Source organism: Solanum dulcamara, chromosome 7, assembly GCF_947179165.1.
Source record: "Solanum dulcamara chromosome 7, daSolDulc1.2, whole genome shotgun sequence".
In the NCBI taxonomy this organism is placed as follows: domain Eukaryota; kingdom Viridiplantae; phylum Streptophyta; class Magnoliopsida; order Solanales; family Solanaceae; genus Solanum; species Solanum dulcamara.
The window spans coordinates 62,011,006-62,155,184 of record NC_077243.1 but is presented as its reverse complement, the minus strand read 5'-3'; positions in this window follow the sequence as shown (position 1 = coordinate 62,155,184).

Below are 144,179 nucleotides of genomic sequence, written 5' to 3'. Positions count from 1 at the left end.
CATACAAAAGGGATGAATAAAACAAGAGAATCACAATGAGTAACTTAATGATATTGTAAGGGATAGCTAGACTATACTTGACTAAAGGTTAAGATGTTGGTAACAGAGTTATTGGCCACTGATATTGTGACATACATGTAGCAAAGAAGAAAGGATAAGAAATCACTCCTACGGTAGAATATGAGGAAACTTTAAAGGTATGTAAAGGCAGCGAAGCAAGTGTGACAAAAGAGACTACAAGTGCGTGTTAGTACAATGACATATGTAGAGTAGAGTAGGCCAAGAGAAGGAAAGACTATGATTAGAATTGAATGCACTTTGTATAAATTGTACAAGAATAGTTATGCAACCTACGAATATTGGTATGCTAAGAGTGGGACCAAGGGATTACTCGATAAAAAGAAGTCGGTAATAGCAATATGATTTCTATATTTAGAATACATTAAAGAAAAGTATAAGATGGTTTGAGACAAAACTATTAACATATAATCAGTATTAAGGACAAAAGCCATAGTTGAGCCCTGACATCAACTGAAGAAGGTAAGAGACTAGTATGGCGATGCTAAAGCATCTTCTGGGCTAATTTAGGAACCTACACACATTCGTGTAAAAATTGCAATATGATGTGTGGTAAAAGAACTAGAAAGAAGATCTGACTAAAAGCACAGTAGAACAATATGCCTAGAGTGTTACAAGTTGGGTTAAGAGAAATTGTACAATAGCTTAAACAAAATTGAGCATCAGAAGCCTGGTAGCCTATTACAGTAGATAGAAATCCTGACTTGGAAATGGAAAGCAATTAATATGGATTATAGTATAGGTTTACCTCGCATTTTATAGAAGTATGAGTTCATATGGGTTATGGTAGATAGGCTGACAGGATCAGCCCATTTTCTTCCAATAGGAATACATATTCAGCTAAGGACTATGCGAGATTATATATCAAGGAAATAGTAAGACTTCACGGAGTTCCCACATCTATTGTCTCAGACAGAGGAGCCCAATCTACAACTAACTTCTGGAGATCATTCCAAAAAGGGATTAGAAACACAAGTGAATCTTAGCACAACATTTTACCCTCAGACTAATGAAAGGCCGAGAGCACTATGCAGATGCTAGAAGATATGTTATGGGCTTGCATTATTAACTTCAAAAGTAGCTGGGGTGATCACTTGTCACTTATTGAGGTTGCTTAGAATAGTATCCAAATGGAACCATATAAAGCTTCGCAGGTCAGAAAGTGCAGAGCACCTATTAGTTGGTTTAAGGTTAATGAGACTAAACTAATAGGCCCAGACATGGTTCAGCGAACTGTGGATAAAGTCAAGCTCATTCAGGAGAACCTATTAGTAGTCCAAAGTCGATAGAAGTCATATAAAGATAACCGACGTCAATAATTAAAGTTTGAGGTTGAGCATTAGGTGTTCTTGAAAGCGTCACTCAAGAATAGGGGTCATAAAATTCGGTAAGAAAGAGAAACTTGGCTCGAGATATATTGGTCCATATCAAATCATTCATAGAATAGACAAAGTTGCCTATGAGTTGGACCTACCATCTGATTTGAAGACAATACGTCCAATATTTCATATGTCAATATTCCTCAAATGTATAAGTGAAACCTTCTAGAATATTCTCCATGGATGAGGTCCATGTAATAGAGGAGTTATCCTACGAGGAGCAACCTATCGCCATCTTAGATCGTTAAATTAGAAGGTTACGAACTAAGGATGCAGCTTCAATCAAAGTATTGTGGAATTAGAAGGTTGCGAACTAAGGAAGCGGCTTCAGTCAAAGTATTGTGGCGAAACAAAAATAGAGAAGGGATGACCTGAGAAGCCAAAAGAGAGATATAAGCTCTTAAGCTAATTATATTGGTTAATAAGAGGCTTATGGATGACAACAGTTATAGAGAATTCTCAAAGTCTTGGTAAGACCCTATGAGACTAGTTAACATTCGAGGACGAATGTTCTAAAGGGGGGAAGGATATTATACCCCGCACTTTTGGTACCTGGAAACATTTATTTAGCTTCTCTAAAGCTACCATGTGATCTATGTCATTCATGATGCTATCAAATAATTCTAAGGAAGGGAGGATGAGGCCGCCCCAAATTTTGCATAAGTTAGCTCTATTTGGGTAACGACGATTTAAAATAGGTTTGGAAGAATGTGAAAGGAATTGGAGGCCAAGTAGTGAGTTGTGGTAATCGACTTACTTGCATAAGCTACTGACTTGGATTTCTTACATAATTAAGCTAATTGAGTACATGTCGAGCTTAAGTAGCAAGGACTACATAGGTTCTTAAAGTGAGATGAGATTACGAACCCATGAAAGAGGAATAAGGGGGAAGTACACCTAGATGGAACAAGTAGGTGATTTACCTACTTGGACTAAGTAAGTGATTCACCTACTTGGACTAAGTAGGTGATGCACCTACTTGGACCAAGTAGGTGACGCACCTTCTTGGACCAAGTAGGTGACGCACCTTCTTGGACCAAGTAGGTGATGCACCTTCTTAGGTGGACCCCACCCTGCCACATGGCATCCATGGAGTGGATGCATGGATGAGGTGGCTCAATGAGGGATGGACATGTGTCACCCTTAGGGGATGCCATGTGTCACCCTCTAAGGAAAGATATATATACATGTGTTGATGACTAAGGGTCTTATTTTCATCTTTCACTTAGCCAAAAATTGAGAGAGAAACCTTGAGAGAAAGAAAAGGGACTAAGGCTAGTATTCATCCAAGGTAAGTCCTCGACTTTTACTCCATAAATTAATTATCTAATGTAGTCTTTGATTAAGTAATGGTGTTTAACACCGTAAATTAATAGTGGGGAAGCAAGGAGGTTCAACGTGAATCTACAACTTTCGGCAAATTTTGAAAGCTCGTTTATTAAGGTATGGCTTGATTTCCATTTCACATGTTTGAGTAAGGGTTTAAACATATTATGTATGTGTAAATATGGATTGGAAATATAAAATTATGTACCTTACTGTGAAGGATGTGGAAGATCGGGTAAGGGCTGTTTTGGAAGCTTTTCTAGTGAATTAAAGGGTCGTTAGTGTTGTCATTATTATGGTGTTGTATTTGGAGGTGGTTTGTATATGTTGCAGGCCTAGGAACGTGGTTAATTATGGATATAAGTGCTGCCGTGTACAGCCATATTGTGCTCCTTTCATTAAGGTTGTGATTTTATGAAATAAAGATTGAAAATCGTATTTTAATGTCATAGTTTTGAGTGGGCTGTTTGGAGCTTGTATTGAGTAGTATGGAAGTAATTTAGTTGTATATGGGTGCTAATTTTTGTTGTTGATATGGATGTACCAATCAGCGGTGTAATTGGAAGTTTGGATAGGGCGAGTTATAGGGGAGATGCTGCCCGATTTCCGTTAACTTCTTAACTAACTAATAGACTAGTCGAGAAAAGCGAATAAGAAAATAATTCCTATGGATTATTGATTGTAGATATGGAAGCTGGAAAGTCGAGGGTTATTAAGATTAGCATTACTTTCCTGTCAAATAGGTTCAGAGGGCAACGAAGCAAGTGTGATTACGATTAATCCATAAGAGGTATGTAAAGCCATCCTTCTTTTCTCTTGGCATGTTTTAGCCATAAGTGGTTTGTATATGAAATGTGGGGATAATTCCATTCATAAAGCTCCGAGTATGATTCATGCCTCTTATCCACTTTTTGATGTTAGAACTCCTACAATAATTGAGTTATTGCCTCTCAAGTCTTCTATATAATAGAAAGTAGTAAGTATGTAAAGCCTATCCCTTCTTTTCCTTCGGCATGTCTTAGATATAAGTGAAATGTGATATGATCTTTGAGGTTAACTTCATTCATAAGCTCCAAGTATAACTCGTTACTCTTATTCACTTCCGAATGTTAAAGTTCTAAAAGTAGTTGAACTACTACCCTTAAGCCTTCTATGTGTTGAACAGTAACTGAATGCATAAGCTCCTATTCCTAAGGTCTCTATGATGACAAAGGTCTATGGTTTCATAAGCTGAGTAGCATTATCTTGATGCACGTCTATAATTCTTGATGCTCCAGTTGATATGATCCTTGATGATATTTAGAGGGTACTTGCGACGATTACTACCCTGGTCTTCAAGTGACGGTTCACTTGACTGTTTCATTGAGTCTCAAATGATGATTTAATTTGTATATGGTTTCTTACTACTCTGGTCATGCATACTGTAACACATCTTTCATCGAGTCCCATAATGGGCCGGGAATGTTATCGGGCGCAGCTTCACTACATCCTTACCGAGTTCTGGGTTGTGTATGATATATGTATGCGATGATATGATGATATAATTATTCACTAAGTCCCGGGCTGGGTATGATATATGTATACGATGATATGATGATGGTACTGAGTCCCTCAATAGAGGGTCGGGTACGGTATGATATATATGATGATAAGATATGATGGCATGATGATGGCACCGAGTTCCATAATGGGCCGAGTACGATATAAATGTACATTACTCTCTTCACCGAGTCCCTCACTTAAGGGACGGATACAGTATATAGACATGCATATGAAAATATAGTGATACATTTATAACACCGAGTCCCACAATAGGCCGAGTACGGTTTGTGACAATGATGTACATGACTCCATTTTATAAGATGCAGATACAGTGATTTGTTAATTGTTGTACTTGTCCCCTGCATCCCTGTGTCAGTTGTAATCTCTTTATGATGTTTTATGCTTTACATACTCAGTACATATGTCGTATTGACTCTCTTTTTTCGGAGAGGCTGCATTTTATGACCGCAGGTATAGATACGCATTTTGAGGATCCGCCAGCTTAGGATTTCCAGTCAGCGTCTGTGGGAAGAGCTCCATTGTGTTGGAGCCTAGCTAGTTGGTACTGATCTTTTGGTGTATATGTTTGTTTATTCGGGGGTACGGCGGAGGACCTGTCCCTTCATATGATACCATTGATACTCTTAGAGGTCTGTAGACATGTGTGTGTGGGTTGTTTGTGTAAGTTCTGTTCAATTGTGGTTACATGATGTATTGTAAATGTTAATATGCAATGGCAGTCTTGTCGGCTTGCACGCCCTTTCATGATATGACTGGTAGTAACTCCTCAGGAGCCCAATGAAAAAGGCTATATGTATATGAAGACATTATCACCCACTAGGGTTCTTATGTATAGTTCTTATATATGTTGGTACATCTGATAGTTATGTATACGGGGGTCCAGGTCGGACCTCAGTCACGGCCTACGGGGTTGGGTCGTGATAGAGTTGTACATTTACCATCATTCATACTACATTTCTAACTACGCACCTACCCGAGAAGTTCTTCTTAACTTGGTCAAACTCCGTTACTATTGATCTTCTTAGTGATAATCTAGTATATTATTAAAAGTGGAAAGCTTCTAACTTTAAAGTTGAATTACCATTTTGCTCCTTTTAAAAAAAATCTTTTCATTTGAATTTAAATAAAAATAAGCTCAAAAGTCATATCTTTTTAATAAAGAACCATGTCTTCTCTAGGAATTCAATGACCTCATTGATATATAACTACTTCTTGAAAAAGAGATAACTCACGTAAGTTATTTCAGAAATGAAACATTTGTTCTTCCATATTGATCAACTCTTGCATTTGTTTGTTGTTACTATCTTAAAATTGAAAGATTTTTAAATTATGTGCATGGATCCTTATTTTCTCTTTCTTTTTTTTTGGTCCTTCTTCGTGATCATTTATATGTGTGGTTATATCTTTTTTGTTTTATGCAAGTTTTTTTTGGGATAATATGATGCCTATTTAACTTTGCAACACCAACTGATTATATCTTTTTGATTATGCAGGTTTTATACGGTTGAAGTAACGATGATAAAAAATGATTTCTTTCCTTTCACTTTGGATCTCCCGGTAATTGTTATGTTTATTTTAGAATTATCATTTTCATTATTTTTTTTGATAAAAATGTTTTAACAACACCTTATGAACTAGCAAAATTATTTTTTTCTGGTTGCTTTTATTTTTCTCAATTTTCATTTATCAATTGTTTTACATTTGAAAAGTCTCTAAAAATAGTTACTAATATATTAATATTATTTTCAATAATAAATATTATATATAGAATAATAATATAATAGTAAATTTAATGATTCATTGTACTTATGTCTCCAAATCAACTTTTCATTTTCTGTTATATCAATGTCTAATTTTTTTTTCCATATATTATATTTCTATTCTAAAAGCGAAAAGATTATAAATCAAAAAGTTGAATTACAAAAAATATCCATTAAAAGTTGAAGGATATTTTTACCCTTTAGTCTTGAACTATTCCTTCAATATTCATGCACAAAATTATAAAAATATTCATAAAATAATTATTAAATTATAAAAACTTTCTCATCAAATAATGAATCACCAAAAACACAAACGAATTGGGTAGTCTAATTATCACCTATTTAATAGCTACTAATTTATTTTCTTTCTTATTTCCTGTAATTCAAAGGAGTAGATAAATTACATTATCTTTCTGTATTCTTCTTAGTTAGAATAATTAGTAGTTATTAATTATGTGACATTTGTAGAAATTAACATGAATATAAAGTTCATCTAAATTTTTTCAAAAAATATTACTACATAATTAAAAAGCTCAATACTTATTTATGACTTTATTCTTTCTATCAAATTACTCACAAGTTATAAATTGTATTACTTACTATAAATAACATACCATAATGCGTCATTGCATACTCAAGTTAATTTTGTCTCCACATTTCAAAATCTTTATAGGTGTTGCAAAGTGCAGTGAATGTTATTTTTCAAGTGGTCCCCACTTAAAAGTGGTCAAGTTGCCCACTTGGTTTTTACTCCTTTTTCTGGCTATAAATATAGCCTTCGTCTGTAATGTAATAGATATACAGAGATACATACACAACTTTCTCTCTTCTGTTCTCCTTTATTTTCTTTTACTTTTTTCTTCTTATTTGTAAAGTTAGTTTATTTTATAACACTTTATCAACACGAAGTTCTAATTTTCTCAGATATATTAACTACTATATCAGAATATGGAAATTCTCCAACCATTAGTTGGATCCAACATCAATTATGATAATATGTGTCTTATTGATAGTGTCATAACACACACTATTTTAACAGATAAGAAATATTTCTCTTATTTGATTATGAAAGAAGTTAATGTTAATACAATATCTGGTAGTACAAGATTTATTAAAGAATCCAGAAAAGCTAAAGTTGTACTTGTCGGAGGAACAAATTTAACAATTAATGAAGTATCATAATATAGTAAGTCTCAAAGAAACTTATTAAGTATCAAAGACATTCGTCAAAATGGTTATTATATTGAGACTACAATGATGAAAATAATGAATATCTTTACATTACTAAAATGATGTCGGGCAAAAAGTTTATACTTGAAAAGTTACCCGCTCTTTCATCCGTCTTATACTTCACAAGTATTAGCATGGTTGAAACATATGTCATAGTAAATCAAAGGTTTACTAACTCAAATAATTTTATTATTTGGCATGACCGATTGGGTCATCCCGATTCTAATTTGATGCGCAAAATAATTGAGAGTTCACATGGACACTCTTTGAAGAACCAAAGGATTCTTCAATTTAAAGAATTCTCTTGTGCTGTATGTTCTCAAGAAAATTTGATTACTAGACCATCAGTAGTCAAAGTGGGCATTGAATCCCCAATATTTCTGGAACGTATACACGGTGATATATGTGGGCCCATTCACCCATCATGTGGACTATTTAAATATTATATGGTTTTAATAGATGCATCTACAAGATGATCACATGTATGCTTATTATCAACTAGTAATATGACAATTGCGAGATTACTTACTCAAATAATCAAGTTAAGAGCATAATTTCCAGATTATGCAATAAAGACAGTTCGTGTTGATAATACTGACGAGTTCACATCTCAAGCATTTAATGATTATTGTTTGTTCACTGGAATAACAGTTGAGCATCCGGTTGCTCATGTTCATACTTAAAATGGTCTATAGGAATCATTGATTAAACATATCCAATTAATTACTAGACTAATGCTTATGAGAATAAAATTTTTTATTTCATTATGAGGTCATGCTATTTTTCATGCAGCCAGTCTTGTGCGGATCAGACCCATAAGTTATCATAAAGTCTCCCCATTACAATTGGCTTTTGGTCAGGAGCTGTACATTTTCCATCTTAAAATATTTGGATGTGTGGTATATATTCCAATTGATCCACCACAACGCATAAAGATAGGACCCTAAAGAAGATTGGGGATATATGTTGGGTATGAATCTTCTTCTATCATAAAATATTTTGAACCTATGACTGGAGATTTATTCAGTCAAGATTTGCTAATTTTCATTTTGATGAATCAGTATTCCCAGCATTAGGGAGAGAAAATAAATAAATAAAAAGGAAAATAGATTGGAATGCATTATCACTATCTCATTTATATTCTTGTACAAATAAATATGAACGGAAAGTTCAAAAGATAATTCATTTGCAAAATACTGCAAATCAACTGCCAGATGCATTACTAACCTATCAAGAGTTACTAAATCTCATATCCTAGCTGCTAATGCTCCAATTCGAGTTGATGTCCTAGTAGGATAATTAATTAATGCAAATGAGTCTAAACCATATTTAAAATACGGTAGACCGATCGGTTCCAAAGATAAAAATTCTGAAAAAAGAAAAGGAGAAAACAATAAATATGTTCATGATATGACGGAATCTTCTCAAGAAGAGAGAAGAGACATAACAATTGATAAAATCTTGGAAGAGGTTAAGGTGCCTGAAAATGATAAAGAAATTTTGATAAATTACGTCTCATCAGAAAAAATATGGAACCGAAATAATGTAATTATCGACAATAGTTTTGCTTATAATGTTGCTATGGAAATAATGCAATAAAATGAGGATCTTGAACCAAATCTGTCGATGAAGGTAGACAGAGGAATGATTGGCCAAAATGGAAAGATGCAATTCAAGTTGAATTAGCTTCGCTTGAAAAATATGAAGTTTTTGGATCGATAGTCCAAACACCTGAAGGTATAAAACCAGTGTGGTGAATGCAATCACTTTCAGGTATCTTATAAATCTGACAGTTCATGAAAAACTTGGCATGCATCTGATTGATGTCGTTACAACCTATTTATATGGTTCTTTGGATAACGATATTTTTATGAAAATTTCTGAAGAATTTAAAATCCCTGAAATATAAAAAGATTTCCGGGAAACTTGTTCAATAAAACTTCAAAAATCTTTATACGGCTTGAAACAATTAGGGCGAATGTGGTACAACCATCTTAGCAAATATTTGTTTAAAGAAGGATATAAAATGATCTAATTTTTCCTTGTGTCTTTATGAAAAGTTTTGGATCTGAATTTGTCATAATAACTGTATATGTTGATGAATTGAATATCATTGAAACTCTTAAAGAACTTTCAAAGGCAGTAAAATGTCTAAAAAAAGAATTTGAAATGAAAGACCTCGGAAAGACAAAGTTTTATCTTGGTCTATAAATTGAACATTTTACAAATGAGATATTTGTCCATCAATCAACATATACAAAAAATATTTTAAGAAGATTTTACATGAATAAAGCACACCCACTGAGTAGCCCAATGATTGTGACATCTCTTGATATTAATAAAGATCCATTTCGACCTCATGAAAATGATGAAGAGCATATTGGTGCTGAAAGATCATACCTTATTGCAATTGGTGCATTAATGTATCTTGCCAATAATTTTTGACCAGATATGACTTTCTCAGCAAACTTGTTAGCAAGATTTAGTTCTTTTCTACCGCGAAGACACTGAAATGGAATTAAGCATATATTCAAATACCTTCGAGGGACCACATATATGGTATTATTTTACTCAAATGAATCCACGTCAGAATTAATTAGTTATGCAGATGCAGGATATTTGTCTGATCTCTATAAAGGTCGATTGCAAACGGGCTACTTATTTACATGTGGTGGTACAACTATGGCCATTTTGCATTCCTTGGACACCAAGCTTGAGACGCTGAAAATAAACTGACTCATCCTTACTCAGGGGTCGGAGGCCATAAAGGGAACATACTTGGACATTTTTGTGAACTTGAGGGAATACTCCCTCACACTCATACTCCCTTGATAGAGGTTGATGAAATTTTGGATTTTGTCTTCCCTAAGCTCCAATGGGAAGAAATAGTCTAGGAAGACACTTTTGAACTTTTCCCATTTTGTTGGTCCCCTTTCTTCATTCCTTTCAACAATCCATTGCTCATACTACACTCGAGTCATAACTTTTAGTTGGTAAGTCACTATTTCAACCTTTTCATTTAGTGGCACATCCATGATAGCCATAATCTGGTACACCTCATCGATAAAGTCCATAGGATCCTCATCTAGCTTAAAACCATCGAACTCAGGAAGATTCATCCTTTGAAAATCCCAAATCTGAGAGGCCAAATTTTTCCCTTGAGGAGGAACACCTTGATTCCCTTGGTGGGATACAACTTGAGCAAATAATACGGTGATATTATGGATTTCGGCATGAGTTACCCCTTCCTCATGATGTAGGATATTCGGAATCGGAGGAGTGTGGTCCTCATCGTCAACCCTTGCTCTTGGATGTGCTTTTATACGAGGCATTATGTAAAGAACATAAAATCGGTTGTTATTTAGGGGAAAACTTAGGACACTCTAGGGAACGACATGAATTGAATAAGTGAAGACCTTCTTAAATAACCCATAGTCTCCTATTTATAGTTTTGGAATGCTTCACAACCATGAACAGGATCCTATTAGATATAGTATGTTGGACTGTGAGGACCATTTCAAAACCTCTTGCTTTGATACCAAGTTTGTCTCGACCCAAACCTAGAGCCAACACGTGATACTTCTGTCACGACCCCAACCCATAGGCCACGATTAGGGTCCGACCTGGACCCCTATGTACCTATCTAAGGACTATAGTCAAATTGGACTATGTATAACGTGATACTACTCACAAAAACCTCAATAGGTTAAAACTTTTTCATGTTCGTATAGCCTCCTAAATATAGGAACCAATCACATAAACCCAGCGGGTAACAAAATATTCATACACGTATAGCCTTTTTTATTTGCATCCTGTCATGAAAGGGAAAGCCAGCCGATAAGGCTGCCACAACATAATAGCTTTTACAACATATTGCATAGGTATAATCGAAATAAACTCCTAAACAACCCACACACATATGTCTACAGACCTCTAAGAATAGGAATGACAACATATGGTGGGACAGGGCCCCCACCGTACCCTTGTATAAACAAATATATACATCGTAGGACCAATACCCAAAAGCTAGGCTCCGAAATAGTGGAGCACTTCCAACATAGCTGAGCGAAAAATCCTAAGCTGGCGGATTTCCGAAATGAACATCTATACCTTCGGGCATGAAACGCAGCCCCCAGAGAAAGGAGGGTCAGTATGATATATGTACTGAGTATATAAGCATGCATAACTGAGATAACAACTAAAACAGGAATGCAGAAAACCAAGTATAGCATTTAATAGGGTACTGTACCTGCATCTTATAAAATAAAGTCATGTATACGCTTATCACGTACCATATTCGGCCCACTCAGGGACTCGGTATTACAAACACTTCATCTATTATGATAGGCATATGCATATTATTAGCACTATGGGATGTACAACCCAATTCATGTATATAGTAAGCACATACCGAGGAACGACAATGCGATCCATATGTTACATGATAATGCCGAGGTACGACGGCCTGATCCATATATTATATGATAATGCCGAGGTACGATGACCCAATCTGTATAATGCATAATAATGCCGAGGTATGACGGCTCGATCTATATAATGCATAATAATGCTGAGGTACGATGGCCCAATCCATATAATGCATAATCTGTCGTGGAACGTACGACCCGATTCTTACATAGCAAAATGTGCCGAGGTACGTCCGGCCCGATCCATATATATATCATAATGTATATACGTGCACGCAAAATTCTGTAACATATCAAATATCCCTTAGATATCATCATAAAGCATATTCAAGAGCCCCTAGATATAGGAGCTTACACATCCCAACACTATTCAACCTATAGGAAGCTCAAGGGTCGTAGTTCAACTACTTCATGGTCCTTATCATTCAAAAGTGGGTACAAGTCATGAGTTACATCCAAAATCTATAAATGGAGCTATATACAAATCCATGGCCTATAGAACCTTTAGTCTAGTCTTTCTAGAAGCAGGAAAAGTCAAGCTTTACATGCACCACTTCCTATCACATGGAAGACTTGAAAAGTAATGACTCAACTTGTTACAGGAGTTCTAATCAATAGGAAGTCAACAAGAGTCTTAACTCACCCTGAGAGATTTAAGAGTGGAATAACTTCAAACTTCATATACACAATACTTACATCTAAGTCATGCCAAAAGAGAGGAAGAATAACTTTACATACACTACTTTTCAGAATATTGAAGACTTGAGGAATGGAAGCTTAACTACTTTAAGAGTCTTAACATTCAACAGTGAACATGAATTATGAATCATGAATCATGTTCAGAGCTCATGAATAGAGTTACCCCAAGCTTCATACACATATCACTTGTCACGTAGATCTAAGACATGCCCAAAAAAAGAACAGATAGGCTTTACATACTTATACAAAAACATGCCAAAAGAAGGAATAGCTTTACATACCTTTTACGTAGTTCTATTAATCGCGTTCACGTCGTCATCGTCCAAACCTATTTAACATGGAATCAATATGACTATCAACCACGTTAGACTTTTCCATCATCTTATATTACCTACGAGTATTCACAACATTCATTTCCTCGCTCGCCTTCTCGACTAGTTCCTTAACTAGTTAAGGCGTTAACGGAAATCGGGCAGCACCTCCCATATAATATGCCCTATCCGAATTTCCAATTAAACTCCTAATAACTATAGACAACCAACAACAAAAACCTGCAGCACATGTATAAGTAGTTCATACCAACATAATACAACACAAACTGCAAATGACTCGCTCGAAACCACGATACCAAAATAGGGTTTCTAGTTTCCATTTTGCAAAACCTTTAACTATACGAAATGGGGGGTCGGGTGGCTACAAACAGAAGATCCCACACTCCTTTTAGTATACTTTTAGGCCCTGCAACACAACACCACAACCTGCAGTACCACACCATAAGCACAACACATTGCTTCGACTACAATTCAACTATAGCGACTCCAATTTAGTTTGTCTTTAACGTCCAGCACTTATATGAAGTTCTTACACTTACAGAAACATAAAAGATGTATAAAACACCCTATGATAACACTATAAACTTCAAATTAAATGGAAACACCTTACCTTCTCCGAAATTGGCCAAAACTAGCCAAAACCTAGCCTCGGAAGTTCCTTAGAGTGCTGAAAAGTAGTGGACTGTTTATATCTTTTTGGTGCTGCTCCAAACCATAAATTTATTTTATTAACACCCTCATAATATGTCCAAACTCTTACCAAAACGTGGGAGAAGAGAACCACACCATACTTTAATGAACGGCTTCCCAAACTTGCTGAAAATTGGCTTTGGAAGCTCTTGTTGCGGCTGAACTTCGATGGCTGTTTGCAGCCCTATACTGCTGCCCCAATTAATTATTTAAGTCATTAAAAACCTTCATTTAACCTAGGGATACCTTAAATAATTAATTTATATAATGGAACCGGAGCTTACATTTCACTTTGGCCAAAGCCGTCGCCCTTCTCTCTTAGTCTCTTAGGGTTTTCCTTCTTTTACTTTTTTCTAAATGCTGAAGAATGAACTATGTACAGCATGTAATACATATATATATACCTTCTTAGTATGTGACATGTGGCAGCCCCTAGGGTGCCATCTCAATCATGCAGCCAATCCAAAGCTGCCATGTGGCAGCATAGGGTCCACCCCAAGTAGGTGAGTCACCTACTTGCTTCAAGTCGGTGCATCACCTGCTTGCTTCAAGTAGGTGCGTCACCTGCTTGCTTCAAGTAGGTGCGTCGTCTCCTTATCTCTCTTCCGTAGTTTCATAATCTCGTCTCACTTTAAGAGCCTATGTGTTCCTTGCTACCTAAGATCGATGTGTACTCAAGTAGCTTAGTATGCAAAATGTCCCAAATAGTAGCTTTCACAAGTACGTCGAGTCCTACGACTCACTACTTAGCCTCCAACTTTTTTCGGATTTTTGTAACCCTATTTCTAATCTTCTCTCTTATGGAGTATCTCCTTCTCCTTTCCTTAGGATTATTTGATAGCGTTATAAATTATCCGACTCACATGACGACTTCTAAGAAACTTAAGAGCCTTCCCAGAAACTTAAGAAACTTAAGAAGCGTTCCAAGGTACCAAATTACGGGGTGTAACATCCTTCTCCCCTTTAGAACATTCATCCTCGAATATGAACCAAAACCCTCCTTCGGATCTTATTCCGACTATATGGAGAGTTCTTTTATCCCGTTTCCATAACATATACTTTTATTGAGAAATCAATATCCTGTAGATGTAGGAAATAGGTACAGATACTTGTATTTCATTTCCTCTTTCACTTTCCATGGGGTCACCCATCCCAGCGCTACTCTCACCCAAGCATGCTTAACTTCAGAGTTTTGATGGAATTCGGTGCATTAGTGCGGGTATGATCGCATCCATCCCTCATGGGGTCTCGTTTGAAGTTTAAGCGTTCCCATTTATATACAATAGCATCAGTTGATTTTCTCTTACGCTTGTACTTCTCTTTTCCATTTCCCCCCTTTTAGGGTGTACCTATGTCACCCTCCGTTTTTATCCATCTATTCACACGTGAATGATTCTACTTCAACATATTTAACGTGCTACACCATATCTACATTTTCTGTTAAATCATCCCCATGTTAGGTTGACTTTATAAAAAACCCTAGCACAACCATAGGGTTCTTTAATATTCGCAATGTATCGTATAAAATCTCATCTAATGGTTGATACTCGAGCAATATCTGTAATATAGAAGTTGTCCTGCAAATCGACATTCCCTCTTCTTACAGGATCTCACTAATCATCAAGGTGGAGTCATGTATACACAATACTTCTTTATGCCTCCCGAACTTTCATCTTTGTCAGGTGCTTAAGGCTCACTTCTAATCCTGATTATAACCATATTAACTTCATTGTAGTAGAGGCCTTATCTTATTACCTTTTCATCATACTATACTTTCAATTCGTAACTGTCTATTTCCCTTTTTGTTCAGTACTCATACTTAATTAATCACATCTATCTTAACCGCCTATATTAGAACTTCTCTATTATTCCTCCAGCTCATATCCATTTTTGGTTGGGCGCAAGGAATTCCAAACTACTCTTTATTTCCTTGCACTAGCTATCCTTTTCGTCATCACACAACCTTTATTCGAAACTTTCCTTACAGAACTTCTTATTATTCCATCTATCTTTTTTCCTTGTACCCCTATCTTAATCATATTGTTACATCCTTTAACTACAACTCATCATAGTTTACTCCTGTGTATCAATTTAGTCGGCGCCTTAGTATATCGTTCTATCCAAATCTATCAATCTTCTCTAAATCATTTTCTTTGGATCATTAGTCTTTTCCAACTGCGTTTTACCACACCAGTATCAACCTCCTAGTTTCTATTGCCATCAATTCAGCAATCAACTCATTTCTCGAGGTCCTCCATACTCGTAGTTTAGTCACATCTCATTGTTATTATGGACAAGGCATACTACAACCCTATATCTCATTCTTCTTTTATTTCTAGGGAGGTTTGAACAGAGTTTCCTCTGTATTTCTTACTATCTCAACACCTACACGCAGAAAATGCCAACAATGCCTCAAAGGGCCAACATATATATTCATATTGCATCATATCGCAGCCACACAGGGCGCTCAATATCAATAGTATGAAAATGGACTTACTTCGTATGTCTATTTGAACTGCACCTGTTGTACTTTCCCGTATACTTTCCCTTTCAATTTTCAACTTTATATATCAATCGTATTGCAACACCTTACCTGACATAGGTCCTTCATGCCTTTGCTTACCTGCGTGCTTTATAACATCCAATATTATTAGTTACTTTCTTCTATCGGCGTTGTCCTTCTGCTGAAATCACAAGTGAGTATGAGGAATTTCATTCCCTATGACTCGGCTCTATCGCACGATCATAGATATGAAAAAAAGGTAACATCCTAAATGTCCTGTAGCCTCTTTTCTATAGATGTGGTGCACAACACACTGATAAGAAAGACTCTACTAGACACGGTCTGTAGACACTCCAAGGACGAACTGCTCTGATACCACTTCTGTCACGACCCCACCCCATGGGCCGTGACTGGGGTCCGACCTGGACCCCCGTATACCTATCTGATGACTATAGTTAAATTATACTATGTATAACATGATACTGCTCACAAAAACCTCAATAGGTTAAAACTTTTTCATTATCGTATAGCCTCCTAGATATAGGAACCAAACACATGAACCCATCGGGTGACAAAATATTCATACACGTGTAGCCTTTTTCATTTGCATCCTATCATGAAAGGGAAAGCTAGCCGACAAGGCTGCCAAAATATAATAGCTTTTACAACATATCACATAGGCATAATAGAAATAAACTTCTAAACAACACACACACATATGTCTACAGACCTCTAAAAATAGGAACGACAATATATGGCGGGACAGGGCCCCCACCGTACCCCTACATAAACAAATATGTACATCGCAGGACCAGTACCCAAAAGCTAGGCTCTGAAATAGTGGAGCACTTCCAACATAGCTGAGCGAAAATCCTAAGCTAGCAGATTTCCAAAATGAACATCTGTACCTGCGAGCGTGAAACACAGCCCCCCAGAGAAAGAGGGGTCAGTACGATACATGTACTGAGTATATAAGCATACATAACTGAGATAACAATTGAAACAGGGATGCAAAAAACCAAGTATAGCATTTAATAGGGTACTGTACCTGTATCTCATAAAATAAAGTCATGTAAACGCTTATCACATACCGTATTCAGCCCGCTTGGGGACTCGGTGTTACAAACACATCATCTATCATGATAGGCATATGCATATTATTAGCACTATGGGATGTACAACCCAATTCATGTATATAGTAAGCACATACCGAGGAACGACAGCGTGATCCATATATTACATGATAATGCTGAGGTACGACGGTCCGATCCATATATTATATGATGATGCCGAGGTATGACGGCCCGATCCATATAATACATAATATATACCGAGGTACGATGGCCCAATCCATATAATGAATAATCTGTCGTGGAACGTATGACCCGATTCTTACATAGCAAAATATGCCGAGGTACATCCGGCCCGATCCATATATATATATCATAATGTATATACGTTCACGCAAAACTCTGTAACATATCAAATATACCTTAGATATCATCATAAAGCATGTTCAAGATCCCCTAGGTATAGGAGCTTACACATCCAACCACTATTCAACCTATAGGAGGCTCAAGGGTCGTAGTTCAACTACTTTAAGGCCCTTGTCATTCAAAAGTGGGTACAAGTCATGAGTTACATCCAGAATCTATAAATAGGGCTATATCCAAATTCATGTCCTATAGAACCTTTAGTCTAGTCTTTCTAGAAGCAGGAAAAGACAATCTTTACATGCACCACTTCCTATCAAATGGAAGACTTGAAAAGTAATGACTCAACTTGTTACAGGAGTTCTAATCAGTAGGAAGTGAACAAGAGTCTTAACTCACCCTGAGAGGTTTAAGAGTGGAATAACTTAAAACTTCATATACACAATACTTACATCTAAGTCATGCCAAAAGAGAGGAACAATAACTTTACATACACTACTTTTCAGCATATTGAAGACTTGAGGAATGGAAGCTTAACTACTTTAAGAGTCTTAATATTCAACAGTGAACACGAATTATGAATCATGAATCATGTTCAGAGCTTATGAATAGAGTTACCCCAAGCTTCATACACATATCACTTGTCATGTAGATCTAAGACATGCCCAAAAGAAAGAACAGATAGGCATTACATACTTATACCAAAACATGCCAAAAGAAGGAATAGCTTTACATACCTTTTACGTACTTCTATTAACTGCATTCACGTCGTCGTCCTCTAAACCTATTTAACATGGAATCAATATGAATATCAACCACCTTAGAATTTTCCATCATCTTATATTACCTACGAGTATTCACAACATTCATTTCCTCGCTCGCCTTCTCGACTAGTTCCTTAACTAGTTAAGGCGTTAACGGAAATCGGGCAGCACCTCCCCTATAATATGCCCTATCCGAATTTCCAATTACACTCCTAATAACTACAGCCAACCAACAACAACAACCTGCAGCACATGTATAAGTAGTTCATACCAACATAATACAACACAAACTGCAAATGACTCGCTCGAAACCATGATACCAAAATAGGGTTTCTAGTTTCCATTTTGCAAAACCTTTAACTATATGAAATGGGGGGTCGGGTGGCTACAACCAGAAGATACCAAACCCCTTTTATTATACTTTTAGGCCCTGAAACACAACACCACAACCTGAAGTACCACACCATAAGCACAACACATTGCTTCGACTACAATTCAACTATAGCGACTCCAATTTAGTTTGTCTTTAATGTCCAGCACTTATATGAAGTTCTTACACTTCCAGCAACATAAAAGATGTATAAAACACCCTATTATAACACCATAAACTTCAAATTAAATGGAAACACCTTACCTTCTCCGAAATTGGACAAAACTAGCCAAAACCTAGCCTCGGAAGTTCCTTAGAGTGCTGAAAAGTAGTGGACTGTTTGTATCTTTTTGGTGCTGCTCCAAACCATAAATTTATTTTATTAACACCCTCATAAAATTTCCAAACCCTTACCAAAATGTGGGAGAAGAGAACTACACCATACCTTAACGAACGGCTTCCCAAACTTGCTGAAAATTGGCTTTGGAAGCTCTTGTTGCGGCTGAACTTCGATGGCTGTTTGCAGCCCTATATTGCTGCCACAATTAATTATTTAAGTCATTAAACACCTTAATTTAACCGAGGTATATCTTAAATAATTAATTTATGGAATGGAACCGGAGCTTACCTTTCACTTTGGCCAAAGCCGTCGCCCTTCTCTCTTAGTCTCTTAGGGTTTTCCTTCTTTTATTTTTTTCTAAATGCTGAAGAATGAACTATGTACAGCATGTAATACATATATATATGCCTTCTTAGGATGTGACACGTGGCATCTCCTAGGGTGCTACCTCAAACATGCATCCAATCCAAAGTTGCCACGTGGAAGCATGGGGTCCACTCTAAGTAGGTGAGTCACCTACTTGCTTCAAGTAGGTGCATCACCTGCTTGCTTCAAGTAGGTGCATCGTCTCCTTATCTCTCTTACGTAGTTTCATAATCTCATCTCACTTTAAGAGCCTATGTGTTCCTTGCTACTCAAGCTCGATGTGTACTCAAGTAGCTTAGTATGCAAAATGTCCCAAATAGTAGCTTTCATAAGTACGTCGAGTCCTACGACTCACTACTTAGCCTCCAACTTCTTTCGGATTCTTGTAAACCTATTTCCAATCTTCTCTCTTATAGAGTATCTCCTTATCCTTTCCTTAGGATTATTTGATAGCGTTATAGACTATCCGATTCACATGACGACTTCTAAGAAACTTAAGAGCCTTCCCAGAAACTTAAGAAACTTAAGAAGCGTTCCAAGGTACCAAACTACGGGGTGTAACACACGATGAGTGAGACACTCAGAGGTACATCACCCAAGCCTCTTAGTATTTATTAAGAATTTTATTGGAAATTATAAACCAATCAAGCACAAATATAAGGGATATAGGGACTAAGGGTCTTCACATTAATAAGTGTCAAAGACAACATAACATCTTTTACTATTCCCAACAATACCTTCTACGTTAAGATTTGGCGAGGGCTAAAACATGTTCCTAGCTCACCCTAATGATTAAGTGAAAAATACCAACCTTAATTTAAATGTCTAAACATAACATAAGCTAGATAAGGTAGTAATGTCGTTCCCGAAACATGGGAACTCACAAAAGTCATAGCCTTTAATGCTTAACTTAGCCACGGGAAGGAGAGTGTGGAGCGACACCAATCCCTACATAGTGATATCATGTAGGAAAAAGTATGCATTAGTACTTTAAATGTACTAAGTATTTGAGTATGCTATGAAATGAAGAACATAAAAGAGAGACATGTACAAGCAATATGCATAAATGAATGCATACATGAGAAATCATCATGTGAATCCTTAAAACATTCTTTTTTGGGGGGAAGCGACCATAACCGATATTTAAAACTATGCGAGCTATTACATGGAATCCAACATATCCCCCTATGTTGGTATGGGGAGACTATTTTCCATGTAGAACTCCGATCAACTTTAAACATTCTTTAACTTTAACTTTAATGGCTAATCGTGGATCCACTAGCCTATGGTGGAACATAGTTAATGCAACATGAGACTTTACTTAAGGAGACCTTCGATCGAGTCCCCATATATATGCTACATTCGTTGCTAGGTCAACTTCCATGGAATAACATTTAAACAATAATATAACATAGGCATTATATAACTTTAACATTAAAATATCAATCGGTTGAATAACTCATTAAAACCTTTCATTTGATTCAATGTGAGAATTTTCCTTTCACATTGAAACCTTACTTTGACTAAGAAGCCCTTCATCAATGAATTATTTCATAAAGACTCCCATTCATAAGCATTTACTTCATAACACTCATTGGAATCAAACTTCATTTCAACTTTACTTTATCATAAGAAGCTTGGTGGGTTCATTTCATAAACACGTTCAAATACGTTTAAAGAATACATGTATGCACGAGAATGATATAAATGTATAAACTCAAATATCTTCAAAACAACCCACCGTATGCACTTTAAAACTACCTTCCAAACCTTCATATAAGAACCTTCCCAACCCATTCATTTTATGAAATTGAGAGTCAATATATATCAATATAAGTAAATAAACTTCAAATAATACGTGACCTATGCATTTGGAATCATCGTGTAAAAGACCATAAGATTGTATCATTTAAAATTAAAAAGTTAGTTTGAGAAACGATTTGGGCTCCATGGGTGGAAGTACCCATGGATAAAAACCCACATACCTTGAGGAGTCAACTCTTTAATGAAAAATGTAAAAAGAAAAGGAGACTTGATCTTCTTGGATTTAAACCCTAGAACCTTTCTTGGAGATGGAGGAAGAAAGCTTGAGAGGAACTTGAGAGGTTAGGGTTTGTGTCTTAGAGTTTTGAGTGAGAGTAAATGAGTGTTGGAAGTCTTTGGGTCTTATATATAGGTCAATTCGACCCTCAAAATGAAACCACTTTGTGTTAAAATATAGGAAAAGATTAAAATACTCCTTTTAAAACTAGCTAAAACTGAACTTCACAGGGGACCTTCACAGTCAGTTATCCCACCACTGACTGTGGTGGGGTCCCGTGGAAAAATATTTTGGAAAGTGTTGCAGAGAAGTCTCTGAACCTTCTTCACAGATGGCCACTACGGACCGTATTGAGGTTCACAGAAGACCTTCACAGATCGTGGTGCTCACCAGTGATCCCTGGGCTTAAAATGGTTGAAAAAGTGGCCATCACGGACAGTCCCTACAGAACGTATTTCATTTCACGAAAGGCCACCACAGTCTGTAGTACTCACCTATCACTAAAATGGACATAACTCCTTACTTCGAACTCCAAATGAGGCAACTTGGTGGCGTTTGAAAGAGGATTCAGAGACCTTTGATTTGGTAGGTTATGTGACACCTAAGTCTATCTTTACAAGGAGATATGATCGCTTAAAGTTGACCTATGTAGAATCTTACATCGAAAATCAATCGATAAGGAAGCTTTCAACTTAACTTTATGCTTAAGGATTCTTGTAACTTTAAAAAATCTCTAAATCCATTCCCACACTAAAGAATTAACGTTAAAGCCCGTAAGACAGAATGAAGAGACCCCTAGATGGACCATCTTCACAGTCTATGAAAATCTCTACGATTTGTGGTAGTCGTCCGTTGCCCTTGCCTTGGGATGTTTCCAGAGGGTTTGGGGAGGGGTCACCATAGAGGTCTTCACGGTCGGTGGTGCTTATCACGGTCTGGGGTCCTTTGTCGTGGTCTTCTCCATACAAGTCTAAACCTCTGAATCTCTACCATGGTAGCTTACCACGATCCGTAGTTCTCACCACAGCCCATGATGGCTTCTGTAGTCAACCCTTGGTTCTAGTTTCTACAACTTTCTACAACTTTCTGAGATTTCCTACTTCAATCCTTGGTTTAGGACTTCCCAAGTTTTCGGGGTCTTATAATATCTCACTCTTGGGAATATTCTTCCTCGAATGAAAGCCGTTAGCATAGAAAGAACACGGCACGAGGACTAGCAACCCAACATGAATACAATGACACTTGAAATGAACCAACCATGAGATGTTTAAACTTAAACATAAAGCATAACTTTAAACTTAAACTTCATGAACATGCATGCACATGACAAATTTGGAAAACTGAAACATAAGAGTCTTAAACGTTTAAACATGAATGACTTATTACCTCAAGCTTGAGTAAAATGAAAGAGATGAGGATAACGTTTCATCATATCCGTTTCCGCTTCCGCTTCTCATGTAGCACTTTCGACTTGTTGATTCCTCCAAAGGACTTTAACAGAGGCAACTTCTTTGTTCCTCAACCTTTTGAATTGCCGATCCAAAATTTCAAGCGGGACTTCTTCATAGGTCAAATTCTCCTCAACATTTACTACCTCAAAATGCACAATGGAGTTAGGGTATCCCACACATTTTCTCAACATTGACACATGGAACACCAGGTGAATCATGGCCATTTCTGGAGGTAATTCCAACTCATACGCAGCTTTGCCAACCCGCTTTAGGATTTTATAAGGCGCTATATACCTAGTGCTCCATTTCGCTTTCATACAAAACCAAACCACACCCTTTATGGGTGAAACCTTCAAATACACCCAATCATCTACATTAAATTCAAGATCCCTTCTTCTTGTGTTAGAATATGACTTTTGACGACATTGAGCCATCTTCAAACTTTCTCTAATGATATTCATCTTCTCCAAAGCATCAAATACCAAATCATGACTTAAAAATTTCATCTCACCTACTTCAAACCAACCAACCGGGGATCTACGTTGCCTCTCATACAAAGCCTCAAACGGTGCCATATTAATACTCGAGTGGTAACTATTATTATAAGTAAAATAAATGAGCAGTAGGTAATCATCCCAACTCTCTTTGAACTCTGACACACAATCCCTTGACATATCCTCTAGGGTTTGAATTGTCCTTTCAGCCCGCCCATCAATTTGAGAATGGAATGCGGTGCTAAACTTTATTTTAGTACCGATGCCCTTCTAAAATGATCTCCAAAAGTGAGAAGTGAATTGAGTACCATGATATGAGATTATTGACAATGGCACACTATGCAATCTCACCAACTATCAAATATAACTCTACATAATCTTTGGCCCTATAGGATGTCTTAACCGGTAGGAAGTGAGCCAACTTAGTTATTCTATCAACAATCACCCAAATAGAATCATGTCTCTTCCGAGTGTGAGGCAAACCCAATACAAAATCCATACTCACATCTTTCCATTTCCAAGTAGGGATTTCAATCTCTTGGGATAGACCACCTGGCCTTTGATGTTTGGCCTTCACTTGTTCACAATTTGGACATTCAGACATGAACGTTGCTATGTAATTCTTCATGCTACCCCACCAATATAACTCTTTCAAGTCTCGATACATTTTCATCAAACCGAGGTGAATGGAGTATACAGAATTATGTGCTTCTATCAAGATAAAACTGCTTAGGCCATCTACATCTGGAACACATAACTAACCTTGGTACTATAACACCACATCTCCCCCTTGGGAAAAGACTCTACCTTCTTTTCCTTTACCAACTTCTTTAACTCAATGAGTGTCGGGTCAAGGTCTTTTTTCGACTTGACATCCACTATCAAAGAGGATTTGGACCCATTTCGGACAACTATATCATCATCGGTACCGCGCAACTTCACCCCTAAACTAGCCAACCGATGAACATATTTCACTAATTCCCTTTTTTCTTCATCGACATGCGCCACTCTCCATACTACTAAGTGCATCAACAAAAACATTGGATTTACTCGGATGATAATGCACACTCATGTCATAGTCCTTGAGTAGCTCTAACCACCTTCTTTGTCGTAGATTAAGGTTCTTTTGGGTGAACACATATTGAAGGCTCTTATGATCGGTATACTTATCTACATATACACCATAGAGGTAGTGCTGCTAAATTTTTAAAGAAAAATCTATGGCGCCAATTCAAGATCATGGGTAGGGTAGTTACACTCATGCACTTTCAATTGCCTAGAAGCATAGGCTATGACCTTACCATTTTGCATTAAGTAATCTTCAAAGCATCAAAATAAGACACAAACCTTTCTAATCCTTCTGGTAGAGTCAAAATAAGAGCGGAGGTAAGTCGATCTTTCAAGGTTGTAAACTCGTTTCACACTCATCCGTCAATATGAATTTTGCCTTTTTTTGAGTTAAATTTATTATAGGAGATGAGATGGAAGAAAATCCTTCAATGAATCTTATATAGTAACCGTCTAGACCCAAAAATCTCGTGATGTATGAAGGAGACAATGGTCTAGGACAATTCTTGACTGACTCCATTTTCTTAGCATCAAGCTTAATCCCCTCACCGGACACTATCTGACTAAGAAAGTCCACCTCCTTCAACCAAAACTTACACTTGCTAAATTATGTAAACAAGTTTTTATCTCTCAATGTTTGGAGTACAACCCTCAAATGATCCTTATATTCTTCCTCACTCTAATAGTAGATCAAAACATCATCAATGAATAACACAAAAAAATTATCAAGGTAGGGTTTGAACACCCTATTCACTAGGTCCATGAACACCGCCAGCACATTCGTCAACCCAAAACTCATTACCATAAACTCAAAGTGACCATACCTTATACGGAATGCCATCTTGGGAATGTTACACTCCCTCACCCTTAGTTGGTGATAGCCGAACCAAAGGTCGATCTTGGAGAAGTAAATCGCCCCTTGTAGTTGATCAAACAAGTCATCTATCCTAGGAAATGAATACTAGTTCTTAATAGTCACTTATTTAATACCGGTCGTCTATGCACATTCGAAGGAAACCATCCATATTTCTTACAAGTAGAATGGGGGCATCACACGATGAAATACTAGGCCTTATGAACCCCTTTTCTAACAAATCCTTTAATTATTACTTTAATTCCTTCAATTTTGTTGGGGCCATTCAGTAAGGATGAATGGATATAGGTTGGGTATCGGGGAGGAGATCAATACCAAAATCAACGTCTCTTTTGGGAGGGACACTGAGAAGGTCTTCGAGAAAGACATCGAGAAACTCATTAACTATAGGGACTGGCTCAAGAGGAGGACTTTTGGAGTCGACATCCCTAACTCACACTATGTGGTAAATACAACCCTTAGTAATCAATTTTTAAACCTTGAGACAAGAAATGAATCTACCTTTCACCACTGAATCACGACCCTTCCCTTCACAAACATACTCATTTGGGAATGGAAACTTCGCTCGACGAGTCCTACATTCTATGGAAGCATAAGTTGCATATAACCAGTCCATCCCAAGGATGACATCGAAATCTACCATGTCAAGCTCTATAATATTAGAAGAAATAACTTTATGCAAAATAGACACGGGTCAACCCCTATAGACCTTTCTAGCCTCAATCGACTTACCCACAGGGGTAGACACAAAATAAGGCTCTTCTAAATTTGGGCAATAAATCAAACCTATTAGCTAAGAATGGATTATAAAAACAATAAGTTTTCACCCGGGTCCAAAAATGAATATACATCAAAAGTAAAGATCCTTAACATATCGGTAACAACGTTTGGTGCTTCCTTAAGCTCTTGCATCTCGTGCAAGGCATAGAAATGGTTAGTACGTTGGTCACCTCTTTGAGCTTGTTGGGCATGAGAAACTTAGCCTTGAGGCTTATTACCACCACCACCTCTATAATACTTAGCATGGTGACCCAGTTTACCACATTTGAAGCATGCATTTGAGCTGGCCGAGCACTCCTCCTTGTGGGTCCTCCTACACTTCTTACATGGGGGAAAAACTTGGGTGCCAACATTATCTCTTGGGACCATTAGGTTAGGACCCTTATCCTTGTTGAACTTGGGAGGAGTAGTATTAGTGGAAGCTTGTCCCGTAAACTATTATCCACCTTGACCCTTTCCAATACAACCATAATTGGACCTCTAAGGGTTGGACCCTCTACCATATACTCTAGCTTTCTTTAACCCTCTAGACCTCTCCCTCAACTTTTTGTCTTCGATTTGTTTGGCATAATTCATTATTCGGGAAATATCCATCTCCTTGAAAAATATGGTCATTTTGCATTCCTTGGACACCAAGCTTGAGACGCCGAAAATAAACTTACTCATACTTAATTGGGGGTCGGAGACCATAAAGGGAACATACTTGGACAGTTTTGTGAATTGAGGGCATAAACCCTCACACTCATACTCCCTTGACAGAGGTTGATGAACTCTTAAATTTTGTCTTCCCTAAGCTCCAATGGGAAGAAACAGTCTAGGAAGACATTTTTGAACTCTTCCCATTCTATTGGTCCCTTTTCTTCATTTCTCTCAACAATCCATTGGTCGTACCAGACTCGCGCCAATCCTTTTATTTAGTAAGTCACTATTTTAACTTTTTCATTCAGTGGCACACACACAATAGCCACAATCCAGAACACCTCATCGATAAATTCCATAAGGTCCTTATCTAGCTTAGAACCATTGAACTAGGGCAGATTCATCTTTTGAAAATCCTGAATCCGAGAGGAAAAATATTTCCCTTGAGGAAGAGGAACACCTTGATGCCCTTGGTTGGCTACAACTTAAGATAATAATACGATGATATTATGGAACTCGATATGAGTTATCCCTTCCTCGTGATATATGATATCTGAAATTGGAGGAGTTTGGTCCTCATCGTCAACCCTTTCTCTTGGAGGTGCTTTTCCACAAGGAATTATCTAAAGAACATAAAATCAGTTGTTAGTTAGGGGAAAACTTAGGTCACTCTAGGGAACGACATGAATTGAAAGAAGTGAAGACCTTCCTAAATGTCCCATAGTCTTCTATTCATAGTTGTGGCGCGCTTTACAACCATGAACAAGACCCTATTTGATACAGTACGTTGGACTTAGAGGACTATTTTAAAACCTCGTATTTTGATATCAAGTTTGTCACAATCCAAACCTAAGACCTAGTCATGACACGATGAATGAGACATATGGAGGTACTTCACCCAAGCCTCTTAGTATTTATTAAGCATTTTATTGGAAATAATAATCAAATCAAGCACAAACATAAGGGATATAGGGACTAAGGGTCTTCACATTAATAAGAGTCAATGACAACATAACATCCTTTATAATGCCCAATAATACCTTTTACGTTAAGATATAGTGGGGGCTAAGATATGTCCCTAGCTCACCCTCAAGATTAAGTCAAAAATACCAACCTTAATTTAAATGTCTAAACATAACATAAGCTAGATAAGATATGAATGTCGTTCCCAAAACATGGAAAATCACAAAAGTCATAGCCTTCAATGCTTAACTTAGCCACAGGAAGGATAGTGTGGAATGACACTGGTACCTATATGGTGATATCATGTAGGTAAAAGTATGCATTAGAACATTGAATGTACTAAGTATTTGAGTATGCTATGAAATAAAGAACATAAAAGAGAGACATGTACAAGCAATATGCATAAATAAATACATGCATGAGAAATCATCATCTAAATCCTTAAAACATTTATTTTGGGGGGAAGCGACCATAACCAACATTTACAACCATGCAAACTATTACATGAAATCCAACATATCCCTCTACATTGGTATGGGGAGAGTAATTGCCATGCAGAACTTCGATCAACTTTAAACATTCTTTAACTTTAACTTTAATGGCAAATCATGGATCCACTAGCCTAAGATACTGACAAGGGCCCCTATGGTGGCACATAGTTAATGCAACATGAGACTTTAATTAAGGAGCCCTTCGATTGAGTTACCATATACATGCTACATTTGGTGCTAGGTCAAGTCCCACGGAATAACATTTAAACAATAATAAAACATAGGCTTTATATAACTTTAAGTTTAAAACATCAATCAGTGCAATAGCTTATTAAAACCTTTCATTTGATTCACATTGAAACTTTACTTTGCCTAAGAAGCCCTTCATTAATCAATCATTTCATAAAGACTCCCATTCATAAGAATTTACTTCATAATATTCATTAGAGTCAAACTTCATTTCAACTTTACTTCATCCTAAAAATCTTGGTTGGTTCACTTCATAAAGTCTTTCTAATACATTTAAAGAATAGTTTTATGCATGAGAGTGATATAAATGTATAAAATCAAACATCTTCAAAACAACTAGGACCCTACTCGAGCCGTGTACATTTTCATGGGTTGTGTTTCGTTTCGTGGGACCTTGCCTTACATTTTACTTTCCAGATTTACGTCTATGGGGTCCTATACAACTTATAGTTCCTTTCATGATTTGTTCAAGGGTCCGTAGAACCCCTTTTGCATTGCAACTTTTCTTAGGACTTTCTACTAATGGGTCTGCAATCTGTATGACCTTCTATGGACAATATGACCATCCTTATGGAGTCACTTGTCAACACTTCATTGTGTGTCTATTGTATAGGTGGTCCTACAAGTCATGGAACTTCTTACGATATGTAGAACCCTTGGTGGGACACTGCACCTACACCTTTTTTGAGATTTTCCGCCAACTAAACTTTTCAACTTCCATTGTATTATAATATCTCTCCCTTGGGAGTATTTGTCCTTAAATAGGACTTATGCTAGCAGGAATATAGTAGGGAAAGATGTCTAACAACCAAATCATAAATGCAATAACATATAAAAATACATAAACTAAGGAGTAGTCAACCCTAAGTCAAAACATGACTTTATAACTTATTTCATGAACATGAAAGTGACAGAAATGCAGGAATTGGAAGGAGTGAACATGAGGAAACCTAATACCTGAAGCTGGAATGGAAAAAAAGAGATGAGGATAATAAGATATCATATCTTCTTCGGCCTTCCATGTAGTACCCTCAACTAGCTGATTACTCTAAAGGACTTTCACGAATGCAACTTCTTTATATCTCAACTTCTGGAATTTGACGGTCTAAAATCTCAATTGTAAAATCTTCATAAGTAGACTATTTTTCACACACACGCTGTCCAATGGAATTTTAGAAGTAGGATTACCAACACACTTATTCAATAATAAAATAGAAATACTGTATACACTGATGCCAACTCTGAAGGCAAATCCATATCATAAGATACCTTTCCACAACACCTCAAAATGTAATATGGGCCTGCACAATGGGGACTAAGCTTCTCTTTCTTATAAAAATGCATCACACCCTTCATTGGTGATATTTTCAAGTAAGATCAATCATCAACATAACACTTAAGATCTCTTCTCCTTACATTCGAATTTGACTTTTGTTGGCTTTGGCTAGTCTTCAATCTCTCCCTAATTAGTCTAAACTTTTCCATAAATTCACAAACAAAATTATGCCCTATCAAAGTGACCTCACCAACCTCAATCCTCCAAAGTTTAAATAGTCCATTTAGCTTGACCATTGGTCTGAGGGTGAAAAGTTGTACTAAGCTTAACTTGATTACAAAGAACCTTTTGAAAAGACCTCCAAAATTGAGAGGTAAAATGAGTACCTCGGTATGAAATGATAGAAAATGAAACCCTATAAAGCTTCACCAACTCGCAAATGTAAAGTCTAGCATAATACTCGGCCGAATAAGAAGTCTTAAGCGAAAGAAAATGCATCGACTTTGTAATTTGATCCACAAAAATCCAAATTGAATCATGTTGCATATGTGTACGAGGCAAACCCATAATGAAGTTTATATTCAAGTATTCCCATATTCAAGTAGGAGTCTCAATATCTTGACCTAAACCTCCAAGGTTTATGATGCTGAACCTGAACTTGTTGACAATTAGGACACCTAGGAACAAATTCCACAATGTCCTTCTTCATGACATTCCACCAATACACTTCTCTTAAGTGACAATACATCTTAGTTTATCTAGGATGAATAAAAACTCACAAACAATGATCTTCAGACAATATCATTTCCTTTAAGCCATAAACGTCTAGAACGTACAATCGACTTGGTAAAAAACCATACTATTTACCCCTCGGGATAAAGCCTTAATGGCTTTTTCGAAAACCACTTTCTTCAACTAACTAATGTATGATCATTATCTTTGTTTGTCTTCACATACGACACAAGAGATCATTTAGAAAAATTTTGCACAACAAAACCACCATCCTCGAATTTAACTAAGTGAACGCACAAATGAGCTAGTCTATGCACATCATAACCTAACTCCATCTTTCTATCCTCAATGTGGGTAACACTATTCATGGATAGACTATGAAGACCATCAACAATCACATTTGCCTTTCCTGGATGATAGAGAACACTCATGTCATAGTAGCTTGATAGCTCAAGCCATATTCTTTTTGAAAGGTTCAAATCCATCTACTTGAATACATATTGAAAAATCCTATGATCGGTGAATACATCAACATGGATACCATAGATAGTATCTCTATATCTTCAAAACAAACACAACTGCCACTAACTCCAAGTCATAAGTTGAATAGTTCTTTTCTTGCACCTTAAGTTGCCTAGAAATATAGGCTATCACTTTATCATTTTGCATCAAAACACATCCAAGACAAATTCTCAAAGCATCACAATGCACAATAAAACCACCTGATCCTTTTGGTAAAGTTAACATTGGGGCTGAAGTGAGTCGATCCTTCAAATATTGGAAGCTTTTATCATATGCTTTCTATTATTGATGAAAATCCCTCCCCAAACCATCTATAATAACCGGCTAAGCCCAAAAAACTTCAAATATTCAAAGGAGATAAAGGTATAGGCCAATTCTTAACCTCCCTGATCTTCTAAAGATCAGCTTGAATATCATTCCCGAACATAATATGACCAAGGAATGCTATCGACCTCATCCAAAACTCAAACTTTCTAACTTGGCAAATAATTGACGGTCAGAACTTGAAAGACAATCTTCAAATGATCAACATGCTCCTTCTTACTTTGAGTATAGATCAATATATCAATAATGAAGACAATAATGAACATATCTAAATATTGCTTAAACACCCTCTTCATCAAATCCATAAAAGATGTAGGAGCATTTTCTAGTCCAAAAGATATAACCAAAAATTCAAAGTGATCTTATCAATTTCTAAAATTCATCTTTGGAATGTCATACTCTCTCACTCGAGTTGATGATACCCCGATGAAAGATCAATGTTTGAGGAATAACTAGCTCCTTGAAGTTGATCGAATAAGTCATCAACCTTTGGAATATGATACTTATTCTTAATTGTGACATTGTTGAACTATCGATAGTTAATATACATACGAAGTGAAGCATCCTCCTTCCTAATAAAGAGAACCGAAGAACCCCATGGAAAGATACTTGGCCAATGAAATCGTTATCCAACAAATCCTATACCTAATCCTGTAACTCTTTAAGCTCTGCCGGAGCCATTCTATAAGGAGGAATAAACATAGACTGGGTATCGGGAAGAAGATTAATACAAAAGTCAATTTCCCTTTCAAGAGGAATACTAGGAAGATTATTCGGAAATATTTTTGGAAACTCATTTACAACTGAAACTGACTCAAGAGTAGGAGATTCAGAATTCACATTCTTAACCCATGGAAGTTGGTAGATGCAATATTTAAAAATCATTTTTTGAGCTTTAAGGCACGAGATGATTTGAAACTAAAAAACGAAATTACTAGACTTCAATTCTAGGAATGGGTCATTAGGAAACTGAACTTAACCACTCACATTCTACAATCAATAGAAGCATGACATGCATGAAGAAAATCTATACCAAGAATAACATCAAAATCGGTCATATCTAGCTCTACTAGATAAACTGAGGTCATTTTATGAAAAATTAATACTTGAAAATTTTTATAGACTCATTTAGCGATAAATCACCAATATGAGTAAAGACCAAGAAAGAATCTATCAAAATCTAGGGACTAATATCAAATTTTATAGCAAGATAAGGAGTAACAAAAGATAGATTTGATCCCAGATATAACAATGCATTAATATCAAACTATAAGACTCATAACATACAAATCACCACATCAAATAAGTCCTTTATCTCCTATCGATTCTGTAGAGCATACAATCTTTTTTGGTAGTGACCCCTCTCAAAACTCGAAGTAGCACCATACCTAGACGGATGATTGAAGGTAGTAGTCTGAGTCTGAGGATGACCACCTATGCCTCTACTATCCACTAAAAGGTAATTTCTCACTGTATGACCCATCTTGCCACATCCATAAAAAGTGTCAGGACCTTCCAAATAATCTTCTTAATGGCTCTTACCACACTTTCTATATGCGGGGATAGTGTGATTACTTGAAGCACTCCGTAGAGGCTTAGGGTGAGGCACCCTATCCTTGTCAAACTTTGGAGTCAGATTACTAGAAGAATGCTACCTAGAGAACTTCAGCTAAAAATGAGAACGAACACCATCTCTAGACCTCCCATGTGAGAAGTCACTACCATCGATCCGAGCTTTTTTTTGACTCTCTAGCCTTTTCAGCTTCTCTTTCTTAATTTTCTCATAGTATGTCATCAACCTTGATATATCCATCTCTTTTATCAACATGGCAATTCAATATTTTTATGTCACGACCTCAGAAAGGTCCTAATGTGACATGATAATTAGGACCTCGAGAGACCCCAACCAAGCCTCTTAGCATATCATACATGAGCATACATAAGGTAAATAGAAACAAAGTTTTAAAACGTGAAAGAAGAATATAAGTATCAACATGAATAAATTGATAAAGGAGAAATCAAACTCAAACTCCAAATGAATATGAAAACATAGACATAGAAAAATCTAACATGCCTCTATAAGTCTATGCGGGGCATAGGAATAGTTCCTAGCTCACCAACATAAAGAATAAAGGTCATAATGAACGTAAGAAATCACAGTATTACGTCCTCAAAATTTGAGGACTCACCAATAATAGGAAACACTAACTCCAATAGCTAGCTATGAACTATATATGTAGAGTGGTGATTGTCGGACCCTACATTATGATACAAGGTAAGCAAAAGTATGCATTAGTATATCGAATATACTAAGTATGTGAGAAACATACATGAGAAATAATAATAAGACATAATCAATATGAATATCTGATGCATGACCAGTATCTTCAAAATGTGAATAAGACTTGAAAACACTTGAAAACATTTCATAAGGTCACTGTATCATAAACATCATTAAAACTAGTAGATACAACATATACATATGTGGGGTGTTAACCTTAACCAACATTTAAGACCATGTGATCTATGAAATAGAATCCAATGTAACTCCCACAAAAAAGAGAGGCTACTTGTCAAGGTTGACTCCGTATAAGATGAAGATGAGATATATGTTGATCCACTATCTAGGCCATAAATCCACCTATGCTGGCATATATTTTTGGAAATAAGGGCTACTACTAGGGTTCCCTTGAGAATTATTACCATGAAGTTCTATTAGTGATAACCTAATCCCAACAGAATACCTAAAACATGGTAGTTAGGAAAGGTAAAATCAACCAATCCAACATTATGAAAATACATTATAAGAATAGCTCATTCATAACCATGATCATAACTTGAACTTGTGGATACGTACCTTTCTAAGCATCCAAATCATGATATCTTGGATATTGTGGGAAAACCTTTTACAATTCATGGTTTTGTACTTGAAAAAAACACTTGAATCATAATATATAACTTTCATAAATCATACATGATTCATAAAATCCATGATCATAGATCCATATTTCATACATGAAATTCATAGAATAATGCATGGGTCATTATAAAATATATTGAAAATATGTAATTGAATTGAAATTATGCATGAATAGATCGTTGGAATTGAATAAAAGAATAGTTGCATTGACCCAATATAAATTGATAAAAATAAGAATTTAGGTGAAATTCACGAATAAGATAATTAAAAATCCCTTAGGACTCCATGGATGGAAGAAGATCCATGTATGAATTCCCACATACCTTTATTAATCAAAGCCCTAAATTCAATTTGAATTAGGAGACTTGAAAATAAAGACTCGTGAACCTTTAACTTGAAGAAGAAGATAGACTTGGAAGATAAATTCTAGATAGATTAGTTTTGTGTTAAGTAGTTGAGAGAATGAGGGATTAGAACAGGGTTTTGGGTAGCTAATAGGCTAGGATCTATCCCCCCAAAAATGTCTAAATAGAGTATTAAAATAATAGAAAAGGACCAAAACACTGATAATAAAAATTGAAGAAGGGCATTGGATGACCCATTTATGAGATCCGTGAAACAGTCCACAGATCGTAGAGTGGTCCGTAGAAATGAAGTGAATCAAGCCTGAGTAGAGGGGAATTCCTCGAAACGCTCATAAGTGACTTAAGAATGCTTTGGGAATAGACCACTCGCGCAATGCATTATCCTTATTATTTTTGGCAAATCAAGTCCAGAATATCGATCATGGGGTCAAAACCTACGGGAAAATTGTTTCGGTGGATTTTTAGGACTTGTGTATTGATAGATGAATTTTTTCAAAAATTGCACAAAACAGTGAGGTGCGTGACAGCTCCGCGTTGCCCACTTGTTCTAATTCAGTGTAATTTTTTCCCGAGTCAAAATTTCGCCAAAATCTCATTCGCTAAAAAATGGCCTATCCGGGAGCAGCTCCACGTCGCGGACCTGAGAGAAGTTTATATTTCGAATTCAATTTTTAAGTAAGGGCACTTTATATTTTTCCCTAGTTTTTAGTTAATGAACCTAGGAATTTTAGGGCCTAATTCTACTCTATAAACTACCCTTAATTCCATTTATTTTTCTACAATTTATCTACTCAAATATTTCTCTCTCTACAAGAGGCTCTCAAGTATGAATTATGATTTTAAGATGAATTATGAGTTGATCATGAGTTAAATAATTTCCAATGAAAGTTTTATATGAGTTAAAGCTGAGATTTGTGATTCTGAAGTTAAAATTATGATGATGATCATAGTCAAGATCAAAAGATGTTTAAATATGGTGATAAGGACAATTCTCACCGAAGTTATGGATTTCTATGAATCACTAAATAAATGAGCTATTCCTAATATGTTTTAAAGATGGATTGATACGCAGTTACTATATTTACCTACTTGTTTATGATCATATTTATGAGTTTTTGTTGGGATATTGACTAAGTACCTAGAGGACTTCTAGATGGGGTTCGGTCCGGTAACGAAGTTAGTTACCCAAAGAAATCCAAGTAGCAATCTAAAGTTCCAAAACTTCATGTCACCATTGGTATAAAGGGATTCGAGGTGAATACCCAATTTTGTAAGAGGTGAGTACCCAAAATATCAAGGCTTGGAGGTGAGTACCCGATTAATATAACAACTTAGTGGATCCACTTATCCATATAGGAGTCTACCTTGGCAAGTAGTCTCCCCCTTTCCTCCGATGTAAGGGTAATATGGGATTCTATGTAATAGCTCACAAGGTCTTAGTTGTCGATTAACGTTCCTATCCCACACAAGTTGAAGTTGAAATTATGAGATATCAAGTTATGAGTTTATGATAAAGTTTAATGATATTCATTGACCAAGAGTTTCTTATGATTTAAGTTGGTTTTAAACTATACTCATGTTCACCATGATTGGTCATGCATCCTATGGTATATTGATTACGTTCTTTACTTGTTCATGCATACCTCACATACTTAGTACATTCAAATGAACTAACGTATATTTTTCCTACATTATCTCATAATATAGGGATGGACGAACTCACAATCACTCTACTCGTGGCTAGAGATTTGATTTAGATTTCAAAGAAATTGGTGAGTCCTCATCCTACCAAGGACAAGACATTTATTCATGTTACTATTTTTTACACTTTCTTCTATTGTAAGGGTGAGATAGGAGCTTGTCCTAATCCCCCATCAAACACTAGACTAGAGGCATGTTTACATGATATTATGGTGTAGTCCGATTGGACGTTTATAGAGTTGACTCCCTTAGTCGCATTCCCTACTTAATGATTACTTCCGTTCATGGTTATGTTGTTATTTACCTTATGTAAGTGATGTATGCTAAGATGTATTACATTGGGGTACTTCGTATCCCAATCACTGTGTTATAACTAGGTCCTAGGTCGGGTCGTAACAGATGGCATATGGTTAGGGTCCCTTATATCTCGATCGTTGTGTTATGACTAGGACCTAGGTCTGATTGTGAAAGCATGATAGGACGTAAAGGTTCCTTGTGAAAGCACTCCCTAACTACCACTGAGCTCTCCTAGAACGAAGGGGTTCTATGGGGTCATCATCATCACCACGGGTTGTAGAGGCTTTCTTGAAGAGAAGTATGCCCAAATTCCTCAGGGTCGAGTCTTCATGGACCATCCTATGGTCTATTAAATTTCTACAGGTCATAAACTTCGTTCTTGTTTTACCCTTTTGCCTAATAATTTCCATGTGACCACTTCACGGGCCGTGGTTCCTTTCACGATCTGTAGAAGGGTCAGTAAAACCCCTTCCCATAGAAACCTTTCCCAGACGACTATCACAACCCCTTTTCATAGGATGTGGTTATTTCTAAGGCCTTTGAAGAGCATCATGAAGGTCAAAAAGCTACAACTTTTTTTGAAATTTTCTTCCCAATTCTTTTTTTTGACTTTTCAACTTTTGGGGTCTTACAATTTCTCTAACTTGAGAATATTCATCCTTCAATGAGACTCAAGCTAGCATGAATCGAGTAGAAAAGAGACTCTCAACCCAACATGAATACAAATATACATCAAAATACATAAAACATGGAATATTCAATCTCAGGCTAAAACATGAATTTAAAACTCATTTTATGAACATGAATGCATATGAAAATATAACAATAACTGAAATGCATGAAGTCGAAAGAGTGGATCATAAAGGAACTTAATACCTCATCTTCCAATGGAAGGAAAGAGTTGTGGAAACCAGAACATCATATCATCTTTGGTATCCCATATGGCCCCTTCAACCTTTTAGTTTCTCCATAACACCTTAATGGAAGCTACTTCCTTATTTCTCAACATTCAAACTTGCTGGTCTAGAATTTCAATCGGGATCTCGTCATATGATAAGATCTCCTTCAATCAACACTGTTCAAAGGCACAATAGAGTTAGGATCACCAACACACATCTTTAATAATGAAAAGTGAAACAATGGGTGTATCGATACTAACTCTGAAGGTAAGTCTAATTCATATAACACCTTACCAATCAACCTAAAAATCGGATATGGGCCTACATATCGGGGACTAAGCTTCACCTTTTTGCCAAAATGCATCACATCCTTCATGGGTGAGATTTTCAAGTAAGTTGAGTACCTCGGCGTGAAATGATAGTTAATGGAATATCATTAAGATTAATCAACCCTTGAATGTAAAATCTAGAATAGTCCTCATCCAAATAAGAAGTCTTAAAGAGAAGGAAATGCACCGACTTAGTCATTCGGTCAATAGATACCCTAAATAAATCATGTTGCCTATGAGTATGAGGCAAACCAATAATAAATTCTATATTCATGTCTTCCCACTTCCAAGTAGGAATCTCCATGTCTTGAGCTAAACCTCCTAATTTTGGGGAAAGTTCTAGACACCACGTATATACAAGATTGAATCAAAATATTTTCGCACAAGGTATCATAGCCCAAAAATCACAAGCTAGTTTCAAAATCATATGAACCATATAACTTTTGACAAGCTACAATGGGGAAAAGTTTCTCTCCCACTTGTAAATCATAAAGCCAAATAATGAACGTATGAACCATGACACAAGATTCCTTTAAATTTTTCTTTTTCCCTTTTAAAATCATTTTAAGATCTTCCTTTACCAAAATTAAAAAAATTGGTGGTACCTCTCGCAAGAGGTGCGACACACGACTTAAGTTAAACTAAAACTTGGCATTTTCCCCTAAGAATTTGCCTCTCAATCAATTATTGGCAAACCTCAACCCGGTTCGACATAAAAATACTCAAGAAAAGGAAAGAGATAATTTTACTCATTGGGAAAGAATCGTGGTATGAATAAAATCCTCTGTCACGACTCGATTTCTCAGGTCATGATGCACCTACTACAACTACTAGTAGGTATAACCCAGAATAATAATTAATGGATTTAAGGATAGAAACTACACAAGAATAAGCAATTCTAACATAAATAGCATAGATAAGTGGAAGACAAACCACAATTAAAATATACAACTGATCCCTCCCAGAACCTGGAAGTCACTAGTAATGAGCTAGCTAAACTAAAGGGTACAAGTCCAAAAAAAGGACCACAGAAAAAAGAATTATCTCAAAACACAAAAGACTAGCCATATATATATATATATATATATATATATATATATATATATATAGAGAGAGAGAGAGAGAGAGAGAGATGGAGACTAGAATAGTACATAACGCCAAGTGCTCACCCCCGTCTATGGATTAGACTCCAAGCTTGAATCAGCACTGGCCACTAGTGGTCAAACCTGTATCATGACAGGAGATGCAGAGTATAGTGTGAGTACTAAAATAACAGGTACCCAATAGATATTATTAGATGATTGTGGTTGAAAAGTAAAAGAAATATGAAAAGGAGGAATGAATCAAAACAAGGTCGATAGAAAAATTCTAAAGAAAGTAAAGTAATGCACACGAGTGTAAAAAGAACTAACTAAGTAATCTGCAACTAAACTACACCTAACTTGACCCCATAATCCCAGAAGATACACTCGTGGACATGTCTAAATGAAAGCCCGAATGGATACCTATAAGCCCAACGAATATATAGAATAACTATAACTACTGAGAACTAAAACTGATAACCTAAGATCGGAGAATGTAGAACTAGATCTCCAGACCAAACTTGTATAATCTGAGAGTATAGATGCCTGAACTTAAACTGGATGCTCTTTAAGAGTCCAGTGTGGTCGAGTCTATACCTTGAATCATGCCAGTCAAAAGTATCAAGGTGGTCGAGGCCAGAATTTAAATCTACATGCCCTTCGAAGATATAACTATTATCAAGGCTAGACCTTGAATATGGATGCCCTCCATGGGTATCACGGTATTTGCCGAAAGTGCTTCCAATGATCTATAGTCAAAAACTCCATGGATCGCCATACATTTCTACTCAATTAATTAAACTGGCTAGACTAAACTCGAAACTAAATCTTGCATCGCCAAATAAAACTCAGAATCATCACTAGAAACTCATAAAACTAGTAGAGTAAGGGAGGTAAGGATATAAGTCATCAAAATAAGTGCACCACCTAGCTAAGTCTCAAAATAACATACCCAAGTCTGCTATGCTAGTCTCCAAGGATCTAAAGCAGCCGAAATGACGCTAGGGCGAAACTAAGGCCTGTTGGGTCTGAATAATGCATCTCTATGGCAAGATCTAGTCAAACCTAGGATAAGCCCATGCAAGCTCCAAAAGACAATAAAATAAGTATACAATTACCCCACAAGGCATGGATGTTCAATAAGGCAAGTAGCATGTCATATGCACCCGATAAAATTTTGGAAAGGGCCTAAAATGTTGATTTCTAAACGTTTAATCATGATTCAATACAACAAAATCCCCAAATTCAAACTAATCAACACATACTTACATTCTCAAGCTCAATTTAGAGAGAGGAAAACTATAGCCTACTTGTAGGCTGATCACACATGCTCCAAAACCACAAGACCAGAGCCTTTGCCTTCTAAATAATCTCCAAATGCTACCATACTATCAAATATAGGTACACAATGTTAATACATTTTTTTGACATTAAGTTTACTAAAATCAAAGGAGAACCAATTTTGAGTCAAAATCGAGATGTCAGACCCGATTTGGAAATTCTAAAATTTACTCTATGAAAAGGTCCCAAACACCACCCCTAAACTTGTGATCCAAAATAGAACAAAATTTGGGGCTTGGATGATCCCCCAATCAACCATGTAAAAAAATCACAAATTAATCACCCTTAAAGCTATGGGACATCAACTAAAAGCAAGATTTTACATCCAAAAAATAGTTCCCACACCTTCCAATCACCAACCCACATAGCCACAACAATCATGAATGCCAGGACTTGTGATCACCCAATTTAAAGTTGTTTATATCCTAAAATCTAGTTTTGAAAGGTTAGAAGTGAGCTGAGTTAGTCCTTGCTCTTTGATTAAAAGACCAGGGATTTACTTTCGATGAACACGGCTACTGTAACCCATGAACGTAGAGAAGCAACATTCATACCTTCTTAATTGTGGGGGCCTCCACGTTAATGTGAAGAACATAGAGGCAATACTTCGGAATGTGGTCCCTAGCCTCTGAATGTAGAAACCTACTCAGTTGACCTCCACGAATATAGCAAGGGTCTCGCGAATGTGAAGAACAGTTAACTTGTCCTCTAAGAACGTGTCCCTATGATCTCAAATGTGAATGTTAAACTACCCTTGCATTAGTAAGGGATTACATCAGCTATTTTTGGAAAGTCCAAATCTTTAATAGGGTGCTCGAGATTTATTAGGAATCCCCGTGCTTGCAAATGAGATATGCCACCTAACCAAATTCAGAGTTTTGTACTCAATGGAGCATTCAAAATTTTCATACAAGGTTATTTGAATGAAAATTAGGTCACACACCCACGTGCCGTTTTAAGCCAAATTTCACAATGGTCCTCGAGAAGTGAACAAGGGGTTATTCTAGACCAAACTTGGCATTCCAGAACTAATCACGCTAAAACAATTTTCATCCGGGCATGTTTTCCAACAAGGTTGACTAAAGTCAACTTTAGGCCAATGTTTAAAGGCTAAAATACAAATGTGTCTAAACTCACACTAATTGGCTCGACACTCATGTTGACCATGCTAATATCCTAATTTGGCAATTCCAATGCTGATTGAACTGTCATTATAACATTTTAAGGTCGTTTACTTGATGTAATGACAAAAGTCAACTATTTAAGTAATAAAAGCTCCAAAACAGGGAAATGAGCCTAAAAGCCTAAGCGAACGACCAAGCAACCAAAAAGTCAGTGCCAATAAGTCATAAATTATTTATGGTTACTATAGGAATGCTCTAAATGGTGAAAAGAATTCATTTAGATAAAATATCCTGAAGTGTTACACCCTCAGAGTTTATTCAACTAACTACTATTCATAAACACAATCTTTGAATTGTGTGCTCATAAATTCATTAAAAGACAAGGCACATTGAAAGGACTAAGCGTAATTTCCAAGCACGGGGTGTAAAATTATAGAGAAATGTAAAATTGAGCAGGCTTAATATAGAGGATGCTATCAAATCCAATTATCTAATGCAATATATATGGATATTCATAAAAAAATATAGTTCTCATTGTTTTGCCTCTTCAAGGACACCACATCAAAACACCAAGATTACTCCACATATTACCTAAATCACAAACTCCCCCAGAAATGAATATAGGATTGCCCTCAATGTTGTCATACCCAAAAAGCCAAGGGAATTGCTCCTAGAAGAGTTATTTATTCCTTGGCTGGAATACTTGGTCTATCTCCACCATGGTGATGGTGAAAAATAAATCTAGACTCTTGAATAAACCTCTATGATATCTCCTCTTCTGTTTCAGATTCAATCACTACTTCACCTGCTTCATTCCATTTCACGCTAATTTTATTTAACATTTAATCGATAAGACTAGGGGCAGAGTGGGGTAGGTGCTATATATTCTTCAATTTTAGGGGATTGTCTGTACTGGCTGGACCTTTGTTCATTTAGCCTATGCATATCCTCTTGAAGGTGAGTAGTAGCCCCTTCCGTCATGTCACTTATCTACACAAGACATCAACATTTTTGGTTATCCTCTTCAATGACCTATTGGCAGCTTGGCACGTCATGGTAGGCAATGTTTTTGCCAACTTAATTTGTTGGTTCTCATTTGAGTATGTGGTGTGCAGCAAGTTTTCAAATTCTCTTAGTCTAGGGGCATTCAGGTGTGGTTGCAAGTTTGTCATGTGGCTTCTTCATATGTAGCTTGATCTTCTTCAACCTTAGTGGGGTTCTCTTGCATAGGCATCTTCTCAACCTTGGGGTGCTTCAACATCTCGATTTCTACTCAGCTGAATCATGTAAACTACTTGAATTGATGTATTAGAAAGGAAATATGAAAAGTTAGCTCACGTATAAAGCTTGTTAATCAGCATAGGGAGTGGCCTTTCCAGGTTATATTGGAGGACCTTTCTTCTTATCTCAATTGCCACCACCTCCACATAAGTTATGTGAACCCATATTATTAGGCAAGTTTTAAGGGTAGCAACCTCAATAGTCACCATTCGATCATTCTTTGATGGTATGATCCTAGTGCGTATGAAATCTAGCCATAACTTTGCTTTGAAGTTTAACTCTTATCTGTGAATTTATCCAACCATGGAGGCCCAAATAGGATGGCCTACAATGATAAAATTGGCTACCCATTGCATTTTTTATGTTTGGTATCTATCCTTGTAGTGAACTAATCTTTATTAGCAATTTGCGCAGTTTAGAAAAGTGACTTTATGGCAGCCAGAGTCACATCAATCTCTACGCCCCTAACTTTGATGCACTGTAGTGGTTTATAACATCTTCATTCACTTGATAAGAGTTATAAAACTCAATGAATAATTCCTAGAAATACCCTCTCAAGACATATACAAGCATCAACAAATTTATATTAGCAAACTGATGGATGATATTTGGGAAATCATCCTCAAGTTTGCAAAGTTGAGTCCCTTTTCTAGTGTTATTTTGGCTTGAACCTTTGAACATATTATAATTCCCCTTCATACCATCTACATAGAATTTTAATTATGTTGTATTCACAGGGGTCTCTTACACTATATTCTTGTCCCTATTCTTGGAGGATGTTGATGAGAGCTTGTGTGGCCTATCAATTGACTTCTTCTGGCAGACACTATTTACAACAAAGATTATGAGGTAGAAGTGCAAAGACACATTCATGGTATTTGTAATTCCAAAGAAAAGAAAGAAAACTAAAAGAAGTTAACAAAAGAAAAAGAATAGAGGTTTAAAATATTTTGATATTTCAACACATAATGACACCGACGATTGACCGACGACTCGCACATGCAAGATTGTAAGATGCCAGTTCAAACGCTGCCTCCAACCAGAAATCTAACAACCATTTGAGAAGATCTACATTATATTGGCGTCTTCCTAATGGAGACATGCAACTTGCATGTGAAACACCAGCCAAGGCTTAAGGAATTTAAAATACAATACCTAACTCGCATTGCACTTGAAAAATATAGCATAACCATTGTGAAGCACTGAGGCTCTATAATCGCCAACTTGATCAAATTTGTCCTTTTTAGTTTAACATAACATTTAACACTTCCAATGGGTACTCAAACATCTCCAAAGGATTCACACATAAATTTTTTTAAAACCATGATGATTTCCCATAAGAAGGATGCCGCACTATCTATTTTTGGGAATCATCATGGGTACAAGTAGGCATTTGAATAATTTATCAACTCTAATTTGCAATTCCAGCCTCACCACAAGATCAATATCACTCACAATCAAAAATCCCCAAGCTACAAGAATGCTACTCATGCAAATTTTTAGCCTAAGTTGAACATATTCACATAATTATGAATTTTCTCTTATGAATGACGTCACCCAATATATCATAGTGAAATTTCATGTATAATGTAAGCTCAAATGGGTTACTCAGATTTCACCCCAACTCTAATTATAAACTATCAAAACAAGATTTCACATCCATTTTGCGATTTCGAACATTTTCAAGATCATATCTACAAATATTGAAGAACAAAAACCCCTTTTCATTCATATTTTGCAAGATTCAAAAATGGGCTTTGAAGAAACTAAACTATATGTCACGATCTAAAACTGAGGCCATACGACATACATCCTAACACCAAACCTAATGTGTACGCCCAAAAGTGAAACTTATACGAGACTTTCAAAAGGGTAAGTGAGGCCACAAAATAAAAAGAAAGAAGGAAAATAACAAAAATTTCCAAAACCTGGTGTCATAACTGTAAAGAGCATCTAATACAAAGTCTAAATCTGAAAATACAATATAAGCCTATTAATGCTACAAAAGACTGAAAAATAAAGGATAGAACTAGTGGCGATCTGGATCCCAAGATCTCACCACTAATTTGAGTATGCATAATCCTCTAGAACAATCAGCAACCACCTGAGGTACCCTGACTAGTATTTGCATCAAAAAGGGATACAAAAGTAGGGGTGAGTACCTTCCACATGTACTCAATAGGTTTTACCTACTGAGTATTAGGAATTAATCAAGCCTATGAAATAAACTAAGGAATGCTTCCACTTGTATATAGGAAAGTCCCGTTTTGAAATCGGTGTTTCCAATTTATATAGATCAGTTTGATTAAAGTAAACATATAGGTACAATTCAATATCGCAATAACCAGATAAGCCAAGTAACCCAAATAGCAATTTAATGCAATGCAATGATACGATAAAATAATGTGGTAGAACTGTGGAATCAATGTTATTTGTCATTACCTGATTTCTCAAGTCATGATGGCACCTGATATCAACCTACCAGTAGGTAATCATAACCCTACAGTCTGGAACCATAGGCAATGGACCACCACAAGTGAAAGAAAAAAAGTGAATAATAGTAATAATAATAAAAAGAAGAAGAAAGAAGAATAATCAAAATAAAACAAGATAACCTCCAAGACCTGGCATCGGTCAATAGTCGAGCTACTAAATTAATGTAAAGGAATATGAGGCTTATACAAATACAATAATAATAAAAGTAATACAGACTATCTCAGAATACGAAATAAAGACTAGTCAAAGCCAAAATAGAGGGAGATAAGAAACTCTGATCGCCAAGAGCTCACATAATTCTCCAAAATCCAAGAGCTACTCCAAACAAAATCCCAATCAGTAGTGAAAATCTTACTATGATCTGGAGGGTACAAAAATGTAGTATGAGTACCAACAAGTTGCACTCAGTTGACATCAGCCGACTGAGCTCTAGAGATAAAGAAAATATAAAGAATATGTAAGCAAGGAATATAAATCACAAGTAACTAACAAGAATAATACAGATTCCTACAATAAGAAACATCTGATATAAGAAAAAGAAAAGATAAGAAACAACCAAGGAAACCAAGGACGTACTTGGTGGCGCCAGTCTAAGACCTAAACACGACAACCCACAATGAAAGAGGAAAACTAAGTGACAACCTACTAACAAAACTAAACACAAATATCACATAAAGGCCCAAAGGACCGTATAACTAAATCCCTACACAAAAAAATAGATACATAAGGACAAGGGTAGTAAGTACCTTCAAATAAGAGACCACCCTTTATACCAATACAAGTTCACAAATAGTAAGACAATATATCCCAAGCCCCTGTGTGCCCAAGAAGTTCATTGACAAACAAGTAAACCCACATGACATCCCATACTATCAATAGGTACAAACAACTATGCTAGTGATAGACAAAGCATATATGAATGAAAGTCATGTAGTAAAATGTGTAATACCACCTATACTAAGTACCTCACACAAAGATATATACACCTACTTCCAGTCCCAGATAGGAAGTAGGACCCATGCGCTTCTATGGGATTGTCATATGGGGCTCGAGAATGCCCATTTATATTTGTTTGATCCTGATCCAGGTCTTGTATCAATATGTATCCGATCATAAAATCTGCTCCATCATAATGACCTAAGATAAATAGTCAAATTAATATAGAAAGGATCAAAAATCTCTACGACTGGGCAATGTTAAAAAATGAGTGCATCCTTGTTGCCTCGATCAATATAATAAAATGAGCGCATCCTCAATGCCTCGAAGGAATATCATAATATGAGCTCATCCTCGATGCCTCTAGTCCACTGAAAATTAGTATAAAATAGTTTGGGTTACAACCCAGCTTTCTTAAATAAATGCCAAGAACCATAGCAGTCACCTGGGACGAATACATATAAGAGAAAATAATGATCCAATGCAATGCATGCCATCACCAACACCCAAACAACTCGCACAATCACATACAATAATAACTCCACAAGCACCTTATCCTCTAGAGCATAGAAACAGGACTAGCACATACAATCGACCTCTAAAAAAGGCCAATGGCTATAATCTACTCCTCTAACTCAACAACAAGGCCTAAAAGGGAACTCAACCCTAACTGGGTAAGAATGTTATACCTCGAATTCTTTTTAAACTAAAACTCAAACCATTCATTTTATGCGTATATGCCTAAACCCGATGACTTCTAATTGTATATATATATTTTTGGATCTATTCCTAAGAATTTTAATTATATTTGAGGTGAATTGGTGTCATGAGAAACCTCTAGTACTAGGTCGAGTTGAGACTTTCTTTACCGATTGAGTCTTCGTATAAGATCATATAAGGGTGAACTTCAAATAACTATATATCTAAAAATATAAAGATTTAAGTATCCCATGGCATATCAAATTACATATCTATGTATCTTATTTCCAACGGCGCTAAGTTTGCCTCATTTACAGCTCAGAGAAAAACATTATGACTACTTTACTAAAGATTCTCCATCTTGGCAGAAGTCCAATATGGCTCCGAGATGTAGAGACGTCGCAGACTCCACTTCGTAAGCTGAATGAAGTCCCTTTTATTTTAAGGTTATTTTTGACGTATAACCTTTTTGGGAGTTATTTTAATGTTCATAAACATGTAGAAATCAATTTTCCTAATTAAAAGCCCCCTCATTCACTCCTAAACTTTAAACACTCATGAATTTTCATGAAGCATCAAGTTAGGGTAATTTTTGAAGATTCTTCAACACGGTAAGTCCTTCTTCTAGGATTTCAAGATTTCCAAACCAAAATTCTTCACCTATTCATGAATCTTTAAGAGAAATATTAAATCCTAACCATAGGGTTTCTAAAAGAATAAATCCACAAATTTCAAGAAAGAGTCTCTTGGTTATTCTTCAAGTTAAGATTTTTCATCTAGATTTATGGAGCTTTTAAGGTATGTAAGGCTACCCATAACATGTATTGAGTTCATCCACATGCCTTACATCTTATGTTTTCTTAGTTGAGATAAGTTTCAAAGTTTTATGAATCGATTTCTTCAATTATCTATCATTCCTATTAAGTCGTGTATTAATTTCCTTGTGCTATTGTACATATATTATGATATTCTTGATGAATTTCTTTAATTGAGTCGTGTTGAGAGTATGGGTTCATGTTTGTATCCATGTGAACCCTAATTGAGATTTCATTATACATTATGCATTAACGGAGTTTTGAAGAATGAGGTGTGAATGTATTGCATTAAATATTTTATGAATTTATTTTGAGTTAAAGAATAACAAGTGTCATCTTTGATTGAGAAAGAGATTGAGCATAAGTTGAGAAATCTCCTGAGTAGTATCTTGAGCATGAGTATTTTGAGTATTAAAAAGTTGAGTAATATTTCATTAAATATCTATTTTCAAATTGAGTTGAGAAGTCACATTTTATTTTTATTTTAAATGCATTATTTTAGTTGAGATGAGTTGAGTTGAGTTTTGAGCTAAAGTGCGATAGAGACTAAATAAGTAAATTGAGAAATATTCTCAGTTAATATTTATATAAGTATAATGGAGTATTTTGGAAGTAGTATTGTGCACCGATATGGGGTGAGCCCATAAAGTACAGAGCCATCATAAGATAGACCCAAAGCCTCTCTTATCCCAAAAGAAGACTTTTATATTGGATCCATTGAGTTTGAGAGTTCATTGTCCTGGCTAGGATTAGATTGTTGCTGCAACAACAGCTCTTAATCGTTGTATCATCAGTAGCTCATAAGTGATGGTTGTCTGTTAGAGAAACTCCCCAAGAGAAAAATATTAGATTTTTATATATTGAGTTTTATCTCTTACTGCATATTATTTAAAGTAGTTGTGTTATTTTACTTCATACTTATTGAGTTAAGTTATTTCAGAGTGAGTCCCACGAGTTGAATTGAGTTTGTTTGAGTGTCTTTGAGTAAGTTTCCTTTAAGTTATATTACATATGCGTATATTCTATGTACTGACGCCATTTGGCCTGCATCATTTTATGATACAGATAAGGTATTAGAGAGCATCAACAGGCGCACTTTTAAGGATCTACTTTTCCAGATTTGCTGAGACCTCTTTGCATTCAAAAGAGCTTCTTTCTTTCTAGTCATTCCTTTATTATTTAGTAGTTCATTGAGGTAGTCGTGGACTTATCTCAACACCTTCTTATTAGTCACTTAGAGGCTTCATAGACAAAGTAGAGTTGAGTACAAAGATTTCTTCAAAGTTTGTTTTTAAACCATAATTTCATTATTGAGTTTATAACATTGAGTTACATTATACTTTGAGTATTTTCAATCTGTTATCTATTTATTAATGATAATTCTAAATGTCCACTTGAGTTAATTATTTATTGGTTTGAGTCTTTCGTTGAGTGATTGAATGTGTGATCAGACCAAGTGGTATGCTTGGGGGCAACGATGGTCTCCGAGTGATGGTCATGCCTAGGGTACCCTTTTGGGGCATGAAAAACTTGGTTTTAGAAAATAGAGTTCAAGTGTCCTAGGATCTCTATGAAGCCATGTCTAAAGGATATTATTAATGGTTGTGAGGGCCCCCACTTTTATAAATGAAGGACTATAGACATTTAAGAAAAGTTTCCCTTCATTCAGATTCTAAATTATGCCACATACTTATTCTCTAAGTAACTTATCCAGATTCATACGTTTCTCAAATTCATTCAACTACACCTCATACTCAGGTGGTTGGAATAGTAAAGTTATTGATGAGTTACTTTCAGATAAAGTATTGAGAGAGTAAAGAGACTACATAAGGACTTGAGAGGAGCCTATTAGTGTATGTAAGCTTATTGATTTGAAAAAATGTACTCTTATTCTTATGAATTATGCATTGAGCCAAATCAAAATATATTCCGGACTTTCTAATCTAAATATTGCTTCAGATGTTATCCTTGAGAGGAAAGTTATGTTCAATGGAATGTGAATTGAGGCATGATAAGCTATGATTCATAGAATGATCCTAGAGCTAGAAATATGTAGTTACAGGAGTAGAAATCAAATAGTGAGAATAGTGGTTGATTGAGGCCTATACCTAAAGTTAGGTATCTATAAGGTGAGGAATAGGGTTAGAAGTCAAGTCCTTTGACTAAATATGTAGTAAGTATTGTCTAGCTTTCATGATAGAAAGTAGATGAAGAGTTGTTGGTTATAATGAGTTAGAGTATACTTGAACCTAGAGAGGAGTTTTATGTTGAGGTGTCATTATGTTAGTCAAGACCAAGTATAGGTTGAACGAAAGGGAAGAGTAGTTATGAGTTGATAGATATAAGCTAGAATTATAATTTTGAAGGAAGAGCCCAGGATATTCATAGATTTATAAGCCTAATTAGGGAGGGAGGTATAACGAGTAGTAGATGGTAGTTAGGTTGTGAAAGGAAAGATGGTGATAGATTATAATTAGCCAGCCTTTGAGGTAGAGATCAAGTACGTGTCATGATGTCTTAGTAAGTGAGTCTTTCAAAATTTCACCTAGTAGTTGAAAGTAAGTATAGTATGCTAGCAGTGTGTGATCTATGTGTTAGTGCTAGACCATAAGCTTAAATTTGAGATGAGTGTTGTGAAGAAAAGTGGATAGCAGTATAAGAGCGATAGTTCTAGTTTTAAGGTTTGCCCTAGTAGGCTTGATCTAGCATATGTAAGAGATTAAGTTATTAAATTGCGAGGAGTGTGTGTTATGAATGGGGGTATATGACCCTCAGATATAAAGAGGGAATTGAGGCTAAGTCATTTGGTAAGAAGAGGCTTAAGATGTATATCTGAGATAGTATAAAGTTGTATGAGGGTTAAATTTTTTGAGTTTCTTTGGGTGACTTGTTAGTATCCTTTAGCTGCTAAGGTGGAGAAGGATGGATGTGAGTTTTTCTTTGTATTTAGTATCCATAAGAATTAGGTGGAAAGGAGTTTATAGATAATGATGAGTCTCCTGTTATATTTCAAGTTTCCTTCACCTAAGTTAGGAATATGTGAACATAGAATATGAGTGTTTGCAGGCTAAAAAGAAAAGGTTAGATCATAAGAGTTAAAGAAAGTGGATGTGCATGCCAATAATCGCAGCAAATATAGAAGGATGCCTAAACGATACAAGAAATTTAAGGAATATATCTTAGAATGATGCCCTAGTAGAAGTTTGGTATCTTTGGGTATAGTATAACAGAGTTTAATTATTCTTGTGAATAGTGATACTCTGTCGTGTGGAGCAGTGTGCTTATAGCTATGTGTAAAGAATCAGTATGCAGGCTTAGAGTAGTGACCTTCAAGATAAGGAGGAGATTATGAGGTAATGAACCAAAGTAGGTCTTGAGTTATAAGAAGTGATGAATTGAGTTTACCTAGAAGAGACATCAGTGTGTTTCTATCTCTTACATTTCCTATACTGCAGTTGAGTTGACATTCTACACCTACTGTATGTGTGAGAGCCATACATGAGACCCAGACCCATGTACTTCATATTGATTCATGTTCATGCTAATTTCCTAAAGTGAGAAGTTGTAACTCTCTTTAGTGATCCCGATCTTATTCTTTAAATCTATGAACTTCCATCCATATGTTATATGGGATATGATATATGCTTTCATGTTTTAGAGTATGCTCGATTTCATAAACCCATGATAGGCCTTAAAAGGCCAGTGAGATCATGTTACATTATGAATGTTCTCATATCATATTTTTTGAATAAATTATGCTTATGATCTGTCTCTCTAAGCCTTTCCATTAATTATTTCTTTTCAATCTTGATAGCAATTTTGATGATTGTAGATGAGTGGCGCAGATGGGAGAGCGTGGGTTCTCCTTATTGTGATTGTTGTGGTGTGCTTATTCCATTTAACGCTATAGACGTGGATGAAGAGCAGGATGGTATATTGTTGTGTGAAATAGATAGGTAAGAGTATTTTAGTGTACCTTTTGGTAGAAAATAATGCAATTTCAGGTGTAAAATCCAAAGATTGGCATGAGAATTCTTAAGAGATTTTGACTTCCAAGAATCCATAAAATGATAAGAATAAGAGGCCTGAATGAGTGGTTGTCATTATGTGAGTGATTACAGTAGGCTAGTGATGTCCTCTTATAAAGTTTTTAAGTAAGTGTATTAGGATGGTTATAGAACTAGGATTGAACGTGATATTAATGACATGTGGATGAATGCACGATGCATTAGATTCTTCTTGATTTGGACTCGAGGTTGGTTGAATGTTATGGAAAGAAGTAGTACTCTTGAGATGAGGTTCTCTATAGAGATATAGAACATGAAGCTTGTGATTTAGATTAGCATAATTATATTATGTGTAGTACCTTATGACTTAGCATTAGGCTTGAATATAATAAGAGCATGCAGTTAGACATGGAATCCTAGGCCTTGGTGAAGGTAGTCATATGGATCCTTGTGGGAGTTACGCATTGCAGCTGAGAAAGAGTTGTGCGGTAGAACAAAGAGTATTTAAGTTCAGAAGCTATCGGTTATGTTGCTTAATTTATAGTGGCCCATACTCTTATATCTGGCTCTTAAGCCTCTTTCTCCAAGATATGAGAAATTTTGTTGAAAGCATTTGAGATTATAGATCTTCACTTGTTTCAGATTCAGTATCTATCCGCTCCTCTAAGTGTCAATAATGAAGATAATGTTCCTATTCCTATCTATGAGTTAGTACCTTCTTGAGTTTGAGTAATTGAGTGAGTTATTCACGAGCTTGAGTCTTTGAGTTGTTGCATTCATACCTTTCAATGATTATATTGATGGTAATATTACTTTTTCCTATCTTAGAGTTGATGTTCATATCAAGTTTAAGAATATGATGCGTATTCTTGAGTCCGAGTAATAACAGATTGATTGTTTGAGTATTTTAGTTCTTGATTTAAGCTTTTACCTTGTGCAATTTCCTAGATTGCTCATCATTCGAGGACAAATGATCCCAAAGGGGATATATTTTTATACCCCGAAATATTTTTAAGCAAAGATCCGAGCTATTCTTCTTATGTGTATAGGCCCAAACCCGATAACTTCTAATTGTATATATGTTTTAGGGTCAATTTTTAAGCATTATAATTGTATTTCAGGTGAATTGGGGTCATGAGTAACCTCTACTACTAAGTCGAGTTGAAAGATCCTTTACCGATTGAGTTTTCATATAAGATTCTATAAGGGTCAACTTCAAATGAATATATCTCTGAACATATTAATTGTTAAGTGGGCCATGAATAATGAAATTAAATATATACATGTCCTCTTTAAAATGCCTCTAAGTTTTCCTCATTTGGAGTTTGAAATAAAAAGTTATGACCATTTTACTAAAGACGCTCCATCTTGGCAGAAGTCTACGATAACTCCACTACACGGAGAGGAGGCAGACTCCACTGCCTAACCTGAATGACGCGTCTTTTATTTTTAAGGTTATTTTTATCCTATAACCCTTTGGGGAGTTATTTTAATGTCCGTAAATGTGTAGAAATTAGTTTTTCTCATTAAAAACCCCCTCTTTCACTCCTAAACTTTAAACGCTCATGAATTTTCAAGAGAGCATCAAGTTGAGGTTCTTTTTCAAGATTCTTCAATAAGGTAAGTCCTTCTTCATCAATTTCAAGCTTTCCAAACCAAACTTCTTCATCTATTTATGAATCGCTAAGAGTAATATTAAATCCTAACCATAGGGTTTCCAAGAAAATAAATCCAAGAATTTCAAGAAAGCATCTCTTGATTGTTGTTCTTCAAGTTTTGATTTTTCGTCAAGATTTGTGGAGATTTTAAGGTATGTAAGGCTACCCATAATGTGGATTGAGTTCATCCACGTGCCCTACATCTTATGTTTTCTTAGTTGAGATGATTTTCAAAGTTCCATGAATCGAGTTCTTCAATTATCTATCATTCCTATTGAGTTCATACATAAATTTCCTTATGTTATTGTACATATATTATGATATTCTTTGATGAGTTTCTTTAATTGATTCTTGTTTAGAGTTTGGGTTCTCATTTGTTTCCATATGAACCCTAATTGAGATTTCATTGTACATTATGCATTGGCGGAGTTTTGAAGAACGAGTTATGAACATCTTGCATTAAATATTTTATGAATTTATTTTTAGTTAAGGAATAATAAGTGTCTTCTTTGGTTGATAAAGAGTTTGAGCATGAGTTGAGAAATATCCTAAATAGCATCTTGAGCATGAGTTGAGTTTTGAGCTAAAGTCTGAAAGAGACAATGAGTAAATTGATAAATTTTCTCACTTAATATATATATGCATAATGGAGTATTTTAGGAGTAGTATTGAGCATTGATATGGGGTGAGCCCTTAAACTACGTAGCCAATGTAGGATAGAGGCGAAGCCTCTCTTGTTCCAAAAAAGACTTTTATGTTGGATCCATTGAGTTTGAGCGTCCTTTTTCCTGGCAAGGTATTGAATAGCTGCAGCAACGACAACTCCTAAGCATTGTATCATAACTAACACATAAGTTATGGTGTCGGTTAAAAAAACTCTCCAAGAGAAAAACATTAGAATTTTATATATTGAGTTTCATCTTACTGCATATTTTTTAAAGCGGTTGTATTATTTTACTTCATGATTTATTGAGCTGAGTCATTTCAGAGTGAGTCCCATTAGTTGAGTTGAGTTGATTTTAGTGTCATTGAGTAAGTTTCCTTTTAGATATATTATATATTCGTACATTTAATGTACTGATGTCATTTCGCCTGCATCATTTTATGATGAAATACAAGTATTAAAGATCATCAACAGGCGCACCATTGAGGATCTACTTCTCCAGTTTCGGTGAGACCTCTTTGAATTTAGAGGAGCTCCTTTCATTGTAGTCATTCCTTTATTATTTAGTAGTTCTTTGAGGTAGCCGTGGATTTGTCTTGGCACCTTCTTATGAGTCACTTAGAGGCTTCATAGACAGAGTAGAGTTGAGTACAGGGATGTCTTCAGAGTCTGTTTTTAAACCATAATTTCATTATTGGGTTTATAACTTTCAGTTGCATTATACTTTGAGTATTTTTAATCTATTATCTATTTATTAATGCTGATGTTTTCAAATGCCAATTTGAGTTAATTATCTATTGAGTCGAGTCTTTCACTGAGTGGTTGAATGTGTGATCAGACCAAGAGGTTCATTTGGGGCCAACGATGGTCTCCGAGTATCAGCCACGCCTAGGGTACCCTCTCGGGGCGTGACAAACAAGGAGGAGGAAACAGAGGAAACAATGCCCATCTAGTCATTCAAAACCTCTAGGTCCAATTGGGAATACAACCCCGAGAATACAACCACAGCTAGCCCCGCTAAATGGCAATAAGAAAGCATAGGGGATTCTAGCACTAAATCCATAAAAGGGATCCTACAGTAGATCACAAGCCTAACCGAGTGGAAATCACTACACTAACGTTTCAAGAAAGATGCTACAATAGTGAAGTTAACTAAGCCTCAAAAATTGTGGCCAACAATGGCTACATAAACTAAGTCCCATCCTAAAATCAATCCTAAGGAGCCAAACCGCCAACACAACAAAAATCGAACAAGCCACCTAAATTAGGATAAATAAAGCCAAACTAAGGCATAATCAACAATCTTACCAACTATATTGGGAGTCTCATAAAGGCAAGCTAGCGTAAGTCTTACACAGGGACAATGAACCAAGGATCTAGAAGTCGTGCCTAACTTGTCACATACAATCCAAACTACATGCAATTTATGTTATACACTATCAAAAAGCTCAATCAAAATAAAGGAGACCGTAGCCTACCTCTAAGCCAAACATGCACGCTCTAAGTCCACTTCCTAGTAGCTTTTTGCTCCAAAAATTACTAAAAATGCTCCAGACTATCAATATGTTGATAACCTCATCAATACGAACATTTTGATGCCAAAATAGCATTTTTTAGAGATAGACCCAAAATTGGGTCAAAAAGGGGATTGTGGGACCGCAATGGGAATCCCGAAAATGACTTTGTAAAAAATTTTTAAATGCATTATTGAGCTTGTACCCTAAAATGGGGCCCAAATCGATGCTCAAAATGAGGGAATGAATAATTTCACCATTAAAAACCTAACTAAGCTTGGACAGACCATTTGGGGTGGAAATTACATCAAACTGATGCCTTGGACACGTCCCCTAATCTAACAACACAGAGCCATGACACCCACAAACTCAATGCACTTGGAATCGCCCAAATCAGAGTTCCCTAGCTCCCAAAATCGTGTTTTGAAGTTTGAGAAAAAAAGGTGAAAAAGGGTCTTAAAATGAGCCTTACCAAAAGCGAACCCAAAGGTCGCTTAAGCGAGCCTCACCAAAAGGCGGGCTTCGCTAAAGAGAGACCAATGTCTCTAAAGTAAAAGGTTGTTTAGCAAAGGCTATGTCACTTAATCGACAGCTTCCTAGGGCCGGCCATCTCTTTAATAATCCCCTGGTCTCTTTAGCAACCAAGGGTCTCTTTAGCGACATCACCAGACACAGCCATACCAACTGAGTTTTGGAAAAGGGCCAATATTCAAATGGAGTGCTCTGGATCCAATGCACATAAATGGACTATGCTACCCCATCAAATTCGATATTCCGGATTCAATGTAGCAGTCAAAGTTTCCATCCAAGGTTGTCTCAACAAAATATGGGTCCCACACCATAGAATAATTTTACCAATTCTACAAGGAGGTTCAAAATGAGACCGGAAGGCTCGGGACACGAACAAAAGGTTTCAATTCGAGCGCGTTTACTAAGAATGTTGACCAAAGTCAACCTTTGGATGAAGCTTAAAGGCTAAAATGCCTAATGGCTCAAACTCGCATCATAAATCTCGATGCTCATACTGACCATGCTACTAGCCTAATTTGGCCATTCCAGAGCTGATGGAATCGTCAAATTTCCATTCTGAGTTTATTTTCCTGGTTTTTTTTACCAAAGTCAACCGTTTAAACTCCATGAGCTCCAAAGCATGGAATCAAGTATAAAACCCAATCGAAGAACCAGGCAACCGAATTGTAAGTGCGAGCAATGCATAAATGACTTGGGATCACTACAGGAAAGCTCTAAAAGCTGAAAAGATCAAAAAGGATGAAAATGAACTGGAGGGTCATTACAACATCCACTACTAAAAGTACTTTCGTCCTCGAAAGTCAAAGGATTGAAAGGAACCCAAGGGCACAAAAAGATTAAAAATCTAGACCCACAAGCTCTGCCAGACCTACAGGTACTTTCTCAGGTCAAGTAACCCCACCCCAAAATTCAAGCTAAGAGAAAACTCCCAAATTCACTTTTCTTTTTCATAACTCAACCCAACTTTCAATTTCTCTCTTTTAATTGTGAATTTCACCCAATAATAACAAACTCAACTGAGCACAAAAAACTAACCCGAGATAAACCAAAACCACACAGATTTCTCAGAACTTGGCGACCAATATACAAGAGAAGATCTAAATAACTCCCAAATCATATTCTTTGCTTTATACTCCAAACTCAAGACTCATTAGTCTTCATAGGTATCCTACGTGTTCTAAACAACAACAAAAATTCCCTGCAGCATCTGAACAGTGCCCAAATAACCATGAGGGAAATACAAGCACCACTTGGACATCGATGAGCAGCAAGAACTCAAAATAAACAACTCATCCTAAGGCACAAACCCAATGTTTGAACCCAATAACATCCAAAACAAATATAAATTTGAGTCAAAAATTTATCTTTTAAAACAGATCGACACACCCGCTGTAGTTTACCGGCAGAACCAAGGCACAACCCAAAATCACCAAGCTTGAAGGTAGTCCTTGTTGTAAAGTAAAACAAGCCTATGACTGAAATTTTTGAGACATATTGACTAACCACCTAAAAGTCTATTAGTCACAGGTGCACACCAAGGCAATTCTGATAAGTCAAAAATAATCTATATGAACACTCTAGCTCCATAATAATCTTTTTTCTCTACTTGTTGGTCGATCCCAAGCATAAGAAGACCTCCATTTCCATGAATTCGACATAACCCATTTTACACAACCCTTCAAGCTAAAATAGCACCATACTTAGAATGAATAAGGAAAAATTCCAGTTTTAACCTTCCCAACACAACATTGCGATTTGAAACCGAAATACCCAACCAGCTACACCGACAACTTAACCATAAAACTTACCATAAAAAGAAAACCCAGCCAAATCTAAAGGGAAAACCTTAACTTTTACACATTAGTAACTAAGAACACGAATTGAATAAGGGAAAAATCATGAACAAGATCTATAGTAGACCACAAGGGTCACAACTACTGACACACCCTACTCTTGGCAGCAACCTCACACTAGCTAAGCATGCTAAGAAAGGGGGGAAACTAGGAAGGGGAAAGGACCAACCCAAGAAAACCCTAGAATGGCTAAATAGAAATCCACCAGGGAAATCAACTAAGACCAACATCCATAACGTATAAGTCTACCACTACTGCCATATCACATACAAACTAATATGATCCACTAATGAAAGAAATCACCTAGGAAAGATAAACACATACACATAGTTTCAAATAAAGCAGTCATAGCAAACAATAGGCAAGTAATCATAGTAAGTAAGCACGTCTACATAAGTCCAAGTATGGTAATTACCAGAAATACATGATGAATCTAATAAGACAAATAATCATCGATGGGTAAGAAGATCCCAATACCCAAGTACTACAATCAGGGAAGATCCTAAAATCAAAATTTATGCAAATCTGATTGATACCTGGAGTCTTGTCCTTTGTCTTACCTGAAGAAGCATAAAATGGAATACGCCTAGCCTCAAACTGAATATCCATACCATAAACTTCAACAATAGGGGTAACACCCTAACCAACTATCCCTGGGCCCTAGGAACCCGATCTTGTCGAGCCTGTTGCCTGCAATGTGTTGCTGTAGAAAACTCTCTAGATGGATGCCCAAACTCATCACACGTAGCCCACTGATATGAACTAGCTAAATTAGTATGAGGTCCAAAACCTAAATGCCTAGATAGTAAACCCTGAGAAGTTTGTTGTGAACTCTGTCCATCGGGGGTACCATAACCCTTCAAAGGACCGCCTAGAACCTGAAGTGCTCCCTTTATGGGTCTGATAGTTCTAGAGTGAAGCTGGCCCTCAAGGATGATTCCTACCTTGGATAGGGGTGTTACCTCTACTGTACTATTGGCGGGATCTTCTATATCCATCTTTGTAAATTTCCATTCATGTATGTTGCATAAACCTCACATAACTGACCATCTAGGGAAAAGTAGACCCCATTTCTATCAAGTGCTATGATGCTAGGAAAAACGGCAAAATCAATCCATCAATATAACCCTAAAAAAATATCACTTGATACAAAACAAGTGGGGATTCTATTCGATCTACTCTAGAAGCTCAATCATATATTCAGAAATCAGTGAAGAACCTTACTAAGGACCAACAGATCCAGCTCTAAGATGAAAACCGCTCAATGCACCCAAAACTACTCTTTTCTATGGTGTGTGCTCATCAAGATGCTGAAACTCCAATGTTCGGTCCAAAGAAGCTGAGTTAGTCATAGATACTATCGAAGTCTGGGTAGTACGTGTTGGTGATCCATCCATGCCCATCGAATAACTCGTACTATCCATCTAAAGAGGAATGAATTCCAAGAAAGTATTTAGAGGTTGATCAATAAAGTTTCACATGATAACGAATCAAGAATAGAGTTTTCCTAAAAGGCCCTATAGCCTTCCAAGATAGGATATTGATGTCTCCGCACCGATCTTCAAGACTCTACTAGGCACTTGCCCTTATACAGATGATACCCTTGAACTTAAGCTTTGATACCACTCTATCACGACTAAATTTCTCAAGTCATGATGGAACCTACTATCAAACCACCAATAGTTAAGCCTAACACCACAGTCCGGAACCATAGGCAATGGACCATCACAAGGGAAGGAAAGAAGTGAATAGGGAAACCCGGTGCACTAAAGCTCCCGCTATACTTAGGGTTCGAGGAAGGGCCCTACCACAAGGGTCTATTGTACACAACCTTACTTTGCATATTTGCTAGAGGCTGTTTCCAAGGATTGAACTCGTGACCTCCTGATCACATCGAAACAACTTTACCAGTTACACCAAGGCTCCTCTTCAAAGAAGCAAATAATAGTAATAATAAGAAGAAGAAAGAAGAATAATCATAATATAATATGATAACCCCCAAGACCTGGTATTAGTGGGTAGTCGAGCTACTAAACTAATATAAAAGAATACCAGTCTTATGCAAATACAATATTAATAATGGTAATACAGACTATCTTCAAATACAAAATAAGGACTAATCCAAGCAAAAATAAAGAGAAATAGGTAACTCTTATCTCCAAGAGCTCACCTAAATCTCAAGAATCCAAGAGATGCTTCGCACAAAATCCAAATTAGTAGTGAAAATCTGTACTATGATCTGCGGGGTGAAAAAGTGTAGTATGAGTACCAACAAGTGACACTCAGTAGGATTTGACCGACTGAGCTCTAAAGATAAAGCAATTGTAATAAGCAAGGAGTATCTATCACGAGTAACTAATAAGAATAGTACAAAAGCCTGCAATAAGAAACATCTAATATAAGTAAGAGAAAAGATAGGAAACAAATAAGGAAATCGATGATGTACCTGGTAACACCAACCCAAGATCTAAACACGATAACCCTCTATGAAGGAGGACAACTAAGTGACAACCTACTAACAGAACTAAACAAAGATTTCACATAAAGGCTCAAACTATGCTGGTCATAGTCAATGCATATATGAATGAAAGTCAATCAGTAAAACTAGTAATACAATCTATACCAACTACATCATACAAAGATAGATACACCTACTTCCAGTGTCGGCCAAGAACTAGGACCCATGCACCTCTATGAGATTGCCATGGAGGGATCGAGAATGCCTCTATATACTATTCTAATCCCGATCCATATCTTATATCAATCTATAGTTGATCATAAAATCAACTCCATCGCAATTACAAGAGATAAATAGTCAAATCAGTATAGAAAGGGTCAAAAATCTCTACGACTGAGCCAGTGTCATAATGAGCGCATCTTTGATGCCTGGATCAATATAATAAAATGAGCGCATCCTCGATGCCTCAAATCAGTAGCATAACATAAATGCATCCTCAATGCCTCTAGTCTACAAAAAATAGTAGTAATAAAGGTGGTACGACCCCCATTCAAAAATTAGTATAAAATAGTTGGATTACAACCTAGCTTTCTCAAATCAATGCCAAGAACCAATGCATGCACCTGGGTCGACTGTATTTGTGAGAAAACAATAATCTAAGGCAATGCATGCCATCACTATCACCCAAACAATACACACAATCACGTACAATAATGACTTCACAAACACCTTATCCTCTGGAGCATAGAAACAGGACTAGCACATGCTACTTACCTCTAACCAAGGCCTACGGCTGAAACCTACTACTCTAACTCAACAACAAGGCCCAAAATGGAACTCAACCCTAACTGGGTAACAAGGAGGAGGAAAAAGAGGAAACAGTGCCCATCTAGTCAATCAAACCCTTCAAGTCCAACTTGGAATACAACCCAAAAAATCCAACCATATCTAGTACCGCCAAATATCAACAAAAAACAATAGGGAATCCTAGCTCTAAATCTAAAAATGGGATCCGGCAGTAGATCACAAGCCTAACTGAGTAAAAATCACTTCACCAAGGCTTGAAGAAAGGTCTTACAATAGTAAAGGCCTCATAAATTCTAGCCAATAATGGATGCATCAACTAAGTCTCATCCTAAAATCAATCCTAAGGCACAAAATTGCCAATAACAACAAATATCAAACAATCCACCTAAATTAGGCTAACCAAGGCCAAATTAAGGCATAACAACCAATCTTACCAACTAGATCAGGAGTCTCATAAAGGAAACCTAGCGTAAGGCTCATACCAGGACAAAGAACCAAGTATCTAGGAATCAAGCCTAACCCGACACATACAATCTAAACCGCATGAAATTTATACTATACACGATGTAAAAAAGCTCAATCAAAAGAAAGGAGACCGTAGCCTACCTCCAAGACATATACGTGCGCTACAAGTCCACTTCCCACTAGAATTTTTCCCCAAAAACAAACACCAAATTCCTCCACACTATCAATATGTTGATCACCTCATTAATAAGAATATTTTGACACAAAAATAGCATTTTTTGAAGACAGGCCAAAAATTGGGTCAAAAAGAGGATTGTGGGACTTGCAATGGGAATCCTAAAAACAACTTCATGAAAATGTTCTAAAGACATTATGGAGCGTGTACCATAAAATCGAGCATAAATAGATGCTCAAAATAAGAGAAAACAACCAAACAAATAATTTTACCATCAAAGCCCTAACTAAGCTTGGGCAGGACCTTTGGCATGGAAATTACCTCAAACTGACTCCTTGAATGCTTCCTCGAACCTACCAACACGTATCCACAACTCCCACGAACATAATGCACTTATAATCACCCAAATCTGAGTACCCTAGCTCATAAAATTATGTTTTGAAGTTCTAGGAACTAGTCTAAAATGGGTCTTAAAATCACCCTCTGATATCGTAAAAGAAAACCTAAAGTTTGCTTAAGCAAGCCTCAACAAAAGGTGGGCTTTGCTAAAGTGAGACCCATGTCGGTAAAGTGACTGCGAAGGCCATGTCGCTTAAGTGAAAGCCACTTAGAGTCGGCCATCACTTTAGCATTGCCCTAGTCGCTTTAGTGAACAAGAGATGCTTTAGCGACGGCACTAGACTCAACCATGTCAACTGAGTTTTGGAAAAAGTCTAAGCCTCCGAAGGAGTACTCAGAATTCGTTCAGAATGTTGTGCACATAAACGAACTATGCTACCCTATTAAATTTGATATTCCAAACTCAATGACATAGTTGAAGTTTCCATTCGAGGTCATCTCGACAAAATATGGGTTTCACACCCAAACATACTTTTTGCCAATTCTATGAAGAGACTCAAAATGAGAATGGAAGCCTTGGGACATGAATTTAAAATCATTCTAGACCAAACTCAATATTCTAAAGCTGACCGCGCTGATGGAATTTCAATCCAATTGTGTTTACAAAGAATGTTGACCAAAGTCAACTTAGACTAAAGCTTAAAAGGCTAAAATGCCTAATGGCTCAAACTCGCACTGTAAGACACGATGCTTGTGCTGACCATGCTACTAGCTTAATTTGGACATTCCAAAGCTGAAGGAATTGTTATAATTCCATTCTTGAGTAATTTTCCTAGATTTTTGACTAAATTGAACCATTCAAAAACTAAGAGGTCCAAAATAGAGAATCGAGCCTAAAACCCAAACGAATGACCAAGCGACCAAATTATCAATACAAGCAAGTCATAAATGACAGGAGGTTGCTACATGGAAGCTCTATATGCTGAAAATATCAAAAAGGACAAAAATGACCTAGAGGGTCATTACACTGTCGCACAACCTGTAGTATACACGTGTCGAGCTATGTCTTCCACACAAGGACCCATGGGGGACTCACAGTCCATATACAAAATTAGAATCTCAATATCTCAATAACTTGCCACCTAGCTCGTGGTCAAGGATATAAAAAGGTGTCATAATTTCTTTCTCAAAAAGAATTTCATAGTTCTCTACCTCCCAAGATCAAAGATATAATTAATGAGGATGAATGCATCACAACACATATGAAATAGAGGCATTATTCAACTCAACATGTAATACAAGGTTCAAAGTTCTCAAAACTTAACCTAAATATCATAGTGCAATAAGTGTTCATCCTTTTTCGAAAATGTTTCAGTGCTCCAGTATACTCAAAACCCCAACTCAGGCCCTCAGGTGGGCATTACAAATCAAATACTCTCATCACACCTCTTTCACAAAAAAATCATGAATCACATTCTCTTAAAATAAATACAATAGCAAATAAGACTCCCACACGAGCTACACAACACAAATAAGCCTCCATACGAATGATAATTACCCAATCCTAGTATCAAAGAAAGATAGCCAAACCTACCACGAATGTCGATACTTCATACGAATGATCTAAACAAAGCTCAATCCATGACTTCCACCTTCAAAATGATTACCCACTATAAATAATGTCGGGAGTTCATCAAAAGGAGTCTAATGATACCATATTGCAAGATTCTAGAATTGAAGTCAAAATTACCCCCAAACTGCTTCAAAAATAAGAGGGGCAAATTTGATTTTATTTTAAAATAACATGTTCTACATATCAAGGGGAGTTTTTGGTTGAAAATCCGATAAAAATTGGTCAAGAAATGAGTTAGACTCTAAATAAAATTGAATTTGATAGCTTTCGAATAATTTTAGAAGACAAAAATTAGGAGATATTGAGAAGAAATTGATAAAAAGGCTTAACCAAACAAGTTTTTCCGAGAAATAGCTTTAAAATCCCTTCTCACAAGCTCCAAAGGAGTGAAAATGGTGAAATAGAGAAAAATGGAAAGAATCCCGACTTAACATTGTTCAAATATTTTGTAAGACCCCTAAAGTTGAAAAGTCAAAACAAAGGAAAAACTTGGGAAAATGGACTAGTTTATTATCTATGACTCAACCTATGAGTTATAGGGGCTCCTACAAGTTGTAGGAGGGACTCATAAAGTTCATGCTAAGGGTTGGAAATCTCACTAAGTGTGGATGTGGGTTGACGAATTGATCTATGACTCATGGAAGTTTTGATGACTTGTCGAAGGTAATCATAGGATCAGTGTTTGAGTCTAAGAAATAATAAGTATCAAAACTCTTGCTACGACTTAACAGGATGAGTCATATAAGTTTTTATGACTCATAAAGATGAGTCGTAAAAGAAGTTCAGAGGCTCATTTTTATAGGTTTTCTTAGTGCTGCTAGACGAGTGGGTCTTACGACTTGTAGAAACTTCGACGTGTCGTAAATAGGACTCTTAGGAAAAGTCTTGAGGTTTGATTTTGTACAGGTCTCAGAGATGATTGACCAGTCATTTGCACAACTTGTAAATCATTTTATGACTCATAGAGTCCAAATCATAAGGTCTTCCAATAGAATTAATGAAGGGTATTTTGGACATCTATTATTCTCCTAACTCCTAAACTATGCTATTTTGTTGGTTATTGGGTAACCTATAAATACCTAAGCCCTTCAATTGATGATTATTCACTCCCAATTCACCTTATGTGATATTTCTATATCTAGAATTCTCTCCTAATTGAGTAAGCTGCTTTTCCAAGTCAAGACTAGGGTTCAAGTATCTTCAAAATTAAGTCTCCTTTTTTAGTCTCAAGGACAAAATTCATCGAGATATGTGGGACTTCATCTATGGGTACCTTTATCCAATGTAACCCTAAGTTTTCTTTTAATAATTCCTTATTATTTTTATTCAAAAAGCCCTAATTTCAATAATTATGCATTGGTCTTCTTATTCATGGAGCATTATATGATTATTGATTAAATTGTGTATCTAATTGGTATTATAATAATGAAATATGTATGGGTTGGTATAAGAAATATGATCATGCATGGATTCAATCCAATTTTATGCAAGTATGATTTATTATGTAATGTATTCCATGGAATTTGACTTAGCATTGAATGAGACTTAAAGTGGGGGCTCGACCTATGAGGTACTCATATAAAGTCTCTAGTCTCATAACTACATGCCACTGTAGGATTTGCCTTTATGGCCTAGCTAGTGGATCCATATATAGCACATGTTACAGACTCGCCTAGCGGGGTAGAGTCTACCTTGGCAAGTAGATTCCCCTTTCTTCTGTTATATAGGGAGACATCAGAATTCTATGTTATAGATCGCATGGTCTTACTTTTTGTTATTGTTCCATCTCATATATATATATATTCTCTTTACGCACTTCTTATGATCTCACATATGTCTTTCAAATGGTTTGATTAACTATGGTTTTCTCATGGGTTTACTTACAACATTATCTAGAATATAGGTTATTGATCATTGCATTTCATATTTAATATTGCATAGCATGCCCGCATACTTAGTATATTTAAATATACTAACGCATACTTTTGCCTATATTGTATCAAAAATATAGGGGTCGATGACCATATACATTCTCTGCATGGTTAGATTGAGTTGCTATACCCTATTGATTGGTGAGTTCTTATCTATTCGAGGTCAAGACTATGATTTTACATTCTTCCTTGAAGAACTTTGTTTTATTACATTGATGGTGAGATAGAGACATGTCTTAACCCCTGCCCATGTTGACTAGTAGAGGCTTGTTTGACGTGAATTTAGAAGTCTATTTTGTCAATTTTTATACACTTATGATTCATGTTCTTGATATTTTCTTATGTTATTTTTGCTTAATTATAACCTATGCATGCTTACGATATTTCAAGAGGCTTGGTTGGAGCTCTTCGGTGATTCGATATCCATGTCACATCTAAGGCCTTGCATGGATTGTAAAAAACTTGGTATCAAAGCACAATATTTAGGAGTGTCCTAGGGAGTCCAACATGCCGCATCAAGTAGAGACTTATTTTTGGATGTATTGCATGCCACATGTATGAATAGGAGGCAATAAGGCCTCTTTGGAAAATCTTCACTTCTTTCATGATCTATGTTGTCCATAAAGTATACTCTAAGACTTCCTCTCTCTAACAATTGTTCTTTGCAATTTTTAGAAAATGCCTCTAAGAAGAGAACCTATGAAGAGAGGGGTCAATGCTAATAGAGACAAAGCTATCACTATGCTAGCTCATGTTATGGCCAACCAAGGAGTTGTTTCTCCTCCTAATTCCCCTACTCCGACCTTAAGAGTGAGGGATTTTTTGAGAATGAATCCTCCCGAATTACATAGTTCAAAATTGATGAAGATCCCCAAGAGTTCATTGATGAAGTGTATAAGGTGGTAGACATAATGGGAGTAACTTTGAAGGAAAAGATGAAGTTGCTGGCCTACCAACTCAAGGGTGTTTCCCAAGTATGGAACAACCAATGGAAGTTCAAAAGAGTTGATGAGGGTCCTATTGGTTGGGAAGTCTTGAAGCTTGCCTTTCTTGATCGTTTCTGCCCACTTGAGCTAAGGGAGGCTGGATGTTGGAGTTCATAAATCTCAAACAAGGCAACATGTTTATGAGGGATTGTGCCTTTAAGTTCACTAAGCTATCAAAGTATGCTACTTCTTTGGTTGATGATCCATGTGCCTAAATGATCCAATTCATATCAGGGGTGTCCAACCTTTTTGTAAAGAAATACCGAACTACTATGCTTATTAAGGAAATGGACATATCTCATCTCATGACTTTTTTCAAACAAATTGAAGGATAGATACTTAAGGAAATGAGGATGAGAGACTCCAATAAGGCTCAGTATGAAGGTGGATTCTCAAATGCTAGGACCGGTGGTGGTAATAGATGCTCTCAACTAGAACAAAGATTCTAAGGCCAAGGTTTGGGAAAAAGGTTAGATAAGGATAGGGTGCCATACACTATGATTCAAGGTGGAGATGTTAATACTAGTGGTACTACTTTTCCCTATTGTGCTAAGTGTGGGAAATATCATGGAGCAAGGTGTTTGATGGAAATAGGTGCTTGTTATAGAAGTGGTAAGATGGTCCACAAGCATCCCGAATGCACTAATATTACTAAGAGAGGTAGAGAAGGTCATCTCAAGGAAAAGTTGCTCAAGGAGGAAAACTGAGACAAGGTTCCCAAGCTCAACCAAAAGGTTGTCAATGCAATAATTGGTTCTACGCTCTCCATGCTAGGCAAGATATGGAGAAGATTCCCAATGTTTTTATAAGTATGATGTGGGTCTTTGACTTTGATATTTATGCATTGCTTGATTCAGGTGCTAACTTTCATTTTATTACTCCTTACCTTGCTATGAGATTTGATGTATGCCTCAAAAAATTTAGAGCCTTTTTTGGTTCATACTCCTGTTGATGATTCGGTATTACCCAAGAGAGTTTATAGAAATTGTCTTGTCGATTTTGTATAAAGCTATTCCTTGTGATCTTTTTGAACTTGACATGACCGATTTTGACATTATGTTTTGTATGGATTAGTTGTATGCCTCATATGCATCTATTGATTGTGGAACTCGTAAGGTCAAGTTTCACTTTCCTAATAAGGCTATTCTTGAATGGAAAGGTAATGATTTTGTGGATAAGGGTCGATTCATCTCATGTCTTAAGGCTCAAAAAATGATATCCAAAGGGTGCATTTATCTTATAGTGAGGCTTAGGGATATTAATTTCAAAACTCCTACACTTGAATCGGTCCCTATTATTGATGAATTTTCCGATGTGTTTCCTGATAATTTATCCGGTGTTCCTCCCAAAAGAGAGATTGACTTTTGCATAGATCTTTTTCCTGATACTCAACACATTTCTACTTCTCCTTACTGTATGGCTCTGGTGGAGCTTAAGGAATTGAAAGAGAAATCGAAGGACATGTTCGATAAGGTTTCATAAGGCCGATTATTTCTCTATGGGGTGATCCCGTATTATTTGTTAGAAAGAAGGATGGTTCACTTCGAATGTGTGTTGAGTACCGATAATTGAATAAAGTCACTATAAATAACAAGTATCTAATTCCAAGGATAGATGATTTGTTTGACCAATTGAAAGGGGCAAGTTACTTCTCAAAGACTGATCTCCGTTTTGGTTATCACCAATCAAGGGTAAGAGAGTGTGATATTCCCAACACGGAGTTTTGAATAGTGTATGGTAATTCAATCTCCAGGATTTACGATTTACTTTAAGTGGCTCGCAAAGTAATGTTACTTCATGAATGTTTTTTGATCAAAATTTTGCATGAATCATGCTTATGATTTTATTATTTAAGCCATTTTCAGTGATCCTTCCATTTTAGTATTGATAGAAATATTGATGATAGTAGTTAAGTTATGGAAGATGGGACTGAGTGAGTGTTCCTTATTGTGATGACTTCTTGTTATGGGTTTTCTTTTGTCATAATAATGGTTGGTATGGATTGATTTTGTATTCATTGTACCATGATTGACTTGATAATCCGAGTGTTTGAGTTTTCATGCTAGTTGAAGTGTTAGCTTTTCATGTCTATCCTTACAAATTTCCGAGTTCTAATTATTCTCATGTCCTTCCATATGCGTGCATATTCATGAAGTTGATATTTTGAAATTATGATTTACGCTAAGTTTGAAAATACCATGTTCTATGCATTTTGATGTGTTATTGCATTCATGTTGAGTTGCTAGTCCTCTTTCCAAGTCCGCTCTATGCTAGTAGGATCTCATTCGAGGATGAATTTTCCCAAGAGGGAGATATTGTAAGGTCTCATGTGTTTTGAACAATGTGTTATAATAAGGAAAATAGAGGGAAAATAGCTTCGGGGGATATTTTGGGATTGTATTTTGCAAGATAAATTTTTCAAGAATTGGGCCACAAAAGAAGGGTTCACGACCCTAGAACGTCGCGCCTCTTCTCCCCCAATGTACAAATTCTTCTTGGGCCAAATCTGGTAAATTTTGACCTAGCATAGGAAAATGTACATAAAATAAATACCTCAAATGCATTTTATGTGTAAATGATTTTACTATGTGCTTCAAGCTTGATTTACCTATTTCAGAAGAAATATATTGAAGTGGAACATCGCCGCGTCATAGACCTGTTCCTACAAAGTTACAATTTTAGTAACAATTTCTAGTTTTAATTGAGGGCGTCTTGGAAAATTCCATGAATGTATATAGTCAGGCTTGGATGCATTTTGGGGTTATTTTCCACCTCTTTTACTATCCAAAACCCTAGATATCATTCCCCCTCATTTCCAAATCATCTCCTATAAGATTTCTCTCAAACTAAAATATTTCAAGCTCTCTATTGAATACCAAGCATCAAGATTACTTCAAGTTTCTCAAGACTTCTTCACTCTCTCTGCAAGCATTACTCTAAGGTATGTGGGTCTTTATCCATGGGTTCTTCCACCCATGGAGACCAAAACCCTTTCCAATTAAATCTCTTGATTTCAACTAATATTTCTTTATGGGTCATTGTACTTTTTACTTAATAGCATGAATAATGATTAAACTAATGATTATTGGTCTATTTTGATGTAAAATGATTTTATATGCATGGATTGAAAGTTTGCAAGAATTTTCTCTACTTAACTCCTTAAGTGTTCTTGAAAATCATGGTGGGATCTTTAAAGCATGATTTTTTAAAATTTACAAACTTCATATGGTGTACGCTTAATTTCTTTTACAAACATGTTTGAAGGTTGAATTGGCTTGAACCCACATAGTTTAACTCTAGTTTCACTAAAGTATGACTTCAAGGTTATGGGTTCCAATTAAATGTTTATGAAAGTTACTGACTATATTTATGAGAGTCTTTTCAATAAAAGAATGAATGTTGGTGGAAAGTTTTCTCACCTATGCTAATGGATTCTTTATGCGATAAGGAAAATTATTGTATACTTGAATCACTAAAGTATTTAAGAAGCTATTCTATGATTATGTTTCCATAAATAGTAGAAGAGTAATAGATATAGCCCCTCCCACATAATGTTCACTATATGTCTTATGGTTTGTCTATTCCATTGAGAGCTTACTTAGCACCGAGTAGACCTTCGGATAGGCACTCTCTAACATATTTGATGCAAGAGACCCTTAGTAAGATCCCATTTTCCCATAACTACGTGCCACCGTAGGATAAAGGATCACCCATAGACGAGGCTTGATTCCTTTGAGGGTCACCTGTAGTTGAGGCTCGATCCTTCAAGTATCTAGGTGGATCCACTTCGGCATGATGGAATCTACCTTGGCAAGTAATCTCCCCTTTTTTCTGGTGTAGGGGTAACATCGGGACTCCATTGTTATGCCCTGCACTTTTGGTACATGGGAACACCTATTTAGCTTCTCTAAAGCTATTATGTGATCCACATTATCTATCACGTTACCAAATAGCCCTAAGGAAGGGAGGATGTGATGCCCCATAATAGTGAACGTTAGAAATACAGTTATGAGAAACCGAAAGGAGTTGGAGGCCAAGTAATAGGTCGTAGGAATCGACTTACCTGTGTAAGCCACCGACTTGGATGTCTTACATAACTAAGCTACTTGAGTACACACCGAGCTTAAGTAGCAAGGAATATATAGGCTCTTTAAATGAGACGAGATTACAAACCCACGAAAGAGAAATAAAGAGATGACGCACCTACTCAAAGTAAGTAGGTGATACACCTACCTAAAGAAAGTAGGTGATGAACCTACTTGAAGCAAGTAGGTGACTCACCTGCTTGGGGTGGCCCCCACACTACCACGTGGCAGTATATGAGTGGACGCATGGGTGAGATGGCGCCCTAGGGGGATGCCATGTGTCACCCCTAGGGGATTCCATGTGTCACTTTCCAATGAAGTATATATATACATAATTGATGACTAAGGAGTCATTTTCAGAAATGAACTTAGCCAAAAATGGAGAGAAAAAAACATGAGAACTAGAAAGAGGCAGCCACGGGTTGGCTCAAATTGAGGTAAGCCTCCGACTTTTGCTCCATAAATTAATTATTTAAGGTATCCTATGGTGATATAGCGGGGTTTAATAGCATAAATTAACTATTTGGGGCAGCGGAGTAGTGCCACAAATAGTCCGCTAACTTTCAGCATGTTAAGGAGCTTCCGAAGTTGATTTTTAGCAAGGTATGAATCTGTTATCTACTCCCACATTTTGGTATGGGTTTGGACATGTTATGCATGTATAAATGTGAGTATTAAACATAAAAATATGCACGTTACTTCTGAAGAAGGTGGCAGGTCATGTAGGGACTGTTTTGGCGTATTCTAGTTGACTTAAAGTTTAACTAGTGTCGTTGTTATTGTGGGGTTGTATTGGGAGTTGTTTTTTAGTGTTGCAGGGCTCAAAATACGTCTAAATATAGGTATCAGTGCTTCTGGTTGCATCCACATCATGTCCCATTTCTTGGAATTAAGATTTTATGAAATAAAGATTGAAAACCATATTTTGAAATGGTAGTTTGAGCGGGTTGTTTGGGACTTGTTTTGTGTAATGTTGAAGTGGTGTAAATGTGTATTGGCTTCTGGTTGTTGTAATTAATATGTATTGTAAAGTTTGGAGGTTAATTGGAAGTTTGGAAAGGGCGAGTTATAGAGGAGATGCTGCCCGAATTGCGTTAACTTCTTAACTAACTAATAGACTAGTCGAGACTAGTCAAGAAAGGCGAATAAGGAATTGATTCCTATGGGTGATTTGTTTTATATTTATAAGATGCAAAGTTAAAGGTTATTAATATTAGTATTACCTTCGTGTTAAATAGGTTCGGAGGACAACGAGATAAGTCGGGTTAAAAGCAATCAATAAGAGGTATGTAAAGCTTGGCTTTTCTTTTCTTTTGGCAAGTCTTCAAGTTAAGTAATGAATGATATGAGCTTGAGGGTAAATGTACTCATAAATTCCAAGCATAATTCATAGTTCTTATTTACTCCTTGATGAAAGCACTCTTACAGTAATTGAACTAGGTCCCTCAAGCCTTCTATATTAGGGAAAGTAGTAAGTATGTGAGGCTATCCACCTTTCTCTTAGTATGTCTATGATGTAAGTATGATATGTATATGAAATGTGGGGACAAATATACTCATGAAGCTCCAAATATGATTCATGACGCCTACCTACTTCTTGAAGTGAAAGCTTCTATGCTAATTGAGTTAGTGTTTGTCATTGTCTCCTAGATGATGAAAAGCAGAGGGTATGTAAGGCTTAACTTTTCTCTTCTCTTGGAATGTCTTATACATAAGTGGATGGTATATGTAATGGGGGGATAATTCCATTCATAGAACCCCGAGTATGGTTCATAAATCTTATTCACTTCCCAATGTTAGAACTCCTGCGATAGTTGAGTTATGGTCTTGTAAGCCTACTACATGATGAAAAGTAGTACACGTGAAGCCTATTCCCTCCCTCTCTTGAAATGGCTTAGTGTAAGTAACGTGATGTGTGATATGAGTTAGAAATAGTTCCATTTATATATTTTGGATGTAACTCATGACTTGTACTCACTTTTGAATGATAAGGGCCTTAAAGTAGTTGAACTACGACCCTTGAGCCTTCTATAGGTTGAATAGTGTTGGGGTGTGTAAGCTCCTATACCTAGGGGCTCTTGAATATGCTTTATGGTGATATCTGAAGGATGTTTGATATGTTACAGAGTTTTACGTTCATGTATATGCATTATGATATATATGGATCGGGCCGAACGTACCTTGGCATATTTTGCTATTAGGGATCGGGCCATATATTCCACAACATGATATATTATATACGGATCAGGCCGTCATACCTCAGCATTATTATATGATATATGGATCGGTCTATTGTACCTCAGCAATATTATATGAGACACAGATTGGGCCATCGTTCCTCGACATTATTATACAATATATGGATCGGGCCATCATTCCTTAGCGTGTACTTTCTATATACATGGGTCGGGCTGTATGTTCCACAATGCTAATGGTACATATGTGCTTATGATGACAAAATGATGTATTTGTTACACCGAGTCCCCGAATGGGCCAGATATAGTACGTGATGATAATATTTATGCCTTTATTTTATAAGATACAGGTACGGTAGATGGTTAAATGTTATACTTGTCCCCTACATCCCTATTTCAGTTGTTGTCTTATTTATGATATTTTATGCTTTATATACTCAGTACATGTATCTTACTGACCCCTTTTCTTCGGGGGGATGTGTTATGCCCGCCGGTACAAATGTTCATTTTGGAGATCTGCCAGCTTAGGATTTCCACTCAGCTATGTCGGAAGTGCTCCACTGGTCCAGAGCCTAGCTTTTTGGGTACTGTTCCTCCTATGTATATATTTGTTTATTAAGGGGTACGGTGGAGGCCCTATCCCGCCACATGTTGCTTTTACCATTCTTAGAGGTCTGTAGGCATATGTATGTGGGTTATGTGTAAGTTTTGTTCGATTATGGTTGTACGATGAGTTATAAATGTTATTATGCTATGGCAGCCTTGTTGGGTTCCTTGTCCTTTCATGACATGATGCAAATGAAAGGGGCTACACATGTATGAAAATTTTATCACCCACTGGGTTCATATGTATAATTCTTATATCTGATAGTTCTGTATATGGGGGTCCAGGTCGGACCCCAGTCTCGGCCTACGAGGTTGGGTCATGATAGAAGTGGTATCAAAGCAGTTTGTCCTTGGAGTGTCTACAGACCGTGTCTAGTAGAGTCTTGTTTATTGGTGTGTTGTGCACCACATTTATGAACAGGAGGCTACAAGACATTTAGGATGTTACTTTTTTTCATATCTAAGATCATGTGATAGAGCCGAGTCATAGGGAATGAAATTCCTTATATTAACCTTTGATTTCAGTAGAAGGACAATATAGATGGAAGAAAGTGACTGACAATATTGGAAGTTACAAAGAACACAGGTAAGAAAAAGTATGAAAGATATACGTCAGGTAAGGTATTGAGGTACGATTGTAATGTAAAGTTGAAATTAAAAGGAAAGGTAGCTAGGAAAGTTTAACTGGTGCAGTTCGAGTGGACATACGAGGTAAGTCCATTTTAATCCTGTTGATATTGAGCACCTTGTGTGGCTGCGATATGATATGATCTGAACATATACATGAGTGCCCTGTGAGGCATTGTTGGTATTTCTTGCGTGCAGGTGTTGAGATAGGGAGAAATACAAAGGAAACTCTACCCAAATTTTCTTAGAAATAAAGAGAGAATGAGATACAGGGTTATAGTATGTCTTGAAAGGTCGTGCCCATAATAAGAATGAGATGTGACTAAACTATGAGTATGGCTGACCTTGAGAAATAAGTTAATGACTGAAGTGATAGTAATAGTAACGAAGAGGTCAATATGGTATGGAAAAAGAATCTGGAAAAGACTAGTGAGACTAAGGGATGATTCAGACAAAGATTAAGTGTGTTTACCTCACCTAGCCTAATTAACCCTTCGTAGGAATCATAAAAAAGGTTGAGAAGTGTTATACTATAGGGTTGAACACAAATATGATATAATGTGAATATAATGAGGATCGTTATGGAAATCAGCAAAGCCTAGTGAGGCAGTGGCCAAGGATATGACATGGTTCGTGTGATAAGAATATAAAGATAGGTGTGAAATGGAAAGGTGAGCTATAGAAACAATAAGGAAGACTTATCAAGTTCGGTAAGGAAAATTTCGAAAAGGTTATATGATAACGAAAATGATAGATAGGTCACAGAGAAGCTGTGTAAAGTAGTGCACGGAGGAGACTCCAACGTTACTGGATAACCAACCCTAAGGATTAGGGTTAAGAGCTAAAAAGTGGAGTGACAGTTAAGTTCTCTAAAAGAAATTGAAGGGTGATACATGGGGCTGAAGATTCTAAAATGAACGTGGCTTGAATGTATTGCTACCTTAAAGATACTACTCGAGTACCGATCATCAGATAAGATTTTATATGATATATCGGGAATTTAAAGAACCTCAGGATTGTATTAAGGTTTTGTATGGGGGCAACCTAAAGTATAGGTGATATAAAGGAAGATATAGATATGGTACAGTATACCAAATATATTGGAAAGGACTCATATGCATTTGGAAAGTTAAAAATAAATAGACAATAACATGGACATACCCTAAAGAGGGGAACTGGATATGAGATATACAAGCGTGAGATGAACCCAACTGACATGATGATGTGTTAATATGAACACTTAAATTTTAGGTGAGATCCCATGCTGGAACGAGCTGGCAAGATCTAAAAGCCAGCAATAGACAGATAGAAGCCAAGATGATATCTGAAAAGTGCGGAGAATTAATGGTAGAGACATTGAACAATATAACATCATAAAGTGGGTTCATACGAACGAGATGAATATGATAAGAGAATAACACTAAATAACTTAAAGGTATTTTAAAGGATAGCAAGGCTATACCTGACTAAAGGTCAAGATGTTGGCAACAGAGTTATTCGCTACTGATATAGCGACATACAAGTAGCACAAGAGGAAGGATAAGAAGTCTCTCCTAAGGTAAAATATAAGAGGACTTAAGAGTAAGTAAAGGAAGCAAAACAAAGATGACAAAATAGAATGCAACTGCGTGTCAGTATAATGAAAAATGTGGAGTGGAATAAGTCAAGAGAAGAAAAGACTATGAATAAAAGTGAACACACTTTGTACAAATTGTACAAGAATAGTTCTGCAACCTACGAATGTGGGTATGTTAAGGGTGAGATCAAGTGGTTACTTGATAAAAACAATAAGAACTCAGTAACAACAATATGATTGCAATATTTTGGGTACATCAAAGAAAAGTATGAGATAGTTTGAGGCAAAAATATTGAGATATGGTTAGTATTGAGAGCAAAAGCCATAGTGATCCCTGACATCAATCAAAGGGGGTAAGAGACAATGTAGGATCTGCATAAAGACTAATATGGAAATGCTAAGGCATATTCGGAACTGACTAAGTACCTACACATGCTCGTGTAAGGATTTCAATATGACGCGAGGTAAGAGATCTAGAAAGAAAATCTGAGTAAGTCACATTGGAATATACCTAGAGTATTATAAGTTGGCATAAGAGAAATTGTAAAATAGCTTAAACAAGATCGAGCATCAAAATCCTGATAACCTATTACAGGAGATAGGAATCCCGAATTAGAAATGGACAGGCCCAGATATGATCTAGCGAGTTATTGAAAAAGTGAAGTTTATTCAGGGAAAAACTATTAATAGCCCAGAGTCGACAATAGTCAAACACAGATAATTGATGTCGACTCGTAGAGTTTGAAGTTAGAGATTAGGAGATTTTAAAAGCCTCACCAATGAAAAGAGTAGTGAGATGTGGACAAAAAGGGAGACTTATCCCAAGATACATTGCCCTCATCAAATTAGTTGTAGGATAGGCAGAGCTGCTTATAAGTTGGACCTACCATCCGATTTGGGAGTAACACATCAAATTTTTCATGGGTCAATGCTCTGAAAATATATAAATGACCCTTCCAAAATATTTTCCATGGATGAGGTCCACGTAACAGAGGAGTTATCCTACAAGGAGAAACCTATCGCCATCCTAGGCCGGCAAATTAGAAGGTTGCAAACTAAGAACGTGGCTTCCATCAAAGTCTTGTGACAAGATAAAAATACAGAAGAAATAACCTAGGAAGTTGAAGAAGAGATAGAAAAGAAATAGTTGTCCCTATTCCCTACGTCTACAGGTGTCCTAAACTCCTAAATTGATTGGGTTGGTAAATAAGATCCCTATGGATGACAACTACTATAGAGAACTCTCAAAGTCCTTGTAAGACCTTATGATATTAATTAACATTCGAGGATGAATGTTCTAAAGAGGGGAAGGATGTTATGCCCCACACTTTTGGTACATGGGAACACCTATATAGCTTCTCTAAAGCTATCATGTGATCCACATTATCTATAATATTACCACATAACTTTAAGGAAGGTAGGATGTGTGCCCCATAATAGTGAAGGTTGGAAATAGAGTTATGAGAATCCTAGCGGAGTAGCGCCACAAATAGTCCGTTAACTTTCAGCATGTTAAGGAGCTTCTGAAGTTGATTTTTAGCAAGGTATGGCTCGATTATCTTCTCCCATATTTTGGTAAGGGTTTGGACATGTTATGCATGTATAAATGTGAGCAGGAAACATAAAAATATGCACGTTACTGCTGAAGAAGGTGGCAGGTCGTGTAGGGACTGTTTTGGCATATTCTAGTTGACTTAAAGTTTAACTAGTGTTGTTGTTATTGTGGGTTTGTATTAGAAGTTGTTTTGTAGTGTTATAGGGCTAGAAACATGTATAAATATAGGTATAAGTGCTTCTGTTTGAATCCACATCACGTCCCATTTTGTGGGGTTAAGATTTTATCAAAATAATGATTGAAAACCGTATTTTGAAGTGGTAGTTTGAGCGGGCTGTTTGGGACTTCTTTTATGTAATGTTGAAGTGGTGTAAGTGTGTATTGGCTGCTGTTTATTGTAATTAATATGTCTTCTAAGTTTTGGAGGTTAATTGGAAGTTTGAATAGGGCGAGTTATAGAGGAGATGCTGCCCAAATTGCGTTAACTTCTTAACTAACTAATAGACTAGTCGAGACTAGTCAAGAAAGGCGAATAAGGAATTTATTCCTATGGGTGCTTGGTTGTAGATTTATAAGCTGAAAAGTTAAAGGATATTAATATTAGTATTACCTTCGTGTTAAATAGGTTTGGAGGACAATGAGACAAGCCTAGTTAAAAGCAATCAATAAGAGTTATGTAAAGCTTATCTTTTTATTTCTTTTGGCATGTCTTGAAGTTAAGTAATGAATGATATGAGCTTGAGGGTAAATGTACTCATAAATTCCAAGCATAATTCACAGTTCTTATTTACTCCTTGATAAAATCGCTCTTACAGTAATTGAATTAGGGCCCTCAAGCCTTCTATATTAGGGAAAGTAGTAAGTATGTGAGGCTATCCACCTTTCTATTAGCATGTCTGTGATGTAAGTATGATATGTATATGAAAGGTGGGAACAAATCTACTCATAAAGCTCTGAATATGATTCACGACTCCTACCTACTTCTTGAAGTAAGAGCTCCTATGCTAATTGAGTTAGTATCTCTCATTGTCTCCTAGATGATGAAAAGAAGAGGGTATGTAAGGCTTAACTCATCTCATCTCTTGGAATGTCTTATCCATAAGTGGATAGTATATATAATAGGGGTATAATTCCATTTATAGAACCTCGAGTATGGTTCATAAATCTTATTCACTTCCCGATGTTAGAACTCCTGCGATAGTTGAGTTATGGTCTTGTAAGCCTACTACATGATGAAAAGTAGTACATGTGAAGCCTATCCTTTCCCTCTCTTGAAATGGCTTAGTGTAAGTAAAGCAATGTGTGATATGAGTTAGAGATAGTTCCATTTATAGATTTTGGATGTAACTCATGACTTGTACTTACTTTTGAATGATAAGGGCCTTAAAGTAGTTGAATTACGACCCTTGAGCCTTCTATAGGTTGAATAGTGTTAGGATGTGTAAGCTCCTATACCTAAGGGCTCTTCAACATGCTTGATGGTGATATCTGAGGGATATTTTATATGTTACAGAGTTTTATGTGCACGTATATGTATTATAATATATATGGATCAGGTCGAATGTACTACGGCATATTTTTCTATATAGGGATTGGGTCATACGTTCTACGGCATGATATATTATATACTGATCAGGATGTCGTACCTCAGCATTATTATACAATATACATATTGGGCCATCATACCTCGGCATTATTATATGAGACACGGATCAGGCCATCATTCCTCGATATTATTATATGATATGTGGATCAGACCATCGTTCCTCGACGTGTACTTGCTATATACATAGATCGGGCTGTACGTTCCGTAACGTTTATAGTACATATGTTTTTATGATGAAGAAAGGTATGTAGTTGTTACACCGAGTCCCTCAATGGTCTAGATACTGTACGTGATGATAATATTTATGCCTTTATTTTATAAGATGCAGGTACGGTAGATGGCTAAATGTTATACTTGCCCCCTGAATCCCTATTTCAGTTGTTGTCTCAGTTATGATATTTTATGCTTTATATACTCAGTACACGTATCATACTGACCCCCTTTCTTCGGAGGGCTGTGTTTTATACGCGCAGGTATAGATGTTCATTTCGGAGATTCACCAGCTTAAGATTTCCGCTCAGTTATGTCGGATGTGCTTCACTATTTCGGAGCCTAGCTTTTTGGGTACTGGTCCTTCTATGTATATATTTGTTTATTCAGGAGTACGGCGGAGGCCCTGTCCCACCACATGTTGCTGCTATTATTCTTAGAGGTCTGTAGGCATATGTATGTGGGTTATGTGTGAGTTTTATTCAATTATGGTTGTATGATGAGTTGTAAACATTATTATGCTATGGAAGTCTTGTCGGCTTGCTTTTCCTTTCATGACATGATTCAAATAAAAGAGGCTATACATGTATGAAAATTTTATCACCCACTAGGGTTCATATGTATAGTTCTTATAACTGATAGCTCTATATACGGAGGTCTAGGTCGGACCTCAGTCATGGCCTACGAGGTTAGGTCGTGACATCGATGTTATACCTCACATGATTTATGTCGGTTAACAGTTTCTCTCATAAAGGTAAAAAGTATATCTCACAATGTTTAAGGTATTTGTTTCTATAACTACTAATATCTCTTATACATGCCCATGATCTCCCAAGGTTGAAAGTTTTCCTCACAAAGGTTTATGATATATATTCTACTATGACTCATGAATCTTATAATGATTACAATTCTCATTATGTTTTATGGCATTCTATAAGGCAAATGACTTCTTACATTACCTTATGATAATTACTATAGTGTTAATGTTTTCATGTGACTCCATTATGGTTTCCAAATTGCATTGAGGTTGTTCATGAATTAGTATCATGCTTTAATGATTTACTTAGTATATTTTCTAACTTGGTCAAACTTATTACATACAAAGTACTAATGCATACTCTTTTGCCTACATGATATCACCATGTAGGGACCGGCATTCTTCCTTTATCTCTTCCATGTGGCTAGATTTAATTGCTTGAAAACTACTTTTGGGTGAGTTCCCATGTTTGGGGAATAATATTTCTTTTTCTTTCTAGCTTATATTACATTGATAACTTTAGATATCTATCATGGTACTTCATTTCTATTTTGATTGAGGGTGAGCTAAGGACATGACTTAGCCCCTACCAAGTCTAAGACTAAAGGTATTATTGGACATATGTATGGTGAATCTTGACTACTATGGTGCTTGTTTATAACGTTTTTCCCATAATCCCTCTTTCCCCTTGTTTCTGCTAGTTATTGATTGTCATTACCTATGAAAGGCTAAATGAATACTAAGAGGCTTGTTTGAGGTACCTTCGAGTTCTTCATTCACAGTGTCATATTTAGGACCTAGGCTTGGATCGTGATAGAAGTCCCTTTTGGTTTTGACTAAAGAGTAGTAAGCATCGCCTAGCTTCATGCTATAAGATAAAGGAAGAGTTGTTCATGAGATTATTTAAAGTATACTCGAACCATAAGGGATTTTGTGTTGAAATGTCATTGTGTTAGTAAAGACCAAGTATAGGGTATTGAACAGAAGAATAGAGTAGTCATGAAGGGATAGATCTAAGCGAGGCATATCTTTTTCTCTAAGCCTTTTTCAGTGTTCCTTTCTTTTCATTCTTGATATCAGTGTTGATGATAGTATTTGAGTTATGGCAGATGGGAGAGAGTGAGTGTTCTTTATTGTGATAATTATGGTGCTTATTCCATTTAAGGTTATAAATATAGAGGAGGATCTAGATAAAGTTGTGCAACGTATACGTAAGAGTATATTAATATGCCTTTTGATAGGAGTTGATGCAATTGTAGGTGTAGATATGCTAAGGTTGACATGAAAATTCTTAAGAGATGTTGACTTCAAATAAGTTATAAAGTGATTATAATAATATACTTGAATGAGTGGTTGTCGTTACGTGAGTGATTGCAGTAGGCTATTGATGTTCTCATGTTAAGGCTTTCAAGTATGTGTATTAAAATGTTTATAGTACTAGGATTGAATGTGGTATTTATGGCATGTGGATGAATGCACGATGTATTAGGTGTTTCTTTATTTGTACTCGAGGTTGGTTGAATGTAATAGTAAGGAGTAGTAGTCTCAGGATGAAATTCCCTGTGGAGTTATAGAACATGAAGTTTGTGGTTTAGATTAGGATGATCATCTTATGTATAGCACCATGTGACCTAGCGTTAGTCTTGAACATAGTAACAGCATACAGTTAGACTTAGAGGCCTAGTCCAGGGTGGAAGTATGCTTATGCATCCTTGTAGGAGCTAGGAGTTACAGCTGATGGAGTGTCGTATAAAGAAAGAAGAGTATAGTTGAGAAGTGTTGCTAGTCTTAAAAAGCTATCAATCATATGACTTAATGCATAGTAGTCCTATCCTTATTCCATGTTCCTAATCAAATAGATTCAGACCAAGTATAACCCTTGTTTAAATTGAAATCGTTCATGTTTGTTGAACCCATATTATTCCCAAACCTTATTAGTACTTTGTAGTCGGAAGTCTCTGCCAAACCATGCCCATAATTGCTTTTCCATTAAAATTTTAGAGGATCTTGATGAACGCATTAGAGATTATAGCCCCTCCATCTTTCAGATTTAGTATTTATTTATTCCTCTTAATGTCGATGTTGAAGGTAATACTCTTATTTCTATCTCTAACGTTAGTTCCTTCTTGAGTGAGAAGTTATCCTTGAATTTGATGGTTTGATTCATGCATTACATTTGTGCCTTAAACGAATTACTAGCTTGGTCATTATTTAGGGATGAATGATCCTAGGGGGAAGATATTGTAAGGCTACCGAAGTTGTAAAGTTAAGAAGTGGGGTATAAAATGCAAATCATAGAAAATTCACACAAATAGGGACCAAGAGACACATCACGGGCGGTACTTATCTTCACAACTCGTGGAGAAGGGTTATATAGGTTCTAGGAAGTAGGGTATAAGTTCACAAGAAGGACCACGACTCCTAGTGAGTACCACGAACCATAGTCCCTTTCGTGGAGTTGACCCTCTAAGGCTGTTGAAGTGTAGTAAGGGCCACAACATGGACCACGGTCCATGGTACCCTTGACGGACTGTAGTTCCCTCCGTTGTCACAACCCAAACTAGGTTCTAGGAACCACACGGCGATTAGGATTCCCAAATAAACTTCAACCAAGCCTCTTAGCATATCATAAGCATATATATATGGTAACAAATAAGCAAAAACTCATAAATGTCCAAGAATATAGCATAGCTAGAATAAAATAAGACAATATATACTCCATACACATATCCAACATGCCTCTACATGACTAGATAGGTGGGGACTAAGACATGTTCCTAGTTCACCCTCAAAGGAAAGAAAATGATATAACGTGAAATAGTATCAAAACATCATCAAATTCTAGAAATAAAAATAAAGGGAAAGATAGACTCGACTTGCCCTCGAAGCATGAGACCTCACCATAAATCTTCAATGGATCACCAACTAGCCATAAAAATAAGATGGAGTGTCCATCCCTGCATTGTGATATAATATAGGCAATGAAGTACGCGTGAGTACATTTGAATATACTAAGTATGTATGCAATGCATAATAATATCATATTGTGAAAATGACCATTTCATGTAGCATGTTAAAAGAGGTAGTAAAATTATAAGTAGGCATGAGAAGAATCAATGTACAATAAACCATAAGAGTATCATATAAAAATAAAGGACAAGATTAGTCATTTAAAAGGACTATACATATGTAGGAGATAATTGTAACCGACAATAAGATCATGTGAGCTATTACATGGAATCTTGATGTAACTCTCACATTGAGGAAGAGAGAGGCCACATGACAAGTTACAATCTATATCATGAACATGTGCTATAGGTGGATCAACTAGCTAAGCCATGATGGCAACCTACGGTGGCAACATAGTTAAGGGACTAGACATTGCTACCAAGGACGCCTTAGGTCGAGCCCCCACCTCAAAGTCCTCTTTGAGGTAAGTTAACATCCCACGGAAATACATATCATATCATAAATCATACTTTACATAAATCATAAGCTTTTCACAATCATAATTCATAAACTTGTTCATAAGTATAGCTCATTACCATCTGATTTCTAGTTCTTCCATCATTACGAATCCTTTTCATAAAAATATCATTAGAGTTTTAAGTCACCCTCTTTCACAAAACTTGATTGAATACTTTAAACTCCATGATCATGACTTATACTTAAAAATAAGGTAAAAATATAAATACATGACTAATTAACTTGGAAATTATGAAATTGGATTGAAAACATGCATGATCATATACTCTATATCAACCCATACATAACTCATGAAAATAATACCAATTGGATGTATAATTTAAAATACTCATAATTCATATCATGAACCCTAAAGAATAATGTAGAAGCTTCATAGAAAACTCTTCAATTACATGCAATAATCATTAATTCATACTGAAATAGGATCATAATCATAATTTAAAATCATAATTCATATAACTAAAATAGAGATCATAAAACCCATAAAAATACATACTTGAATTTGTCAAAAAGATGAGAATTTGTTGTGATCCATGGGTGAAAGGTACCCTTGGATGAATTACACAGATACCTTGAATGAGAAGACCAAAGAAACTTGAAGAAATTTGGACTTTTAACTAAGAGCTTGAGAGAATTTCTTGAACGTCTTCAATGGAGTTTTTGAGAGACTTTGTAAACAGAGAATTATTTGGATAGATGAATTGTAGAACATTAACTCATAGTTAAGAAAATGTCTAAAATGTCCTACTTAAAAACTGAATTTGGACGAAAAATCTTAACCAATTCCACGACGCAGACTTGGTCCCTAATAGACCAATTTGAGCGAATGAGAATTTGACCATATTTTGACTTGGAAAAAAATTACACTATAGGGGAGCAAGTCTACAATGCGGACCTGTCGCACACTTTTCTGGAAGTGCAAATTCTTGGAAAAATTTATTTTCCAAAATACGTGACCTAAAAATCCACCGAAGATATTTTTGTAATGTTTAACCTTATTATATTGTATTTCAACCTTCAAATATCCAGGATATTACATCTGTAGTGGCTACACCCCAGCGTTGTTCACCTTCATCACCACGACCATCAGCACAGACCGTGGTGTGCTTCATTGTCCATGGTGACCTCCCATCCAGGAGCCTGTACAGTAGTTTAATGAGGGTTAGTTTGGTATTTACCCACTTTTTCCAAAATTAACCCAATCTATTTTGGGATAAAAAATTTGTCCCTTACTATACCCAATAATTTTTCCCTTTAATTAAAATTTAGAAAAAGAAGAAGAGCTCGGGTTCAAGGTTTTCAAGCGAGATTTTAAATTTCGATAAGATAATCTTGGTTCCATGTATTTAAGTCTAACACAACGTTGAAATAAGTTTGTCCCCATACCTTACATGTTCATAAAGTCAAGTGGAGTCTTGAGTTTGAGTTTCTAAATTTGATAGAGTGAATTCTTGAGTTATCTATATAAATTTTATTAAGTGCATGTATATATTCAAATATACTTTGGTTATGTTCATGAATTGAATCCTTGATATTATTGTTCCATGTTTGAATTCACACGAACCATAATTAAATTTTTGTAATAAATATTTTATGCATGGTTTGAGTTTAAAGCATGATATATGTTCATATTTATATGAGGAAGAGTTTGAGCATGAGTCGAGTTTGAGAAGTATCTTAATCATTATTTTGAGTATGAGTATTTTTGAGTATAAACGAGATGAACATTAATACATTCATTTAGTTGAGACAATGAATATTTCTAGAGAAGAGATGAGTTGAGAAAGAGTTGAGTTGAAGAAGTCCATTGATGCCTACTTTTAAGTATGAGTATTAATACATTTTAAATGTATATTTATGATAATGAATTAAGAATTTGATATATGTGTTACAAATGTTTGATTGAGATGAGATTTTACCTATACTTAAGAGAAGAGATGATTACAACAGAAGATGATGTAAATTGATGTAAAAAGTCCAAAGAGACTAGACGAGACATATTTTGAATGTTTCACTCACTTTATGTATATGATCATAATGAATATTTTGGAATTAGTAGTGAGCACTGAGTTGGGTAAGAGTTTAGATATCTCAATCCCCATAAAATATGTAGTCGGTACAGGATAGGATCGTGCCATTCATTCGGGTGTCTTCTCACTTGTTCCAAGAGAAGACTTTTTATATGGATCCAAAGATAATGTGATGCCCCTTACCCTAGAAAAGTATTTGACGGATGGTGCAACGATATCACTTCATTGTATCATGACTAGCTCATAAGTGATGTTTTTCGGTTAGAAAAACTCCCTAAGAAGTAAAGCATTATATTTAATAGACAGAGTTTCATTTACTATTGCATATCTTTTAAAGCATTATTTTACTTATATTTCATGCTTTAATGAGTTGAGTTATTTTCATATTTGAGTCCTTTTAGTTGAGTTGAGTTGAGTATCTTTGAGTAAGTTTCCTTTCAGATATTTTACATACATGTACACTCCATGCCCTTTGAGTTGAGATGAGTTGAGTATCTTTGAGTAAGTTTCCTTTCAGCTATTTTACATACTTGTGCACTCCATGTACTGATGTCATTTACCTTGCATCATTTCATGATGTAGATACAGGTGATAGAGATCCTTAATAGGAGTACCATTGTAGGCCAGATTCCAGCCAGTATTTTTGTGCGACCTTATTGCATTCATAGGTTCTCCACAAACTTTACTTTTAGTAGTTCGAGGTAGCTGTAGGCCTATCTTGGAACCTATTCAGAGTCAATTTAGAGGCTTCATAGACTAGATAGACAGAGTTTGAGTTTATTCAGTTTTATTCAATTTAGTTATGTTTTTAAAATCATTTGAGTTATATCTTACATATATTTGAGTATGGAGTTTTAAACTAAGATTTCTTAGTTTGCATACTTATTGTGCCCAATTGAGAATTCTTTGTTAAGTTAAGTCTTCCGCTTAATGAGTTATCCAGGTCAAGAGTTTGCTTAGGAACAACAATAGTTTTTGAGTTTCTTCCACGTAAAGGGTGTAGGCTCGGGGCATGACACTTTCTTTTACATCAAATAATGAAGGGCAGCATGATCGATGTGAACAATTACCTTGGTTCCTAACAAGTACGATCAGAACTTTTTGAATGCAAAAACCACTCCTATCAACTCTTGTTCCGTGACAGTGTAATTCATTTAAGGTACATTGTTAGCTTTGCTCGCATAATAAACTGTGTGAAACATTGTTTTTCTTTTTGTTTCCCAAAGACAGCCTTAGAGCAACCCCACTTGCATCGTACATTAACCCAAATAGTTTTGACCAATTAGGAGCTATGATTATCGAAGATGAAGTGTGTTTGTCTTTTATACAAGTGGATGCATACATACACAAATGATCGAATATGAACTTGGCTTCTTTTTCTAGAAATTAGAACAAATCATGTGCACTTTTAGAGAAACTCATGATAAACCTCTGATAAAACTTCGCATGTCCAAGAAAGCTTTGGACCCTTTTGACTTTTTTGATGTAGGTAATTTTTAAATCACCTCTACTTTTGCTTGGTCAACTTCGATGCCTATTTCTGAAATTTTGTGGACCAACACAATTCCTTATTTTACCATAATATGATATTTTTCCCAGTTAAGCACCATATTCTTTTCTTCTCATCTTTTGAGTATAGCTGCTAGGTGGGATAATTACTCTTCGAACTAATCCCTTACAACTAAAAAGTGATCCATGAATACTTTCACTGTATCCTCGACCATGTCATACAAAATCGACACCATACACCTTCAAAATGTTGTTGGGGCATTACACAAACTAAAATGCATTCACTTAACTGCAAATGTTTCATAAGGACAACAAAAAATTATCTTCTCTTGATCTTCCATAGCAATGGAAATCTGATTGTAAACTGAGTAGCCATCAAAAAAAAAATCTTTACCTGCAAGTCATTCTAACATTTGGTCCATGAAGAGGACAATAAATTATATTTTTCAATGCTTACATTCAATTTCCTATAGTGCATGGATACTCTCCACCCTTGTCATAGGCTGGGTTGCAATAAACTCTTTTTTATCATTGGGAACAACAGTGATTCCTCATTTCTTGGGTACATACTGAATGGGACTCAACCACATGCTATCTGAAATTGGATACACTACTCAGGCTTCCAACAACTTTATTATCTCTTTTTTCATAACCTCTTACATAGGGGGACTAAGCCTATGTTGATGTTTAATGGATAGGGAACTCCTTTATTGGAGTATGATCTTAGAAGTGTAAATTCCAATGGAATGGCTATTATGTCTACAATTTTCAATCTTAATTCTTTCACTTGGTGATCATTCTGTTTGGTAGACACAACCACGGGTAAATTTTAATTTTCCCTAAGAAATATACCTCAACTTTTTGGGCATCAAATTCAACTCAATGATTGGAGGTTCAAATTTTTGGGTTTGGATGGAAGGGTTTGTCGGTTTTTTAAGTCCAACTCCATCTTCTTTAGGCTATATAGCAATGAGAGACCATTCCCACCAATATGTGGAATACTTCATCAAACTCTTTCATATAGGTACCTGAATGATTCATAAATGCTACCTGCAATGGTTCTGCATCAAGTAGCTCATCAAGGTTCTACTCCTCATTGTCAATTGCATTATCCATTCGAGATATCTCCTCTAATTCAAGGGGTTACTTCATGTATTGATTCATATCAAAACTTAGTTTTTATCCATTAATCACTAAGTTGAGTTCTCTCCCCTGCATATTTAGGAGAGCTTGCTCGTTGGCAAGGAATGGGCACCCAGATATGAAAGACACTTCCTCATCACTTCCTATATTCATTTGTAATGATCCTCTAGGTCATTTTTAAATTAAAGAATTCATTTTATCATTTAAAGCATTCATGTAGTGACCCCAAGTCATTTATGCCTGGTCGTTTCTTTTGGTTTTAAGCCTGTTTCCCTATTTTAGAGTCTTATAACTTGAAAAGTTGATTTCGATCATAACTTTATGTAAACAACCTCAGAGCATAATTTTGACCATTCCATCAACTCAGGAATGGGCAAATTAAGCTAGTAGCATAGTCATCATAAGTATCAAGGTAATCAGTATGAGTTTAGGGTCAATTGGCACTTTAGCCTTTGAAATTTGGCCTAAGATTGACTTTGGTCAATATTCTTAGAAAATGTGCTTGGATGAAAATTCAATAAGTACGATCAGTTCTAAAATATTGAGTTTGGTCAGAAATGACCCTTCATCCGCTTCTCAAGGCTTCTAGACTAAACTTAATACTTATTATGAAAATTGGCTTAAAATGAAACTTAGATATTGTCTCATTAAAATGGCTTTGTATGGGAATTTTGAACGCGTCATTGAGTCTGAAATGTTGAATTTGGTGGGGTAGCATATTTTATTTATGCCCACAGGTCCCAAGCACCTCATCGGACATTTGAACTTGGTAATAACTGCTATTGCAGTACCTTACTGGTGAAGGAGTATTTTACCCTTTGCATTCGTGGGCATAGGGTTGCGTTCTTGGAGGCTAGGTGAACTAGTCTACATTTCTGCGGGACCCCTGCCATATTCATGGAGCTCTCACTTTTAAGCCTCTATATTAGCGGGATGTCCGCCCTATGTGCGGAGGTCTAGACCATTACCTTCCGCGATAGTGGGTCACTTAGGCCGCATTCACAAAGATCATTCCCTTGGTCTTTTAATGAGAAACCAAGGACAAACTCAGCCATACTAGGCAAGTTTCAAACTTGGATATCTCCCTCGTTTCTCCACAAAATTTGGTGATTCAAAGTCAAAATCATCCGATAATACCATGCCTACTTGGGTTAATATTCCAAAATAGTTGGATACTACCAGTTGTCCTAGTGTAATGACCCTCAAGGACATTTTTAGAATTTTTGTAAAATGACTATTTTACCCCTCCCTTTAGTTGTCCCAAGTCATTTTTGATTAGTATCGGGTGTTGTTTTTTACAAAATCCTATGAAAAGTTAAGTCTTTGGAAATTTTGAGATTTCATAAGTTTTAAGTATTAAAAAGTGGTATTTGGGGTCAATTGGAGCTACAAGTCTTGGAACGAAATTTCGTTGATTGCAGCAACTCTAAAATGTCGAAATTGGCTTAAGAGACTTTATGGAATCAATTTTGGAGTTATAACAAAGATTTGATGCCTTGAGTTGAGAATTTGAGGAATTTTAAGCCAGGGTTTGACTTTGGTCAACTTTTGGAGTTCCATTGCTCGAAATGGAATTCTAATAACTCCGTTGGGTTCGGGAGATGATTTTTGGTTTAGAAGAAATGTTGGTTGAATTTTTAGAGGTCCCGAGCCCATTTTAGTATTTTGAAGGCCTAAGTTAGTTTAGTTGCAACTTTTCAAATTTTGGGTCAAGGAGACCTCGAATTCGAATTCTGATGGTTTCATCAGCTTTGAAATGGCCAAATTAGTCTAGTAGTATTGTTTGCATGACTATCAAGGCAATTGATATGAGTTTGGGGTCATTTGACGCTTTTGACTTTGAAAGTTAGCCTATGATTGACTTTGGTCAATATTCTTAAAAAACGCACTCGGATAAAAATTCTGACAGTGTAGTTAGTTCTAGAATATCAATTTTGGTTTGAAATGACCCTTCATTCGCTTTTCGAGGCTTCTGGTCTAATATCGAGGCCCATTGTAGAATGTGGCTTCAAATGACATTTGGATGTGGGACTCGTTTTTTATTAACATGATCTTGTGTGGAAATTCAGAATGCTCCACTGAGTATAAAACATTGATTTTAGTAGGGTAGCATGTCTGGTTTATTTTTATCAAATTCTGAACGAATTCTGAGCACCCTGTCGGAGATTTTGGAAATGTCCAAAATCGGTTGGTGCTGCAACAACCCTTTTTTTGGTTTTATCTCAACTTTAAAACCGTTTATCTTGGGCGATATAACTCCAAATTGGGTGATTCAAGAAGAAAACTTATGAGATTTTTCGTGAAGAACGCATTGGAGAGTTTGAAAAATGATTTGAAGAATTTGATTCGGGTAAAAATCTTGATTTTATTTGCTGTAGTGTCCATTGTTAAAATGATATTTTGAAGAACTTTGAGAAGTTATTTCTTAGCCTATATAAACCTGATTTTGGTTATTCAAGGGTCTAAATTTAAGAGAAATTCGTGAGAAATCTCGTGGTAAGCTAAGAAATGTGAGGGAAAGCTTTGTTTGAGGTAAAAATGCGTGTTTAGTTACTGATTTAGTCTTTTTCGAAAAGAAATTTTATTGAATTTTGGAAGCGTGTATCTTGATCAATATAACTCCATTTTGAGTGATTCTTGAAGCTAGATTGTGGAGTTTTTTGCAAGGATAATCATAGTGTAATTCTTTTAGGTTGAAAGGGTTTCGTTTCTTTAGAAATTTCTGATTTTGATGCAATCATTTTTGGTTTTTTAGTTGGAATTTATGAGTTTTGGTTGCATGCTCGTCCCGTGTAGTTTTCCACCCCAAATTGTGCTATAAATATGATTTGTGAGCTTGGGGTGACATTTAGAACCTGTTTTGGGGGTCAAATACAGAATTCCATATGCGAGTCCCACATTTTCCTTTTTAGACATCAAAGTTTGTCTATCTTCAAAAATTATGAAATTAGTGTCTAAACGACTGTATCGACATCATGCTTCTTTTTTTGAGCGTGTGGCAGCATTCCGAGGTAGTTCGAAAGGGAAAAGTTCTGGCACAGTTGTTTGAAGCTCGCGTGTTTAGCCTATATGTAGGCTATGATTTACCTTTCTTTGGATTGAGCTGGAATATGTGGAAGCATGTTGAAATAGTTGAAATTTGGGTTGGGTAGTTTGATTGTATATTTTAGATTTTAGAAATCATGTTTTAGGCTTGTTATCGGGTTTTTTGGATATTTAGAAGCAGGTGCAGCTTGTCATTATTTGTTAGTATTATAAGGAGAGTTGAATGAGCAAGTTGTTGATACTGTGGAGTATGTTGGCCTTAGTATAGGATGTAAACTTACTTTAGATGCCGCGGCGTCGCCCAGTGGACTTAGATCCTTGTAAAATAGTGTAGCGGGCTAGTGCCTGATAATTTGGTCTTAGTTAGGCGTTACCCTTGCTCTTAAAAATATCCTCATCCATAAATAGATATAATCGTGACTTTTATATTGGCAACACTAGATTTCATGATCATTGACTTTGGCTCCGGTTCCAGTTTTGGCGGCATATCGGTTAACTCATTTCAGAAAAGATTTTTGCTACTGTTGTATTCTAGATGGGGAGTAGAATGTTTGGCATTATGAGATAAATTATCTGTGAGCATTCGGGTACCAAGTCCCGGCCTCCGTTTTGAATTATCGGGAAGCATCCAGGTACTCAGCTCTGGCCTCTATCGGCTTGCTAGTATGACGAGCATTTGGGTACCCAGTCTCAGCCTTGATTATAGCAATGTATTATGGCGAGTATCAGGGTACCCAGTCCCATCCTCGATCTCACTTATATATTATGGCAAGCATCCGGGTACCCAGTCCCGACCTTGGCCACTTTAAACATTTGGGCTAGCATCTAGGTCCCAATCCCGGCCTCAACCCCTAAGTCACCCCAAGATCGATTGACTCTTGGAGATTCTAGGGTTGGAAATGATATAGTACTTTGTCTCCTGACATTGCAAATTCTTGGTTCCTAGCCTTGGTAATTGTAGTTATTCTATGTACTCAGCGGACTTATGGGGGTTCATCCGGGTTTTTATTTAACTTGCGTATGAGTGTCCCGACTGGGATTATGGGGGCCTAGTTAGGTATAGTTAGTTGTAGTTCTCATAAGTAGTACTCGTTTTTCTTTTGATGCTTATGTTGACTCTTATTTAGGCTATTCCTCTTTTTCATATTGTTTTTACCTTTTTTGCTTATTCGGTCTATGATGCCTACTGGATACCTATTGTCTTGGTACTCATACTACACTCTGCATCTACTTTCGTGATGCAGGACCGAGCACCAGTTACTGCCATTGATAGATCGAGCCTGTTATAGTCAGCTTTAAAGACTAGGGTGAGCACTTGGTATTTTTGAGAGTAGCCAGTTGTTGTATATATTTTCGGTCCACTTTCGGGACTTGTACTTGGCTTTTTTTTGTAGCAGCTATGTACTTGTGACTTCCAGGTTCTGGAAAGAATCTTTAGTTATAGATATCATGTTTTGGTTCTTTTGCTTATTCTTTCTGCTTATCTTTATAATTCGCCATACTTGTTTAGTTTCTTCCCTTAAATCCATTACTTGAAGTTCTGGTTTGACGGGTTAGCTTACCTACTGGTGGGTTATAGTAGGTGCCATCATGACCTATGAAATGTAGTCATGATATTTTGGTATCAGAGACTAGGTTCATTAGTCTCACTTATACAGAGCTAAATTCTAATAGAGTCTCCCAGATGGGTGCAGAGACATCCGTAACTTAACTTTGGGAGGCTATAGAATATCATTAGAAACATTTTCTATGTTGTATAATTTCATGCAGTATTGTGTCTTATTGATTTTCTAAAATCTCATTTGTTCTACTCTTTTGCAGGGATGGTTCGTTCGTGTGGTACCACTGGTCGTGATGATGCACCAAGGCCTGGAAGGTCTAAAGGCCTTCCTCATGGGACAGGAAGAGGTGCAGCACCAGTTCCCGACCCGGAGATAGAGCCGGAGCTGGTAGAGGAGCATCAGGACGCTCTTATTCCTACTCATCCAATGGGACCATCAGAACAACCCCTAGCTGCACCAGTTATGACCCTAGCACTATAGGCACCGATTGTACAGTCCTGGCCTCGACTTCACTTATGTATTATGGCAAGCATTCGGGTATCCAGTCCTGGCCTTGGCCACTTTAAACATTCAAGTGAGTATCTGGGTCCCAGTCCTGACCTCGACCCCTAAGTCACTCCTAGATTGATTGACTCTTGGAGATTCTAGGGTTGGAAATAATACAGTACTTCGACTCCTGACATCGCAGATTGTTGGTTCCTAGCCTTAGTAGTTGTAGCTATTCTATGTACTCAGTGGGCTTATGGGGGTTTGTCCGGGTTTTTATTTAACTTGCGCACAAGTGTCCCGGTTGGGCTTATGGGAGCCTAGTTGGGTATAGTTAGTTGTAGTTCTCATAAGTGGTACTATTTTCCCTTTTGATGCTTATGTTGACTCCTGTTTAGGCTATTACTCTTTTTCATATTGTTTTTACCTTTTTTTCTCATTCATCATATGATGCCTACTAGGTACCTGTTGTCTTGGTACTCATAGTACACTCTGCATCTACTTTTGTGATGCAGGATCGAGCACCAGCTACCATCGTGGATAGATTGAGCCTGTTACAGTCAGCTTCAAAGACTAGGGTGAGCACTTGGCATTTTTAGATCATTCATGTCTCCTTCAGTATGGATGGCCTGTCTTTTGCCTTTTAAAACTAGCCAATTGTTGTATATATTTTTGTTCCACTTTTGGGACTTGTACTCATGTTTTATTTTGTAGAAACTTTATACTTGTGACTTCCAGGTTCTGGGAAGAATCTTTAGTTGTAGGTATCATGTTTTGGTTCTTCCGCTTATTCTTTCTACTTATCTTTATAAATCACCACTCTTGTTTAGTTTCTGCCCTCATATCCATTACTTGAAGTTCTAGGTTAACGGGTTGGCTTACCTACTGGTGGGGTATAATAGGTGTTATCATGACCTAAGGAATCTGTTCGTGACACCTAGCTTGCTAATGGTGGTAAAACTATAGAATTTTGCATGATCTTGTTTGGGGTTATTTCGTCCCCCGAATTGTTTTACATTTTGGAACACAAGTTTGGGATAGCGTCTAGAACCTTTTCACTGAGTTAATTTCAAAAATTTCCAAAGTGAGTCTCACATTCCTATTTTTGACTTTGAAATTGGTCTGTCTCCGAATTTAGTAATTTTAGCTTCAAAATGACCGTATTAATTTTGTGGTTTCATTTTTAATAGTGTGTTCGTGTTTAGAAGTCATACAGAAGGGAAAAGCTTTGGTTACTTGAGTTAGAGTGCGTGCGACTGGCCTTCAGGTAGGCTATGTCTTTCCCCTCCTTAAACTAAGCATGTTTAAGCATTTGTTTATTTAATTGTGTGAGATTAGGGGTAATTGGGTGTTTAGTATGCTAAATTACTAGAAACCATGTCATAGGTTCTATTTTTGGGAAATTCGGGTTATTATAGCATATCTTCTATTATTATTGCTCACCCATACCTTATGAGGCATCGTGTGTATTTGTTTTATGTTGTTGGGAAGCATGATTAGCCATATTCTAGGATTAGACTAGGGTTTTCCATTAACTTGCGTGATTTTGGTGTCGTTAGGCCTTGGAACTTCTCTAACGTCGCTTCGGACGACTAAGCTCCATGCAGACTTATATAGCAGACTTGAGTCTGATAGTATGGGCCTTAAATAGGTAGTAACGCATCTTGGGAACCATATATCCATAACTCTCAAATTCCACCAGTACCGTATCACTAGATTCTTGATTCTGGAAATCTATTCATCGATTCTGGTTAGATGTGGTTCGAGATGGAGTGATTTATTGCTGGTACAAGGATTGGGGGTACTCCCCGATGATTGATTGGTTGTTTATCCTAATTCTGATCAATTCTCCTCTATTTGTGGTTTAAGTCCCCAAATCACTTCATCGGGTGCAGTTCAAGTTCTTGCCTTACTATTATAGACTTAGTTTAAGTCCCTGGATTTGGGTTAGCTTTGGCTCATGTCTGCCGCCGCTTATTAGCCTTGGTTTGATTCCATAGCTACTTTTTATTAGCACTACCCTAGTTCAATTCCTTAGTCTTATTGGCACGTGGTTCAAGTCCACGATTATCCTTATTCTTGGTTCAAGTCCTTAGTTATTCCAAATCTCGGTTCAAGTCTCTCATCATCTTATATTCATCAATTTAAATCCTTAAATCCTTCATGCTTCATGTTCAAGCTTCAAGCTCTTAGAATGGTTTGGTTTAAGTTTGCTGGATGTTGTGGCACTGTTGATACTACATCGGGTTTATTCATTTCATTTCAACTATCTTCACTCCTGTAGGGCTTATAGGAGTTTGTTTGGGTTATTGCTTTTAGACTTGTGCACGAGCATACCTATTGGATTTATGAGAGACTAGTAGATTTAGTTAGCTTCTTTCTTTCCTTTTGTGTGTGAATACGCTTGTGTACATACCTCCTTGATTTCTTATTTCTAGGTCTAGTTGTGTTTAGTTTCTCACATTTTAGTTTACTTTTGTTTTTCTTGCTCAGTTGGCCTATGATGCCTACTAGGTACCTGTTGTTTTGGTACTCATACTACACTCTGCATTAGTTGTTGTGATGCAGGTCCAAGCACCATCTATCAGCATTGATCTCGAGCTACCTACAATCTTGACTAGAGGCAAGAGTAAGCACACAACGTTCTAGATTTACCCATCTCTCTTAGTATATATTTATGACTTATCTATTGCCTTTTTGAGACAATCTTATTTTTGTGGTCCAGTTTTAGGACTTGTACTCATTTTATTAGTAGCTCTATACATGTAACTTCCATGTTCTATGAGAGATCTTTTATTTATATATATTTTTTATTTTCTTCCGCCCGATCATTTGTGTTCCTGTTATTGTATTATTGTTTTTTTAGTTTCAATATTGGTATTCTACCCTTACATCCCATAACTCACATTTTTGAGATATGGGTTGGCTTGTCTAGTGGGTGTCTTAGTAGGCACCATCATGACTCAAGGATTTGGGTCGTGACAAATTTGTATCAAAGCCCCTGGTTCACTAGTCTCACTTGTACAGGGCTAACATCTAGAGTCCTGTGGATTAATAAAGTGATGTATGTGACATATCTTTGGGAGGCTATAGGATGTCTTTAGGAAATTGTTCTCTTTTGTATCACTGTCATGCAGTGTGTGTCTTATTAGAAATATGAACCCTCACTTGCTCCACTCTTTTTTAAGATAGCTCGCATGCGTACTAAGGGTAGGCTGACCGCGAGGTTGTGTCAGGGCTACATATCCATCCCCGACACAGAAAGCAGACTCTAGAGTCAGAAGTGGAGCCACACGCAGCTCTAGTACATCATCAGTTGGTGGGCTCAAGACCATCCCAACCACTGTCCATGCTTGTTGCAGCTTCAGACCTTGAGGCAATATTTGCCGAGATACTAGTTTTTATTAAAGGCATGTAGCAAGCCCCAACTCCAGCTGCTCCAGCACCACAGGGTCAGCTTGCCCTAGTGGCACGAGTAGTCTAGCCGCCATCAGCACTCGCCACCTAGCTTGAGGTTTAGAGGTCATTAATCCACTTTAGGAGCAAAAGATGCTTAGGGTATTCCTTAAATTATCACCACAAGCTTTTCTAGGGATGTGGATGAGGATTCCCATGAGTTTCTACTTACTTTCCATAAGCATCTATAGACTTTAGGATTGGTGGAGTCGATAGGAGCTGACTTCACCACTAATTAGTTAGATGGTCCTGCTAGGTAGTGGTGGCATCCAAAGCTATAGAACAAGCCAGTTGGGTCTCCACTAGTATCATGGATAGAGTTTTCTGAGGCATTCATGGCCCAGTTTATTCCTAAGAGCATTAGAGATGAACTTCGAGATTAATTTTCCTGGTTGGAGCAGGGCTTCTTGATAGTGTCGGAGTACAATGCCAGATTTCATAAGCTCTCTAGAAATACTACTATGATTCTACCTACTAAGGAGGAGAGAGTTTGGTACTTCATCAGGAGTTTGAGACTCCAGTTATGGATCGATACTCAATCTTTAATCTTAGAGAGCCACTCTTTTTTTTATGTGGTGGACCACACTATGCACTTTAACAGCTTCATTGGGAGGCCCAAAGAGGCAACGACAAAATTGCTAGGCAGGATGATAGCCAGGATGGGCCTCCTTTTATGCCTAGGAATTTATATTATAGGCCCTGCTAGAGGCTCCAGCAAGGTCAATATAGTTACCTAGTCCAGGCTTCACTTCACACTTCAGAGCGTGACCAGCACCATCAGAGTGGCTCAAGCATCGATCTAAGTTAGGGCTGAGGTAGTATTCAAATGGTTTTTTCTAGCCAAGGTGGCCGATCTCCATTCATGAGCCAACAACCATAGGGGTGCTATGAAATTGCGGAGCTAGATCATTGGTCCCATGAATGCCCTCTCCATAGGTTAGTCGCACCATCTCCATAGGTAGCTAGACCTATACCAGCAACAGTATCTCAAGTTAAAGGTGAAGGCCAGGGCCAGGACCGCAAGGGTGGTCATCAGAGTGCATGCGGAGGTCCCTGAGAAGCCAGGATAAGTGGCTGAGTAGATGCACAGGGTAAAGGAGCCCAAACCCACTTCTATGAACCTCCATCTAGAGTAGAGGCTAAGTCATCAGATGATATGATCACAGATAGGATTCTTTTATATGATCATCCTACCTCTGCATTTTTTATCTAGGCTCCACCTATTCCTATATATCTTTCTATTGTTCCCCTTGATTGAGAATGATTCCAAAGTCCTTAGCAGATCTATTGTGTGTTTTGACCCTGGTAGGTGATTTGTTAGTTGTGGATCAGGTCTTTAAGTCTTGTGTGGTGACTATTTAGGGGAAAGACACCAGGGTTGATCTCTTTTTTCTAGATTTTGATTTGATTCTAGGCACAGGCTGGTTATCCCCTCACAGTGATATCTTAGATTGCTATTCTAAGACTGTTACCTTAGCCATACTTGGTATTTCACCAATGGTATGGCAGGGTACTTGTAGTCATATGTCGGTTGGGGTGATTTCTTTCCTTCAATATCATAGGTTAGTGGCTAGCAGATGTTTAACTTACTTGGATTATGTTAGAGATGTCAGTAGGGAAGGCCCTATGGTTGATTCAGTGCCTATAGTGCAAGAGTTTGTAGATGTGTTTCCAGTCGATCTACCTGGCCTTCTTCTAGATCGTGATATTAATTTTCCCATTGATTTAGAGTTGGTACTCATCCTATATCTATCACATCATACTATATAGCCCCCGTAGAGCTTAAGGAGCTCAGTGTTCAGCTTTAGGATCTTTTAGGTAAGGTATTTATCCATCCTAGTGTATTTCCTTGGGGTGCCCCATTCCTGTTTGTTATGAAGAAGGACAGTACTATGTGGATGCATGCTGATTAATGGCAGTTAAACAAGGTGACAATGAAGAACTGTTACCCCATGCCTAGGATTGATGATCTATTTGACCATCTTCAAGTTTTCAAGGTATTTTCCAAAATTGATTTGAGATCTGGCTACCACTAGTTGATGATTAGGGCAGGGGACATCCCTAAGACCCTATTTAGGACTTATTACAGCCATTATGAGTTCTTAGTGATATGTTTTGGGTTGACTAATTCCCCTGCTGAATTCATGGACTTAATGACTCATGTATTTAGGCCGTATTTGGACTCATTTTCATAGTCTTCATTGATGACATATTGATATATTTACGGAGCTGGATTGAGCATGAGCAGCATTGGAGGATCGTGCTTCAGACTTTGAGAGATCAGTGGCTTTATGCCAGGTTCTCAAAATACGAGTTCTTTCTTCAGTCTATAGCATTATTGGGGCACATGTTTCAAAGAATCTCACTATAGTGGATCCGAAAAGGATTGTGGCTATTCATTATTAAGCCAGAACCATCCCTATGAATGAGATTCGTAATATTTTCTATTATAGAAGCACCTCTAACTCGGTTGACTTGCCAAGATATCCCATTTTTGTGGTTGGAGGAGTGTGAGAGGAGATTTATGAGGCTTAAGGAGTGGCTTACCACCGTTGTTGATGATGAGGGCTTTACGGTATATTATGATATATCCGACGTTGGTTTGGATTATATATTATAGGGTTGGGTTATTGCTTCTATATCGAGGCAGCTTAAGCTGCATGAGTGCTACTACCTCACTTATGTCTTGGAGTTGGCACCAATAGTTTTTGCACTTAAGATTTTAAGTCACTACCTGTATGGAGTTCAATGTAAGATCTACACAAATCACAGAAGCCTTCAATATATTATGAGCCAGTGGGATCTTAAGTTGAGGCAGCATCGTTGGATTGAGCTCCTAAAGGTCTACGACCTCTCTATGCTCTTCCATCCGAGCAAGGAGAACATAGTAGTAGTTTCCTTGAGTTAGAAGGAAGTGATTATAGGTAGCCCATCCCTACTTTCTATCGTGGAGAAAGTTTTGCCTCTGTACATCCAGTCCTTAGATAACCAGATGATTTGAGTTGATATTTTTTATCCCCAATATGTGCTAACTTATATGGGAGCTCAATCATCTCTATTGGATCAGATTCGCAGTGATCAGTTTAAGGATGAGGATTTGGTTGCTTTTCGAGATCAGGTTTTAAGAGGTGACGCCAGTTTGGCTACTTTGGATCCAGATAGGGTATTAAGGTTTGGTGGTCGTCTTTGTGTTCTAAGAATTAGGGTGTTTGATCTAGTTGATCCTTAGTGAGGCCTAAAATTTTAGATATTCTATCCATCTGGGCATCGCTAAGATGTATCGTAACTTAAGGCAGTATTACTATTGGAGCCGTATTACTATTGTAGACTATGTGTCGCATTGTTTAAGTTGTAAGCATGCTAAGACCGAGCATTTCAGGCTTGGTGGCGAGCTTCAAAGACTTCCCATTCTCGAGTAGAAGTTGGAGCGGATCACCATGGACTTGATAATGGGGTTTCCTTGCACTTTCATAGGTATGGATAGTAATTGGAGTTAGCGGCGGTGGTATTTGGTTTGAAGGTGTGGAAGCACCATCTTTATAGTGTGCATTGTAGGGTCTTTATTGACCATCGCAACCTTAAGTATATCTTTTCTCAACCAAATTGAACATGAGGCAACGTAGGTGGATTGAACTATTGAAATACTATGACATCCCAATTCTTTATTATTCGAGCAAGGCTAACATGGTAGCGGATGCCTTGAGTCAGAATGCACCTAGTATGGGTAGTTTAGCCTTTCTTAAGGCAAATGAGAGGCCTATGGCATTGGAGGTGCAGACATTAGCTAGACACTTGGTCCGTCTTTAAACAATACTATTAGTGGTGTGTCATGAAGAGAGACATTGTTGATTTTATGGCTAAGTGTTTAAATTGCCAATAAGTGAAGTATGAACATCAAAAGATGGATGGTTCTATGTAATGGATGCCCATTCCCAAGTGGAAGTGGGAGCACATTACTATGCATTTTTTGATAGGGTTACCCTTGACTTTAGGTAAGCATGATTTAGTTTGGGTGATCGAAAATAGGTTGACCAAGTTAGCTCATTTCATTTCGATGAAGACTAGCTATAATGTGGAGCAGTTGGCTAGGATCTACATCAGTAGGATTGTTCGATTTCATGGAGTGACCATTTCTATAGTGTATGATAGAGGTATGTAGCTTACCTCTCATTTATAGAGTTCTATGCAGGAGTAGATAGGTACCAAGCTTGAGCTAAGCACCACTTTTCATCCTCAGACCGATGGTCAGTTGGAATAGACTATTCAGGTGCTTGAGGACATGCTTTGAGCTTGTGACATGGACTTTGGTGGTCATTGGGACCAGTTCCTTCCTTTTGTAGATTTTTCCTACTACAACAATTACCATTATAGCAACCATATGAAACCATTTGAGACCTTATATTGGAGGAGGTGTAGATCTCTTGTAGGATGGTTTGATTCTTTTAGGGTACGACCTTGGGGTACATATTTTTTGAGAGATGCCATGGATAAGGTAAAGTTGATTCAGCAGCGCCTTGTGACTGCCCAGAGTAGGCAGAAGAGTTATGCAGATAGTCGTGTTCATGATGTTTCATTTTCCATTGGTGAGAGAGTGTTTCTCAAGGTTTTATCCACTAAGGATGTGATGAGATTTGGGGGGAGGGGGAAAGGAAGCTCGATCTAAGGTTTATTGTCCCTTTTGAGATTTTGGAGATGTATGAAGTGGTGGCCTATAAATTGGCCTTGTGTCAATACCTTTCAGTTTTTCATCATGTGTTCCATGTATCGATGCATAAGTGATACTGGTATGATGATTCTTATGTGATTTAGTAGGACATGATTGCTTTGGGTCAGGACTTTTTATTTGAGGAGGAGCTTGTTGTTATCTTGGATAGACATACTAGACAGTTGAGATCAAATTATATTGATTTAATGAAAGTACAGTGGAGGCAGCGGTTTACTAAGGAGGTTACATGGGAGGTAGAGTTTGACATGCATCGCATATACCCTTTGATTTTCCCTTCTTCAGGTACCTTACTTTGCTTTTCGTTCGAATATGAACATGTGTTTTAGGGGTGGATAGTGTAATGTCTCAATGCTTGAGAAATTATATTTTCATGTGAAATAACCATTTTGCTTTTCCCTTTAGCACTTTCATCTTTTATTTATGTTTCAAAAATAGTTTGTGTGGTCCCCAATGCGATAGAGAGAGATTTGTGATTTTTAGACTTTAGGTGGAGTTTTTGAAAGATAGTTGGCTTTGGTTAATATTATAAGATCCGAGTGTCGGATGGTGATTCTTTCAATTCCATTGCATCTGGAATGTCGAGTTTGGTCTAGTAGGGTGATTGGTTAGAGCCAAGAGACTGTAGAGTTCATTTTGAGTATTTAGGCTAAAAGATGAGTTTTAAGCCTAAGAGAGGTTCGTGGGGGTATTTTGTTCATAACAAACTTTTTTCAGAAATTCGATAATTCCATTGGCTCCGAAATAAATTTTATAATCGATTTGGACTATTGGTTCGTGTTTATAGAGTTTTGGATGAGATTTGAAGGTCAGAAATATATTTTGAAGGTTGATGGTGCATACTTTTAGCGATGAAACAATAGACTTTTAGCGACAAAACAATCGACTTTTAGCGATGAAAAATGAGTTTATCAATGAAATCACTCTTTTAAAAATCTATCTGAACTCACTAATTTGTTGGGTGTCAAACGCATCAATCTTTACACTTAACTTAGCATTTAATTTGTAAATATCCCTGTCAAACGTATACCTCATACATGAGCTTAGTTATTATTTTATAGAGGAGTATCAATAAATCTTTCATGCTCCATACAACTTATTTTGTTGAATAAAACTAACCTATAAGAATCCCTAATATCAAAAGTACAAGAATTAAAAGAACACTTATCACAACATAATTTTTCAGATGAAATCTTAGGAAGAGTAAAAAAAAATTATGGGAACAGACCCTACACGAGGCTCCCACCTCTCGTGCACAGTCAGGGGTTGAGCAGCAACCCCAAGCCTTATCATACAAAAACAAATACAAGGAGGGGGACATAAACCTTACCTCCGAACTTGAGGTAGTTCATAAGTCGGCTAACTCATCCCCGATGCAAGAAAGTGCCTTCTAAATACTAGACAAAGAAATAAACCTATGAGAGGACTCCTCTCGATACAATGCGACTAAGAAAAACCATAAATAAGGGAGACTCTGCCCTTCCATGTGAGTACAAGAATGAACCTACACTACTCCTATTCAAATAAGCTATATTTTATACATAGCTAAAGTAAAGAAGAACAAGTATACGAAACTTCTACTTTCCATAGATCGAGGTCGTTCTTTCATCTTTGTCCTTCCTAGTCTTAACATACCGAGTTTGTCCAAGTTGTAGAGCTTTGTAGTCTTTTTTGTTTGTTGTTAGAGGTTTAGACGTTGCATCTTATTGACGGACACACCATATCAAACATAACAAATAAGAACTAGTTGTTGTTGTGAGTTGTTCCTATTGATTGCAATAGATTGGATGCTCTAGCTTGCTATTGGAAACTACAAATGTGTATAGCAGAGTTTTTGTAGTTGGGGATCTTCCTAAAATATTATTGTTGCTGCCATTCTGCAAAAATCCTACATAAAGAGGCAAAGAAGGAAAGGAAATACAAGTGTTGGATGGTATGTTGCATGTCTGCTATGTTGCTGCAGCTCTGCAATTATTGTAGGGAGATGGATGTTGGGGATCTTGTTCTTGGATGCTTCAGTTGTGTAATGTACCTGCACAAACAAGCAAACAAAAAGAGGACCTCTAAGGGTACTACACAGCAGAAACATTGGAAGATGTTGTGGTTGGTCTCATTTGGTGTAAGTTGTTGCATGTTGGTGGCAGCTAAAAATTCCATTGTTGTAACTGTGGTGACTATGGCAAGTTGTTGGCTGCTCCTGGTGTTGGTTGCTGCATTTTTAAAATATACAACTCCTTGGCGGAATAAGGGTTGGGTGGTTCTTGAGTTTTGCAAATGCTGAACTGTAGAGATAAGGGTGTTGCATCCTACATTGAATATAACCTGTTGCAGCTCTTTGGATAATGTTTGCAGCTTCAGGATCAGTTGTTGTAGTCTATTGCAGTTATTAAAATTGTTGCAAGGTGTTAGATGGCTCAATTGATATAGCTGCTTAGTGTATCTGCACAAATTGAACAAGCAAGAAGAGTACTCCAATTGTTGGTTCCTGTACTGTAGCCCTACATCATTTTTGCATCTCCTAAACAAACTCCTAGTTGTTAGGTGTTGCATCTTGCTCCTATTGACTGCTATTGTTGTATGTAGTTGTTGCAGGAAGAAAAATTATATTTTGATCCTAACCTGTAGAGTTAGTTTGGTTAATCTAAGCATGCACAGAGCAAGGGAGACTCTCCCATTTGTAATGGTCTCAACTATAGGACTTTCAAAGTATCTATGACTATGCACAATGATATCCAATTTGAAGAATAAGTTGGACCAACAAAGCTGGAGAGGTCATGATGGCTTCTTGATTCTCTTAAGTCTTCTTCTTCTGAAATTAGACATTTCCATCATGTCTAATTCCATGTGGGCTCTAGTTTCTTTGGGAAGATCTTGTTTGGTGAAGTAGAGTTTTGGGGAGGTGCATTTGTGACTATATTTGGACAATGCATCAGCTGCGAAGTTGGCTTCTCTGAAAATGTGGTTGCATTTGAAAAAGTGGCATTGATTGAGGATATTGTTTAAACTGTCCAGCAGCTCTTTAATAGACCAAGAGGACTTTGCTTCTTGTTGGAGCCACCTGATTAAGAGTTGACAATCAACCTCCAGGACTACCTGTAAATAACCAAGTTGAATACACCTATTATAAAAAATTAAATTAAAAGAATATCATAATAATACAGACTACAAGTAGAAATAAATATTGTAGACAATTTCTAAATCATATTTCACAGCAACTGTGCCATTTTTTGATAAGGCCAAATTAAACCCTTAAAAGAAGTATAAAATGGTCATTGTTCAAATAAAGAGCCTAACGGAATTTAGGGTGGATCCCACGAGGAATGAGGTTTAGACTTAGTTTAATTATTTATTATTTGTATTTGTAGTCGTACTATTTTCATAAAAGGGGGAATTTTATGTAAAACAAATTAATTGTATTGATTTGCAAGTAATAAGTGTCAAAGTAACAATGAATCCTTAACTCAGTAAAAACTTATATTAGTAATTCATGTCAAGTGTGAAACATGCAAGATCGGTAAGTTAATTTCACCTAAGTGGTTTATTCCCTAAATAAGCGATTATGACAACACAACTTAGTCCGTCTACGGGTGTATGCTTCAATAACCCTTACAATAATCCCAAATTAGCTATCCCTTGGTGCATTCAAGCTATTAGATGAGGGTTCATAGCCTCAAATCTCCTTTGTATGATTCCTTTTCCCATTCGTTACCTTCTTTGTCCAAAAAGTAAGAATAAGGAAGTTCTAATGTGTACACTCATTAAAAAGCAATCAAAGCAAAAGAAAAACCAATACATGCATGCACACAATTTAAGAATTACTATTTTTAGGCCTAAGTCATTAATTTTTCATGATTCCCACAGTCCTAGTTGTGGAATTAGCTACTCATAATTAATTGATCACAATTCATAATAATTTGGTTAAAATAAATTATGAACTTACAATAATGAGTACGAAAATCCAAAAGCTTCAACTGAATCTCAAAGTCAAAAGCGATGATAAAATTCCATGATTTCAAGAATTAAAGCCAAAAGTAGATTATACTTAATTCTCAAACTCAAAAATGTGCGTAACTAATAAATAAAATCAAGAAGTGTATTTATAGATATCTAATCATAAATAAACAAAATATTGCAAAAGTAGGAAAATTAGGTCGGCAAGCGTCTATGACTTGTGACCTACAGGTCATAGGTCTTTGAACGAGTCGTAGATCCACTCGTGGAAACATATTTCTAGCCTTAAGTATATTTTCTATAGATGGGACCTATGGTCCGTACACCATTGCACGGTCAATCATGCTTATTTGTAGGCCAAGTACTGAGGCTTCCTTCTTAATAATCTTCTATGAACATCTTCCTATGGCTCGTAGCTTCACCTTGTAACCCAATACTTGTCCTCAAAAATTATCATTCCATCTACGACTCCTACCTACGGCTTGTAGAAATTTCTATGGCTCATAGGTTGGCTCGAAGAATGCCAAGTTTCAGCTGCAACATTGTACTTTTCATTGTCAAACCTTTTTTCCTACAAAGCAAAGAAAAAACATAATTAAATATACAAAGAAATTATTAAAAAACATGAAAATTCTTAATTTTAAAGCATTACAAGTACTGAATATTCATGGTACATTAGTGCTAATCTTAGGCATGGATATTTGAAATTACTCTGGAAAGGTGAAAAGAATACTGGATTAATCGGAGCTATAGAGATTTGAAGTTACTTTGTCCAAGTGGTTAGTGATGGATAGATTGTAAGCACAGGCAGGGATGGAGCTACAGTATTACACGGGGATTCAGGCAAATTCAGTAACGTTTGCGTAGATCCTATATTCGTGTTAAAATATTAAATACAAAAATGCATTATTGTTTCCTGTGAACCCACACTCAAAGAAAGGAAGATGGCTCAGTGGTCTCTGCGTGCCCAGCGAGGGCCTTCTTTCCGCAAGATGTGGGTTTGAAATCCATTGGGCACCCATTTGCTACATTCTTTTGGCTTAATTAATATGCTATAACCTAAAAATAAAATTAAAAAATCAAAATCTCTACTCTTTTTGTTGCTTTAAAACTTTTACAATAAAAATATCAATAATTGGAAAAATGAAAAAAAATAGTTTCATACTCTTAAATCAACATCCGGCTATTGGTTTCTTCTCTAGCACTCAAAAATGCTTCGTACCCAAAATTTATTTTCAAAAGAAATTAAGGTTCTAACTTTTATTATGTAATGACCCTTTAGGCCATGTTCTTATTTTCTTGGTAATTTTAGCATTTAGAACTTTTTTCTAGAAATCCCAAGTCATTTATGATTTGTTTGCACTGACATTTTGATCATTGGATCGTTCGTTTGGTTTTTGTGCAAGTTTTCGTGTTTTGAAGCTCTTGATGTTTGAACGGGTGAATCTAGTCAAAACTCCATGAAGAAGGCCTCAAAATGTAATTCTAATGGTTTTGTTATCTCCAAAGCATCAATCTTAGTCTAGAAGGACCTTTCGTTCTGGTCATAAGGCTTCCAAGCTCATTCTGAGCTACCTTGTAGAATTTGGCTTACAATGGAGCTTGGGTGTGAGACCTACTTTATATCGAGACAACTTTGGTTGTAAGTTTCTACATCTCCATATAGTCTATAATTCCAAATTTGGTAGGGTAGAATATCTCATTTTCATGCATGGGGTTCCAAATCAATCTCGAGCACCCATCGGAGCATTGTCAACTTCAAGAGTTCAGCTTATACAACCCTTGCTGGTGTATCTTGTTTTTCTCTTCCCGTTCATAGACCAAGTGCCCCATTTGTAAATACTGGTCAAGGTTTACCCTCATATTAGCAGACTAGGTCCCGCATTCGTGGAGAAAGATCACCTTGCCTTCGAGTTCGATGACCAAGTCACCGTGTTCGCAAAGAAGAGTCATGTTGACCTCCAGTTTGCATACCAGGTCCCTATATTTGAGAAGAAAGGTCACCCTTACCATAGTCAAAATTGACCTCCATGATCATAGACCAAGTCCCGCGTTCGCAGAGAAGGACCCCTAGTGTTATATTGTGATTCAAACGCGAACTCTGCTCTTTTTTCAAATTTCAAATTGCAGTATCTTGAGTTCTAGATCTCTTTTTTAGTTAATTCAAGTTTCTAATTATCGGTTACTGGTATGGATTTTCTTTGGGATCATCGGGAGCATATGGGGAAAGCCTTTTTGAGGTAAATCCCTGTCTAAGGGACCTAAGCTCCTTTGATGGTGAAAATTATGTCAATTCTTGCATGAGTTGGTTTTGGTCAATTTCAAGCTTGAATTGTACCCATTTTTTGGACACAACTTCCTTAACTATTTAGGACCGCTTGATGGAATCAATTTTAGAATTCCCAGTATGGGTCTCATATTCCCATTATTGACCCAATTCAATTATTGCAATTTTGCTATCAAAACCTGTGTATTAATATTGTGATCAATATTTTGATAGCATAGCAGTGACCAGAGGTGATTCAAAAAGGAAAAGCTTTAGTTTAGTGTATTGGGAGCACGCTTATTCATCTTCAAGGTAGTCTACGAACTACTTTCTTAATTGAGCTTTATTAGATAGTGTTTAACATAAATCACATGCGATATATGATGGCATATAATGGGTTTTCAACTTCCTTCCATCATATTTTACTTGCCTTGTTTCTCGTAGGAGCTTTTAGCTTATCTTGGGTGGCGGGATCTTTATCTAAGGTTGTAGACTTGCTTATGGTATAGTTGGCCCAAATATCCTCCTTAGGATTGATACTTGAGGCCTTAGGCTAGGTTTTTCCTTAGATGCCTTAGGATGCATTTTAACACCCTGTAGCTATGTGTTGCTCCCTATGGGGATTGTTTCACTGTGTGTACCTTCAGTTATTGCTAAGGAACTTAGCAGTTATTTGTAGTCATAGGTTGGCATTAGCTATGCTCGATTGTGAGCTAGAGTGGTTTGTTTTAGGGTAGCGCATTGATCCTCAAGTTATTCTCCCTTTATTGATTATTGAACTCATTTCTATCCATTCTCTTCTATAGTAGCAGTGAGCATGTTATGCTATAATTATTGATCTTGCTGGTATAGTATTGGGCCCGAGGCTATGGTTAAGAACCAGCTAGACTCCAGGTTAGTTCTCTCTGCCTTAGTAGTATGGTAGTATTGGTATAGTACTTCTGGTTGTGCGTTGTTGCTCTTGCTTGAATGTTGGTGATGGCATGCACTTCATTGGATACTCATGGTTCACGTGTTTTGTGATCAATTTTGATTCATGCATTGGATTTGAACTCATGTTTGACTAGGACTATTTTTACACTAGTAAAATTTTAAACAGGTTTTAACGGGAGTTGTACCACTTGGACTACTTGATAAAATGATTTTTGAGATATATTAGGCCTCGAGGATGTTCTCATATCTTACTTTGAAATACTAAAGGCATTTGAGATGTGCTCGGTTTTTACTTTATTAGCTAACGTATTGTCGCCCTTTTCTGCATTGGTTTGACTTTATGTATCTCTAGTACTTGGACGGAGAAGATCCAAGAGGATCAATTATATAAGTCTTGTTTCGAGCACATGCAAGCTATATGGACTTCTCGTGCCCCCTATGGGCACCTCTGGCCATGTGACCAAATGAGCAGGATAAGGAAAGTGCATAGGTCATACCTTACATGTCGAGGGCAGGGGGAGATATATATGTTTGGTTCATGGACTCTTATTATGGATGGCACTATGGATCTTATTACATAACTTTCATTCATATGCATCGCCTATCACCAGTATAATTGGTGGATGTTTACACTTGCCAATCTTATGGGGTTCTGTAGGTTATGTTTGCTGCATTTACCTTCCCGGTTATGGGGGTCCAGTTAGGTTATTGTTTAATTATATTATTGTATTATTATGTTGAACTTCTAGTTGGTTATGTGTGTGCCTTAGACTTGCCTTGATATTGGTTCTCTCTGATTTGGTAGAGTTGAATTGGTTTTAGGATGTTTTGGTGAGCTGCGGTGATTACCGTGACTTTATCTGTGCTTAGTTGACTTTCATAGTATAATCTTGTTATGACTAAGTTGTTGAGCTAGCGTTACCAAGTATGTTCCCATGTTTCAATCTTTTGCTTAGTAATGCTACTCTTTTGTCTCTGATTGACTGTATTACTTGTGGCTACTGCAATAATGGAAAGATCTTTTTTCTCAATGAAGTTCATCAAAAATGACTTGCAAAGGAGAATTAGTGGTGATTTTTACATTCATTATTTAGTTTGTTATATAGAGGATGAAGTATTTGATAGTATACCTAATTTTCATGAAACTGAAATCTCAAGTCATGATGGCACCTACTAAATTCCACCAGAAAGTAAGACAACCTTTGGCCCGAAATAGAAGTAACAAACCTAGGGAGCAGAAGTACTAATCAGGATTAGGAACGAGGTAAATAAAATAGATAACAAGCAAAATTACATAAACCAACATATATATATATATACATAGAATAAGGACAAGAGATACAAAAAATTCATCACAAAACATAGTGGACATCAATGTAAAACTACTACAAAAGATCAAGTATAAGATTTGATATATACATATATACAATTTTTACAGAAGTACAGAAGACTAGTTACAATATATAAGGAGATGAGTCATCCCACATTCAATATCCGAGTATTACAACTACTGCATGATAATCAATGCAATGGAAGAGAACTCGAATCTGCATCAGGGAAAAGTGTCATGCCCCAAGTCTACACCCTGGACGTGGCCAACACTCAAAAATTATTATTGGTTCCCAAGCCTACCCTTGGCATGGCTAACTCACTAACTGGAAGACTTAACTCATAAAAAATAACTCACATGGGCACAATAAGTATATAAAACATAACTTTCTCAAAACAAAATCTCAATACTCAGATTTGTGGAATATAATTCAATGTTTTAAAAATATGAACTCTGTTTGGAACTAGTCTATGCAGCCTCTAAAACTCTGAAATAGGTATCGGGAATGGCCTATGACCACCTCAAACTGATATTTAAAGACTAAGATATAAAGGCTCAAGAGTGCCTCTGAAATTAAAAGAGGTCTCACTAATAGCCGGATGGAAATCTAATATTCAAAGATGGGCCAATTGAGGATCTCTATCATCTATTCGTATGTAGATATATGATCTGTCTACATCATAAAATGATGTAGCACCAAATGTATGAGCCTTTGTGAGAGATATCGCTAACTGACATAAACCATGTCAGCTATAACATGGAGTTAGGTGTTAACCTCACACACAAAGAAGAGAGGGTCCATACTTGCCAAGGTATGAACAATGATGCCTAATTGGATCCACTAAGATATTAAGAAATCAAGCCTCAACTCACGGGTGACCGTTTCTAAGGAAGCAAGCCTCTACTAACGGGTGATCCTTCTTCCTACGGTGACATGTAGTTATGGGATAATAGGATTTCTACTAACGGTCTCATGCCTCTACTAACGGGTGATCCTCTATCCCAAGGTTCACTCAGTGCTAGGTCAACTCTCAATGGAATATCATACATTATCATAAATCATAACCTTGTAGGAATAGATCATTATCATGTGATTCAGGTAATGTGGGTATAGGGCTTCCATCATTACGAATCTTCTTTCATAAAAAGTATCATTAGGGTATTAAGTCACCCAATCATTAACTTACTTGAAACATCATTAAACATCATCCAAAACCATTCATGATTCATTCTCAAACATTCATTGAAATCCCTTGAGATTCCATGATCTAGACTTATACTCGAAAATAAGGTGAAATTGAATTAAAAACATTCATGAGCATATACTTTATATCAACCCATACATAATTTATGAAAATAATATCAATTGGAAGTTTAATTTGAAATGCCCATCATCCATGTCATGAACCCTAAAGAACAATGGAGGAAATTCATAGAAAACTCTTTAATTCCATGCAATAATTGATAATTCATATTAAAATAGATTCCTAATCATACTTTAAAACATGATTCATGCAAATGGAATTGATATCACGAAAACCAATAAACATACATACTTGAGTTGATTAAAAAGATGAGAATTTATTGGGTCCCATGGATGAAAGGTATCCTTGGATGAATATCTGCATACCTTGGACAAGGAGATCGAAAAAACTTGAAGAAATTTGAGTTTTTGATGAAGATCTTGAGAAAATTCCTTGAATGTCTTCAATGGTAATTTGAGAGCTTTTGTAAAGAGAGAATTATTGAGATAGATGAATTATGAAACAATGAATAAGAATAGGGGTTTAGGGCAGTTTATAGGGTCTAATTATGTCCTAAAAATGCCTAGGTTCATTAACTAATAGTTAGCAAAAAAAATGTGCCCTACTTAAAAACTGAATTCTGATGGAAATGGGGGAGCTGGTCCGCATTGCAAACATGTCACGCACCTTACTAGAAATGCAATTTGTTTAAAAATTTATCTTCTGCGATACTTGACCTAAAAATCCACCAAACTCAATTTTGAAATATTTAACCTTATTATATCATATTTCAATCTTCAAACTCTCAAGATATTACATTATCCCCCCCTTGGAAACCTTTTTCCTCGAATGAAACTCAAACTAGAATGAATAGAGAATGAAAAAGGTACTATCAACCCAACATGAGTGCAACGACACCTTTAAAATGCATAAACCATAAAATTTTGAACTCAATCATAAAACATAGTTTAAAATCGATTTCATGAAATGAATGCATATGAAAATATGAGAAGGACCAAAACATAGAGATTCATAAGAGTAGATAGGAGGATCCAATACTTCAACTAATATGGAAACTCAACCACTCAGGTTCTAAAGTTAATTATGGTAAAGCAAATCATGAAGTCGATCCATAATAAGGGTAACATCAAAATCGAAGAACTCACAACATACCTAATGAAGTGTCATTCTGAGTTTTTTGATGAATCTCTCTTCCTCTCTTAGAAGTCGTTGGACAATCCCTCATTTTATGTCCAACTTATCAACACCCATAGCAACCATCCTTGCTGTCCGTGCACTCTCCTAGGTGATTCTTCCTATATTTCTAATAGGTGGGAAAACGATGTCTTTCCTTTATGAAATTAGGAACCGAATCACTAGCAAAAGATGAAACACTATCGGTTCGAGACCTCTTAGCTTCCCTTCTAGACATTTCTTTCAACTTCTCCTCATCTATTTTCTCAGCATATGTAATGAGCCTAAAAATATCCATCTTTTTTATAAGCATTGCGGTACGGCATTCTTTCATCACCAACTTTGATACTCTCGAAATAAATTTAATTATTCAAATACAAGTGTCAGCTACCAAAGAAGGAGCATACTTTGACATCTTCGTGAACTTGAGGGCATACTCCCTAACACTCATATTACCTTATTTGAGATTGATGAACTCTTAACACTTTTGCCTCCCTCAATTCAAGTAGAAAGAAGCGATTAAGATATGCAACCTTGAAGTTCACCCAACCTATGGGACCTCGTTTAACCCTTTTGGGCTTCCATTGATTAAACCACACTTAAAAAATACCCTTCAATTGATAGGCCGCCAACTCTGGCTTCTTTTTTGAGGACACCCTCATAATAGTAACAATTGTATGCACCTCATTAATAGAGTCTTGGGGATCCTCATCAACCATGGACCCATGAAACTCGAGAGGATTCATCCTTGTAAAGTCCCTAACCCTTGAAGTAGGTGTAAACACATTTGGAGGAGCCACCACTCATTGGTTCACTTGAGTAGTCATGGCTTGGGCTATCATAAACAAGCCGGTTTGGAATTCCGTGGGGGTAAGTTTATCATCTAGAGGATCAATAAGAGATTGAGGGTTTTGTCCCTCATTAGCATCAACCTCTCTTTGACGTGGAGTTCCTCTTGAAGGAATTTTCTTAAGATCACAAAGAACAATTGTTAGAAGGAAAAGACTTAGAGTAAATTCTATCACATGACGTAGATCATGAAAGAAGTAAAGATTTTCTAAAATGCTTTATAACCTACTACTCATAGATGTGGCGAGCTTCACACGCATGAATAAGACTCTATTTGACGTGGCATATTGGACTCCCTAGGAAACTTCAAAACCTTATGCTTTGATACCAAGTTTTTCACAATCCAAACTAGGGCCTACGTGTAACAGGGCGATTAGGATTCCCAAAGAAACCCCAACCAAGCCTCTTAGCATATCATACGAACACATAAGGTAATAAATAAGCAGAAACTCATAAAAATCTAAGAATATAGCATAAGCTAGAATGAAGTAAGAAGATATAGATTTCATACACATATCCAACATGCCTCTACATTACTACATAAGTGGGGACTAGAACATATTCCTAGCTCACCCTCAAAGAAAAGAAATGACATAACAATGAATAGTCTCAATGTACAAACATATTCTCAGAATAACAAAAATAAATATAGAATCGATTTGCCTTTGAAGAATAAGGACTCACAACACAATCTTCAATAGATCACTAACTAGCCACGAGAAGAGGATTGAGTGTCCGTCCCTACATAGTGATATAACGTAGGCAATGAAGTATGCGTTAGTATGTTTGAATGTACTAAGTATGTAGATAATGCAACGCATAATAAAACCATATTGTGCAAATGACCATCTCAAATAGCTTGTTAAAATAGGTAGTGAAATCATAAGTAGACATGAGAAGATTAAATGCATAATAAACCATAAAATTATCATGTAAAAGCAGAAGATTGTATTAGTCATTTAAAACAACATAAGGACCATGCATATCTGGGAGATTAAAAGTCATTTTTGAGAGCCATAAGACTTTGTGAGAGATAACATTTTGACATAAACCATGTGATCTATATCATGGAATCCAGTGTTTACCTCATACACCGAAAAGAGAAGGTCCATATTTGCCAAAGTACGAACCATGACGCCTAAGTAGATCCACTGAGCTATTAAGGAATCAAGCCTCAACTACTGGGTGACCCTTTCTAAGGAATCAAGCCTCTATTAACGGGTGATCCTTCTTCCTACGGTAGCACGTAGTTATGGGCAATAAAATGTCTACTAACCATCTCGTGCCTTTACTAACGGGTGAGCCTCTATCCCAAGGTCCAGTCGATGCTAGCTCAACTATTAACGGAATATCATACATCATCACAAATCATAAGCTTGTCATGAATTTTAGTTCATACTTTTCATAAATTATAAGCTTTTCATAAATCATAATTCATAAAACTTGTTCATAGGAATAGCTCATTATCATGTGGTTCATGTGATGTGGGTGTAATCCTTCCATTATTACGAATCTTCTTTCATAAAAAGTATCATTAGGGTATTAACTTACCCTATCATTAGCTTGATTGAAACATTATTAAACATCACTCAAAATCTTTCATGAGTCATTCACAAACATTCATTGAAATTCCTTGAAATTTCATGATCTTGACTTATACTTTAAAATAAGGTGAAAACATGAATATATGATCAATTGACTTGGAAATCATGAAATTGAACTAAAACCATGAATGAGCATATACTTTATATCAACCCATACATAATTCATAAAAATAATATCAATTGGAAATTTAATTTGAAATAACCATCATCCATGTCCTGAATCCTAAAGAACAATGTAGGAAATTCATAGAAAACTCTTCAACTCCATGCACTACTTAGTAATTCATATTAAAATAGATTCCTAATCTTACTTTAAGACATGATTCATGCAAATGAAATTGAGATCACCAAAACCCATAAAAATATACTTGAGTTGATTAAAAAGATGAGAATTTGCATGGTTGACAGGTATTCTTGAATGAATGTCTGCATACCTTGGATAAGGAGATCAAAGAAACTTGAAGAAATCTGAGTTTTTGATGAATATCTTAAGAGAATTGTTTGAATGTATTCAATGATGATTTGAGAGATTTTGTAGAGAGATAATTATTGAAATAGATGAATTGTAAAAGAATAGATTAGAATAGGGGTTTAGTATAGTTTATAAGGTCGAATTAGGTCCTAAAAAGCCTAGGTTCATTAACTAATAGTTAGAGAAAATTACAATTTGCCGCTTAAAACTCAATTCGGATGGAAAATCTAATCCAAGTCCGTGTCGCGGACTTGTTCCTTGACAATCCAATTTTGAGGAATGAGAATTTGGACAAATTTTGAATTAGGGAGAAATTATACTGTGGTTAGGGAGAAATTATACTGTGGGAGAGCAGGTCCAGGCCTGCCCCTTCAGTAGGTGATTCACTACCAAAGCGAAAAAAGGGCTAGATCAATCAAAGGGGTACTACGATCCCTCTACCCCACGCATCTAATCAGCTCGCGTGATTCACCGAGCGACACGGACCTTTCGCACACCCTACTAAAAATACAATTTTTGAAAAAATGTATCTTCTGGGATACTTGACCTAAAAATCCACCAAGGCCATTTTTACAATGTCTAACCATATTATATTCAACCATCAAATTCTCGAGATATTACATAGACCATCATCGATGAACTTTTGCATAACACCTAACCCATTTATCATATCCAGCCAACATTTTTTAACTCTTACATCTATATTCTCTACACTCTCAGTTAGCCTATAAGAATCAACTCTTGTGCACGTCTTGGAAATTGTATAGAATATCGCAGTTAGCTTTTCATGTGACTTTTTGTATTTCTTATAAATATTATTCCACAAGTGCCACATATAAGCATAATGCGGCACACCAGTGTATCGCAATAGCCTTTATAATGCTCTTATTACTATCTAGGGGTGTTCAAAATTGAATCATAACTGATAAGCCAACCGCAAATTTGGCGTATTGGTTTATTGGTTTATTGGTATTGGGTTATCGAATAAACGGTTGGGAAATGAATTAAAATTTCATAATTAATGGCTTATTGGTGTGGGGGCGGATTATTCAATTTTCTTATCGCGTAAACCTTTAATCCATTAAGAATTACCACACTTACACTTTTATTTTATGTATATTAACCTTATTTAATATTTTATCATAACATAGAAGAGTAATTATATATTTTTCCTTTATTAGTCCTAACTCATAAAGGCTAAACTCATAAATCCAGAAAAACTTATTTACTTTTCTATAATTATATATTTTTCATTAAAAAATAGAGAGCAAGTCACCAAACTCAAAAAAACACAAAAGTTTAAAAGAGGTAAAGGATTAAAGAAGCCCTTGGCTCACGGCTTTTAAAATAGTGAAAAGAAGTCATTTTTTTGTAAGGTGAGTTATCGAAAAAAGGTACCATAGAGACTAGAGGTTAACTGATACACCGCCCCAATAACTATTCAATAATTGTCAATTCATTACCAAACCAATCGGTATCTTATAGGTTGGCTAGCAGATTAATAAATTTAAATATCAATATTCGATTGGCCAAACTGTTAGGTCAAATTATCCGCCCAATCCGCTCGATAAGTAGCCCTATTTCTATCAGACACAACACACATAATAATCATTACCCCATATGCCTTTTTTAGTCATTTAATGAACCAAGTCCAAGCTACGTCATTTTCAGAATCAATCACACCATATACCAGTGGAAAGATATGACCTACAGATGAATTTATATACAAATCAATATCAATGTAATATAATTATATATATATATATATATATACAAAATTATAAGTAACATACCTGCTCCATCCATACTACTTGTTGCAATAAAAGTTCCATTATATGGTCCTCTTAGGTGACTTCCATCGTCAACAATTACAGATCTACAATGACCAAATCCTTACATAAAAGTACACAATGCAACAAACACATATAAGAACTGACTATTAACTATTTTCTTCAATTGTATATGAGATCTTGGATATGTAATAGACTACATATATAGTTTATTGTAGGATCCAGTAGTTGTACCCCTCAAAGATATCAAAGTCTTCTCTTTAGACTTCCAAGCACACATGTAATTAACATTAACTCCAAGATCTAATTTCACGTCATTTTATATTTTCATAGTTGTATACTTCTGTTTGTGATCTACAAGATTAGGTTTGATAATCCCTCCAATCAAATTACTTGTTAGCTATTTTCGGAAATACACTTTGTCCTTCAAAGGACATGTATGATCCTTGTTGAAGGCTCTTATTTTGAACATTCTAGATTTGTTAATATTCGATGCCTTTATTTGTCATTCACACTCCTCAAAAAAATATTAAAGTATATAGCTACAGTCAAAATTTACTTTAACATATCAGTCCAAATATATAATAATATCAAATACACAAATATATACAAATACGACTAAATATCCTGTAATAACGCAATCTATACTCATTCAGTTCCAAACATACCTGATCATATTTGACCTCTCAGTTATATACTAAAATCATTGTGCAATTGCATATTGCTCCATAACAGATTTCAGAGTAGCTTCTTCCCTGTATACTTGGTCCTCCTCGACATACTTAAAACATGGATCTGAAATAACCTCATCATAGCACTCTGCTACAAATGCACCAAAAGGCTCTACCAATTTCAAAATTGTCAACTGATATGTCTCAAAATAATCAACTAAATCTGTACAAGTTGACTCTAAAATACCCCCCCCCCCGCGATCGCGACTTGAACTTTCACAAAGCTCATAATTTGGGTAACACAAATCAAATTCAATTATACAAATCGGATATTTGTTAAAATAATTATAGCTTTTTTGATAATTACATATACTCTCACACCTATGTCGTTGTGTATCAACATCACTGAATTTCTTTGTTCTATCTTGTACTCAATCTTCAGTCACTTGCTAGTCACATCAACACCAAGTTGATTTGAAATTATATCACAATCCAAATCGGAGCCATAATGGTGCCTACTATAACCCCCGAGTAGTCAAGCGAAACCGAACTCAATGGAAGACAAACTTCAAATTTAAATAAATAAATAAATAATAACATGAAGGCGGAAGCAAGAGTAAAACATTGATGCTAGACCAAACTCCAAACCTGATGTCACCTATACAAAAGCTGCTAAGCACAAAAGCTGACTATTCAAAATGCAAAATAAAAGCCAGTACGAAAGAAGAAAGGTAGCAAGTCTCTGAACGCCGGGAGCTCGCCAAATTCCCTGCTACGGATGATCAGGCGCACTCTGGGGACGGCTCGAACTAGGAGCTGCATCAAAATGATGCAGAAATGCAGTATGAGTATCAAAATATGGGGTACTCAATAAGCATCATAGGCCAACCAAGCTAAAATAGAACAAATATATAAGCAGCAAGATGATACTAATAATAATAGGAGAGAAGCATAAAACTAAGATTACGGAAAAAAGGGTACGGGAAGATCATACAAATGTCAAGTAAATCCAACCAATCAAGTAATCATGTTAATAGTCTCAACTCATAATATCGGAGAAATGCATAATGTAAGCTAATAGATATGGAACAATAATCCCACAAGTATCATGGAGCGCCCGAAATAACCCTCGAGCTCATTAATATCGTAATAATAATTCAGAATATGTATTAACAGACTGCCCAAAATTCACGCCTCGAGCTTATCAAAGGTGGATACAATAGTGTAGCCCAAACTCAATAAAAAGACCGCCCCAAATCATACCTCGAGCTCATCAAAATTAGGAAATGACATAATCATGATATCACCAATATTTTCTTCAATTCCTTATACTTATCCATTAACTAAAAACTTAGCCTCATCATTAGTTCCTTCATTAACATGATTTTTAAACATTGGCGAAGAAATCAAGGTAAGTAGCATGTTAACAATCATATATCACTCAAGCCAGGAAAAATACCGCCTAAGGCCTCAAATCACTAACCAAAGACTCATGTGCACCAAAAGTATGGCCTCAGGCCTAATATCTCAATGCCATAATCAAGTAAGAGATAAGCATAAGTCAAAATCACAATAAACGGACAACCGAAACCAAGCAAGTCAAACAAGCGGCATCTTAAGTTCAAGTCACCAAGAAGAAAATTCTAAGGATTCTAAGCAATGCAAATAAGTCAAGGAAGCAACTAATCTAAGGCTCCCACAACTAAAATCCAAACTAGGTACCAACGATGGCCATCGTCTTCTAATTTACTCAAAAAGGCTACAAACACCTTGAACCAAACTAATCATACATTACTACTCATAATATATCAATTCTATCTGAACCAAATCTAACAAGAAGAAACCATAGCCTACCTCAAGGTTGAAACCGCATGAGAACTTCTAAACTGGAGCTTTTCCTTTTCGGGCCACCTCCAATGACACCCTATCAAATCATCGAAGAACACATCAAAACAAATTCAATGGTACCCACATTACCATAATTAAAGACGGAACTAAAATCGGGTCAAAATTCGACATTTGGGACCCGCGCACGAAATTAAAAAATCAACTTTATCACAATTTTCCAAATAGCTCGAGGAACTTGTACCTCAAAAATGGGTACATTCCGAGCACCAAAAAGGCCTAAAACAACCCCAGCAATTTCAAGGCAAAAAAGGGTCAAAATATAATAATTCAACAAAGTACACGGGACTTACAAAGATTTTATGATGAGAAAAGGTCCCGGAATGTTCCTGCAAGAATTTCCAACCCAAAGCAACAAAAATAATTGAAACAAATCAAGATTTTCTCACAAAATGTGAGTTTTGATTATGTTGGAATGAAAAAGAGATTACCAAAAATGGGTCTAAAGCTCACTTGAATCAGCAAAAATGCTCTTCGCGATCGTGGGAAATAGGTCCGCGATCGCAAGCACTGACCAAACTACCCTTCACAATTGCGACACTCAGCACCGTGATTGCAATGACCAAGGAGCCTGTCCTTCACAATTGTGGCCCCTATCTCATGAATGCCAAGAGCAAAAATTCTTGCACTAGTAGTTTAGCTGGTGCTGAACTTTGGAGAATTGGCATTTTCTCCGATGGGGGGTCCGAAATTCATTTGAAACCCCATCAAATAAAATGAACCACGGTACCTAAGTGGAAACATCATATCAAAATCAAAAGAATCAATGAAATGACAACGAAAGTTATCTCATCGACCTATTGACCAAAGTCAACCCTTTTCAAAGAAAATACTTAAAACACACAAATGGACAAAAGCTCATTCTGAGCACCTCCAAAATCGAACTAAAGGTCGTTCTAGACCAAACTTTCCAAAGCTAACTGCGCTGACAAAATTTTCATCTGAGCGCGTTTATTCAAAATGTTGACTAAAGTCAAACATGGCCAAAACTTAAAGTTAAAACGGCAAAACCACACAAACTCAAAATGAAAAGTCCAAAACCTAAACCAACCTTCCTTCTAGACCAAAATAAACGTAATGGAGCTGATGGAAGTCGGAATTTTCATATGATAACCGAATCCCTGGATGTTGACTAAAGTCAACTCTTTTCACTTAAAGCTTCTAAAAGAGGAAAACTCAAACCACGCTCATACAACTACCTCGAGGAGCGTTCCACCCATCCCAATATTATATAAGAACTATAAAAGAGCTACGCAAAGGGGTAAAATGGTAAAAATATGCAAAAATATGAAAATGACCTCAGAGGTCATTATAACATCCACTACTAAAGGGATTTTCATCCTCAAAAGTCAAGGAAGAAAGATACCTAATGGCTCAAAAAGATAAGGATATCGAGTCCGCATGTCTTGTTCAGTCTCCCTAATAGCCTCCTCGACCGTACGATGCCTCCACTAGGGCTTCATCGATGGAATTTCCGTAGACCTCAATTTCCTAACCTGCTTAAAGGCTAAAGACTCATCAAATTGAATCGAATTCCACTGAAGCATATGGGATCATTTGGAACATACCGCTGAAGCATAGAAACATGGAATACAAGGTGAACACCCGAAAGTGCTAGTGTCAAGACCAACTTATAAAATATCTCTCCTACCATAAGATCTCAAAAGGGCCGATAAACCTAGGGTTAAGCATATCCCTCCTTTCGAATCTCATCATGCCCTTCATGGGCGACACGCACAGGAATACTCAGTCTCCAACCATAAACACTAAAGGATGAACCCTCATATTAGCATAACTCTTCTGCCTACTATGGGAAGTACAGAGCCTCTCCTGTATCATATGAACTCTATCCATTGAATCATACAGTAAATCAGTGTCCCAAGCCCTAATCTCAAAAGCATCAAACTAGCCTACTGGGGAACGACATCTTCTACCATACAATGCCTTAAAATATGCCATCTCGATGCTCAAATGGTAGTTGTTATTATATGCAAACTCTGCCAAAGCCAAATAATGATCCCACTATCCCCCAAAATCAATAATACAGGCTCGTAGCATGTCCTCCAAGACATGAATAGTCTTTTCTAACTGACCATCGATCTAGGTGGAAAGTTGTGTTAAGCTTGACTTGGGTACCAAACTCTCTATAGACCTCTAGAAATATGAAGTGAACTAAGTACAACCTCTCGAATGTAAATCTTGGCCAACCTCTCTGAAGTGTAAGTAGTCTGAACTGGTAAGAAGTGAGTAGACTTGGTCGATTAATCTACGATGACCCAAATATAATCAAAACCCCAAGAGGTACGTGGTAAACCTACTATAAATTCCATAGCTATCCGCTCCCACTTCCACTCTAGAATAGGTAGTCATTGGGTCAAAACACCTGGCCTCTAATGCTCTAACTTAACCTGCTAACAGTTCAAGCACCTAGCCACAAAAGCTGCAATGTCCCGCTTTATCCCATACCACCAGTAGTGCTGCCGTAGATCATGATACATCTTTGCCATACCATGATGAATGGAATGTCTGGAATAAAAGTCCTCTTCAAGAATCAATCTTATCAAATCTCCAACCCTGGAAACACAGATATGACCTTCTATCCTCAAAATGCCCTTCGAATCTAAGGTCTCTTTCCTAGCCTCCCCATTAGGCACCCTATCATGAATCACTCTCAATTGTGGGTCATTAAACTGTTGTCCCCGAATCTGCTCCATCAAAGAAGACCAACCCTCTATATAAGCAAGTACCCTGCCTAGCTCAAAAATATCAAGATGGGCCATCTGATTATCTAAGGACTAAATGTCTGAAGTTAAAGGTCACTCCTTAATAGATAAGATGTCAAACTCCCCATACTCACTACCTTTCAACTCAAAGCATCTTCTACTACATTTGCCTTGCCCAGGAGATAGAGAATAGTGACATCATAGTCCTTCGGTAACTCCAAACACCTGCGCTATCTCAAATTAAGGTATTTCTGGGTGAAGATGTATTGAATACTATGGTGGTCAGTGTAGATGTCACAATGGGCGCCATACAAATAATGCCTTCAAATCTTCAATGTAAAAACTACCACCGCCAACTCTAAATCATATGTGGGTTACTTCCGCTCATGCACCTTCAACTGCCTAGAAGCATATGCAATAACTCTACCCCATTGTATTAGAACACAACTCAAACCAACACCTGAAGTATTATAGTACACCATAAATCTCTATACCTCAATAGGAAAAGTAAGAATCAGAGCTGAAGTCAATAAGGCCTTGAGCTTCAAAAAGTTCAAAGGAGTAGAAATAGAAGAGAACATCTCCATAAACTGGTAGTAATATATTGCCAACTCTATGAAACTGCAAACTCGATAGGAGAAGTAGTCCTAGCCCAATCATGAATTGCCACTATCTTTGCCAGATCCACCATAATCCCACTCTTGGATACCACATGCCCTAAGAACGCCATAGACTCAAGCAAAATTAACACTTAATAAATTTAGCATACAACTGCAGATCTCGAAAGGTCTGAAGTACTATCCTCGAGCGCTACTCATGCTGCTCTCTGCTTTTGGAGTAGATTAGGATGTCATCGATGAATACAATGATGAAGAAATCCAAGTAGGGTCTGAACACACATTTCATTAGGTCCATAAAACTACGAAGGACTTCGTTAACCCAAAAGACATGACTAAGAACTCATAATGGTCGTATCGAGTCCTAAAAGCAATCTTAGGGATGTTTGTCACCTTAATCCTCAACTGGTGATACCCTGATCTAAAATCTATCTTAGAGAACACTGATGCACCCTGGAATTGGTCAAATAAATTATCAATATGCAACATCGGGTACTTATTCTTGATGGTCACCTTATTCAGCTACTTGTAATCAATACACATATACAAGGTATCATTCTTCTCTTTCAAGAACAAAACAGGAGCACCCTAGGGAGACATACTAGGCCTGATAAGCCCCTTACTCAAGAGATTCTAGATCTGCACCTTAATCTCTCTCAACTCACTAGAGCCATTTGATACAGTGGAATAGAGACTGGCTGCGTACCTGGCTCAACATTAATGCCGAAATCAACATCATATTTAGGTAGATCGGTGGGAAAGAAATCATAGAACTCTCAAACTACCAGAATTGAATCAGCATAAGAAGCATCACATTGATGTCACAAACATAAGCAAGATAAGCTAGACACTCTTTTCCTACAAATCGTTGAGTCCCAAGGAAGGAGATCACACCATACGGTAATGACTAACTGCACCTACCCACACGATTAGAAAAATACAAGGCATATACAAGGTAGCGGTCTTACAGAAGCAATCCAAAAATAAATAATGAATAGACAACCAATCTATGCCTATAATGAAGTCGAAGTCTACCATATCTAGCACAATCACGTCCGCTCTAGTATAATACCCTAAGATGGTCACCATACACGATCGATACACTCGAATCACTACTAAAGAATCACCTACAGGTTTAGATACATGCATAGGTACAAGCAATGGATCACATAGAATATCCCACCGAGGTGCATAACGAGCACATACATATAAGTAAGTAGACCCCAGATTAAATAAAGTATAAGTAGACTTATAAAAGAGATCATACTTGTGGTGATCCACCTCTGGTCTACCCAAAAAAGCATATATATGGTTATGTCCACCTATACTACCTATCCAGCTTGCCTGGGGCCCACCCCTAGTACCATGAGAATCACCTCTGCCACCTTGTGCACCATCTCTAGGTGGCCGAATTGGGCCCTAGGGCTTAAACCTACTAACCCTACTAACTCTGGCATCTATGGTGACTAATCGTAGGACACTTCCAAGCAAAATAGCCTATCACACCACACTCATAGCATGTCCCTCTTAATGAACCTCTCTGTGATATCCCGAATGAACTAGATGGCCACCACTGCCTGAATACCCAGAAGTCTGACCCCGAGAAGATTGACCCAAATTTTGTTTGCCTTGACCACCGGCACCCACTAATCTACCATCGATAAGCTATAAGGCTGCCTGAACCAGCCTGCTAGGTGTATACTTCTATAGATGACCTCTGCCAAATAAACCTCTACCATGCAACTAGCATCCACTCAAACTACGCTGACGGCGAGGCCTCTTGTACTGCCTTTGTAGGCCTCACAACTAATAGCCTCAATAGTATGACCATGATCTACTATCTGCAAGAACCAACAGCCTGATGCAATTATCTACTCTGTATCCAACCTTAAAAGGATAGAAAAGCCTCTAACAAACTGATGCATCCACTCCTCATCTATCGGTATAATCATGGTTGCGTGCTTGGATAGCTTATAAAATAAAGACTCATACTCTTTGACCATCATCAATCCCTACGCCAGTGCTGTAAACTCATCTCTCAACCTTTCCCTCAAACTGAGGGGTACATACTTCTCATAAAAAGCCTCAAAGAACTGAGCCTATGAAATTGGCGGTGATCCCGCAGGTCTACAGCTAAGTTAGGATCTCCACCACTGATTTTCTAGTCCATCCAGCTCGAAAATAGTGTAATAACCCTATGGGACTCCACCAACTCGAGGTTATGTAACCTTTTCTAGAAATTGACCAAAAGCTCAAAGGCATTCTCCCCTGCAACACCGGAGAACTAGGGTTTCATGGTTTTTATTTTATAGTTTTTATTTAATTCCTTATACTCAGTCAGTTAAACCTACTAAGTATATATGGGTTGTACTCACCTCTATTTTTATGTCTCTTTTGATAGAGATACTAGCTAGGGTGTCCATTGCAGTAGTTGATTCTAGCAAGATGCATCATCATCAGATTAGTGGTGAGATCTTGGAATCCAAATTACAGCTAGTCCATCTTTTTTTATAGTCTTTTTTATATTTAGAGTCTTAAACTGTGTATTCAAACTCGGATTTGTATTTAGGTGCTTTTAAGCTTATGATACCAGGTTTTGGAATATTTTTGTTATTGTCCTTTTATTACTTTTATTTGTGGTATGACTTCCCTTCGGGAGTTTGTATGGTTTTATTTTTAGGCTTACACATAGGTATGGATTTTAGTATATGTATTATCATGACCTCAATATTTGGATCGTGATAAACTGGTATCAGAGCACTAGGTTCACCAGTCTCATAAGTGAAAGAACAGGGTATCTAGTAGTTTCTTATGGATCGGTACATAGATGTTCATACTTATCTTTGAGAGGCTACAAGACACTTAATAGGATAAATACCTTTCATTGATTCCTATCGTGCGAGTTATTCATATTAAATATTATAAACCTCTATTCTATTCTTTCCGTATTAAAGGTAATGGCCAAGCTTGAGAGGGAAGATCCTTCTTAAAGATGATCTGGTGAGGCCCCACCCAAGCCCATTTATGATTATGGAATGTGGAGCATCGGGTTGAAGAAGTGGAGAACTGATTGGTTAGACCTTGAGTGTTTGGATTTCAGATTTTGGGTATCCATTCATCCCTGCTTTTCATCCGTCTAAGAACTGTGACTTCACCTATTTTTATCCTAGTATTTCTATGTATGCATCAGAGCAGAAGAGTTTTGAGATATTCATCAGATCTCTGCCTCCCAAGTTTGATGGTATAACTAGTGAGGAGGCTTTTGACTTTTGATCGAGTGTCAAGATAAGTTATTCAATTTGGGTATTTTAGGGGCATATGGATTGTATTTTACCTCTAACAGAAGTGTCCTAAAGAAGTTTGTGCCTTATAGCCTACGTGATCAATGCAGTGATAAGCTTGATAAATTGGAGCCCTAGTGTCTCCGTACGAGGCTTGTTCTCATGAGTTATCTTGTGTGCTATGACAAGTATACTTACAGAGTTTGAGTGGATCCATAAGTTTATGATTGGATTCGTCGGTTATCTTCAAAAGGCTATAATATCTCTTATATTATTGAGTGATATATTTCAGAGTGTTATCAACTATGTCAGGATCAACGAGAGTATTCAACATACCAAATAGGGTGGCGCCAAGAGTTTTCATTGCCAAGATAAGTTTATTGGTCATTCATCCAGAGGTAGAGATTATTTGGGTCATGGCACCCAAGGATATCAAGGTAGACTTGTGCATGCAACAATTTGGGGTACATATAATATTGGTGGATCTTCTGGTTATCCTCAGCGAGGTTTTGGTCCTCGAGATTGTTTGTTGTGGTAAGTTTGAGCATGAGGTAGATAATTTCCCCGAGTTTGATTCTTCTACTATTGGACTCGATTCTACCTACTCTTATGTGTCGGCTCATTTTGATATGGGTATGGATTATATGAGTAAGTATTTTTTTATGCCTTTATTATTTCTACCCCGGTAGGTGAATATTTAGTGGTGGATCGGATATACCAGGGGTGTTTGGTGATATTTTTGGGTAGAGAGACCCGTGTAGACTTGATTTTACTAGACATACTTGATTTTGGTGGGATATTGGGTATGGACTAGTTATATCCTTATCATTCTATATGAGATTGTTATGCAAAGATGTGACCTTAGTTTATCCCGATTTGCCTAGCTTGGTATGGAAGGGTAATCCGAGTTTATATTTGGAGGGGGTGATATCTTATATTCTTGCTCTTCGTCTGATGGATAAGGGTTGTTTTGTCTTATTTGGATTATGTACGTGATCTCACTACGGATTCACCTCCTTTAGAAACTACAAGGGTGGTGAGAGAGTTTATGGATATGTTTCCCACAGACTTTTCGAGTGTTACTCTTGACTATGATATCGATTTTGTAATTGATTTAGAGTCGAGCACCAAGTCTATCTCTCTTTCTCCTTATTGGATGGATCCGGCGGAGTTGAAGGAGTTAAAACAACAATTTGAACATTTGTTAAAGAAAAGGTTTATTCGGCCTAGTGTATCACTATAGGGTGCACCGGTCTTATTTGTGAAGAAAAGGGATGGTACTATGAGGATGTGTATTGACTATCGATAGTTGAACAAAGTCATCATCAATAACAAGTATCATCTTCCTCGCATTAATGATTTATTTGACCAGCTTTAGGGTGCATCAGTGTTTTCAAAGATTAATTTGAGGTCGGGTTATCATCAGTTGAGAGTTCAGGAATACGATATCCCAAAGACTATATTCAGGACTCGTTATGGGCATTATGAGTTCATGGTTATTTCCTTCGGGTTGACTTTCCCCCACTACTTTTATGGAGTTGATAAACCAATTTCAGCCTTATTTGAACTCATTTGTGATTGTGTTTATTGATGACATCTTGGTTTATTTTAAGAATGAGGCAGATCAAGTTAGTCACTTGAGGACAATTCTTCAGAGATTGAGAGAGTAGAAAGTTTATGCAAAATTCTCCAAATCTGAGTTTTAACTCGAGTCCATGGCATCCTTGGTTCATATGGTGACCAAGGATAGTTTTATGGTCTATTCGTCCATGGTTGTAGTGGTTTATGATTGGGTTAGGCCAACCTCAACAACAGAGATTTGGAGCATTATTGGGTTGATAAGCTATTATCGTCGGTTTGTTTAGGATTTTTTTTCATGGCATTCCCATTGACTAGGCTAACTCAAACGACTATGTTATTTCAGTAGACTGATGAATGTGAGGCAAGCTTTTAAAATATCAAGGAGTTATTGACTTCAACACCTATTTTAGACTTACCCAAAGAGGGTGTGTCCTTTATTGTGTTTTATGATACATTGGGAGTAGGGTTGGGTGGTATATTGATGTAAAAGGATAGAGTTATAGCTTATGCTTCTCGAAAGTTGAAGGTACATGAGAAAAACTATCCTACCCATGACCTAGAGTTGGCGGCGGTGGTGTTTGTTCTAAAGTTATAGAGGCACTATTTCTATGGCGTGCCTTGTGAGATTACTGACCATCATAACCTTAACTATATCTTTTCTCAACCAAATCTGAACATGAGGTAGTGTAGATGGTTGGAGTTATTGAAAGACTATGACATCACCATTCTTTATCATCCGGGCAAGGCTAATGTGGTAGCGGATGCTCTGAGTTGCAAAGCATCTAGTATGGGTAGTTTGGCCTTTCTTAAGGTAGATGAGAGGACCTTGGCTTTTGTCACGCCCCGGGAGGGTACCCTAGATGTAACCGGCACCCGAAGGCCATTTATGACCTCCGAGCGAACCACCTGGTCCAGTCACTCATTCATTCAATCACATTCTCTTAGCAGAAACTCAATTAATGAAATATTATTCGCAATATGAGGGCCGAAGGCCAAGCACATTCAATTCAACAAAACAAGTAAAATAGGACTCCTCAAAATAACAGTCCAACCATCCCACACTCTAGTCTATGAATCCTCTATCAAAGTCTAGAAGGTGCCAATGACAAGCTCATGGCTACCAATAATCAATATAAAGGAACCAACAACAACAAAACTATACAAGGAACTCAACATCCTCCGAAAACTAGGAGGGCTCACCGACTATCTCAGAGTGTAAGTGGATCTTCAACGGGGCGCCGGTTGATGATCTCTGGTACCTGTCGCTGCATCATAAAACGATGCAGGCCAAATGCCGTCAGTACATGGAATGTACGAGTATGTAAAATGGCCGGAAGAAATAACATCAAGAAAGCATCAATATCAACTCAGGATCTTAACTCATATATATATATACATAACAACTCACTTCAGTGCCCTAAGTCTAACAAGAATATTTTAGACCGGGCCAAATCTCATGCCACTCAACTCAACTGATTCAGAGTACTATCAAGACCTAAATGGGAGTTTCTCTTAACCGACAACCATCACCTATGAGCCGGTGATAGTACAACAATCAGACGTTGTTGCCACGTCCATCCATACCTTGCCAGGGCATGAACGCCTCCCTAATCATGGATACCATCAATTAGTCAAGTCCTATCATTTCAGGACAGTAAAAATAAGAAACATTCGACTTTGACGGTTCGATCCCAAGGGAAGCATCCGACTTTAACGGTTCCATCCCTACCTACGTTGGCAGCGTAGTTTCTGGGGTTTGAGTATGGACTGTACTCTCACCCGCCTCGGTGGTCGATACTCCTCCCATGACTCCATACTCATAAAACTCCTCCAATCATCTCAAACAAGCCCTCACGGCTAGTTTCATGTGGTACATTGCCACCTCATCAACTCGGTTCTCATTTCAACTCAATTAAGTCATAATGGCAAGTCTCATTTAGGACCTTGTCCACTCATCAATTCCATCCTCAAATCAATTCAATCAAGCCTCATTTAGATAAATATTTATGACATCTCCTCAAGGTTCAGCACAACTTTATGACTTTAGCTCAACAATTTAGGTAGAATAGCACATTTAAGGAAATTGACTTAAGCAACATAATCACATGGCTAAAGAGATCAACAAGGCGTAACAACAAGTCATATCCATCAACTCATACTAACATGAAGGATTTTAGGGACTTCTTAGCTCAACAACATCAACACATATAGCATCAAATAAATAGGAGACAAAGTTCATACAAACATAAACCATACCAAGAAACTCTATTTTCATGAACATCTAACCTCAAGGCAAGAGTAGGGCACATGGGTGGACTCAACCCATGTTTTGGATAGCCTTACATACCTTAGTGAAGACTTGAAGAAAACCTTATGGTTGGGTCTTCAATGGAGGACTCAAATCTTGAAGCTCTTGGACTTCTTTTTGTTGGAAATGGAGAAGAAGAAGAAAAAAGAGAGAAGCTAGGGCTTTTTAGAGAGAGGGTGAGGCTGCAAAATGTGTTCCCAAAAGACCAAGGGTAACATATATATAATTTGGGTAAGTTTCCAAATTGCCCCTCCTCAAAAGTTCTGAAAATAGGCTAAAAACGCACCTGGCGCGATAGTGGCGCGTCGCGCCATTACAGCGCCAAGCTGAATACGCCTAAAACCTGCACACCTCGTAGTGGCGCACCGCGCCAGAGACCAAACTACTGAGGCATGTTTCTGGCGCGATAGTGGCGCGTCGCGCCCTTACAGCGCCAAGGCCATATTTTCTGGGTTCTGGAAATTTAGCCTAAAAAACCCTACACAACTTTTAGTGGCGCGCCGCGCCAGAGCCCAAACTACTGAGGCATGTTTCTGGCGCGATAGTGGCGCGTCGCGCTCTTACAGCGCCAAGGCCATATTTTCTGGGTTCTGGAAATTTGGCCTGAAAAACCATGCACAACTTTTAGTGGCGCGCCACGCCAGAGCCCAAACTACTGAGGCATGTTTCTGGCGCGATAGTGGCGCATCGCGCCACTACGGCGCCAAGCCTATTTCCCCAGCAGTTGCAACCTAGGCCAAAAATGAAATTCCTGTCGTGCTAGTTCATCTTAGGATCGTCATATCTTTTGACTCCGAACTCCAAAATTTACGTTCTTGGTGGTGTTGGAAAAAAGACTCGATGACCCTTACTTTGATAGGTCATGGGCCCACCTAGATTGACATCCTTCAAAAGATAGGGTCGTCAAAAGTCGACCCTTATATGAACTCATCCTAAACTTAGCCACGAAGAATCTTTTGGGCTTAGCTCGGTCCTAGGGGTCCTTGGTGACCCCACATCACCTCTAACACTGCTCAGTCCCTCAGAGACTCATCTTAACTCACGAATATACTTCAAGATACTCGAGTTTGACCCATCCCGAACACAAGAAGGGTCCGAATCTTTAGAAGAATTTTGAGAGGTGTTACATTATCTCCCTCTTGGGATCATTCGTCCTCGAATGACGAGAAATTAAGAATAGACATCGGGGTACAAATCATAATCAAAACTTAATCATTCAATCAGTCAAATTCTCAATCAATTATCAATCAAGACTCAAGATGCACAAATGAATTCAAATCAAGGAAATGGACATTACCTTCAACATTCTCATCGGTAGGCACGAATAGATGGGGATATTTAGATTTCATGGCTTCCTCCGCTTCCCATATGGATTTCTCAACAAATTGATTCCTCTAATGGACTTTGACTGAGGCGACTTCTTTGTTCCTCAATTTGCGAATTTGGCGATCAAGAATTTGGACCGGAACTTCTTCATAGGATAAGCTATCCTTAATTCCAACGCTATCAATAGGGACTACCAATGAGGGATCGCCCAAGCACTTTTTCAACATTGAGACGTGGAACACCAGATGAATAGAAGCTAGCTCTGAGGGTAACTCCAACTCATAAGCAACACTCCCAATTCGCCTCAAAATATAGTAAGGACCAATATATCGAGGACTGAGCTTCCCTTTTCTTCCAAACCTCATGACACCCTTCATGGGTGATACTTTCAAGTACACCCAATCTCCCACCTCAAACTCCAAGTCTCTCCTCCTCACATTGGTGTAAGATTTTTGGCGGCTTTAGGTTGTCTTTAGCCTATCTTGGATAACTTTCACCTTCTCCATGGCTTGGTGAACAAGGTTAGGCCCAATCAACTCGGCTTCACCAACTTCAAACCACCCAATGGGAGATCTACACCTCCTCCCGTACAAAGCTTCATAAGGAGCCATTTGAATGCTTGCATGATAACTATTATTATATGCAAACTCTATAAGAGCTAAGTGATCATCCCAATTTCCCTTGAAGTCAAGCACACATTCCCTCAACATATCTTCTAATGTCTGGATGGTGCGCTCTGCTTGGCCATCTATCTGGGGATGGAAGGCTGTACTCAAGTTCACCCTCGAACCTAATCCCTTCTGAAAGGATTTCCAAAATTAAGAAGTGAATTGAGCTCCTCTGTCTGAGATGATAGACAAAGGGACCCCATGCAATCTGACAACCTCCTGTATATACAACTTTGCATAATCTTCTGCGGTATCAGTAGTCTTAACTGCCAAGAAGTGAGCTGATTTCATCATTCTATCCACAATCACCCAAATGGAATCATGTTGCTTTCGGGACTTTGGCAAGCCTGTAATAAAGTCCTTGTTGATTGTCTCCCACTTCCATTCTGGAATTTCTATGTTTTGGGCTAAACCACATGGCCTTTGATGCTCAACCTTTACCTGTTGGCAATTCGGGCACTTGGAAACAAATTTTGCAATATCCCTCTTCATCCCACTCCACCAATAGATTTCTCTCAAGTCATGATACATTTTCGTGGAGCCTAGATGAATGGAGTACCTAGAACTATGTGCTTTGTCCATAATCCTCTCTCAAACATCATCGATATCCGGCACACACAATTTATTTTGGTACCTCAACATACCATCTCCCCCTTGGGTGAAAACTATTACCTCTTGTTTGTGAACAACTCCCTTCAATTGGAGAAGGACGGGATCTTGGTCTTGCTTCTCCTTTACCTCTGCCATAAGTGAGGACGTAGACCCCTCCTAAACAGTAACTCCGCCTTCATTGTTCTCTTTCAGATGAACTCCCAATCGGGCTAATCTGTGTACCTCATTCACCAATTCTCTCCTTCCTTCCTCCACGTGGGCAGTGCTACCCATAGACAACCTTCTAAGAGCATCAGCAACAATATTAGCTTTACCTAGATGGTAGAGGATGCTCATATCATAGTCCTTGAGTAGCTCAAGCCATCTCATTTGCCTCAGGTTGAGTTCCTTCTGGCTAAAGACGTATTGCAAGCTCTTGTGATCGGTGAATACATCAATATGCACTCCATACAGGTAGTGGCGCCAGATTTTAAGTGCAAACACCACAGCTGCCAGCTCAAGGTTATAAGTTGGGTAATTCCTCTTGTGAACCTTAAGCTGTCTTGAAGCATAGGCTATCACCTTCCCCCTTTGCATCAACACACAACCCAAACCAATCCTGGATGCATCACAATAGATCACAAAACCCTCTGTACCATTGGGCAAGGTTAGAATAGGAGCAATGGTTAGCTTGGTCTTCAATTTCTGAAAACTCTCCTCACAAACATCGGACCATTGGAACTTAGCCTTCTTTTGAGTCAGCTTAGTCAATGGTGATGATATGGATGAGAATCCCTCTACAAACCTTCAATTATAGCCAGCTAAACCCAAGAACCTCCTTATCTCTGTCGGGGATGTGGGTCTGGGCCAATTCTTTACTGCCTCAATCTTCTGAGTATCAACCTGAATACTATCTCCAGATATAATGTGGCCTAAGAAGGCCACTGATGCAAGCCAAAATTCACATTTAGAGAACTTTGCATACAATACCTGGTCCCTCAAAGTTTGCAAGACGACTCTAAGGTGATGGGCATGCTCTTCCTCATTCTTGGAGTAAACCAGAATATCATCTATGAATACAATCACAAACATATCAAGATATGGTTTGAATACTCGGTTCATGAGATCCATAAAAGTGGCGGGGGCATTAGTCAACCCAAAGGATATGACCAAAAATTCGAAGTGGCCATAACAAGTCCGGAAAGCAGTTTGCAGAATATCACATTTCTCACCCTCAACTGGTGGTAGCCGGATCTCAAGTCTATCTTTGAGAAACACGTGGCACCCTAAAGTTGATCAAATAAATCATCTATTCTAGAGAGAGGGTATTTGTTCTTTATGGTGACCTTATTCAGCTGCCTGTAGTCGATACACATTCTAAGGAACCCATCTTTCTTCCGCACAAATAGGACCAGAGCACCCCATGGTGAGACACTCGGCCTAATGAATCCCTTGTCTAACAAGTCTTTCAGCTGCTCCTTCAACTCCTTCAACTCAGCCGGAGCCATTCTATAGGGAGGGATCGAGATAGGTTGGGTATCAGAAAGAATATCAATCCCGAAATCGATCTCCCTATCAAGAGGGACTCCAGGCAGATCTTTAGGAAAGACATCCGGAAACTCGTTGACAATCGGAACCGACTCCAGGGATGGAGACTCGATATTGTCATCCTTCACTCGGACAAGGTGATAAATGCACCCTTTTGAGATTAGTTTCCTGGCCCTAAGGTAAGAAATAAACTTACCCTTAGGCATAACAGGACTGCCCCTCCACTCTATGATAGCTTTGTTCAAAAATTTGAACTTGACAACCTCAGTTCTACAATCAATAGAGGCATAGAAGACATAAAGTCAGTCCATGCCAAGGATCACATCAAAATCAACCATGTCCAACTCAACTAAGTCGGCCAAGGTATCCCTGTGATGAATTAACACAGTGCAATCTCTATAAACTCTCTCAGCTAAGACAGAATCACCGATAGGAGTGGCCACACTAAAAGGCTCAAGAAGACATTCAGGAATTTTATTGAATTTACTAGCCACATAAGGAGTCACAAAAGATAGGGTGGCACCCGGATCTATTAAAATATAGCAATTAATAAAAGAGACTCGAATCATACCTATCACGACATTTGGAGAGTCCTCTTGATCTTGGCGACTACCCATGGCATATAAACGGTTTGTACCTCCGCTGGTGCCTGAAGTAATGCCCCTCTAATTACCTCTAGCCGGCGGTGCGGTGGCAGAATGCTGGATGCTATTTCCCTCTGTTGGACACTCCCTCTGAAAATGGCCCATTTGGCCGCATTTATAACAACCAACCCTTCTCGCTCTGCATTCTCCTAAGTGGAGCCTACCACACTTACTGCATGATGGCTTTCCCCTCGCACCTTGACTTACACTGGCCTGGGATTGAGAACCCTGGGGTCTGGAAGTCTGGCGACTCTAACCCGGCCGATCATACCTGTCCTGCGGCATAGGTGCGCTGGCGGTAGATGAGGCATAATTGGGAGGCCTCTTCTGGAAGAAGGACCTGTTGCCCTTGTTTTGCCTTTGTTCATTCTCATGGCCCGCTGATTTTGCCCTCTTGCTTAGGTGCTCTTCTCTGTCTTTTCTTTTCTCCTCTTTTACTTGCTGGGCATACACCATTAATCTGGAAAGATCCATATCCGAGATCAACAATGCCACCTTACACTCCTTCTTCACGTGCCTCCCTAATCCGGAGATGAACTTCCTCATCTTTGACCTCACATCCGGAATCATTTCTGGAGCATACCTGGATAGCTGGATGAACTTCAGGCCATACTCCTTAACTGTCATTCCCTCCTGTTTTAGATTAACAAATTCCTCCACCTTCGCTTCCCTCAATTCTCGGGGAAAGAAGTGGTCAAGAAAAGCTCCCTCAAATTCATCCCACCTAGCAGGTTCAATATCTTCACCCCTACCTTGTTCCCATTGGTTATACCAAATGTTTGCCACACCTTTGAGTTGATAGGATACCAACTCAACTCCCTTCATTTCCATAGCATGCATAGCTTTCAGGATTTTCCACATTTCATCAATAAAGTTTTAGGGATCTTCATTAACTTGAGAACCCGTGAATGCCGGCGGATTCATCCTCAGAAAGTCTCTAATTCTAGTGGCAGAAAATGGCTCCTGGGAACTATAGTTGAGAGCCGGCGAACTCTGATTACCACTTCGGGCAGCCATTAGTTGCGTGAGCATTGTAATTGCCCCTCGAAAATCTGCCTCTGATGTGGGTGCAGGTGGAGTAGCTGGCACTTGGGGTGCCTCCGAGGACCTCGCAGTTCGGCCTCTAGCCCTTGCCGGGCGTGCCTCGGACTGGGGCATCTCGGCGTTATCAATATTCCTCTGGCTAGCAGTACGTTTTGGAGGCATTATCTGTAACGTATAAACGCATGAATTAGAAGGGAAGTTTCATAGAGTTTAACTCCATCGCACGAATTCAGAGTATGAAAGAAGTGAAATAATTCCTAATGTTCTATAGCCTCCTGCTTATAAGTGTGGTGCACAACACACCCATAAGCAAGACTCTACTAGACACGGCTTCATAGACTCCCTAGGACACTTGAACTCTAGGCTCTGATACCATAATTGTCATGCCCCGAGAGGGTACCCTAGACGTAACCGGCATTCGAAGGCCATTTCTGACCTCCGAGCGAACCACCTGGTTCAGTCACTCATTCATTCAATCATATTCTCTTAGCAGAAACTCAATTAATGAAATATTATTCGCAATATGAGGGCCGAAGGCCAAGTATATTCAATTCAATAAAACAAGTAAAATAGGACTCCTCAAAATAACAGTCCAACCATCCCACACTCTAGTCTATGAAACCTCTATCAAAGTCTAGAAGGTGCCAATGACAAGCCCATGGCTACCAACAATCAAGATAAAGGAAACAACAACAACAAAACTATACAAGGAACTCAACATCCTCCGAAAACTAGGAGGGCTCACCGACTAGCTGAGAGTGTAAGTGGATCTTCAACGGGGCGCCGGTTGATGATCTTTGGTACCTATCGCTGCATCATAAAATGATGCAGGCCAAATAGAGTTAGTACATAGAATGTACGAGTATGTAAAATGGTCGGAGGAAACAACATCAAGAAAGCATCAATATCAACTCAGGATCTTAACTCATATATATATATATATACATAACAACTCACTCTAGTGCCCTAAGTCTAACAAGAATAGTTTAGACCGGGCCAAATCTCATGCCACTCAACTCAACTGATTCAGAGTACTATCAAGACCTAAATGGGAGTTTCTCTTAACCGACAACCATCATCTATGAGCCGGTGATAGTATAATAATCAGACGTTGTTGCCACGTCCATCCATACCTTGCCAAGGCATGAACGCCTCCCTAATCATTGATACCATTGATTAGTCAAGTCCTATCATTTCAGGACAGTAGAAATAGGAAACATCTGACTTTAACAGTTCAATCCCAAGGGAAGCATCCCACTTTAACGGTTCCATCCCTACCTATGTTGGCGGCGTAGTTTCTGGGGTTCGAGTATGGACTGTACTCTCACCCGCCTCGGTGGTCGATACTCCTCCCATAACTCCATACTCATAAAACTCCTCCAATCATCTCAAACAAGCCCTCACGGCTAGTTTCATGTGGTACATTGCCACCTCATCAACTCGGTTCTCATTTCAACTCAATTAAGTCATAATGGCAAGTCTCATTTAGGACCTTGTCCACTCGTCAATTCCATCCTCAAATCAATTCAATCAAGCCTCATTTAGATAAACATTTATGACATCTCCTCAAGGTTCAGCACAACTTTATGACTTTAGCTCAACAATTTAAGTAGAATAGCACATTTAAGGACATTGACTTAAGCAACATAATCACATGGCTAAAGAGATCAACAAGGCATAACAACAAGTCATCTCCATCAACTCATACTAACATGAAGGATTTTAGGGACTTCTTAGCTCAACAACATCAACATATATAGCATCAAATAAATAGGAGACAAAGTTCATACAAACATAAACCATATCAAGAAACTCTATTTTCATGAACATCTAACCTCAAGGCAAGAGTAGGGCACATGGGTGGACTCAACCCATGTTTTGGATAGCCTTACATACCTTAGTGAAGACTTGAAGAAAACCTTGTGGTTGGGTCTTCAATGGAGGACTCAAATCTTGAAGCTCTTGGACTTCTTTTTGTTGGAAATGGAGAAGAAGAAGAAAAAAGAGAGAAGCTAGGGCTTTTTAGAGAGAGGGTGAGGCTGCAAAATGTGTTCCTAAAAGACCAAGGGTAACATATATATAATTTGGGTAAGTTCCCAAATTGCCCCTCCTCAAAAGTTCTGAAAATAGGCTAAAAACGCACCTGGCGCGATAGTGGCGCGTCGCGCCATTACAGTGCCAGGCTGAATACGCCTAAAACCTGCACACCTCATAGTGGCGCACCACGCCAGAGACCAAACTACTGAGGCATGTTTCTGGCGCGATAGTGGCGCGTCGCGCCCTTACAGCACCAAGGCCATATTTTCTGGGTTCTGGAAATTTAGCCTGAAAAACCCTACACAACTTTTAGTGGCGCGCCGCGCCAGAGCCCAAACTATTGAGGCATGTTTCTGGTGCGATAGTGGCGCGTCGCGCCACTGCGGTGCCAAGCCTATTTCCCTAGCAGTTGCAACCCAGGCCAAAAATAAAATTCCTCCCGTGCTAGTTCATCTTAGGATCGTCATATCTTTTGACTCCGAACTCCAAAATTTACGTTCTTGGTGGCATTGGAAAAAAGACTCGATGACCCTTACTTTGATAGGTCGTGGGCCCATCTAGATTGACGTCCTTCAAAAGATAGGGTCATCAAAAGTCGACCCTTATATGAACTCATCCTAAACTTAGCCACGACGGATCTTTTGGGCTTAGCTCAGTCCTAGGGGTCCTTGGTGACCCCACATCACCTCTAACACTACTCAGTCCCTCAGAGACTCATCTTAACTCACGAATATACTTCAAGATACTCGGTTTCGACCCCTCTCGAACACAAGAAGGTTCCGAATCTTTAGAAGAATTTTGAGGGGTGTTACAGCTTTGGAGGTTCATTCAATGGCTAGGCAGTTGGTCCGACTTGATATTTCTACACATCATAACATTTTGGCCTTTATGGAGGCTAGGTTTACCTTGATGGACTAGATTCATACACACTAGTTTGAGGATGACAAATTGAGGGCCATTCGAGATAAAGTATTGAGTGGTGAAGAAAAATCAGTCTCTCTTAATCTGAAGAGAGTTTTGAGGATTAATGGTCGCATTTTGTACCCAAAATTGGTGATTGGGTACGTATGATATTGGATGAGGTTCATTATTCTAAGTATTCGATTCATCTGGGAGTGGAAAAAATATTTCATAACTTGAAACAATACTATTGGTGGTATGGAATGAAGAGGGACATTATTGACTTTGTGGCTAAGTGTCTGAATTGCTGATAGGTGAAGTATGAGCATCAGAAACCAGGTAGCCCTATGCAAAGGATGCCCATTCCTGAGTGGAAGTAGAAGTGTATTACTATAGACTTTATGTCTGGATTACTCATGGCATTGGGCAAGTATGACTCTGTTGTGTGATTGTGGACCGATTGACCAAATCAGCTCATTTTCTCCCGGTGAAGACTAGCTACAATGCGGAGAAGTTATCTAGGATCTATCTTCGTGAGATTGATAGGTTGTATGGAGTACCTATCTTTATTGTTTCGAATCGAGATTTAGTGTTCACCTCTCACTTTTGGGAGGCATTGCAGCATGGTTTGGATATGCGACTAGAGATGAGTTCAACATTTCATCCCTAGACTAATGGCTAGTTCAAGCCGACTATTTAGGTGTTAGAGGATATGCTTAGGGCTGGTGTGATTGATTTTGGTGCCTGATGGGACCAACACTTGGCCTTAGCAGAGTTTGTCTATAATAACAGTTATCACTCCAGCATTCAGAATGCACCATTTGAGGTATTGTATGGTCATAGGTGCCAGTCACCCAGTGGGTGGTATGATGTAGTTACGGTTGATGTATTGGTTACTGACTTACTCATATATACTATAGAGCGCTTACGTTTGATTCAGGGTCAACCATTGACAGCTTAGAGAAGTCACAAGAGCTATGCTGACAAGAGGGTTCGTCCCTTAGAGTTCATGGTGGGTGATTGTGTGTGGCTTAAAGTATCGCTCATGAAGAGTGTGATGAGGTTGGGAAAGAATGGAAAGCTTATCTTGAGGTTTGTTGGCCCATTCGATATTCTAGGGAGAGTCGGTAGGGTATCTTATGAGTTGGTCTTACCCTCTAGGTTGTCGGTTGTCCGTTCGATGTTTCATGTCTTCATGCTTCGCAAGTATATAATGCGGTATAGTTGGGTATGGATTTGACTTATGAGGAGGAGTCGGTAGCTATACTAGACAGACAGATTCATAGGCTCAGGACTAAGGAGATCACCTCGGTCAAGGTGCAGTAGCGGCATCGGCCTATTGAGGAGGCGACTTGGGAGTTAGAGTCTGATATGCAGGCCTGATACCCTCAACTTTTTGAGACTCCGAGTACTTTCATTTATCTTATGTTTGAGGATGAACATCCTTTTTAGTGGTAGATGTTGTAATGACCTTGATGGTCATTTTCAAAAAAATATGCAAAATTATTATTTTACCCCTATCATTAGTGCCCTCGAGTTTTATTTGTTCAGTTTTTGTGGTTGAATGTGTTAAAGTCTTAATAGTTAGTGAATTGGATAAATTTTTGAGTTTTATAGAGTTAAGAGGTGAAAAAGTAGTTTTCGATACCAATTGGAGCTACAGGTCTCAAAACGGATTCCGCCAGTTCCATTAGCTTTGGAATGCGAAAATTGGTCTAAGAGAGTCTTCGGAATCAGATTTAGATTTGATATGTGAATTTGAGGTCTCAAGTTGGAAAGTTAGTTTTAAATGAGTTAAGTTTGACTTTGGTTATCAAATCGAGTTTGAAGACTCAGATTAGATTTTTGATGATTCCAATGGTTTCGGAGGGTGATTTTAATGCTAGAAATGGCCTTGTTGTAATTTTTAGAGGTTTTGAGGGTATTTTGGGTATTTCAAGTGTCGAAACTAGTTAAGTAGCCACTTGGCCAAAATTGAGTTTTTGAACTGTAGTTGTGTTGCTGGTGCAGGGATCCGCTTAAGCGCACTAGGTTCGCTAAAATAAAGGTTCTCTTTAGCAAGACCCATCGCTTAAGCGAAGGGGCTCACTTAAATGGAGGTTCGCTTCAACGACCCTTTGGTCGCTTTAGTGACACCTGAGAGGTCCAAAAATGGGATTTAGGTCTTTTCTTCCATATTTGATTTCCAAGAGCTTGAAGGGGTGATTTATGAAGTAGATTTTCAGAGAATTTCATTTGGGTAAGTATTTATAACCTAAATCCTATGATTTCCTTCCATTATATTATGATTTCACCTTGAAATTCATGGTTTTGAACTCAAACTTTGAAGGTTTTTCATGAAACTTTAAATGGTGATTTCTACCTCAAATCTTACTCCATTTTTATGGATTTTTCACCTGTGAACTCCAATTTTTGTGTAGAAGCTGATTTTGAAATAAAATTCTAAATTTTACCCCTTTTCTAAAATGATCAATTTTTGGACTATTCTACCCCCGATTCTGAAATCTATCAATATGGGTGTCATTGGACTCCTTATGACGCATATGTTTCATTATTGATAGTGGGTTATCATTTTGGGAGTTGAATTTAAAGGTTGTTCATCCAGTAGAGCATTCGAGTGCAGTTTTGGCAATTAATGTAGGTTTGGCTATCCTTCCCGAGCCTGAGTTGTCAAATTCTATGTCGTAGACTTTGGGATAGGGTAGTAGTGTAGTTTGAGACTGATAATTTATATTATGATGTCCATGTGGGGGCTTATATGTGTTGTATAGCCCGTGTGGGGGTCTTATATGATATTTTATTTGTGATTGAGATTGTGTAGTCCATGACTTAACTGAGTTAGAAATGTGAAGAAGTTATTTGACTTGTAATACTCGCCTGAGGGGTTGAATTGGGAGTTTTGAGCATGCCTGAGTATTGAAATATTGTTGAGAAAGAGGTGAACACTTACTTTGAGGCATTTCCTTCTCAGTACTGTCTATTGAGGGTGAATATCATGTTTAGGTTAAGTTTTGAAAACTTTGAACCTTGGATTATATGTTGAGTTGTAAGATACCTCCATGCCTTATATAATGCATTCATCCTCATTCATATTATCAATTATCATTGGAAAGTTGAGATCTGTGAAAAAAATTTGAGAAAGAAAATGTGATACCTTTAAACCCTTGTATCTTGAATCCCTGACCAAGGCAGTTTTGCGAAAGGGTAGTGGATATCATGTTTAGATTAAGTTTTGATAACTTTGAACCTTGGATTACATGTTGAGTTGTAAGATACCTACATGCCTTATATAATGTGAATGCATTCATCCTTATTCATATTATCATTGATCATTGAGAAGTTGAGATCTGTGGAAATTGTTTTTGAGAAAGAAAATGTGATACCGTTAAACCCTTGTATCTTGAGTCCCTGACCGAGGCAGTTTTGTAGCAGGGTAGTGGATACATTGTGATCCCTTGACCACAAGTAGGTGGCGAGTGGAAGAGATATTAGTATCATGAGTCCTTGGCCACAAGCTGGGTGGTGAGGTAGTTGATATATTGAGATTGTGATGAGGTATATGGTCTGCGAGACCCTATAGGTCCTGCCTGGTAGCACAGCTTAGCAGATGTATATGACAGGTTGTGCAGCAACCTTGATCCTACCATACCATCATATCATTGCATCATCATATTGCATTGCATTGTATTGATACCTGTGATACTTGACCTAGTTGTTTAACTGTGATATAGAGTTGTATCTATATGTTTACTTTAATTGCGTCGTTCTATACAAATTGGCGATAGCGTAGCCAGAGTGAGACTTTTTTGCATGTAGGTGGAAGCATTCCTTAGTTTATGTCATAGTTTTTGTTTAATTTCTTATACCTAGTCAGCTAAACCTACTAAGTACATGTGAATTGTACTCACCCCTACTTATGTGTCCCTTTTGATGTACATACTAGCCAGGGTGCCCATCACGATAGTTGATTCTAGCAAGATACATCACCATCGGATCAGTGGTAAGATCTTGGAATCTAAATTGCCGCTAGTCCATATTTTCTTTATAGTTTTTTCTATATTTGGAGACTTAAACTGTGTATTCAGACTCAGATTTGTATTTAGATGCTTTTAAGCTTATAATATCAGGTTTTGGGATATTTTTGTTATTGTCCTTTTATTGTGTTTATTTGTGACCTAACTTCCCTTTGGGAGTCTCGTATGGTTTTTTTTAGGCTTACACATCAGGATGAAGTTTGGGATGTGTGTCATCATAACCTAGGTTTTTGGATTGTGACATCTAATTTGTTGATACAAGAATAAATTCTTCATACAATAATGAGCTTATATATACAAATATATACAACATCACTATTCCAATACATATACAAAGTTGTTTTATAAATATTTTATATAGATATAAATGTATAACTATAACCATACTTATATACAACTTATTTGTATATGTGTATATATTAACAACACCCATTTTTGTTGATACATATACGCTTACTAGACTGATATACAAGTAGTTCAAGTGAGTCACCATATACAAGCCTAACTCAATCGTTGCTCACAAATGGCAATACACATTACAGAATCGAACTAACATTCAAATAAAATTTCATATTACTGTAATTCAATGTTCGATTCACAAGAAAATATCACAAAAAAATAAATTTTAGAAAACTATTTAGTCGTAAATTACTTTTTCGTGTTACTATACATCCAAAAATGACTTTTACTCACCAAATCTTCATAAGATACAATCCAAATTGAAATCGAATAACAAATTAATGAGAATTTCTATGCACGACTAACCTGATTCGTTAGTTGAAAAATTGAAGAACTGAATGAAAATGAAAAACTGAGTTTTATATTTGAATCAAATTATATTGCAATTTTTGAATTTCTGGAGCTTCAAAGCAGAGGAACCCATAAAGGATGGTGATTTTGTTGAAGCAGAACCACTAATGTGGAAGAAATTCTATTGAATTACAAAGTGCGTGCAATCAAGGATTTGATTTCATTTATATAACTGAAATTAGCTCCCTTTCAGTCATTTTTTAAGGAAAGAAAAATTGTATATTTTTTTACTTAATTTTTTTAATATACAAATGTCATGGCTCATAGCAAAACATAAAATAGCCATGTGAAGTAAAATTAGGGAAACTATATCCATAGAAAATTATTATGCTTAATAATCTTGCCATTTCTGAAATTTTTCCTTTAATAAAATCGGCTTCGACCCGCCTTTAATTTTTTTTAAAAAAAATACCAATATTTTAGTATTATTATGTTTTAAATAGGAATTTTTTTTTGTTAAGGCAATGTTTTTTTATATTCTCATCACTTGGTGATTTTAATATTTTATCACTAAATAGAAACTGATCGAGAAAAAAATCATTTGCTTTGAATTGTTCATCTATTTTGTGCTATACTATTTTCTTTAAAATACTCAATATTTTTACAAAAAAAAATATTTATTTAAGTAGGGTGTGCAGAAGAATTCATTCAAATCATACTCAAATGAATTGTCTCTTAACTTAATATGATTTGATGGATTCGTTTCGATTTGTTTCATAAAATAATGGCCT